At 32.1% G+C, this 144,179-nt stretch overlaps 6 protein-coding genes and 1 pseudogene across 13 annotated transcripts in view; 3 read left to right on the top strand and 4 right to left on the bottom strand.

The window, feature by feature from the left end:
- Nucleotides 1-24,396, bottom strand: part of LOC148609049 (uncharacterized) — a 30,412-nt gene extending 6,016 nt beyond the window's left edge. Inside the window, exons 1-31 of one of the 2 annotated variants that reach the window (XM_088542862.1) lie at nt 24,240-24,396; nt 22,355-22,494; nt 21,750-21,919; nt 21,348-21,490; nt 20,981-21,060; nt 16,120-16,202; nt 15,725-15,920; nt 15,000-15,082; nt 14,566-14,712; nt 14,068-14,170; nt 13,499-13,641; nt 13,084-13,197; nt 12,798-12,864; nt 12,463-12,569; nt 11,628-11,786; nt 11,090-11,212; nt 10,509-10,610; nt 9,695-9,752; nt 8,988-9,143; nt 8,564-8,643; nt 8,226-8,335; nt 7,845-7,949; nt 7,408-7,486; nt 6,724-6,838; nt 6,240-6,320; nt 5,596-5,705; nt 4,224-4,337; nt 2,694-2,855; nt 2,095-2,223; nt 814-944; nt 215-352 (exon numbers count right to left, since the gene is read on the bottom strand). In XM_088542862.1, the coding sequence (XP_088398988.1) occupies nt 215-352; nt 814-944; nt 2,095-2,223; nt 2,694-2,855; nt 4,224-4,337; nt 5,596-5,705; nt 6,240-6,320; nt 6,724-6,838; nt 7,408-7,486; nt 7,845-7,949; nt 8,226-8,335; nt 8,564-8,643; nt 8,988-9,143; nt 9,695-9,752; nt 10,509-10,610; nt 11,090-11,212; nt 11,628-11,786; nt 12,463-12,569; nt 12,798-12,864; nt 13,084-13,197; nt 13,499-13,641; nt 14,068-14,170; nt 14,566-14,712; nt 15,000-15,082; nt 15,725-15,920; nt 16,120-16,202; nt 20,981-21,060; nt 21,348-21,490; nt 21,750-21,919; nt 22,355-22,494; nt 24,240-24,295 (3,584 nt within the window). In that variant the 5' untranslated portion in view covers nt 24,296-24,396. Of the gene's footprint in view, nt 1-214; nt 353-813; nt 945-2,094; nt 2,224-2,693; nt 2,856-4,223; nt 4,338-5,595; nt 5,706-6,239; nt 6,321-6,723; nt 6,839-7,407; nt 7,487-7,844; nt 7,950-8,225; nt 8,336-8,563; nt 8,644-8,987; nt 9,144-9,694; nt 9,753-10,508; nt 10,611-11,089; nt 11,213-11,627; nt 11,787-12,462; nt 12,570-12,797; nt 12,865-13,083; nt 13,198-13,498; nt 13,642-14,067; nt 14,171-14,565; nt 14,713-14,999; nt 15,083-15,724; nt 15,921-16,119; nt 16,203-20,980; nt 21,061-21,347; nt 21,491-21,749; nt 21,920-22,354; nt 22,495-24,239 lie in introns of those variants that run through there. The other variant, XM_088542863.1, reaches the window with a different exon arrangement.
- Nucleotides 24,397-26,429: 2,033 nt separating this feature from the next.
- Nucleotides 26,430-51,448, bottom strand: LOC148609048 (uncharacterized). Of its 2 annotated transcripts, XM_088542864.1 has the most exons (35): nt 51,331-51,448; nt 50,074-50,213; nt 49,487-49,656; nt 49,071-49,213; nt 48,701-48,780; nt 48,065-48,147; nt 47,656-47,851; nt 46,580-46,662; nt 46,194-46,340; nt 45,663-45,765; nt 44,620-44,762; nt 44,196-44,309; nt 43,916-43,982; nt 43,591-43,697; nt 43,069-43,227; nt 42,529-42,651; nt 42,004-42,105; nt 41,449-41,506; nt 40,767-40,922; nt 40,389-40,468; nt 40,047-40,156; nt 39,666-39,770; nt 39,249-39,327; nt 37,505-37,619; nt 37,049-37,129; nt 36,030-36,139; nt 35,318-35,431; nt 34,541-34,702; nt 33,868-33,996; nt 33,245-33,375; nt 32,836-32,973; nt 31,836-31,959; nt 31,576-31,672; nt 30,655-30,762; nt 26,430-29,513 (listed from the first exon to the last, which is right to left on the bottom strand). In XM_088542864.1, exons 1-35 carry the CDS (start codon nt 51,384-51,386, stop codon nt 29,446-29,448), a joined length of 3,981 nt encoding a protein of 1,326 aa, XP_088398990.1. In that variant the 5' UTR covers nt 51,387-51,448; the 3' UTR covers nt 26,430-29,445. The 2 variants fall into 2 exon arrangements, with proteins under 2 accessions (XP_088398990.1, XP_088398991.1); XM_088542865.1 differs by lacking the exons at nt 26,430-29,513; nt 30,655-30,762; nt 31,576-31,672; ... (1 more) ...; nt 32,836-32,973; nt 33,245-33,375 and having other exon boundaries at nt 33,872-33,996; nt 34,473-34,702.
- An 8,651-nt stretch (nt 51,449-60,099) lies between these two features.
- Nucleotides 60,100-94,531, bottom strand: LOC148609047 (xanthine dehydrogenase-like). The gene is made up of 35 exons (XM_088541039.1): nt 94,333-94,531; nt 91,213-91,352; nt 90,540-90,709; nt 88,619-88,761; nt 88,042-88,121; nt 87,637-87,719; nt 86,514-86,709; nt 85,131-85,213; nt 84,425-84,571; nt 82,372-82,474; nt 81,007-81,149; nt 80,383-80,493; nt 79,711-79,777; nt 78,956-79,062; nt 77,742-77,900; nt 77,217-77,336; nt 76,734-76,832; nt 76,204-76,261; nt 75,728-75,877; nt 75,058-75,137; nt 74,509-74,618; nt 73,003-73,107; nt 72,504-72,582; nt 71,951-72,065; nt 70,839-70,919; nt 70,393-70,502; nt 69,438-69,551; nt 67,917-68,078; nt 66,775-66,903; nt 66,016-66,146; nt 65,310-65,441; nt 64,211-64,334; nt 63,310-63,406; nt 62,013-62,120; nt 60,100-61,496 (listed from the first exon to the last, which is right to left on the bottom strand). Exons 1-35 carry the CDS (start codon nt 94,392-94,394, stop codon nt 61,429-61,431), a joined length of 3,966 nt encoding a protein of 1,321 aa, XP_088397165.1. The 5' UTR covers nt 94,395-94,531; the 3' UTR covers nt 60,100-61,428.
- Nucleotides 94,532-94,547: 16 nt separating this feature from the next.
- On the top strand, nt 94,548-108,495 carry LOC148609046 (uncharacterized protein KIAA0930 homolog). Of its 2 annotated transcripts, none has more exons than XM_088541041.1 (10): nt 94,548-94,597; nt 95,495-95,649; nt 96,119-96,223; nt 97,382-97,459; nt 98,194-98,295; nt 98,914-99,054; nt 99,927-100,139; nt 100,621-100,792; nt 102,141-102,290; nt 105,793-108,495. In XM_088541041.1, exons 2-10 carry the CDS (start codon nt 95,596-95,598, stop codon nt 105,831-105,833), a joined length of 1,056 nt encoding a protein of 351 aa, XP_088397167.1. In that variant the 5' UTR covers nt 94,548-94,597; nt 95,495-95,595; the 3' UTR covers nt 105,834-108,495. The 2 variants fall into 2 exon arrangements, with proteins under 2 accessions (XP_088397167.1, XP_088397166.1); XM_088541040.1 differs by lacking the exon at nt 94,548-94,597 and adding an exon at nt 94,780-94,930.
- Nucleotides 108,496-110,020: 1,525 nt separating this feature from the next.
- Nucleotides 110,021-122,188, bottom strand: LOC148609045 (uncharacterized). Its single transcript, XM_088541032.1, has 9 exons — nt 122,072-122,188; nt 119,806-119,918; nt 118,760-118,961; nt 118,149-118,313; nt 115,553-115,734; nt 114,610-114,682; nt 112,645-112,809; nt 111,950-112,091; nt 110,021-111,014 (listed from the first exon to the last, which is right to left on the bottom strand). Exons 1-9 carry the CDS (start codon nt 122,115-122,117, stop codon nt 110,840-110,842), a joined length of 1,263 nt encoding a protein of 420 aa, XP_088397158.1. The 5' UTR covers nt 122,118-122,188; the 3' UTR covers nt 110,021-110,839.
- Nucleotides 122,189-122,250: 62 nt separating this feature from the next.
- Nucleotides 122,251-132,670, top strand: LOC148609044 (uncharacterized). Of its 4 annotated transcripts, XM_088541036.1 has the most exons (7): nt 124,884-127,390; nt 127,652-127,853; nt 128,680-128,837; nt 129,119-129,235; nt 130,908-131,376; nt 132,127-132,228; nt 132,593-132,670. In XM_088541036.1, exons 3-6 carry the CDS (start codon nt 128,830-128,832, stop codon nt 132,151-132,153), a joined length of 621 nt encoding a protein of 206 aa, XP_088397162.1. In that variant the 5' UTR covers nt 124,884-127,390; nt 127,652-127,853; nt 128,680-128,829; the 3' UTR covers nt 132,154-132,228; nt 132,593-132,670. The 4 variants fall into 4 exon arrangements, with proteins under 4 accessions (XP_088397160.1, XP_088397162.1, XP_088397159.1 ...); XM_088541034.1 differs by lacking the exons at nt 132,127-132,228; nt 132,593-132,670 and adding an exon at nt 122,251-122,368 and having other exon boundaries at nt 126,404-127,390; nt 130,908-131,719; XM_088541033.1 differs by lacking the exons at nt 132,127-132,228; nt 132,593-132,670 and having other exon boundaries at nt 125,707-127,390; nt 130,908-131,719.
- Nucleotides 132,671-133,466: 796 nt separating this feature from the next.
- LOC148609043 (sentrin-specific protease 1-like) lies at nt 133,467-141,791 on the top strand (annotated as a pseudogene). The gene is made up of 7 exons (XR_015914521.1): nt 133,467-133,504; nt 134,188-134,285; nt 134,951-135,105; nt 137,133-137,264; nt 137,688-137,836; nt 139,542-139,663; nt 140,192-141,791. The product of XR_015914521.1 is annotated as a sentrin-specific protease 1-like (transcript).
- Nucleotides 141,792-144,179: the final 2,388 nt, after the last annotated feature.

Raw genomic sequence — 144,179 nt, 5'->3', positions numbered from 1 at the left:
GTCTAGCAGACTTTGCCTTTCATATCCAAATTTCATATCCCAATCCTAAATATATTTGACTTCATACGAATCTTCCCCATAATCAATAAAATATATTCACTCGGTTTACCTGACTTTGACAACTGCAAACGACTTTTCTTTCCAGCCATACTATGTAAATTCACCTAATTATATATCCAAACAAAAATATACATGTATATATATTGCTACCCACCTTTCGCCACAATCATACAATATATCAACACGGTTGATCAGACTTTGTCCTGTCAGAACATCAAGTTCCATCTCTGTACATGTAACACCGTACGTGTTATATACGATTTCACCGGGGGTTTTCGACTGCTCGTATGCTCTTAAAATTCACAAGTAGTTCATCGTGATACAATTGAACATATACTGACAATATATTATTAACACATATGCATTCAAAGTAGTCAGATTTGAAGATATGGTCAAAATTACTGATTTATTTTACTAAATGCTTAAGTTTGTACTTCCGAACTTATGTAAAATAACATGATCAATCATTATACAAAATTAGGCATATTGATAATCGTCGAATTGTTGAAAAAACGTTGAAGTAAAACTTACTCTACCACTGCACCTGGTCCATGCTCCCAGTTTATAGTGGAGTCCGAGTTGCTCATTTGCTTTTGTTACTTTGTATGTATGATTATAGTTACTTTATGTTCTTTGTGTATGTATGTTTTCCATGGTCTTAGTCCCTGGATTACATTCTTTTGATTACCGCTATAACCGTGGTTATCTTATTACTCTTTTATATATCTTTAAAATAAGATTCTTATGACATACACGTGACGTTCCGATAAATCGACTCGTTCCAACTGACATTTCTCTATTAGTTTTTTCCACGTAGGATTAGTCATCTTCGCCTTCACTGGACCGATCCGTCCCATTAACTGCTGGCAACACTTCTGAACTGCCTACAAACATATATCATTATAACAAGTTAGTGTAGGATGACGATTTTTTTTTGTGTGTGTAAATATGATTTTGACACTCAGCAATTTCATGTGGTTTTTCAAATTGCCAAAAAGGGGGCTTTTCAAATTGCCAAAAGGGGAGAAAATACTTTTAGCGTTGTAAACTTAAATGGCAGGAACATCTATGGGCAATATTGATGACTTCTCGGGGACAAAAAAACTACTGGATTAAAGAAAGACACTAAAAATAATGCATATGGTCTTGCAACGAAACAGTATCCTCCCTGTCTAACATTTTAAACTGTAACATTATTTTTCAAATTCTCCGCGTGCATTTTTATTTAATTTTGAAATATTTGTCTGTATAATGTCTCATAAAATGCTTTAACAATTTGATGAAATAGGACGAAAGGAAAACAAATTATTTTGCAACGTGGCTCTGATTAAACCTTAACAAGAATAATGAATAAGTGAAAAATAGCCACTTTTAAATGGTAACAACAAACAAATAAAATACAAATAAAACAAAAAAGGGCATTCTGATATCGATAACTCCTCAAGAGGAGAATTCTATATGACATTCAAAAATGATTTTGAGATTGAAAATTATTTCTAAAAGAGAAAAATTATTACAAAACTAAGATGCTGTAATATCAATCTTCTTATTGAAATTGGCAGGAATATATATTCCTGTTTATTATACTAGATATCCGAATATTGATAAAATGAAAGGTTTATTATATTTTTGCAACGTAAATGCTATATTTATTTAAATATTGAATGCAGAAATTTCTTTAGATTTGTACCATATATCAACTGTATTCACCATTACTTTGTCCATATGCTATATAATATGTTTCTCTTCTTACCCGAATGTCTGGGTGAATAAAGAACTTGAACTTGAAAATAAAAAAAATATAAATATGAGCCCAAATTTTCTGCCTTACGTCAGGGGCAAAAGGTATAGAGGAGAAAACTAACAACAACTGTCGATCCCTACCACAGAGACAAGGTCAAAGAAGGTCAAAGTCGAAGAAAGAGACGTGTTTTTACTTTTTTGTATATGTGATTTCAACAAATATGAATTTCACAAGTCACCAAATATTCACAGAACAAAACATGATTATATTCAAATTTACTTCACTCGTACCAAGCAGCATAACTCTGAACTAATGCTTCCGCCTGTAACGTCATCGTTAGCATTAGCAGTCGTATCGTTCGCCTTTACAGTAATTATATCCGTCGGTACTCCTAACTCAAAAGCGCACACTTGGGCTACCTGTAGATAAACAGAAAACAAATCTTTAATAATTGATTCAATCACTGTTTATGTTTCAGGTTTTCCTCACAGTTAAAAGATATGTACATGTTGTCGGCGCCATGCGTTATCTTCGGGGTCATAACAACTTTATTCCACTACCACCGTGATGGAAACTATTGACTATTTTTCCTAAAATGAGCTATCCCACTCTTTAATCCAACCTACATACATCCTTTCTATCGAGGCATATAAGCTATAAATGTTCCAGCTCTAAAATGGAGTTTCACCTTAGTATTGATTCCCTTGTACTTTTCTTTCCATCAATTGCCTATTGTGCCTTACCAAATATTTACCCCCTTGTGTTAATCGATCCACTTTCTATCCAATTACGGGCTATACAGTTACACCAGACATATATTCTTAATTGTTAATCTCCTGTCTACTTTTCATTCTTCCATGGGTTATAGAGTGTCACCAGACATATATACCTTAGTGTTAATCCCCTGTCCACACTCTATCCCTCCATGGGCAACAGAGATACTGCCATCTCCGGCATATATGTTGACAATGGCATTGTAATGAGCTAGGTAATAGGAAATTGCAAACTTCATCGGAACTACGGAAAGGCCACGCTTTTTCCACCTATTTGCCTGTAAAAGATTTTCAAAAAATGCTGGCATTCCTTTAAGTTTCATTTAAGTGATAATATAAATTTACGCTTTGGATAGGTTGACAACTTCATAATAATAATACAGCCAGTTTTAGTTTGTATTCATGTCCGTATTTGCGCATTCATGATACAATGATTTTAAAAAATAGTCACTTTTTTAAATCCTGTCTTATGCAAATTTATATACTAAACATTGCAAAAATACACCCTTAGATATGTGTATACTTCCAAAGAGTAATCAATGTACCAAGGTTCAAGCGGAAATCAAAAGAAAGTAATCCAGGGACAAAGACCAAACATGGAAAACAGACATACCCAACAAAGAACATAAAGTAACTAAACTCATACATACAAAGTAACAAAAGCAAATTAGCAACTAGGACTCCAATAAAAACTGGGAGCGTGGACAAGGTGCACTGGTAAGATAATCCTCTGTTTTTCTAGAAACACACACCGAGTTGTTCATAAAAAGTCAAGTCCGTTGTAGACGAAAGAGGAAATGAAAACTATGAAAGGATGGACAAAACGATCCTCGAGTTCAGGATGACGACCATAAAACTTCTGTAGTGATGACTTGTAGCAACAATATTTTTAGAGTTTAGTTAATGTTTTATAATTGAGTGAAAATACTTACTCATAAGTACATTGTTTTGTGATTGCAAATTGAAATTTACTAAAATGAAAAATATTTGCAATGCCAAAATGACTAATGTTTTGGAAGCTATTTGTAGGCCCTTTTTTATCAAGAATTTCATAATTCTATTTATGATACTAAAGTGTTGGTGTTGATAAGGCAGAACATATTTATTTAATAAGACCATTAACAGTTTTCATGGCGGTAAAACAATTGAAAATGTCATAACATTTCTACATGTAGAGTGAAATTACTTTGATAGCTTTCAACACTAAAGTTGTTATTGTTTTCCAGGTTTTCATACCATAATAACTTTATGCAGTGAAAAAAAGCAAGTTGCGTTTTCAATCTTTTCATTATAATAGAAAATAATCCAAACGGCAGGAAATAGTATTTGAACAGGTATATTAGAAGTCATTTTAACAACACATTTTAAAATTTTAAAGCAATACTCCTTATTGAAGGCTTAAATAGTGTATTGAATGTTGATTATCAGCATACATTGTTGACAGCGACAATGGTCTGGTTTCTGATGAATCAGCATCTTCATTTCTAATAGAAAGCCTAATTGTATGTTGCCTGATGAGCATTTTTGTCCGACGGTTATCAAAATACCTCGTTGATAGCCTTAGTGCTCCTTTATATCCGCTAAATATCAACATACATTATAGGTAGCCTCAAAGGTCCTTTATATTTATTTGTTCATTTACATACCTTGTTGTAAGCATCAATAGTTTGTTGTCTCTGCCGTATTTGAGCCGATTGTGTGAAGTCTGACGTCAGTTGTCTAATATTACAGTAATCGAGTGGTCTATCACTTGTTGTTTTCTACAGAAAAAAAGCTCATTAAAGTTTTTGAGAAATTTGTTCTTCATGACGTGTACCTCAATGTGTTGTTCTTCATCACGTGTACCTCGATGTTTTGTTCTTCATGACGTGTACCTCGATTTTTTGTTCTTCATGACGTGTACCTCGATTTTTTGTAATGGGAAAACTGAATTCCTTCATTAAACTTTATTACAGAAGTTACCCAAACAAGGTTTCCCTGATTTTTTTTTATCAATTTACATAAAAAACTTAAATATAAAAAATTCCAGTTTTATATATTGTAAATTTCGACATGCTGTTTCAAGGAGTAACGCCTCATCAGCAGCATTAAAATCAGATGTGTAGGAAGATCATAATCAAATTATTAGTTGTATACAAGAAGTACTCATGACCAAAACTATCGAACGAGGAAGCCAAATCCATCAGCGAGAGGCTCTACCATATGCAATGAATCCTCGGTGATTTACGTATTTTTAAATTTCGAATACTGCAAGATTTCATAAATAGGGTAGATAAAATATGATATTATTCGGGGGCAGACAAGTCCGACTACTGGGTTGGTGAAAGTTCTCGGGGACGACAGGTAAAAATAGAAAATATTGGTTCACTGCACATCATACAGATTATAATTCCTAATCGTTATGGTGTAACCATCTGCACCATGAAAACTGATTTATTCAACGGGTCATAGTTTTCCTTTACTCGTTCGTCTACCCCGGACTTGACTTTTTTATGAGCAACTCGACGGGTGTTTCTAGAACAGCAGAGGACGCTTACCCTACCGGTGCACCTGGTCCATGCTCCCAGTTTTTAGTGGAGTCCGAGTTGCTAATTTACTTTTGTTTCTTTGTACGTATGATTTTAGTTACTTTATGTTCTTTGTTGTATATGTCTGTTTTTCATGTCTGGTCTTTGTCCCTGGATTACATTCTTTTGATTACAGCTATAACCTTGGTTCCCTTGATTAGTCTTTTGCATTTACATTAAAATTCTGGCTCATATATCTTTAGATTTTGTGTCTTTTTTAATTATTCTACATTGATCATTGTTCTTTCTTAAATATGAGTTGTGATTTTTTCCCCTGTTTGCTATAAAGTAATGATAACTTTTAACGGAGTGATTTTGAAAACTTGTTGGCACTTGAAGGAATTATTCGCTTTTCAATTTTGTATTTTAACGCAAAACATTTTTTTTAAATAAACTCAATTAAAATAACAAGATTTCCTTTACATACAGTATATACTACGTATATATTTACCTGTCCTTTCTGGTAAAGATTAAGTGTCCTGAGTTCCAGAGGATTTAAATTTAATTCTTTCGCAATGTGTTCCATAATTGACTCAATGACGAATATAGCAGGAGTGGAACCTTTTGAAACAGAAATGGATAGAAAATGTAATACATCCTGCAAGACATATGCCTATATACTTCAGAAATAAATCATAGAAACTCCGTTCTATTAGTGTTTTGCCATGGGCTGGCTAATTAGGTCTCATTGTTTTACCCTGAGCAATAGCGATTCTAACAGGATTAATTTCTTCATATGTTTTAATAGAAGCAGCCTGTGTGTTGCACGAAATACTGGTCATGTGTTATCACTATTTTATTAGAACTGTGGCCTAAAGAGTCTTGAAGCAAATAATAAAAGAAAATTTGATATACGGTAGATAATAAATATTTTAGAATTTTCTTCAAACTTTAAGATAAAGAAATAATAGCAATTGTTTTTTTCTTTCTAAATTAGAATATAAGATTTTTTTAAATACAATTTAAACAATGATACAAATGTGATACAAAATATTTCCATTCAAAACACAAATTGAATTTGAAACATTGTATTCAATTCCACGTGCTTTTTGGATAAAACTTGAGGAATCTAAGTCGACGAGATATAATACCAACCTGGCGCTCTACAGAATGTATTCATTGGTTTGTTTGTCATACATAACTTTGGTATTAACTCCCAATTTGCACAAAAGTAAGCTGGTGTAAAGAAAATGTACAAATAATACACATAATCATAATGTTCATATTTCTAAGTATTCAGGCAGAAAGTTTAAACTACAATGTATATGTTCAATATTCATCTTCAGAAAGAGCGTTACATGTTTGTATCATGTACAAGAAAGAGATCATTAGATGTTTGTATTTCATTTTTATTCACTCAGGCACCTTTTAGTGCATGTTCTAGTTCAACAATTTGCAATATTTTGGTAATTATTCAATTATAGTCGAAAACAAGTAATCAGTCATGAACTAAGTGTATCTAGTGCAAAATAGATTTCATATTGGAATTATCAAACTTTTATGCAATTTGAAACATAAAAAAAGAATCAAATTCTGACTGTGCGTCAGTTGCTTTGGTAATTCCATTTTCTTACATTACCGTTGTCAATATAGTCAAACATGGCACCGAGTGCTATTTCGTTGTCTATGTAGCCTGAGTCAGTAATGAGGTCAATTTTCACTCCATTTAGCAATCCTTGTTCACTAACTCCTACCTAAAATCAGACACTTTATACAGACATTTGAATTAAAACGAATCAAGAAAAAATGACTCGACTATACACAATGAAATGTTTAAACCTAACCCTGAATCATACGAGAACCTGTCGTAACTCGGCATTTTAAAGTCCCTTTATATCAGTTTAAATGTAATATGTACCTTGTTAACCTGTCTTAACAAAATAAAATAAAAAATTCCAAAATTAGTTTGGTTTAGACGTGTTTGATTGTAAAGGTTTGTGACGTTAATTTCACAATTAAAACTGAAGGAAAACCATTTGAATATTTATGTCAATTGTCAGTGGTTCATAGAATTTTATATTAGATGTTTTTCTTCCGTATTTATACCATCTGTCTCATAGTGCAAGTTCCAAAACGAATAATATTAGTCATCAGTGTACTGTTGTTCATTCCTAGTGAAACCATCATGTTCAGTAATTCGTTTGTCTTCTTATTCTACAATTAGAGTTATATGAACAAAAGGATTGAACATGATTCAAAACATTGCATAATATGCATTATACATGCACAATAGTTAAAGAACCGTCTACTATTTTCTTCCTACCGTATAGTCGGCTCTATAAGGGAAGCGCCTGCCTAACATCTCCATATTGGTATGAAAGTCCATATTAAGTTTAACTGGTCTGGAAAAAAAATACAATTCCAAATATCCAAAAGTACATTTCATTTCGTTTTGTCTAATGGTATTAGTATATAAAATTGAACCCAATTGACATTTCATATATGTTGACAAGTTATACAGTAAAAAATGGAATAGATAACCACGATAAATAAGTATTTGAATTCATAGTTTCTTGGTTTTTGTTTTGTCAAAACAATACCTCATCTTGATAGTAAGCGCCACAAACCGTAAAGTAATGTTATAATATTTCTAACGACAAAGATTTACTAAACTGAACTTAAATAATCTCATTGTAAATGTTAATGTTTAATACTGTATAAATATTTTTCTTCCTTTCTCTTCCAACAAACTATTTATACCTTTTCATTATATGAGCAGCAACAGCGCATCCTGCAGCTACCAAAGTATTTCTTGATATTTTGGATCCATAAGCTCCACCAAGTCTCTTAACACTGACATTTATCCTGTTTAACGATATTTCTAAATATAAGCTTGTTCTTACCATGAACAGACATTGTGATGTGATCTGAGTGGTGGTACAGTTGATCAATCGGTTCACCGTTTCTCACTTTTACGAGATGCGACTCGAGGTAGCTATACCTTTTATAAAAAAAAAAATCGTTTCGTAGGGGAAAATTTGCAAATCGCATTTCTGAAAAATTCCTTAAATTTAACATGATTCAATGTGTCATGAGTTGAAGGCATAATATGATATTTTATCACAAAAAGGTCATTAATACCTGCTCTGCTGAATGCCTAACACCTGAGCCACACCTTTGTGTGCATGGTCTATCCACTGTGTCGATGTCTTTACATCCATACCTGTGTCTGTTGGGGTACAGTATGCAATCTGAAGTTTAATTCTCATAGATTGGATATCAAAAAAGCAATCCAGTTTTGAGTTTCATTCTTGGTGCAAGAAACTTGATATTATAATTTGACTCAATAGCTGAAGATTTCAAGGTGCATATTTCTTTTCATTTTTATATTAAAATTTGGAATAAGTTATGAAATGTAAAATCATTAGAATCATTACACTTTTACTATAGTTGTCATATAGAGGTGCCATGTAAAATACCTGTGTTTCCATTTGGAAATGTTGCTGCTCGCCAACCTTAATTGTTCCTGTAATTTTCTTTGGGCTATTGTTTATTGCAGCTGTAAGGAAATAGTTGATCTTTAAATTACAATGTTGACACAGGGAATTGTTTTGAATATTTATACACTGACTTTGTTTGTTCAAAAGAACCAAACCAAACAAATCACTTTTTTTCTTTGTTTCCGTCAAACAATTTTTCTATTGCACGAAAAATAGAACGATAATAATTATGTATTATTATTTTTTTCTTATTCTGATATCTGAGTTTAAAAATTATATTAGTTTAACGATCATTTAATGTAAAAGGCGGCCCCTCCTCAAAATCATAAAACACTCCGAAATGTCTCCAACAATCTAAGACCTAATGAATACTGTTCTACATATTCTACAACACAAATCGTACTTTGAGCATCCCCCTTTGCAAATTTGTCGAGTGGTGGTGGTAATGGATAAACTTTCCTGGCTTTTATGGCGTCGTCTATTGAAAGTAGAGGAGGTTTCTGATCGGAGTATGTCACTACTACCTCACTTACTGCCCTGTTTGCAATGTCTTCATTTTCTACAATGCACAAATTCTTCTGTTCACGATTTATCAGTTATAACCGATCTGAGCAAATGAACTGTGAACAATAACTTATAGTGATACCCCCGCGTCAAAATTTTGGTGCATTCAAAATATAAACAAAATTGTCAAAGAAGAAACATTTGTTGCAGGAAAAAATATGTTACGAAAACAAACAAAAAAAGAGATGACGGAAAGATCAACTGAAAGACTGATGGACGATGATAAAAACATATTCCCTCTTTTGATCGTTTTCAATGTCTGGACTTCGTCCCTGGATTACATTCTGTTGAATTGTCCCTTGATTACTTTTTCACATCATGAAAAATCGTTTAACATCGAGTTCGATGTGATGCTGTTATTGTACGTTATTTATTAATATTGATTTCAAATAAGATTTAAGCAAATCGTGTATAGCAAAAGTCGAACTAACACTATACATGTAAATTTAGTTTAACCGAGAAGAGAATCAGAGTAATAACAAACATATACTTAAAACTGAAAACACGTATACTGACATAACTGGTAGTAGGTATTTTCATATTTACCCGCCACTATCATTGCGAGAGCCTGTCCTGCATATTTTATGTCTCCACTGCACAAAACCTAGAAAAACGGCGTCGATCATGAATCACTTTATAGCATAAAAATACGAGCAGTGTTCTATTTCTAGGAAAATTTAATTTAAAGTCGAAGGTTAGAGGAAATTAAAAAAAAACAGCTGTGTCTTTTTACTCGCAATTGTTACAAGTTTCATGAAAATTTACAAAAACTGTTAGAAGTTTTGCCCTGAAAACAAATATTTTCTACAAACATTTTCTTAGACTGTGTTTGACCTCGCGTTTTGAATCACTTACCGAAATAAATCTTGTCAATTTTGCACTAAATTCGGTACCTGGAATACGTTTCATGAAATAGCACAAATCGGTAAGAAGTTGTGCCTAGAAATCAATTTCTGTAGAAATAAATATCATTTCAGAAAGTGCATTTAAATTTGAACGTTGACATTCTGGGCCGAAGTTAAGAAAGTGTCTTTCTTTGTCCTAAGTGATGGAATAGCATAAGAGAAGATCATTCAAATGTTGTGCCCATGAATTCATATTTCGACGGACAGGAGAAGTCTTTAGCCATAGTAGTTTCAAATGGAAGAGGACAACACAATTCCTTAGTAATACACACATATATATATATATATATATATATATATATATATACTAAAAAGGATTTGTAGTAAGTGTACTTTACCGATTAATATTGTCAACGGAAACTAGCTTTCTTTTGTTTGCAATACTATAATGTCTTAAGTGTAAAACAAAACTTAAATCATACATTTATTATTACAATGGTGTTATTTATTCTTACTTCTTCTGGCTGAATTGGCATGTCTGTTGCGTCAGGTGAGGAGCAATTATTTTCACCAGGGATATCTTTGGCGGTGATAAATTTTAAAACTCCAGGCATAGCCTTAAAAGATTGTTAAAATCATCGCATCCATAAATAGCTTGATGTTGTAAATATACTCTTATCATCGGCAATACTATTTAGAATTTATGAGAAAAATAAGTAAGAAAAAAAATCATATATAAAAGTCAAATAAAATGAAGCGACAAGACCTTTGAACACAATGCATTTTTTCCGACGCAGTCGTTACAGTTTCGCTTTTTACCATTTGACCATAAAGACACCTTTCCATGGAAACACAAGTCACCTAATCGCAATTATTTTTCCTGATTGGCCGAATACTAATAACTTTGTGGCGTTGGAAAAAACTGTATCGAAAATTAAATTTGCGTGCCATATTTTATTTCCTGAATGAAATGTAGTAAATTATAAGTAAAGGAACAAATTTTACTGCGTCGGCCATCTTTAGTTTTAAAGATAGTACTTGTTTTACTTATCTTAAAAGACAAGTTCCAACAGTTTGTTTTAATCACTATATATACCAGAGCTTTTGACGAATCCATGTTTTGAAGTTTTGCATTGCCAATAGTACTTATAACAAAGGCAGCGTGTAGTGTTCCCTGTTGTTCGGCAATGTCATTTATGTATTCGATCTTCCCAGATGCCTACAATACTAACAAATGTTACATATACAATTTATGTTGAGATGTGATCTATTATTACCTTTACTTTCTAATTAGTAATCTATATAATTAAATTTTCTCATGAACTTACTTGATACCGTGACGTTATTAACGGTCCGTAGTACGCAATTTATATAATGCCTAATTAGCGGGCAATGAATCGCAAACTGCAGCAAAGTTAGTTATTCTGCATAACCAGGTCAAAAATTAAAAACAATCCTAAAAAACCTGGCAAAATATTTCTTTGATTTGCTTTATTTTTGAAATCTAATAAAAATGTCGTTTTAACTACTTCGTGGCAAATTACATGCAAATCTGATTTCAAGTTCCCTTATAAATAATGTCTCAAAGAGCAATGACATTGCTTAAACACAAACTTTTATCTATATGACGTCACCTGGTCTACAGCTTCAAGTTTCATAAATGGTTCAGTAAGTGGCCATTCTAAAGGTTTCGTATCATAGGATTGCTGTCCCGTTGATAATGGTCTCTCTAAAGATTTGGCACCACATCTGTAAACCATTCCTGCGGCGTCTCCCAGTATATCAAGTATATACTAAAGGGAAGGGAAAGAGGCGTATTTGTACAATAAGGTTAATCATTAGAAACTTTCGTGTGATTCTATAATGTCTAAACCCATGAGAATAGATTTGTCTTTATTAATCTCATCTAGTGTGCACTATAAGGGTCTGAGAGTTCTCCAATAAGCTTGTTTAATGTTTACCCTCAGACTGGCATAAGAAAATAATTCCCCTCTCTTGTAAAGGTTATGCTGATTATTGTAATTTCAAATTTAATCAAACAAGTCATGCCGGACAGAGGTCACATATTATTTTACTCATTGCAAAGTAAAGGTAGAATATCATTAGAGAAACAGAACATAACACATACCGTGTCTAAAAGGTTAACAGAACGGTAACTTCAAATTTTTACTCCATAAAGACAACATGAAAAAGATCGGTATCAAACAAATAGTGGTTACCATTTTGAGTGTTGAATGTCGTTTCACAATGAGAAAAGGTAATATTATGCATTTCTGGCAGAATTGAAGGCTGACATAAGTGACAAATGAATGCATACACCGTTTTTATTTGATAACATGATTTGTATTTATCTGATTAAACGGTTTTTGTGCATACAATATTATAATTTTAAATTTTATATTGACCGAAGTAGGGACTATTTAACGATCAGGATAATATAAATGATTTTAAGAAATATAATACTCATACTCTGTACAAATATCCCAGAGCAACATTTTTCCTGTAGGCAGTACTCGGTTCCACAGCATCTATGTTTGGATCTGGGTTTACCTCACTGGATAGTGTACCGATAGCACCTAAAAGGAAATTATTGTAAAGGCCAATTTTAGTAGTTATATTATTATAAACTTTCTAGTTACATTCATTTGGTCAAATTTGTTGTTTTAGGCATTGCACTGATCCAAATATAAAAGTACAACTGTAATTCTATATGCTAAACAACGGAAACAAATATCGGGTTTTAGGTCCGTTTGTCACTAACTAAGATTGTTGAATAAGTTTTGATAATAATTCATCATGATTACCTTGTACAACGGACACATCACCCAAGTTCTTTCCTTGCAGGAATGTTTCTGTTTGTGCAGCATGGACCTATGGCATAAAGGAAATAAATACATTTCAAAGAAAACATTATATATACTTCAACTTAATTAACATAGTTATTATCGTTGCCATTGTTTTTCCCCATATATCTACTTTTTGTTGATAAATTAATTGAATATACAGTTATAACGGTATTTTTTTAACTATATGAAAATGTGATCTTGACATTCACTAAAATGAAATCCTTTTTGAGAAATGTAGACTTACAAAGTCTTTAGAAACACCAGAGATGACTATACATGGTTTCTCTGCAACTGTAAACTTCCCTGCCGTCCTGTCTATCTTCATTCGTATTCCAGCGTTAATATAGGAATGTGAATTCTTAAAGGATGAAAATTCAAATGTATGTGATCAAAGCATGAAATCAATCATCGATTGTCGATATCTAATTCAAACATTTTATGTTGATGATGCTGCTTTTCTGTTCTTGTTGGTAATACTGTTGTTGTTGTCGATTTTCAATGGGATATCGCTAATAACTGACACGGATGATCGCGGAAGAAATTTTGGGTAGGAATATATTTCTTTCATTTAGTTGTTTCATTGTGTTAAGATATTGAAAAATATATGTTAAGCAGTTGAATAGTAAAAGTTAAAACAAAATAAATGCATATATACTTACCACTGCTCTTTGTGCAACTTTGTAAAACCTGCATATGTAATCATCAGTCATTGGCGGTAAGATCATAGAAACTATCACTTTATTTGTCATGTCTGACTTCAGAAACTGGCTGATTGGGACATTCTCTGATCCTTTGCTACTGGCTGTCAAGGAGTCACGGAAATAAGAAAAGAAAATAAAGTATACAATCAATTAATGTTTGTTTCGTTTTTACGATATATGGGCTTAATCAAACATACAAACGGCTAAAAAAGGAGATTTCCAAGTTTCGTTTTCATCATGAGCAATCTGTAGGGGCTTTCCTCTTTTGTCTCTTTAGAGATGTGGGCCAAAATAAAAGGCAGATGGAAGTGTCTGTATAGTAATAATGAACTCTCTGTTATAGATGATATGGAAATAGTCTATTATTTAATGGTAAAACGTAGGCTGTTATTAAAAGACTGTGTCAAATTGCTTTCCTTTTCTTGAATTACATTTTTGTTGAAATCTTACAGATAATGTACGAAATGAATTTCAAATGTAGACGCACAGAGAAAGCCGATCTGGATTAAACAATAAAAATATATTACCAATCATCAGTTGAGCATTAGCAACTTCCAAAGTGACATAAACATCTGACTGAAACTCTGGATGGAGGTGTTTCATCATCAAGTTACCTGCCCAACATCCTAACTGGAAGTATAAAATATAATAAAGATATTGTCAGCGCCTTTTCCAGTAAATACATCATATGACCAATCACGTAATAAATAAGAATTACAAGAAAGTTTTCAATATTTCAAATTCACGGTTATATTGAGCTTATGTACTTGGTTTACATTCTTATTCAATTGTTGTTTTAATGTAGCTGTATCACGAAGGAACCTTTTTACACATTATTTGTCAACACTCATTAAAAAAATATTTTTGGTCAAATAGAATCAGGCAGTATGCAAACAAAAAGAATACATGACTATCGCTTGAAACACATGAAATATAGCATAAAAAATAAAGATGTGTATGGATGTATATCCAACGTAATTTGCGGCCACCAAAAACTAAATTAGCAATGCTCTTTGTATACATACACTTCTTATGGAGTTTCCAGCAACTCTATGCAGCATTTCGGCCATATCACCAAGGTGTCCTAGATTTGGTTTTAATTTTGACCGTTTAAAGATATCAATCAGTTGATTGATTGACAACCCTGCTCCTAGTACGACTGTAGGATCAAACTGTAATGAATGAGAATTCTTATTAAGGTAAAAGACATAAAGCGAACTTCAAAGCACATTGTAAAAAGTAATATTGTGTGTAATTCTTGAAATGAAACGGAAAAAGAAAACTTATCGTTGAAAGACATGTTTAGTCTCATTTGGGAAAAGAAATTATATTCATATTTAGTCGTCTAAAATACTGTGCGTATGAAACTCCCGCTGATACTGTAAAATGTACAACATTGCTATATTAATTCTTAATTTAGTTAATTCATTTAATTCTTCTGACAATATATTTGACTTACATCGACACTAAACAATCCCTGTATTCCTCTTAGATCAACTAGTATATCAAAGTTTGATGGTTGGAGTTCTGCTTTGTAAACACCTGTAACATTTTGTACAAGACGTTTAAAGATAAATCGTACTTAATTTGTAGTCGTCTACTTTTCTTTAATTGCTGTTAGTTTGTTCGTTATGTCTATTGTTTGTTTGTACGTTTTGTGTATTTGCATCATTTTGCAATTTCCTATGCATTTTGTTTGGTATTTATAATGGTATTAATTATTCATTATTATTCATTTGGTTATTTTTATCAAACTTTGTCTGTGGTAGATCAGGCCTGTGTGCCAAAATATGTTAAATCAAAACGTTTGAGAAAAGCTTTATTTCATTCAAGTCTGAGGATTTTATGATGTTCCACACAATGAATAACATTCTTACACTTGAGTATTTGCTCCCAGTTCACGGTAGCAGGCCTGTATTACTGAATAAGTACATTTTTTAGACATGGTATAAAAAGTAGTGGTGTTGTCTACATCAAATGCATTTCAATGTTCCCTCGATTGCAGATCAACTTGTATTAAATATTGCTTAAAGTTCCTTTGGAATATATATTCAAAAACATTAAAAGTTGTCAAAATTAGTGCACATATCACTACAAAAATCAGAAAAGTAGACGATCATACCTAAAAAATTCACGAAGAAACCAGATTTTTCCTGAGGGATCACAGCAAATCAAAATATTTACCTGTTCCTGTATTCCCAAACACGAGTCTAATTTTCTTTCCTGGATTACTGGTGAAGATCTGGAAGACTTGATCCAACATAGTAGGTCTCTGCCATACAATATTACTGCCTACAACCCTTAACTCCTGGCCTGTCTTTGTGTGGCATTTACCATGGCATCTCTTACCTGTTTTTGGGCAAACTGCTTTTCCCAACTCCTATTTTGATTTTCACAGAAATAAACATTATCCTGTTTTTGTGAACAGTGGATAACATACGCTCCTAACTTGAAAATTGTCTTACAAAAATGCAGAAATATTACGCAATTAACAAAGCTTAATATAATTCGATATATTGATATATTGATCTGTGTTTAATTACAAGAAATAGATATTTAAATTTCATTAGTAAACAAACCTCTATATCAACAGGGTTTGCTTTCTTCATCGTTGGTGAGTCCTGTGCAAACGATTTCATAGCATCCAAAATAGGTCTATATCCTTAAACAGAGGGAAACGTTTTGTTTTGCAAATAAACAGACTTTATCTGCCTTTAAAGTTAAAAATGGTCCGTTTCTAAATCACATGAAACGAAACTTGATTTAGACGTTACAGATTATACAAATGCTTGCGTTAATTATCATAAATAAATTATAATATCAATTTTACAGATGCACTATTAATCAACAAAGTTCCTTTAAGATATGTCAAGAGATGACAGCTTTTATAAAAAAAAAAAAAGCTATGATGGGAAAATTTTGTGATCGACACTACATACGATACAAGGGTAATAACAAAATTACTGGACACTAATCCGACCTATAATCAAGTCAAATCCAACATATATCTGACAAACTAGATATGACATCACCTGAAATGGCTGATACCGCAATGGCACTGACTTGGTACAGGTATTTCAAACGAAATGTAGGGTTAAATCTAGATTTTACAGCGCTCCAAACCTCCCTCTTCCGATGCGACGTTAATATATCAGATAAAAAAGCATTTGCATGCTATAGTGTAATAGTCAGTAAATCAGTACAAAGAATAAATTACAAAAAAAGACAATCATCGCTCATTCTTTTAGAATAATTTAAGTATTGTTCAAGCGAGGACTGATATCTGAAAAAGAATTTGGTAAGAAAATTTTTGAGACACATTTGATACGAGACCTTTCGAGACGAATTTCATCATACCCCTGATTCAGGGGTTTGTTACGCAGATATATACGGCGTTCAAGTAAATCAGATTAGTTAGTACTTACTCTAGCGTAGCGAATCGATTGTGAAATATAAACATTACATGCAGGAGAAGATGAAGTTATATTGCTGCACACGTAAGGTAAATTTATAATTATAAAACGTCACTTTAAATCTTTAAATCATAAATCTTAGTACTGCGGTGACTACGGTTGTCGAATTCGAGGTTTGGATGCCTTCCCCCCTAAAAAATGTTTCCCTAATCTTCATTATCTCGAGCCCTGTTGGATATATTAAAGCTTACAATTTACCAACAGAAGTGTTGTTAATGAACAATACATCATCAATATAAAGGATTTAACATTTTATATATTCTTTTTACGAGATTATGATGAAATTCGGTCTCGTATACATACAAAAACAAGTCTGCTAGGAGATGGTTGAATTTAAAACCCATTGGAATGCCAACTTGTTGCTGAAAACAATGTCCTGACAAATATGTTATAAATGAGAAAATCAGGCATGATGTAAATCTGTTTTTCTGTGCAGTACATTTTACCCTTCTGAGGTGTAAAATATGTGGATTTTAACCTAGAAAAACATAAATTTATTTCCGAATGAGCAAAAGATATCTACGAACGTATCATTTTCAACAAGATTTCAATTTGTCATGTGTCAAGAAAGAGTAGTCGAGGGAACCAAGGTTATAGCAGTAATCAAAAGAATGTAATCCAGGGACAAAGACCAGACATGGAAATCAGACATACAGAACAAAGAACATAAAGTAACTAAAATCATACATACAAAGTAACAAAAGCAAATGCGCAACTCGGACTCCACTAAAAACTGGGAGCAAGGACTAGCTGTACCGGTAGGATAAGCGTCCTCTGCTTTTCTAGAAACACCCGCCGAGTTGCTCATAAAAAATCAAATCCGGGGTAGGCAAACGAGGAAAGGAAAACTATGAAACGTTGAATAAATCAGTTTTCATGGTGCTGATGGATACACCATAACGATCCACGACTTCATGATGACGACCATAAAACTTCTGTAGTGATAATTCAATCTTGTAGTAAAATAACCCTGTTCCAGAAGCCTATTGGTTGCAGTTCTAGCGCGATACAAAACATCTGCGTTGTTTCGGCAAACTCTGGTATAACGCATGAGTTGTGATATGAACACCCTATACAAAGGTGCTAAAGGGATGTTGCCACAGATGAAAGGAAAGTTGACAATTCTGAATGAAAAGTCATCACGTTTGCCGTAAAGTTTAGTCAATAGTTTTCCTTTACCATCGATTTTTAAGTGTAGGTCATGATATGAGGCTGACTTCACAGTTCCTTGGGGTAGAAGGGATGTATCAAATCCCCGAAATTAGGATTGTTTAAAGATAATACGTCATCTATATTGCGGAAACTGAGATTAAAGCCAAACGATATTCTTTCTCTCGGATCAGATCAGCTATAAAGTCAGCCTCGTAAGAGTGAAGGAATAGATCAGCAAGTAAAGGAGCACAATTTGTTCCCATTGGAATGCCGACTGTTTGTTGAAAAGCACGTCCACCACTGGACAAATATGTTGTCGATTAAAGATTCAAGCATTTTGTAAACATCTTCCTCTGTATATTTGAAAGATGATTTGGAATTATTTCTTACAAAGTATGAGGAATTTCTACCAAGAACTATATATTTGTATCTAGGTATACCATCCTTTTTGGAAAAAACAACGATGTATAATGTTTTTAAGTCGGAATTTTAACTGAATATGGGGAATAGAAGTATACAGTGTTACAAATCATAGGTTCTAATGCTATTATATTCAAATAATAGTCTTGAACTGATTGTTTCCAAAAGATCTTTTGAATTCAGGATCCACATTGAATTGATACCGCTACGGGAGTAACAAGTGTTGTGGTAGGACTGCAGACCTTCTTTGACAGTTGAGAATTACAATCATCGTCCTTGGTAGAGAGATCAAAAGATGATAGCACAGATTTATGATTTCCCGCAATCTCTTCCTTGGAGAGTATGGTAGCAGTATAGGTCTTATCACTGCTATTATTTTCTACGTCAATCTCTGATGATACACATTGGATGTTAAACGTTTTGCAGACAAAAACAATGGTATTTTTGGCTATGTCTGCTGGTACGACAACATACTTGTCATGTATAGTAGACAATGGTTTTGCTGCATTGGGGTCTTTGAAACTGATGTACTCTTGGCGCTCATTGACCTACTTAAAATTTTCATCCGTTTCAAAATTAAAGACCTCACGGCCTTTAACCACTCTGACAGAGAATCAATGTCTTCTCATTCTCGTTTTATCCATTTTCTTGCATAGTCCTCGACGGCATCCATAAAAGCTTTAAGAACTTTAAAGAAAGTTATAATTCCAATTTATGGAGCGTGGTTCTCGGTACTTGGGACCTTTAGAAATGATATTACACAGAGATTCGTTTTCGATGATGGTTAAATCTCCTGTAACGACGTGACCATATTTGAATGGTGAGTTTGTGCAAGAACAGTCAGGTGGTTTAGCCTTCGATTCCTCAATCTCGAGGTTCGGCAAGATCCTTTTATAATTAAAAATTTTGGATGCAATTGGTGAAGTATAGGAATATGAAATAATTGGTATGGATTGGTCTTTGAAATATGGGGGAATGAGTTGGTAACGTTTTTGTGATGGAGGATGTTAGCCAAATTAATTGCATCTATACCTTGGTTAAGAAACGGTAGTGGAAGAAATGATCGTTTTTCTTCATCTTGACTTTTCACACAAACCGGTTTAAAGAGTCTGTGGAAACCAATATCCAAAATGATGATAACAAGTATGTATAATGATGAGGTGGGGTCAGAAACAGGAGTGTGTGTAAGTCTTGTTTTGTAAAGGGAGTGTAGGAGAGTGAAATATATAGACTAAAGTTTGGTTCCAATGTGATGAAGTCCAAGAGGATTTTGTATGACAGGAAGGAGACCATCAATGGAGACATCATGTAACGTAAGTGACGTATAGTGGCGATGGCCATGACTACTTTCCCGTCTTGGATTTTTGTCAAATAAATTCATCACATTTATGCTATTGTCATATTGACTTGAAAGGTTAAATATACTTTAGATGTTGTCATTGTATCCGTAAGATATTGCAGTACCTAGTCTGCGTATCCAGTACTCCTCTCTTTCCCTACGATAGTTTTTACTTATAACGGGTTTGTTCGTAGGATGGTAATTTTTTCTAAAGTACCAGCTTTCATAGAGAGGATTGAATGATCTTGTTGATTAAAGTGTTGATAAACTGTCGGGTATTTGGTGGTTTTAATTCCCGAACTATGACCCTTTTGTTTAATCGTTGAGAGTGGAGAAGTCTGAAGAGAACTAATTTTCTAAAAACTGTAGGTTTTTAGTTTTTCAAGAAAAGGTTTGAAATCCAAAGTAAAAGCAAATCCTCATATGTTGTTTCTATGTTGAGAGAAGGCGTGACACACTACCTGAGATTGTCAATACGATTCCGTACCAACGATCGAATGGTACGTTTTCAATTTGACAATGAGTCGACTTTTGGTTCTTGGTCCTTTTCTCCCTTTATTCATGACCTTGCGTAATCTTCAACAATACCTATTATTACCTTGAAATTATGTTTCCAATTGAGGCGACGTATTCCTCAATTTTGAGATTCTGCAGTGTCTTGTAATAGGTGAAAATTTTACAACTTATTATCTTACTATAAGATTTATGAAATACGGTGGAATTTTGGAAACTACCTAATAATAATAAATGATATTGCTGATATAAATAGCATCTGTTTCTTTGTTGATCAATGGTATATGGATATACCAAATAATATGTTGTTTCTTTTACAGATGTCGGTTCAATACCAATTAAGGTAATGACAAACTTAACAATTCATGAACATGTAACGGCAACATTCAGTGTAAGAAAATAATTTCTATTGCATCTACACATATGACCAAAATACAAACCGGTATATTTACAAATCACTACAACACTAGCAAGACCACCAAACATCTCCTCATCTACAGCGACACTTATAAATACCCATCTACAAATAACGACAACACTTACCAGTACACCTACAGATGACGGCGTCATATGCATCTTCTACCTGTTTCATCGTCACCTTGCCATTATTGTTGTTTAATAGTCTACAATTTATACAGGGTTTACATACAAATGGGCTCTGTGTAAATACTCGACTTGGAACTATTTGAGTTATTAATTTGGAATATCTCTAACATTTGATTCCCATTTTAATGATGTTCGTTTTCAATTTCACGAAGGACTTAGATATTTATTATACTTAGAAATAACCGTGAATGAATATATTCAAAAATAGTATCTATCTTCTTTTTTCAAGTTTCGACTTCTCTTAACGTTACTTTCAATAAACATAAGAATAAAAATGCTAGATTATGAGCAATAAGTTTCGTACGCATGCATGTTCATGACTTGTCCGGGCGTGCAGTATCCGCATTGGGTGCCGTTATATTTAGCCAGACGTTTTGGTATGACGTCATTGATTCCTTCTACAGTCGTGATCTCCCAACCGTCACACATGAACAATGGACAGAGACACTAGGACATATAAAGGAGCAGTAAAAACAGAGAGAAAAGCACGAAACACTTGAGTTGAACCTTTATGAAATGGAAAAACAAAATTATAACCGTTTTTATGACATGCAAAACAGTCATATAGAGAGTGAGTAATAAGAATGTTTTGATACTTAAATTATCGTAACTTTAACAAAATTGTGGTTTTCTTTGGTTTCATGTTAATACATGATACTGGTTTAGGGTTATGCCAACCAGAACACTAAGTCATAACAGTATATACCGAGTTGATAGGGTAACTTTTCATTGAATCTGACAGGGGTTCATATAGCTTAGCTTCCACTACACAGATACCACACCCTCCCTCTCGACACATAGCCTTGGTTCCTGTAGATATCCGTTCTTTTCTCAGGTAGTCGACGAGAGGTGTCCATGGCGGGTACTCATTTCCAACTGTTAAAATGCGGAGTATCTTGTTAGTTACTAGGTTTTCGTTTCGATTCGATAAAAAAGATCTTGCGAAAAGAAATGTTCTATCATCGTTGTCAATAATCTTAGTTGTACACTTCTTTCTTTTCTTCATCTTAGCAATTTGTAATTTCTATGTTGTTATTCTTTTTTACAATGACTTTTATCTCAACAAATTATAAATGACATACAAGTTTAGCTACACTACGTTACCAAAGAATTTATAAATATCGCATCGTAAAATATTCATTCTATTTGTTAGAATTTAAAGACAAAACTATCAATCAGATTGGGTATATGAATAATCAAGATATTGCGGTATTCATTAAACCAGTGCAACATCTCAAACTACGAGTGTGTTTTTTTTTTATTTTATACCATGGACAACATTGGGCATTTCAAAAAGCGATACACACTAACCTTTGTATTGCTGACCGTTGACAGTCAGAGTGATCTGTGAATTGACATCTGACTTGACTCGGAACTTGATAAAATGTCCACAGCTTTCACAGTTAGCGGCAAACACTCCATTTTCGACGTTATCTTTCCGAAACAAATGTCTGGAAAAATGTATTTCTTTTTAATTTATAATCATCCTACGCTGTAAAAAGCAATGTGATATTTTGTCAAACCGTTTTCTCTGATTAACAGTAAAATTGCTTTCAAGGACAACTTTTGAAAAGGTTGAGCTTCACGAGTGTATAAACGTACAACAGTCGGATCGTTAGAAAAAAAGTAAATCAACAGATGTTGTAGATTAGTTAAATCTTTTATGGTGTATATCGTATACATCTCAGTGAATCGGAGATCTATCCGATATAAGAGGGTCCGTCCATTATGATTATGTCCCATCTGAGGTTTTACAATTAAGGCATACTAATATTTAAAGAGCATTAAACTATTTTAATATAGCTAAGCGATAATCAATTAGAATGAATTGTATCTGGAGCAGAAAGGGTAAATGTGGTTATATTACACTGACTGATAAAGTATAGTTATGATTACATTACGTAAACATACATACAAAATACAACAGATAACAAAATAGGAGATTCAAGGACTACAGCAATAGAGAGGCATGTCTACGTAAGACGATTTGGTGTAAATCCCTGGCAAGTAACACATTATTGTGAATTAAGAATATGGTTAATGAAATGGCAACGGATTGCTGCGTCGTCGCCAATTACATTATGATAGCAAAACATTAACAATAAAACATCACAAAATCAATTTCCATGTAAAATAAATATACAAAAGTGAATTTTCAAGTTGCTGGGTAAGTGTGTACCTTTTTTGATTATGATCAGTCTTAGGATACATTATTATGTAGAATTTACATAGTATTGTTTAAACATGTACAGTAAATCTTTATTGTCGTTTTTATATAATTTATTTCATCAAAATTCTCTTCCCGTTTTTTTTTACCAAGGATAAATAAAAATAGATTGAATTGTCAATCAAACATGATGTTATATTTTGACTAACTATTCCATTGCGTGACAGATAGACGGATGAATAGATAAATTGACACTTCCCCTTGTCCCGGTTTCTGCCTATGCCAGTGTGCTAGTGAAGACCAATGGATTTAAACATTGAAAATAAACAAAACAAAATCTAGTATTCTAAAAAAGTTTTTTTACACAGACAAATATTCTGCTTGTGAAATTTATGTTAATCAAGCTTCACATGAAATTCAGGCGAACGTCACATAAAATTAACGTCATTTTCATGTGAAATTCAGTTTACACGATTTTCATGTGAAAAATTCACTTGAATTTCATGTAAAGCCTCTATTCATCCGAATTTTACATTTCACAAAGCTTAATTGCCCAATTCAGGTGAGAACCATGTGAAATTCGTTTGAAATTCGTGTGAAATAATTTGGCCTGTGTAAAGGGTAAAAAAAACGAACAAACGATGCTTCTTTGGTCCACATATGCTATATTTTAAGTAACGATAATACCCTTTCTATATTCAGATCTGTGTTTTGAGAAAAACAATGCATTCATCTCACGCTAAAAGCAACCAAATCAAATGAAATTGAGAACATTGACTCCTGCAAAGTGTACATTTCATACACAATCTAAAATTGCAACAATCGAATGACAAACTTAAACATGTAAGTGGTCTATAACTGTATCAGAATTAGAAATAGAAGTGAATTCAATGGGTTTTGAATGAATCACATTCTGTCTAATCTTTATAAAGACTGTTTTTTTAAAGAATTATCAAGTTGTCAAGCAAGAATACTGTACTCTTTTATACTGATCGTTTACTGTTTGGTGCAAATTCCAATTAAACTTACTTTGAACCACAGACAGGACAGACAATACAGTTGCCCAACTTAGATGGATGGTCCATCCTGTTTTTTCTGATGCTTTTAGGTATGGGTTGAGATGTTTTATCTGATTACATAATCAAAGGATAATATAACTGGCCTTTGGACGTACTAAATAATGATATTTAAATGGCGAGTATTGCACCTGTATGAACTGACATAGTTTTTATTTTAATCTTTCTTCTATAGGTATGATTAGAACTGATTTGTATACACCTTCCAGTCAATAACTTGGTAAATGGCAGTCGAGTGCTTTTTCTATTGGTGTTGGTGTTTTGTATGTAAATCCAAGTTGGTTTGCTACAATTTTGTTAACTTCTGGTAACTCAGTTCCACGTAGTATACTTTTATATTTTGGATTCATCTTTTTGGATTGGAGTCTTCTATTCATTTTCACTTTTAATTTGTTATCTAAGATTGACAATCTTAGTATGATTCCTATAACAGTGACTTTCCTACAACCATGACACTCTTTTGTTACCAATCTACTGAACAATACAAAGGACTGACAAGGCTATCCAACATTTAAACTGACCAGTTGCTATTGTAAGAGTTACAGAATAGGTAATCACTCACCCATGAAATTAACTTGGACAGGTGTAAGGCAGCCAAATCTCTCTCTGTTTCACGTCATATGGAATTTTCCCAGCTTATGAATATTACTCACTATGTGTTTTGGGGAATTTTGTGCTTTTTGTTTTGTTTTGTTTTTGTTTTTTTTTACATAATTGATATTTTTTAGTTGTTTAATTATTGTATTTAGCAGTTGACAGAAACATATTCAAAGTACTTTTTGTTCCTACTAACATAGGAAAAGTAATAATGTGTAAAACTATTGTGAATATTGTTTATATTTTTCCAAGAAAAAAAGCTATAAACCCACAGGTGGATAGCAAATATGAAATGGCAAGTAAAAGAAAAAACAATAAACTACTTATAGTAACACTTTCATGAAATGAACAATAACTTGAAGTCACAAGGAAATGCTACTATTTATTTAAATCGTCCCATCTTAAATCTGAATCCTCTAAATAATGGCTTTTTGGGAGGGTTAAAATACATGCATTAAAATATACTCCTTCAAAGTATCTACCTTATTTATAGTCGAATCCTTATCAATTACTTGCACATGATACAATCCTAATTTCGGGGATTTGATACACCGCATCTACCCAAATGAACTTGAGATAAAGGATACTACAGACACTGTGAAGTCAGCCTCATATCTTGACCAACACTTAGAAATCGATGTTAAAAAAAAACTATTGACCAAACTTTACGACAAACGTAATGACTTTTCATTCAGAATTGTCAACTTTCCTTTCATTGGTGGCAACATACCTTCGACTTCTGCGTATGGAGTATTCATATCACAACTCATACGTTATGCTTGCCGAAACTACGCAGACTTTTTGTATCGCGCTAGAACTCTAATAAATAGGCTTCTGGAACAAGGTTATGTTCCTACAAGATTGAAGTCATCACTACAGAAGTTTTATGGTCGTCATCATGAACTCGTGGATCGTTATGGTGTATCCATCAGCACCATGAAAACTGATTTATTCAACGGGTCATAGTTTTCCTTTCTTCGTTTGTCTACCACGGACTTTTTATGAGCAACTCGGCGGGTGTTTCTAGAAAAGCAGAGGACGCTTACCCTACCGGTGCACCTGGTCCATGCTCCCAGTTTTTAGTGGAGTCCGAGTTGCTCATTACTTTTGTTGCTTTGTGTGTATGATTTTGGTTGCTCTGTGTTCTTTGTTGTATATGTCTGTTTTCCATGTCTGGTCTTTGTCCCCGGATTGCATTCTTTTGATTGCCGCTATAGCCTTGAAAATGCAATTATGATTAACATGATACTTAACCCAAACTACGACAACCAGTGCAATTAATCCGGACATTATTACTCCAATGGAAATTCGTCACATTTCATAAATCATTTAATACAATTGATAAACTCATAGCACTATTTCAAAAATTGTAATTCGTATGAACCTCAAACTGTTCTCATTTTGTATAACACATGTTCTTTACCTATAGTATAAAGCATACACTTTTCATAGTAGGCCTGTTCCAGTGTTATGAAGGATGGAATAGACATTATTTGAGGTCTTATTTTTGCGAGGGTTTATTACATTTTACAAAAACCCAAAAGAATACTTTTCTCATCATTTTATTTGTATAGATGAAACTATAAATATTAGTTTTAATATGTAAATAACAAATGTGACAAAAATGACTAATATTATATCAAAAGGTGACCTACAAAATAACTGATAAAATGTTTTAAAAAAATGACTTAAGATATCAGTATGACTAAACGTTAACCACTGATATAATGCCCAGACACACTACTGTGCAGTAAACTGATTTTCCATCCCTGAGATGTTCTGCTGATTAAATGATAGGTTTGTTGTAATTTAATGTCTTTGGTAAGAGCCCACCATTCGTATGATGAATACAACACATTTCAAATAATATATATTGTGACAAACACCATTTATATGATGAACACAACACATTCTAAATACATGTAATATAGATTTTAACAAATGCAAGTGAATAAGTCTTGAGGTAAACAGTATACATGTAAAATTAGTTTTCTCCAGTCCAAAAATTGGTAAAGTTTGTAATTTAAGTTGTCAGATATTCAAATTATAAATGTAGTAAAATAACATGGACTATGTTTATACTATAATACAATTATTTCAAAGTATTTACTTTTTACACTTGTATGTATTTTATACGGACATCGTTGTCAAAATGTACAAAGAAAATACTTTGATTTAATGCAAAGACCACCTACCCTCTACAGATTACATGAACAAATGGGTGCAAAATGTTTTTTTACAGTTTAACATACAGAAAGAGTTGACTTTAAAAAAGAATATCAAAACAGAAAATATCAACTGAATTACCAAGTGTAAAGGCAGACACATAGGCTACTTGTTTACCAAACTTAAACACACAGTTCATAGGAACACACTTTGACCATTTCTTCACAGACCTTAATGATATCAACAGGTATGCCAAGTTCATAAGAACACACCTGAGCTACCTGTTAACAAAACTTAATTATATTAACTGAAAAAAAACAAGCTCAAATGCACGCTCTTTGGATACCTGTTACCTCAGTTTGAAAATATCAACCGAATTACCAAGTTCAAAGGCACATATCTGGGCTACATATTAATAGAAATTAATTACATCAACAGGAAAGGAAGTTTATTGGCAAACACATTGGCTACCTGTCAACAGAACTTAATTATATCAACAGGCTAAGGAACACCAAGTTTATAAGAATACACCAGGTAAGACATGACCGATCTAACTTAAAATTTCTTGTCTCATCTACGAGAGACAAATTTAACATTGGTCAATCAAGGTTATTATGATGATCATAAAACTTTTGTAGTGATGATATTAACAAAGACTGAACTCTATGAAGTTAATTTGACAGTATTTTCACTCTACTAAGAAAGTCTTTGTAAAAATCACATGAACAGTAGTAATGGGAAATATATACTCCATAAGCTGGAGATGTTAGTATATTATCAGAACAATATAAATTGTTCTGTCAGAAATGATCTTATCCAGAAAAGACCTATGCAGTTAATAAGTGATTGTTTAAACTTTTAACGCAGACACACAACGTATGTTATAGGAAGTCTAACAAAATTCAAATTAGTCAAGGCATTAGCAATATAACATACTGGTAGGGTATCATCAAGGTTATTTTAGTACAAAAAGATCCATAACGTAGTCATGTTAATGTATGGGATAAGTTTATAAAATATATTAAATATCTTATAAAAAGATACCTCAAACATTTAGTAAGATATCTTGTTTACTGTGCACTGTATGAAATATTATAAGGTATCTGATTGGAAACAGGAAAAAAGGGAAACACAATTTATTTACTAACTATGACTATAGCAAGTCATACAGATGTATTTACCTTAGTAATAATTCCCCGTCCTTTGTAAATGATATAGAGTTACATGAGATAAAAAAATTACTCAGTGTTATTCCCCTTTCTACTCTCTATCACTCCATGGGTTATACAGTTACACAAGATATAAATTACTTAGTGTTAATCCCCTGTTCATTCTCTACCCCTCCATTATCTTTAGAGTTACACAAGATATAAATAACTTAGTATTATTTCCTTATCAACATTCTATCCCTCCACTTTTTATAGAGTTACACCAGATATAAATGCATTAGCGTCTGTCCACTTTCTATCCATCCATGGGATATAGAGTTCCACCAAATATAAATACCCCACTAAAAATACTTTCATATTAAATACAAAAGTGTTTTCTTGCTTTACCTTACAGTGTTTAGGTAAGCTACTGGTATCACTTCGCGCTTTTCCAAATACTTACCTTACTAAAACAAAATCTAAGCTAAAAAATGAAGATCATTCAGAATGTGTATTATTTAATATTTTTCTTGAAATCATAATTCACAGACATTTTATCAATGGTGTTACACCTTTTGCCATTGGAATAAAAACATATAGTTTTTAGCAGTATTAAGATTTTAAATTGAAAATGATAAAAGCATTTCTGTTCTTGTAATAAGACCTCCAACCTACAAGATTTGGATATTTTCAGATTATTTCATTTGAAATACCCGCCAAACCTTTTCCTTGTTTTTTTTTTTGTTTAGGAAAAACATCACACTTTTTTAGAATTATTGTTACAAGACACTACTGTTACTAGCTAATTTATTGTAGTCTGATAGTGAATAAAAGCACATTTAAAACTATAATATTTGTTTAAAGAAGTAGTTATATATTGATACAACCATAAAGTGACATAAAACATACACTTTAAATGTACAAAGGTTTTGACAAATATGCTGCATAATGCACACATAAACATGGACAATGAAGTGGAAAAACTTCTGTTAAACTCACAATCACAATTAGTATATTATACCACATAGAAACACAAATAAGTAAACCATTTGATATACATTGTTTGAACTAGAATTAAGAAGCAAAGACGATGTATTACTTCCATTGGCAATATAAATCTTTGGTGATGTCTAAATATATGATAGGTTTTCCATTTTGAAAATCATTATTCGTTTTATTTCCCTCGTTAAAAAGAATTATAGTAAAACAGTAATATTCAAATATTACAGTTAGGTGTTAATGACTTCATTACACAACAAACATTGATGGGTCTACAAGACAGAGTTCACATAGTTTATCCACAGTGGCAGGACCATCTGCAAAAAAAAATCTCATTCTTCAGTATTTTGGAAGGTGTTTAGCACCCAGGCGTATGTAGACAGCGCAACATTTTGCGTGTGGACAAACAATCAGCAAAATTCTTAATTCACGCTCTTATCTGTCTAAATATATCATTACAAATGTATAATATTTTTTTTATTGACATAACCTACGTCTAACATAATTAATATTAACGCGTTGTTGTTATTTAAACAATATATCAATAAAATGTAACATATAATTTTAACATTTACGAACTTTGACCGGGTCTACTTGGTGTGCGAAACAGTGCGCCTAAATTTAACTTAATTGTGCACCAACAAACCATAATTTTCTTATAACAGTTCGGTAAGACATAATAATAAAAATGTATTTTTGCGCAAAAGAATCTAACATCCGGAACCGCGACTTACGTTCGAAACTCATTCTAGACACTGTAGCCGGTCTTCTCAGAAAATGCAGGATTTTATAAAGTTGGGAAAATGTGAAAGAGTAATCAAGGGAACCAAGGTTATAGCGGTAATCAAAAGAATGTAATCCAGGGACAAAGACCAGACATGGAAAACAGACATATACAACAAAGAACATAAAGTAACTAAAATCATAAATACAAAGTAACATAAGTAAATGAGCAGCTCGGACTCCACTAAAAACTGGGAGCATAAACCAGGTGCACCGGTCGGGTAAGCGTCCTCTGCTTTTCTAGAAACACCCGCCGAGTTGCTCATAAAAAGTCCGGGGTAGACAAACGAGGAAAGGAAAACTATGACCGTTGAATAAATCAGTTCTAATGGTGCAGATGGATGCACCATAATGATCCACGAGTTCATGATGACGGCCATAAAACTTCTGTAGTGATGACTTCAATCTTGTAGCAACATAACCTTGTTCCAGAAGCCTATTTATTAGAGTTCTAGCTCGATACAAAAAGTCTCGGCAAGCTCTGGCATAACGTATGAGTTGTAATATGAACACTCTATATGCAGGAGCCGAAGTGATGTGAAGGATTGAACGCGACATTATCCTATTATCAAACGACGTTTGATTTGAATAATGTCAGAAAATTTCGAAAGGCTTGTCTGCAGCGGTTAGTGACAGGAAACTTACGACTGTCACTAGGTGGAGCTTAACATTTACCTAGTGCAAAAAACGAGTCCTTTTGAATATCTTTTCTAGCGGCTTCAATGCACCGCTTCAAAGCAAATAGTGCTGAACAGCTCATGCACAGAGGAGGTTCCCCACAAGCTGAAAAACAATAAACAAAAAAAATACATGACAGTTAAGTTGCACTTATGAAATACAACAGGCATACAGGAAATTTACTGTTAATATAAAACGTTTCACAATAACAAGTAATATATTTGGCAAGGATTTTACAGGTTACAAATTGAAAGGATAAATAACTTTTTTTGTAGTATGAGTCGATACTAACGCACATTCATTCGGTCGTTAGTTGAAGACACGTCTCGTCCATAAGAAAATACACTACCTGTGTCAACATGTGATAATTTTCTTTTTTCGTTTAACCCACATTTAACACTTTTTGAACAGCTCGATGGTTGTTTCATGAAAAGCAGAAAACGCTTTTCCAACCGGTGCACATGGTCCATGCTCCAAGGTTTTAGTGCAGTCCGAGTTGTTCATTTACTTTTGTTGCTTTTTACCTATTATTTTGGTCAGTTAATGTATTTTTGTTAGGTGTTTCTCAAGTCTTGGCTTTGTCCATGGATTACATTATTTTGAATTTATATAGAATCTTGGTTCCCTTGATTATAAAACAAATATGCCAGCCTTCATCAAACACTGCCAACTAGATTTAGATGAAAATATACTTGAAGATACTGAAAATAGTAAACGGACGACGCCAGACGCCAAGTGATAGCATCAGCTCACGTTGTCCTATCGGTCAAGTGGGCAGCTAAATGTCATAATAGAATAAATCGGGTTTAAAAACAGGTACATTACACATTTTAGAGAACTTGGAAATTCAGATATACCGAATAACACAGACAGTGTGAACATTTAAATTGCATTCTTGAATTCAAGTACATGTATTACCTTTAGATCGTAAAACGCCTACTGGATTTGGAGCATTTTTCAGGAGGGATATCCTAAAATCAATAGGTATATCTGGAGCCATAGGTGGTTTGTATTCCTAGGGAACAAAATAATAATCAAAATCATGATTTAGTCATCCATTTTAGCTAGATATCGATAAAAAATTAAAACAAAATATTAGAGACATGCAAACTGACAAATACACTGTTAATTCCTTATTGAAATAATTTTGTATTACTATTCACATTACTTATACTTACCCATGTACTGTTGGTCAATAACTGGCCAGACTGAGGATTAAATTTTATCATCTCTGTTAGATAATACCCTAAGCCCATGACATAAGAACCTTCTACCTGACCTATATCTACCATTGGATTCATGCTGGAAAAGACAATTATTTGTAATAAATCTTCTCATTTATTGGTTCCCTTTTGCAAAAGTAATCAAGGGAACCAAGGTTATAGCGGTAATCAAAAGAATGTAATCTATGGACAAAGACCAAACATGGAACAGACATACACAACAAAGAACATAAAGTAACTAAAATCATACATACAAAGTAACAAAAGCAAATGAGCAACTCGGACTAAAACCTGGGAGCATGGGCCAGGTGCAAGCTTGTTTATTCTGAATTATTATTGTTTACGGTGTTCAAAGAAAATATTTTTCTTATTATTACTTAAGGTGATATTTTTTTAACAAAATTAGTAATCTTTGAATAATACGTATTAGGAGAAAAATTGACGTATGTTCAGTTTTAAAGTTAAAATTAATGACATTTTCTCAGCTGTTATATTCCACCAAAACGTCACACCACGAATAAAAATCGTACAATCTTGGCATTCGTGCTCATATTTTTTTGTTATTCACTCGTTCCAATTAATTATTCTATCTCATGGTTAATAACATCTCTAAACATTGAATTTATTTGGTTTATTAGACTTTGCCTTTCAGTGTCTTAATTCTACATTTAACCGAAGTAATTCAATGCTCCCATCTCTTTTCTTCCCAACTTATTCCACCATCGGAAAGAAAGCATCGATCGGTTAACCAAAATGTCCTTGTCATCTTCAATTGCTACATGTTATTCTCCCCAATCGTAAATATATTTCGGTTCACCCGACTTCAAAATGGCACTGTCTTTTCATACCAATCTACCCCATAAGCATTACAATACAATCACTCGGTTTACCTGACTTTAAATTGCCAACGACTTTTCTCTCTAACTGTTCTATATACATATATAATATTACCCACCTTTCACCACAGTCATACAATATATCCACACGATTGATCAGACTTTGTCCTGTGAGAACATCAAGTTCCATCTCAGTGCATGTTACACCGTACGTGTTATATACGACTTCACCGGGGGTTTTCGACTGCTCGTATACTCTTAAAATGTACAAGTAGTTCATAGTGATAACATGAAACATATACTGACAATATTTTATAAATGTATCTATAATAGTTAGATGGAAAGATATGGTCAGTGAATGATTTATGTCACTCGACGACTACGTTTGTACTTGTTGACTTGAATGAACCTTTGTAAAATAAGATGATCCATCTTTATAGAGAAATGTTACAAAATCAGATAATCGTCCAATTGTTAAAAACACTGATAAAAACATTAAAGTAGATTTACAAGATGCTAATTACATACACGTGACGTTCCGATAAATCGACTCTTTCCAACTGACACTTCTCTACCAGTTTTTTCCATGTAGGATTAGTCATCTTTGCCTTTACTGGGCCGATCCGTGCCATCAACTGCTGGCAACACTTCTGAACTGCCTGCAAATATATATCATTATAAAAAATTTGTGTAGGGTGACGATTTTGTGTGTGTGTGTGTGTGTGTGTGTGTGTGTAAATATGATTGGATAACACACAGCAATTTCTATTTTTTACCAATTTTAAACTCAAATTGGAGGAATATCTGTTTTGTGACATTGATGACTTCTCGCGTACTTAAACACTACTGGATTAGCAAAAAGACGATAAAAATAACGTATATAGTCAGGCAACAAAAGTGTATCCTCCCAATCTAATATGTTAAACTACTTTTTTTCAAATTCTCTGCATGCATTTTGATTTGATTTTGAAATATCTGTCTGTATAATGTCTCATAAATTGTTTTAACAATTTGACGAAAAAGGTCGAAGTCAAGAAAAGAGACGAGTTTACTTTGTTTTTAATATGATTTAACAAATATGAAAAGATCACAAGTCACCACATTATTCAACGGACATAACATGAATATATTCTAGTTAACTTATTTCGTACCAAGCAGCATAACTCTGAACTAATGCTTCCTTCGGTAACAAAATCGTTAGCATTAGCAGTCGTATCGTTCGCCTTTACAGTTATTATGTCCATCGGTACTCCCAACTCAAAAGCGCACACTTGGGCTACCTGTAGAAAAACCATCAGTCAAACCTTGATCTGTTACTGTTTATGGATTTTTCTTATTTGATAATTGTGCTTAAATTGGTTAAAAGGTATGTACCTGTGGTCTGTGTTATGCGTTATCTTCGTGGTCATAACTATCCAACCACTAACATGATGTAAATTATTAACTTTTAACTTTTTCCTAAAATGAAGTATCCCCGTCATCAAACTAAAATACAGACAACCTTCTGTTGTAGCATCTAAGCTAAAAATATTCATCTCTGAAAAGGTAGTTTCACCTTGGTATTGATCTCCTCTACCCATTTAATCACTCCATTGACTAGAGTGCCACTCCAGATATGTATACCTTAGTGTTAACCCGTCCACTTTCTATCTTATTAGGGGCTATATAGTTACACCAGACATATAAATCTTTTTGTTAAACCCCTGTTTACTTTCTATCCCACCTCGGGCTATAGAGTTACACCAGACATATATACCTTAGTGTTAATCCCCTGTTCACTTTTTATTCCTCCATGGGCTATAGAGTTACACCAGACATGTATACCTTAGTGTTAATCCCCTGTCCACTTTCTATCCCTCCGTGGGCAACAGAGATACTGCCATCTCCAGCATATATGTTAACAATGGCGTTGTAATGAACCAGGTAATAGGAAATTGCAAACTTCATCGGAACTACGGAAAGTCCACGCTTTTTCCACCTATTTGCCTATAAAAGATTAATAAAAAATATCACTAGCATTTAAGTGTCAAAATAACACTTTAAAGACGTTATCTGTATGAATCAAAAACATGTGAAAAAATTTCAAATTTCTTTATCATTTGTCTATATGACTCATTTGATATTAACTGTGACAAACAAAAGGTAAATTTGGCTGTTTTCAATCGACACTTCACCATGTAAACCATGAATGAAAATAAACATATTTATTTGAACGATTCAATGGTTTGTTGCCAAATAAAATTATCAATCCTTGTTGAAAGCCTCAATAGTTTGTTATCGTCTGTAAAGCAGCATACCTTGTTGATATCCTAAATGTCTGATGAATATCAATATTCCTCGTTGAAGGCCTAAATGGTGTATTGTCGGTATACTTTCATTGTGTGTTGCCTGATGAACTTGAACATATTTTGTTGAAAGCCACAATGGTCTTTCTTCTGACGTTTATCAAAATACCTTGTCGATAGCATTAGTGTTACGTTATATCTGATGTTTATCAAAATACCTTGTCGATAGCATTAGTGTTACGTTATATCTGCTGGACATCAACATACCTTGTAGATAGCCTCAATGATACTTTATATCCATTGTTCATTTACATACCTTGTTGTAAGCATCAATGGTCTGATGTCTCTGTTGTATTTGAGCCGATTGTTTGAAGTCTGACGTCAGTTGTCTGATATTACAGTACTCTAATGGTTTATTACTTGTTGTTTTCTGAAGACAAAATAGTTCAATTAAGTTTTTGAGAAATTTGTTCTTCATAATGTGTATCTCGATTTTTTAATGGGCAAACTGAATTCCTTCATCTAATATTATTACAGAAGTAACTTAAAATAATCTTTCCTTGAGTTTAGGTAAACGTAGCATTTTAGCTTTGCGATAATGTTTAGAGAATAATCCAGTTATCTATTTCAACTTTAGAATTTCTAAATCAGAAAAACAACACTTCAAATAAGACATAATACAATGCATTCTACGTACTGTTCCTACTACACAAACGCTACACATCTTTTACATAGTTTAATTACAAACTACAAAGTTTTTTTTATAGGCTTAATGGTTTAATTTACACCAGGGCAACGAAACATATACATATTTAAAAACAAACATACAAACAAACTTAGAAAAAGATAAAGAAGAGACAAAACAAAATAACGGTTTTCTGCACTCCATACAGATTATTGATGCCTAATTTACATCAAAATTCTGGCTCAGATATATTTGATCTTGTGTTTTCCTTGATCATTATTCCATGTTAGATATGTAGTGTAGAGTTAAAATTTCTTCACACAATACTACGTATATACTTTACCTGTCCTTGTTGGTACAGGTTAAGTGTCCGGAGTTCAAGAGGATCTAAACTTAATTCTTTCGCAATGTGTTCCATAATCGACTCAATGACGAATATAGCAGGGGTAGATCCTTTTAAATAAAAGGGAAATGCAGTACACAGTGCAAAAATGTGCCTATAAACAATATGTTTTACGATAAATGATAACACTTAGAAATCGATGGTAAAGGAAAACTATTGACCAAACTTTACGATAAACGTGATGACTTTTCATTCAGAATTGTCAACTTTCCATTCATCTGTGGTAACATCCCTTCGGCTCCTGCGTATGGAGTTTTCATATCACAACTCATACGTTATTCCAGAGCTTGCCGAAACTATGCAGACTTTTTGTATCGCGCTAGAACTAACAAATAGGCTTCTGGAACAGGGTTATGTTGCTACAAGATTGAAGTCATTACTACAGATTTATGGGCGTTATCATGAACTCGTGGATCGTTATGGTGTATCCATCAGCACCATGCAAACTGATTTATTCAACGGGTCATGGTTTTCCTTCCCTCGTTTGTCTACCCCGGACTTGACTTTTTATGAGCAACTCGGCGGGTGTTTCTAGAAAAGCAGAGGACGCTTACCCTACCGGTGCACCTGGTCCATGCTCCCAGTTTTTAGTGGAGTCCGAGTTGCTCATTTACTTTTGTTACTTTGTATGTATGATTTTATTACTTTATGTTCTTTGTTGTGTATGTCTGTTTTCCATGTCTGGTCTTTGTCCCTGGATTACATTCTTTTGATTACCGCTATAACCTTGGTTCTCTTGATTACTCTGTAGAATGCTCTTCATGCTTTCAGATAAACAAATAATAGCAATTGTTTTTCCATGTTAGATTTTTTTAATATAAAAACAAAAATACCATTATGATATAAAATATTTTCATTCAATTAAAAAAAAAACATGTGAATTAGCAACATGGTATTTACTTCCACGCGCGTTTTGGATAAAACTTTAGGAACCTAATCCGACGAGATATAATACCAACCTGGCGCTCTACAGAATGTATTCATTGGTTTGTTTGTTATACATATTTTTGGTATGAACTCCCAGTTTGCACAAAAGTAAGCTGTTGTGGAGAAAATATACATAAAAAGGCAAATAATTATAATGTTCATTATTTCAAGGATTCAGACAGAAAGTTTAAACTACATTGTACATGTTTATTATTCCTCTTCAGAAAGAGCGTTACATGTTTGTATCACGTGCAAGAAATAAGTCTTTAGATATTGTTATTACATTTGTATTTACCCAGACGCCCTTGTTAATGCATGCTCTAGTTAAACAATTATGACAAGTAATCAGTCATGAATTAAGTGTCTCCAGTAAAAAATAGATTTCATATAGAAGTTATTATTAAACTGTCATGCAATTTGAAAGATAAGAAAAGAATCGAATTCTGACTGTGCATCAATTGCTGTGGTAATTTATTATCTTACATTACCGTTGTCAATATAGTCAAACATGCCGCCGAGTGCTATTTCGTTGCCTAGGTAACCAGCGTCAGTGATGAGGTCAATTTTCACTCCATTCAGCAATCCTTGTTCACTAACTCCCACCTAAAAGCAGAAACTTTATATCGAAATTTGAATTAAAACGAATCATCAAGAAACGAAGACATCAATATAAAAGGAAAAAGGAAAAAATATTACTTAACCATACATTGTGAAATGCCTAAACTGAACCCTGAGTAATCCAAAAACCTGTCGTTATCCGGTATTTTAAAGTCATTTACATCATCGTACAATGATATCAATTTACGAAAAGGTTTGTGATATTAATTCTTAAAACTAAAGGAAGACTATCAAAATATTTGTGTCAGTCATCAGTGGTTTATTTCATGTATAAAATTTGATATGAAAGTTTTCCTTTTGCATTTATATCTGACTATCTGCATCATTATACAAGTTCTAAAACGAATAATTTTAGTCATGTTGTTTATTTCAAGTTAAACCATCCTGGTTAGATATATATATATGTGTGTGTATACAGAAGTATATATTTGTCAATAATAATCCAACATGATCGAATAATCACAATATTTTAGTCACTAGTAATCTTCAGCCGTACAAATTTGTCGTTTTTGGATATTTTAGTTATCAACAATAATGGAACAATTACTACTGACATTTTCTATAAAAGTACGGACACCCACCAATACCTTGATTGTAGATCCTGTCATCCAACACATACCAAAAGAAATATCCCGTATTGTTTAACACGCAAGATCTGTGCAGTAGTTACAGATTCCGAAACACGGGATCAGTGGTTAGAAGAGTTAACAATATTTATAAGAAATCAAAAATATCCCGAATCATTAGTAAGAGTAATCAAGGGAACCAAGGTTATAGCGGTAATCAAAAGAATGTAATCCAGGGACAAAGACCAGACATGGAAAACAATCATACACAACAAAGAACATAAAGTAACTTAAATCATACATACAAAGTAACAAAAGTAAATGAGCAACTCGGACTCCACTAAAAACTTGGAGCATGGACCAGGTGCACCGGTAGGGTAAGCGTCCTCTGCTTTTCTAGAAACACCCGCCGAGTTGCTCATAAAAAGTCAAGTCCGGGGTAGACAAACGAGGAAAGGAAAACCATGACACGTTGAATAAATTAGTTTTCATGGTGCTGATGGATACACCATAACGATCCACGAGTTTATGATGACGACCATAAAACTTCTGTAGTGATGACTTCAATCTTATAGCAACATAACCCTGTTCCAGAAGCCTATTTGTTAGCGTTCTTGCGCGATACAAAAAGTCTGCGTATTTTCGGCAAGCTCTGGCATAACGTATGAGGTGTGATATGAACACTCCATACACAGGAGCCGAAGGGATGTTGCCACAGATGAAAGGAAAGTTGACAATTCTGAATGAAAAGTCTTCACGTACTTACGGTATTCAATGAGCGAAAGAAATACCAGTACAAATTCTTCGTACCACTAATAGCCGGGAGGAATCTGATCATTCTGTAATTTCATTGGTCATAACTCAAACCCGCGTAATACAAATATTTTCCATATAGCTAAATCGAATCTGCCGATAATAGCAGATTATATATATATATTTGTCTTTTTATTCTTAAATAAGAATAAGAATTACAAAATGATTGTTCATAATCAAAATATTGCTCAATACTCATTATACATGCAAGAACCGTCTACTATTTTCTTCCTACCGTATAGTCGGCTCTGTAAGGGAAGCGCCTGCCTAACATCTCCATATTGGTGTGAAAGTCCATATTAAGTTTAATTGGTCTGAAAAAAATACAATTCCAAATATCCAAAAGTACATTTCATTTCATTTCGTCTAATGGTACTTGTATATAGAATAAAAGCAAATTGACATTTTATGTATGCTTGAAAATATATACATTAAAATAAAACAAAAGATGACCATGGTAAATAACTATTCATGAAACATTGGAATTCATAGTTTCTTGATTTTTTTCTTGTCAAAACAGTAACTAATGCTGATAGTAAGTGCCATAAACCGTGAAGTACTTTTATATTATTTTCTATCGGCAATGGTTTACAAAACTGAACTTAAATAATCTTAATGTATGTTTAATATTGTATAAAAAAACTATTTCTACCTTTTCATTATATGAGCAGCAACAGCGCATCCTGCAGCTACCAAAGTATTTCTTGATATTTTGGATCCATAAGCTCCACCAAGTCTCTTAACACTGACATTTACCCTGTTCAATGATATTTCTAAATATAAACTCTTTCTTAAAGTGGACACATTGTGATAGTATCTGAGTAGCATTACAGTTGATTAATCGGTAAACAGTTTCTCACTTTCCACGAGAAGCGACTCGTGGTAGCTACATCTTTTATCAACACGTTTCAGTTTCGTAGGGGAAAATTTGCAAATCGCATTTCTGAAAAAGTCCTTAAATTTAACAAGATTCAAGATGTCATGACTTGAATGCATAACATAAAATGAGACTTTATTAAAAAGTCATTAATACCTGCTCTGTTGAATTCCTAACACCTGAGCCACACCTTTTTGTGCATGGTCTATCCATTGTGTCGATGTCTTTACATCCATACCTGTGTCTGTTGGGGTACAGTACGCAATCTGAAGTTTAAAATTTTCATAGATTGGACATCAACAACCAATCATTTTTATTTAGTTTCATTCTTGGTGCAAGATTCTTGATATTATTATTTAACTCAATAGCCCAAGTTGTCTTAAGTAAAAGTAGGCATCTTTTTTTTAATTAAAATAAGGAATAAGTTATGAAATGTAAAATCATTAGAATCATTACACTATGACTATAGTTGTCATATAGAGGTGCCATGTACAATACCTGTGTTTCCATTTGGAAATGTTGCTGCTCGCCAACCTTAATTGTTCCTGTAATTTTCCTTGGGCTATTGTTTATTGCAGCTGTAAGGAAATATTTAATCTTTTAATAACAATGTTGACGCGAGAAATTGCTCTGAATATTTAAACACTAAACCAAAATAAATCACTTCGTTCCTTTATTTCTGTCCAACAATTTATTAATTGCACAAAAAATATAACAACAATAATTGTGTTATTTCTCATTTTAAAAATGCTTTTAGCTGAACACTTATAGTAATGTTAAGGGCTGCCCCTCAAAATCATAAAACCCTTCGACATATCTTCAACAATATAAAAACTTATGAAGACTGTTCTGCATATTCTACAATAAAAATCTTACTTTGAGCATCCCCCTTTGCAAATTTGTCGAGGGGTGGTGGTAATGGATAAACTTTTCTGGCTTTTATGGCGTCATCTATTGAAAGTAGAGGAGGTTTCTGATCGGAGTATGTCACTACTACCTCACTTACTGCCCTGTTTGCAATGTCTTCATTTTCTACAATGTACAAATTATTGGCTACAACCAGTGGCAACGTGACGTAACACATAAAGCAACAGTAATGTCGTCGATAGGCAGGGCAAGTAATCTGTGAACAATACTTAGTGCATTCAAAATATAAACAAAGTTGTCAAAGAGGAAACATATGTTGACGAAAAAAGCTGTAATGAAAACAAAAGAAAGGTGACGAAAAGATCAACAGAAAGACGGATGATGATGCTTAAACTATATTTGCTCTTCTTCGGGATTTGATCGTTTTCAACGTCTGGTCTTTGTCCCTGGATTACATTCTTTTGATTTCGTTTTACATCTTATCAATCGAGTACAATGTGATGATGTATTTGTACGTTCTTTCTTGATATTAAATAAGATGTTATCCGTTTACGCATCGTGTATAGGAAAACTAAAACTGTACATTAAAATTAAATTTAACCAAAAAAAGAATCAGAGTAATAACAGACATATGCTTAAAACAATTAGTACATATATTGACATAAGTAGTAGTAGGTATTTTCATATTTACCCGCCACTATCATTGCGAGAGCCTGTCCTGCATATTTTATGTCTCCACTGCACAAAACCTAGAAAGACGGCGTCGATCATTGATCACTTTACAGCATGAAATACGAGCAGTGGCCCATGTTCAGATTTTATAGCACAAATTAAATTTAGAGGAAGTTACAAAACAGCTGAGTCTAGAAATCAATTTCCATAATTATAAATACATTTGAATTTCAACTTTGACCTTCTGACCCGAAATTAAAAAGTGTCTTATTTGTCGCAAGTGGTTGAATAGCATAAGAGAAGAACATTCAACAGTTGTGCCCTTGAATCTATTTTTCGAACAGAGGGACGGACAGGAGAATTCTTTAGTCCTCGTTGTTTGCAAATGAAAGAGAACAACGCATTTTCTTCGTCATATATATAATAAAGAGGATTTGTAATAAGTTACTTTTTCAAATTGATATTGTCAACGGAAACTTGATTTCTTTTGTCTGCAATACTATATCGATGTGTTCAATTTTAAACAAGACTTAAGTCATAAATTTATCATTTCAATGGTATTATTTGTTCTTACCTCTTCTGGTTGACTTGGCAAGTCTGGTGCGTAAGGTGAGGAGCAATTATTTTCACCAGGGATATCTTTGGCAGTGATAAATTTTAGAACACCCGGCATTGCCTTAAAGGATTGTTCATATCATCACATTTAATAATATCTTGATATTTAAAATATAATTTGTTTTATAAAAACATGCTAATTAGCAACAATATATTATTTTTAAAAGAGAGACGATAGAAAAACACGTTTTTACTCGTATCTTCAACAATACTATGTTAAAATGTATGTGGAGATAAATGAGAAAAATAAGTTGAAATAATGTATTGTTCTGATTATAGCTTGAAAGTTTTCTATTAAATTAATTAGCAGTAATTAGCCCTGCTAATATGAAAATTTTACAGCAATTTACCATATCATATATCAGTCAAATATAATGAAGCGACTGGACCTCACGTCTTGCTATTTCGAACTCAATGCAAAAAAACAACACTTTACTTATCATTAAAGAAATAGAATCAACATTTTTTTTTAACTTCTATGTACCAGAGCTTTTGACGGATCCATGTTTTGAAGTATTGCATTTCCAACAGTACTTATAACAAAGGCAGCGTGTAGTGTTCCCTGTTGTTCGGCAATGTCATTTATGTATTCGATCTTACCAGACGCCTGCAATATTAACAAATGTTTTTTTTTTTTGTAATTTATAATTTATGTTTAGATGTAATCTATTATTCCCTTTCTTTACTTTTTAATTTATCATCTAAATAATAAAATTTCCCAATGAGCTTGCTTGGTACTGTGACGTCATTAACGTCGATTGCAATTCACATTATTCCTAAAAAGCGGCTCACGAAGCGTAAATTGCACCAAAGTTGGTTCTTTGGCAAAACCAGGTCAAGAATTAAAACAATCCGTAAGTACTATACAAGTATGGCTTTGAGTTGCTTTATTTGGTACTTTAATAAGAAGTCGTTTACACTACTTTGTGACAAATTACATGCAAGTCTCATTTCAAGTTCTCCTATGAATGATTTTCAAAGAGCTATGACACTGCTTCAAAATTAACTTTTATCTATGACTCACCTGGTCTACAGCTTCGAGTTTCATAAGTGGTTCAGTAAGTGGCCATTCCAAAGGTTTGGTATCATAAGATTGCTGTCCTGTTGATAATGGTCTCCCTAAAGATTTGGCACCACATCTGTAGACCATTCCTGCGTTGTCTCCCAGTATATCAAGTATATACTAGAGGAATGGGAAATATGCAAATTTGTACAATACGGTTAATCAGATTGTTTCAGTTTTAGAAACGTTTGTAGGAGGGTTTCTCCAATAAGTTTGTTTAATGTTCATACCCACAGACTGGTATGAGAAAAGTATTTTTTCTGGTTAGGTGTTCAGCTGATTATTGTAATTCCAAATTTAATCAAACAAGTCATGCCGGACAGAGTTCAAATCTTATTCTACTCATTGCAGAGTAAAGGTTCATCAAATAGAATATCATTAGACAAACAAAACCTCACACATACCGTGTCCAAAAAGTTAACAAAACGGTAACATGAAATTCACACTATAATTCAAAATAACATAGGAATAGAAAATTCTTACTCTGTACAAATATCCCAGAGCAACATTTTTTCTGTAGGCGGTACTCGGTTCCACAGCATCTATGTTTGGATCAGGGTTTACCTCACTGGATAAGGTACTTATAGCACCTTAAAGGAAATTAATGCAAATACAATTTTTAACAGTTTTATTAGTTTGTACTTTCTAGTGAATATAGTTACATTCATGAATTCAAATGTGTTGTTTTAGGTATGGCACCGATTCAAATATACAACTGTAATTCTATAAGCTGAACAACATCTGATTTTATGTCCATTTGACACTATATAAGGTTTTTGAATGAGTCTTGATAATAATTCATGGTTACCTTGTACAACGGACACATCACCCAAATTCTTTCCCTGTAGGAAATTTTCTGTTTGTACAGCATGGACCTAAAGCATAAACAAAATACTAAAATACAGAAAACAGAAAACATGATATAAACTTTAACTTAATTGACCTAGTTAATATCGTTGTTCGTTTTATTCTCAACCTTTTGTGGAGAAATTAATTGAATACACAGCTATAACTCATTTTCATATTGATGTATCATGTGATCTTGACATTTACTAAGAAAATATCTTCATAGAGGAATGTAGACTTACAAAGTTTTTAGAAACACCAGAGATGACTATACATGGTTTCTCTGCAACTAAAAACTTCCCTGCCTTCCTGTCTATCTTCATTCGTATTCCAGCGTTGATATAGGAATGTGAATTCTAAAACAAGTGTGAAAATTCAAATGTATGTGATCCAGGCTTGAAATCAATTATCGATTGTCAATATCTACCTCAAACATTTGTTGTGGATTGGTAATGGTGTTTGTCTGCTCTTGATGTTGATATTGTTGTAATTGTCGATTTTCGCTGATGACCGTAACGGCGGTTACGATCATTGCAAAATTGCAGAGGAGAATTTGCATAGGATTGTTTTTCTTTCATTAAGTTGCTTTTTGTACTGATATTGAACAAAATAAATATATGTTAATAGTTGAATAATAATAGTAAACATAAAATATATTTTACTTACCACTGCTCTTTGTGCAACTTTGTATAACCTACAGAAATAATCATCAGTCATTGGTGGTAAGATCATAGAAACTATCACTTTATTTGTCATGTTTGTCTTCAGAAACTGGCTGATTGGGACATTCTCTGAACCACTGCTACTGGCTGTCGAGGAAACAATGAAACAAAATTAAGTATACAGTCAATTATTGTTTGGTATCGTTTTGACGATATATAGGCTTAATCAAATATACAAATGGTCCATTTTTGCCAAAAATTAAAAAAAAACTCAAGTTTTGCCGAGAGAAATTTGGATCAAGAATCTTTACGATGTAGCAAATATATAAACATGAAAACAACTTCTTTTGACAAACAGAAAGCATTTTTCAATTCATATCTTTACATAAGGATAAGATAAGATAGTATTTTTCCACGACAACAATTGGAGTTTGTGTATTGATCATTATTTTCAACAGGACATACACCAAAGAAGAAATGGAGAATTTTAATACCAAAGATGTAGAGTAAAGCTGTACAAAACATACTTTGTAAATGGTTTTGATATATTTTCTATAGGTCTATTAGGTCATGTTGAAACTTGAAGCACCAAACTATAAAAGACATTAAGACTTTCCAAACAATCGGTGTAATTATCACAATTTCTAGATCAACATTGAAATAAAAAGACAAAAACGTATACACAGGCAGCTGGGATATTCCAAAATGTACTATATAGGACAGGATAGCTGAATAGAGTCGTGTCGTTTTCCACAGAGCCTTCTGTTAGAGCTTTGCTCTTTTGTTTTTTTTAGGGATGTAGGCCAAAATAATAGGCAGACGCCAGTGTGTGTATAGTTAAAATGTGATATATGATATGAAGATAATCTCACAACCTATGATTATCTAATGGTAAAAATATAAGCTAGCTTTCAAAGGCTGTGCCAAATTGCGTTCCCTTTCTTGAATCACGTTTTGAATGATATCTTAAAGATAAAACACAAAATAATTAACAAATAGAGGCGTACAATTGAAGCCTATCGGGGTTGAACAACGACAATACTTTACCGATCATTAGTTGAGCATTTGCAGCTTCCAAAGTAACATATACATCCGACTGGAACTCTGGATGGAGGTGTTTCATCATTAAGTTACCTGCCCAACATCCTAACTGGAAGTACAAAATATATTTAACCTGTTTTCAGTCTATTTTCTTATAAATACTTTTGATGATAAATCATGTAATAAAATAAAACGTTTCCTACTTCAATTAAAAGAACTTTTTGTATTTCAATATTTCAAGTTCACGGTTATACTGTGCTCATGTATTTGGTTTACTTTCTTATTCAGTTATTGTTTAAACGTAGCTGTATCACTATGGAACCGTTTAAGACAGTATTTGTCAATACTCATTTACTTAAATATTTTTGGCCAAATAGAATCAATCAAGTAGTATGCAATAGAAAATAGAAGGATACAAGATTATCTCTTGGAATATATAGAAAATAGAATGAAAAACATAATAATGTGTATACATGCATATCCAACTAAACTTGTGGGCACAACAAACTAAATTAGCAGTACTCTTTGTATACCTACACTTCTTATGGAGTTTCCAGCAACTCTATGTAGCATTTCAGCCATATCACCAAGATGTCCTAGATTTGGTCTCAATTTTGAACGTTTGAAAATATCAATCAGTTGGTTGATTGACAACCCTGCTCCTAGTACGACCGTAGGGTCAAACTGTAATGGATATGAATATTCTTATTAAGGTTAAAGACATTATCTAAATTTCATAGCACATTCGAAAAAATAACAAAGTTAGTACTTCTTGAAAATAAAAATGCGATCAGAAAAGTACAGTTGTAGAAAGACATATTTGTTCGTCCGAAATACTGAGCGTGTATACCTACCACTGAAAGAGTAAAATGTACAATATTGCTATATAAAGTTATTTTTTTCTGACAATATATTTGACTTACATCGACACTAAACAAGCCCTGTATTCCTCTTAGATCAACTAGTATATCAAAGTTTGATGGTTGGAGTTCTGCTTTGTAAACACCTGTAACATTTTGTAAAAGACTGGAGGTAAAAGCATTATTACAGAAATATCTAATTTGTAGACTTCTTCTTTACTTTAGTTGTTGTTGTCTTGGTCATAATTTGCTATTTCTATGTTTGTTTTACTTTTAGGTTTTGTGTGTAGATTTCACCGTAGTTGTAAGCTTTTGGTAATTTCTTTCACCATTTGTTATTGTTGAGAAAATCTTTACTTCTGCGTTCAAAATCGTGGATTTTATGATGTTCACAAAACGTTCTTACACTAGAGTATTTGTTCCCAATTGTCAATGCGGCATTGCCTGTATTACTGACTAAGTAAAAACATAAAAATAGTAGTGCTGTCTGCAATTAAAAAGTATTTCAATGAAGGGATGTTGCCACAGATGACAGGAAATTTGACGTCATATAACCAGCAACTCTTAATACAAGTCGATCAGTAAACTACGCAGACTTTTTGTATCGCGCTAGACTTCTATCAAATAGGCTTCTGGAGCAGGGTTATGTTGCTACAAGACTGAAGTCATCAGTACAGAAGTTTTATGGTCGTCACCATGAACTCGTGGATCGTTGCGGTGTATCCATCTGCGCCATGAAAACTGATTTATTCAAAGTGTCATGGTTTTCCTTTCTTATTTCAACTACCCTGGACTTGACTTTTTATGAGCAATTCGGCGAGTGTTTCTAGAGAAGCACCTGATCCATGCTCCCATTTTTAGTGGAGTCCGAGTTGCTCATTTGATTATGTTACTTTGCATGTATTATTTTTGTTACTTTATGTTCTTTGTTGTGTATGTCTGTTTTTCGTGTCTGGTCTTTGTCCCTGGATTACATTATTTTGATTACTGCTAAAATCTTTGTTTTCTCTTTCAAAAACATTAAACAGTTGTTGTCAAAATTAAAGCATATATCCCTACATACAACAGAAAAATTGACGACCATACCTCCTATATTCACAAGGGAACCTGATTTATTCACAGCAAATAAAAGTACTTACCTGTTCCTGTATTCCCAAACACGAGTCTTATTTTCTTTCCTGGATTACTGGAGAATATCTGGAAGACTTGGTCCAACATAGTAGGTCTCTGCCAAACAGTATCACTGCCTACAATCCGTAACTCCTGGCCTGTCTTTGGATGACATTCACCGTGACATCTATTTCCTGTTTTTGGGCACACTGCTTTTCCCAACTCCTATTTTTATGGGGGAAAATATACATGTAATTGTGTTTGCAGAAATGAACAACATCCTGCCTTTGTGAAACAATGTATAGCAAAACTTGCAAATTGTCTACCAAAAATACAAGAAAAGTACACAACAAACTTATTACTAATGAAAAATAACGATATATGTTTACTTACTAGAAATTAAACAAACTATTATATTAGCTCCATTTGTAAACAAACCTCTATATCAACAGGGTTTGCTTTCTTCATCGTTGGTGAGTCCTGTGCAAACGACTTCATAGCATCCAAAATAGGTCTATATCCTGAAACAGCAGAAAATATTAAATCATGCAAATAAAAACTTTTATCTGCCTTTAAAGTGAAAAAAATATATATGCTCCCTATCTAAATGACATGATATGAACATATTAAAGCTTTAAAAACGCTTGATAATTATAAACACATCATAACATTAAGTTTACTGGTGCACTCGTAATAAATAATATTCCATTCGATATCTCAACAGATGACAATATTTATGATTGAAAATATTTGTGATATCATATCTTAAAGACAGAACATACGAAAATATTATTAAGTCGTCACAACATAATACGTTGCAACTTTTACATATGTCGTTTATATAACCAATAAGGTATTAACAAACTCATCAATATATGAACATGTGACGGCAACACTTACCAGTTCATTTTCAGAAGAAGAAAATAATTCCTATTGCATCTGTACAAATGATGGAAATACATACATTTACATTTAGTGTTTTAGATGACTACAACACTAACAAGACCTACCAAAACATCTACAGACGACAGCAACACTTGTAAGTACCCATCTACAGATAACGTCAACACTTACCAGTACACCTACAGATGACGGCGTCATAGGCATCTTCTACCTGTTTCATCGTCACCTTGCCGTTGTTGTTGTCTAATAGTCTACAATTCATACATGGGTAACAAACATACTCTGTGTAAATACTCGACTATCTGAGTTAGGATTTGGAAATATCTCTAATATATTTATTCTTATTTTAATGGTGTTTGTTTTCATTTTTGTGAAAAACATCGGTACTTTATCATACCTAGAAAAAATCGTAAAGGAATATGTACTTAAAAGGTTATTCAAAAATAGTATTTACCTTGGCATTTAAGTTTTGACTCCTCTTAACGTTACTTTAAATAAACATCAGAAGAAATGGCAAGATTATGTGCAATGAGTTTCTTACGCATGCATGTTCATGACTTGTCCGGGCGTGCAGTATCCGCATTGGGTGCCGTTATATTTAGCCAGACGTTTTGGTATGACGTCATTGATTCCCTCTACTGTTGTGATCTCCCAACCGTCGCACATGAACAATGGACAGAGACACTAAGATACATAAAGAAAGAAGTAAAATCATAGAGTAGTAACAAGAAATGCATAATATAAACATTTATGAAGAGGAAAAACGAAATTAAAACTATTTTATAACGTGCAAACTTAAGTCAAATAGATAGTGAATAATAAGAATGTTTTGATACTTAAAGTAACGACACGTTGAACTTTAACAAAATGTGCAGTTTTCTTTAGTTTCATGCCTATATATAATATTATTTTATTGTTATGACAAACAGAAAAATGATAAGTCTTAACAGTATATACCGAGTTGATAGGGTAACTTTTCATTGAGTCTGACAGGGGCTCATAGAGCTTAGCTTCCACTACACAGATGCCACACCCTCCCTCCCGACACATGGCTTTGGTTCCTGTAGATATCCGTTCTTTTCTCAGGTAGTCGACGAGAGATGTCCATGGCGGGTACTCATTTCCAACTGTCAAAATGCGGAGCATCATGTTAGTTACTCTGTTTTCGTTTCAATACAAAAAGATCTCGAAAAAATATTTTTTTAATTAACAATGTGAACTATCGTTGTTAATAATCTTATTAATTGTACACCTGTCTTTCTCTTTTCTTCATCGTAGTATGTTTTTTTTTATTTCTATTAATTTTCTTTATAACAATAAGCTTTTTTAAAATTTATCTCAACGAATTGGACGACAAACAATTTTAGCTATCCAACAGTACCTAGAAATTTGTGAAATCTTTAGTCAGAAATTGACGAAAACAATATAAGTCAAGTCGGGTATATGACTAATCAGAATATTGCAGAATACTTGAAATCAGCACACCACTTTTTTTCCTTACACCACGGATAACATGGGACTTTGAAGTAGTGATACACACTAACCTGTGTATTGTTGACCGTTGACAGTCAGAGTTATCTGTGAATTGACATCTGACTTGACTCGGAATTTTATAAAATGTCCACAGCTTTCACAATTAGCGGCAAACACTCCATTTTCGACGTTAGACTTCCGAAACAAATGTCTAGAAAAATGTATTTCTTTTTAAATGGTTATCATCCTTCGCAGCAAATAGCAATGGGATATTTTGTTCATTCTTTTTCTCTGTTTAACAGTAGAATTGCATTCAAGGACAACTTTACAAAGTTTGAGTATCACGAGAATGATTGGATTATGTAAATGGACAACAGTTGGGTCGTTTAGAAAAAAAGTTAAATCAACAGATATTCGATGTAGATTAATTCAATCTAAGGTTTTAAAAAGTCACTACGAAAATTAAGTCAAGGTAATATAGAAATAGCATTAAACTATTTTAATTTAGCACCCGATAATTAATTAGAATGAAAGGTACGGTATTTTGACCAAAGAGGGTAAATGCGGTCATGACATTGACTGATAAACCGAAGTATGATTATGATTACCAAATGTAAACAATACAATATATAACAACCCGAAGATTCAAGGACATGGGCATATCATTAATATATTGACATGTACATGTAATTGTTGGGTGTTTTTACGGTCTACCGAGAGAATGTGTTAAAGGATCTGTGTCAGGCAAATAGCGCATTACCGGTATAATGAATTTAGATATCAAAAGTTGGTTAATTGCAGCCTAAATACTGCAGTTCTTAATGAATTACACTATGAGAGCAAAGCTTTAAAAAATCACAAAACAACATCTGCGTTTAAAAATACAAGAGTGGATTTTAATGTTGCTTGATTTTGTAGAATGTGTCTTTTACTTTAAACAATGTTTTTTTCGATGACGACTTTCCAAACCATTTTATGTCATCAAAATTCACTTAACTCGTTAGGCTAGCAACAGAAAAGAGAATAGAATTGTAATCTCATCATATTATATCCCAATTAAATATCCAATAATGTAGCAGAAAGACGGATAACAGATGGATTGACAATTTAATCTGTCTTTTCTTCTGCCCATGCCAGTTAACAATAAATGAATTTTAATTTTGAAAATAACAAAATAATCTAGTATTTTGAAATGGTTGTGTATGTCAAAGAACTAGCAATTATTTAAGAAAGAATATGAATACTACACATTCAAATAGTTTGTATCAATTATTTTTGTTTGATGTAAGTAAGTCCTATAAGAACAAGGAAGACAGAATTAGACTTACTTTGAACCACAGACAGGACAGACAATACAGTTGCCCAATTTATGTAGAGGGTCCATCCTGTCGCTGTAGATGATGTTTGAAGAATGAGGTGAAGTGAGACTACATCCGTTAACATACAGATCACCTAATCAAATGATAATATTACTGGCCTTTGAACGTTCTATTTGTGCTCAGTTTTTCACATCTTTTGACGAACATTTATTGAGTATACAAAGTATAATACAAATTTACCGAAATGAATTTTGCAATAGTAAAAAGGATAAGTCAACAAGGAAAGTCCGTAGAACAAATGGCAATATCAAGGTAAAAACAGTGGAAACAACCGCCATTGTTCTGATTTGGTGCAAGCATCACCTATGGAAATGGGGGGATATCAGATTTTATTACGTTAGATCTCCCGCTTCAATTGCAGTGAATTATTTCTGGTATATTACAAAAAAGAAGCATTAAGTTCACCGGGAAAAGTTAATCAAAACAGTATATAAGTTAAATTGATTATATGAAAATTCATCGTCTATATTTTTTTCAGAAATATAATATTTGTCAATAAGATCTGAATATCGGTAATAAACATGTATTTGTTACAATGTTGGTCCAATTCCTGTGTTTCATGTAACAATGGCGAATTAAAATCTCATAATAAATTGCATCTATATCTGACGTACCTTAACTGTCAAATATAAACACCACATGCTAGTAGATTCCTGCATATGCGAACGAAATTTGTTATTTGCAAATTTAAAATCGTGTTGTTTGTCATATACAAGTATCTATGTATTCAGATGACTACTGTCATGAATTTCAATGTGAATGTCTAAAGATGACGCAGGGGAAGCTGTGGCAGAAATCTCATTTATTTCTAGTACTGGTGGATAAATAAACGGAAGCCATTCTCTGAATTCAGAATAAAACATCCCAGTACATTTAGGATATAGCTTCCCTAATCTTCTTGTCTTTCACAAGAATCTGAAGAAACTCAGATTCACGTGAATAAAGAAAAACATTGCCTTACAAATGACTTATAATAAATATGGAGAAATTCTAGTATACTGATTACCTTTTTCTTGATAGCAGCTTTTGTTATTTTTTATTTTTTATTTTATTTTATTATATTTTTTTTGGGGGGGGTGTTTGTTTGTTTGTTTTTTGTTTTTTTGTTTGTTTGTTTGTTTTTGTTTTGTTTTGTTTTGTTTGTTTGTTTGTTTGTTTGTTTGTTTTCTTTGTTTTTTTGTTTTTTAGCTTTATAGTGATCATTATATTCAAGTTTCACAATTTAACAGTTTTTGTTTATTTCATGTAGTATTTATTCATGGTTCTGCCATTATTAAGATAACAAATTCTAAATGTCTATTTTACCAGCAGGCAAAGCCCATTGCATTTGTCTCCAAAACGTTTTACATCCAATGTTTATTATCAGAACGTACCAGCAGACAAAGCCAAAAACAACATTGTATTTGCAAAACGTTTTACATCCAATGTTTATTTTCAGAACGTACCTGCAGACAAAGCCCAAAACAACATTGTTTTTGTCTGCAAAAGGTTTTACATCCAATGTTTATTATCAGCGGTAGACGTAGAAAATAAAAGCAGTAATAAGACCTATACTGCTACCACACTCTTCAAAGAAGACCTCTTTTGGTCTCTCTACCAAGGACGATGATTGTGATTTACCGTCTATGTACTGGATTCCTTAACTCCAGAAAAATCCATACAAACAAGTTTCATAGCTGGATCTGCAAAATGTACCACCAAACCTCTTTCAAAACTTTTAAAACTTCTATACTCACAACTGTCAAAGAGGGTCAGCAGTCTTACCACAACACCTGTTACTCCCGTAGTGGTTTTAATTCAATGTGGATCCTGAAAAATTCGAAAGATCTTTTGGAGACAATCATTTCAAGACTATTATCTGAATATAATAGCATTAAAACCTATGATTTTTCAACACTGTATACTTCTATTCCCCATACTCAGTTAAAATCCCGACTTCAAAAGATTATACATCGTTGTTTTTCAAAAAAAGATGATACACCTAGATACAATTATATAGTTCTTGGTAGAGATTTCTCATACTTTGTAAGAAATAATTCCAAATCATCTTTCACATATACAGAGGAAGATGTTTACAAAGTGCTAGAATTTTTAATCGACAATATATTTGTCCAATGTGGTGGACGTGTTTTTCAACAAACGGTCGGCATTCCAATGGGAACAAATTGTGCTCCTTTACCTGCTGACCTATTCCTTCACTCTTATGAAGCTGACTTTATAGCTGATCTGATCCGAAAGAAACAATATCGTTTGTCTAGATCCTTTAATCTCAGTTTCTGCTATATAGATGACGTATTATCTTTAAACAATTCTAATTTCGGGGATTTGATATATCGCATCTACCCAAAAGAACTTGAGATAAAGGATACTACAGACACAGTGAAAACAGCCTCATATCTTGACCTTCACTTAGAAATCGATGGTAAAGGAAAACTATTGACCAAACTTTACGACAAACGTGATGACTTTTCAATCAGAATTGTCAAATTTCTTTTCATCTGTGGCACCATCCCCTTAGCACCTGTGTATGGAGTGTTCATATCAAAACTCATACGTTATGCCAGAGCTTGCTGAAACCATGCAGACCGTTTGTTTCGCGCTAGCGCTATTAGTTGTACGAAGAATTTGTACTGGTATTTCTTTCGCTCATTGAATACCGTAAGTATGTGATGACTTTTCATTCAGAATTGTCAACTTTCCTTTCATCTGTGGCAACATCCCTTCGGCTCCTGCGTATGGAGTGTTCATATCACAACTCATACGTTATGCCAGAGCTTGCCGAAAATACGCAGACTTTTTGTATCGCGCTAGAACTCTAACAAATAGGCTTCTGGAACAGGATTATGTTTCTACAAGATAAAAGTCATCACTACAGAAGTTTTATGGTCGTCATCATGAACTCGTGAATCATTTTGGTGTATCCATCTGCACCATGAAAAATAATTTGTTCAACGTGTCATAGTTTTCCTTTACTCTTTCGACTACCCTGGACTTGACTTTTTATGAGCAACTCGGTGGACGTTTCTAGAAGAGCAGAGGACGCGTATCCTACCGGTACAACTGGTCTATACTCCTAGGTTTTAGTGGAGTCCGAGTTGCTTATTTACTTTTGTTACTTTCTATGTATTATTTTGGTTATTTTATGTTCTTTGTTGTGTGCGTCTGCTTTCTATGTTACGTCTTTCTCCCTAAATTACAACAATCGTTTGATACACTCTAGCTGGCCGAGTGTTCTAGGGCGCTGGATTTTGTGCAGGCGGTGTTGCCATAGATGTCATAGCGGTACGAGTTCGAGTCCCGCGGAAGGAACGAAAAAACAGTTGCTTTGCAAATTTGACAGTTCTAAAATTGTTGGGAATTTTTCAGACTCTTATATATATATATATATATATATATATATATATATATATATATATATATATATATATATAGATATATATAATCAAGTCTTCGCTACACCTCAACTCTAGAATCAATGCAAAATTGCAAAGCCTGCACGAAGTCCATCGCTCTAGACCACCCGCCCAACTAGGCTATATAAAAATATTGCTTTTGTTAATCGAGCCATACTTTCTCGTAAGTAAATCTAAAGCGCGGACATTAGCACATGATGAATAGGACAACCTCTGATAGTGCATAAGACAGTAGAAGATCTGCTACATTATACACATACACAATGACAATGGTCTGTAACACACCTTTCTAAAATAAAATTCATATAATGCATGATGCAAATGATAAAAACAAATGAAATATATATTGCATTTTATCAACCATACTTCCTATTTTTCGATTCCATCTTGATAGTAATTCACTCTATAATTTTCTAGTTTTGATTTTGACATTTCAGATTCCATTTTAAACATTAAATATGAATGTAACAAGCAATGATCATGATCAGGTAAAACCTTCCAAATGTGAATGATGAGGTAAAACCTTTCAAATGTGAATATTTTTATTACGAGAGGTCATTTTAATATTTCATTGATATAATTTAGTTCAATTAACAAATCGTTATTGAATTCTGCTCGGATACAGTCTCCGCTAGTGGTCTTTTGAAACATTTTTATCATCACTATCACAGAAATAAATATCTTTCTATGTACATGGATTTTGACGTACTTGAATTATCTCACTGTTAACGCGTCAGTATTTTTGCCGATAGTTTCACTCTTCCCAAATACTAATCATATGATACACGTGTTGGTTTTTACTTATTCATAACTTATTTAGTACGAGAAAATTACATTTCTTAAACAGGGCAGCTTCGGGCATCGTTATAAATTTTGTGAAAAAATGAAGTATTTATTTTTGGACATTTTTTTCATTTGTTTATTTAGTTTTGATATTGAGTTACTTTTGTGTTTATATTCTTAATTATTGTAATCTTAATATGAAGTTTAACATCAAATAAATTACAACAGAAGATGCTGTAGTTACATATAACTTAATTATACACAGATAAAAGTCGCCTAATTTAAAGCAACCTAACTTCCATTTGAAAACAAATTATGATATCGTATTTTATGCAGAAAAATTGTTTTGTTATGGGGTTCTTACGCCCCTGGTGTTATATTACCAGGATAAGTAGTTTTGGTATTTTTTTTCTTACTTCATTTTATACTTTACTTTTCCATGAATATATAAAATATAAAATATAAAAATGCAAATTAGAACTAAAATTAAACTCACTAAACATGTCGATGGTTTGTGCAATCCCTAACCTCTAACACTATCTGCCATCTCGGTAGTAAACTGCACTGACCACCACATCAACATGTAATTGCGTAATGTCACCACAAATGTCATATATTGTCTGTGTCGGTGACATAGGGATATTGTTCTAACACCAATAGTTGCTTTGTTTTAAGAGCATCTGTTCTCTTCTCCGAAAAGTCGGGTACTTAACATAAAAGATGTTTCACTTTGTCGCTTCGGTGTAAAAATATGCAGTTCGCTTTGATTATTGATATCACGTCTACCGTCAAACATGACTTCGATATTTCGCGAATCGAATCTGCTTGTAAGTGTTGGAAGACAAAAATCGGAGAGGTAACTTGGTGTGATACATATGAATGTAGAAGGGATTTCGTTGAGTGAAAGTGTTACATTATATTCAACAAACAAATTAGATGGTTCCTGTTTTTGTTGATACTGCTTTGTGTATGAGTAATTTGAATTTCTTTTCACGTCCATCAAAGAGTGATGTTGAACCCAAGATTTCAGATTAGGTGTGTCACCTATGCTCAATTTATCTGGATACAACTGGTACACGTATCCGTCTATTGTTGAACATCTTGGCTTTTCTTCAAAGGCAATTAATGAACTGAGTGGATCTATCGATGTTTTCGAAGAAACTTTATCCCTAATGTCAGAAAGTTTTCTATTTTGCGTATTAGATGATTCAGATGAGTCTCTCATGTCTCTGAGATAGTGAGTGAAAGTAAAGAAGTGTAACATTTTGTTATATTTAAAAAAAAAAACGCAAAACTATTACTCAAGTACTGAAATGGGAAGTCCCTATAACAAATGACAATATCGAGTAAAAACCAGAACGTTGGAAAACCACCACAATGGTTCTAACTTGGTACAGGCATTTGATTCAAATGAAAGGCGGTAAATTTTAAATTTCAAATCCATGCCGATTGTTTCTGTTTTTTTCTTTTTTTTTGCCTTTTTGGTTTTTTTTTAATTTTTTTGTCTTTTTTGGTTTTTTTGGTTTTTTTTATTTGGATGTTTTTGTTCTTTTTTTTTTTTTTTTTTTGGTAACAGGAAGAATATTGTCATTTCGTGTAACTTATAGAAGAGATCAATTTGAAACATATTTTTGTACTGCTCAACCGATATTAATATGTAAGTTGAAATAAATAACCATTGTTTGGTTTATATACACATTAAATTGACAAGATTCTATGGAACGCCGCAACTGTCTTTTGTTGATGGTTTTCTATATACGCAGTACAAACTATTGTCCGCAACCAGTTAAACATTAATTTACTATGTATGGATTTGACTACTCAACCAAAGTTAATCTGCAGAAACGACCCCTTCTGCTATTTAAAATACAAGTCACCTCCAAACATCGTCGATCCACTACTCGTCTTTCCTCATAATGTGAAATCTACTGCTCATATTAGAAAATGTACTGCGTATAACATGAAATGTACAGCGTATATTGCAAAATGCAATGCGTATAAGGCTAAAAACCACTAATTCCACTTCCCATAAGCTTCTATGCTAATTTCACAATATTCAATGGCTTCTCTGGACTTTACCTTAACTTTAACCTGCAGATGACTATATATCAGCATGATTCTACATATGTCAGCTCACAATCCTCAGAATGGCATGTGGGGTTAGCAGACTTGCAGTGCAGTACTGGTCACCGGAAGTGAAGGGTCTATAAATAGCATGGGAAATCCCAGTGTTTTCACAAGATAGGGGTATATTTAAAAATCATTATGGAGATTAGGCTTCACATCACAAGAAGCAAAATGCACCTATAAAATGTACAGAAATGTTTTTCCTTTCAGAAACTGTTTAATTTTTTTAAATAAGATGAGAACTTTTTTCACAGCACTATGAGGAACAGGGGTAATTTCTGCGTAGGACTATTTTTGCGTACGTTCCAAATGCTCATTGGTTGAATTGGTGGTCTGTAACCTATAACGATATATGTACCACGTATAATGTGAAAAGTACTGCGTATACCGAGTTTTATACTGCATATATTGAAAAACGCACCACGTATAATGACAGTTATACTGCAAATAAAGTTACATGCACCGCGTATAATGAGTCCACGACCACGTATAATGTGAAACACACTATGTATACCATAAAATGTACTGTGTATAACGAGAAATGTACTGCGTGTATAGAAAACCATCAACAAAAGACAGTTGCGGCTTTCCATAAGATTCGGTTAAATAAAATATATAGACTTGCAACCTGTCTATTCTTAAAAACAGGAAATAGGTATTTTTAATTATGTTTTAGAAACTGATATGATGAAAAAATGTGATATTTTGTAAGATTTAAAAATCAATAATAAAAGTACAAAGCACCGAATTAAAGGAGTACTTTGAAGTTACATGTTGAAATTCAGAAAAAAGAGAGAATTCTGAAATTTGACTGTTTTTAAACATTTTTGCAATGTTACTATTTTTTTTTTATATACCAAGAAATTTTACTTTTTAATATTCAAACTTATGATTTTGACTCAATCCAATTTACATTTAGATTTATTATTACGAATATACAATTTATATTTAAAGGAACAAAATATAAGATTCTGAATTAAATTACTGTTTTAATTTAATTCAACTACAACGAGACATTTAAAAATTATTATGTTTAGACTCGAGTATAAATGAAGGATAATGGTGGTTTATTTTCTGACAAAAGTAAGTTCACAAACGTTAAAAAGAAGAAATTTGAACAATTCCAAAATTGACGGCAGTGGTACACTTTTAATTAAAATTGTTCATACTTTTCAGTAATCACCTGTTGACAAACATGTCAATTAATATTATATAGACAAAAAAAGTTACAAATGTGGTCTCGAAAAAGGTGCGGGGGTCGTCAACGCTACACATTTTACCCAAACTGATATACAGATTGACGAACAGATGAAATGGCTCCTGAACCTGCGCGTTATTCATATGCCAGTCAACACTGTCAAAATTTATCAAACTTTAAAAAAAAAAAAAAAAAAAAAAAAAAAAAAATTCATTTCAAAATAGCTGTGTATTTCAAAGAATTATCAAGTATTAGAATAATGTACTTTTTTTATAGTGTGCATCAATTATTTATTGTTTGGTGCAAATAATTCCTATAAGAACAATTACACTTTGAACTACAGACAGGACAGACATCAGTTGCTGCAGCAGTTTTTAAAGAATGAGATAATGATACCATATCTGTTTACATACAGATCACCTAATCATATGATAGTACTGCTGACCTTTGAACGTTCTATATAGTGATATTGGTGATAAAATCTACATTATTTTTATTTCAATTTTCATCTATGTGTATGATGAAAACTGTATGTCTATATACCTTTCGAGATTGGCTGTCAAGTGCGTGTTTGATTTGTGTTGGTATTGTGTAAGTAAATGGTTATCCATGTTGGTTTTGTACAATTTCGTTTCCTTCTGGTAACTAAGTTCCTCCATGTTGAGTGATAGTGGTGCTCTCTTGTTGTAAGTACTTTTAGCTTGCGGACTTATCTTTAAGATTTGGTATCTTGAGTATATTTCCCCATATATATGTTACACAACAGTTTAGTATAATATGTTTTTTATTGAAGACAAGAAATGTTTTATAGTCGACATGTTAATTTTATACTAGAAGATAAAGACAACTATAAAAACTTGCATTTTGATTAAACACTGTATTTTGATTGAGTTACATATTAAATAAGGTTAGGTTTAATTCCTATATGGACATTGATTAAATATGCAGAAATATATATTAACTTTCCTCAATGTATATTAACTTTCCTCTCCTCAATGTATATTAACTTTCCTCGATATATATTAACTTTCCTCAATGTATATTAACTTTCCTCTCCTCAATGTATATTAACTTTCCTCAATGTATATTCAATAAAAAATAGATCCTTTTTTAAAGTTATTTTACATCAAATACATTTGATAGATTAAGTATAGGTCTCTTTATACTGATTTTATCATTTAACAAAAAGCCAAGCAATACTTTTCTCATCATTTTATTTATGTAATTGTAGATGAAAATTTATTGGTATTAAAATTATTCAATATATAAATAACAAATGTAACAAAAATAACAAATGTTATACCAAACTATGACATACAAAAAAAAAAACAGATAAAATCTTAAAAAAGACTAAGATATCAGAATGATTTACTGTTAACCACTGATATAATGCCCAGACTGGTACAGTAAACTGATTTTCCATGCCTGGGATGATCTTATAATATGAACAAAACACTTTCCAATAAATATAGATTATGATAAACATCACTTATATGATCAACACAACACATTTCGAATAATACAGATTGTGACAAACACAAGCGAATAAGTCTTGCAGTAAACTGTAAACATGAAAAATTAGTTTTCTCCAGTCCAAACATTAGTGATGTCTGTAATTAAAGTTGTCAGATATTCAAATTTTAAAAGTAGTAAAGTAACATGGACCATGATTATAAAATAAAACAGATTTTTTTACGTATTTGAATTTTATACTGGCATCATCATCAAAATGTACAAAAAAGACATTTTAAAAAATTATTTTGATTCCATTCTAAGTCTGAGAACAGATGATATGAACAACTGGGTGCAAAATGTTTTTACAGATAAACATACATGTATTTTCAAAATCTGTAGCATCTTCATCTTAATTATTCATTTGTAATTTATTTACTTGTACATATTTCAAGCTAAGAAAGTAAAATATGCATCCAACAAAAAAAAAGGGAAATAAGTTTTATGAAGTCTTGACTTTTTTGTATAGAGTTATCAATAAATAATTAACATTATTCCTTAGTAATTATGGCACTTCAACTGGTTATTACTACAAAACAAACATACCAGCATCATTACAATCAATATCTACAAATAATTTATGGTTAATTAATACTTATGATAATTACAGCAATGAAAAAAATGACACAAAATATTCTATTCCTGGTTTGGAATAAATTTTGATATAATGAAACATAAGCTAATTAATCACATTAAATGCAGTCAATTTCCAATAAAAAAAAAATGACATCTTACAAATTCTTAAGTCACTAAAAAACGGAAAAAATCCATTTCTTAAGTCTAGAAAGTCATAATATCTATCTTGATTTCAAAACTACTTCTATTTTACATTTTTTGTCATATAAACTGTCAATTAACGAAATCTTGAAATAATGATAAAATAAAACAAATTCTGTATTTTTCTATATAATTTGATTTCATTTCTTTCAGAAAACAAATTGCATAATACTTGAATAAATTTAGTTTCAGATAAAACAATTGTAATAATAATTCTCAGTCAATGTTTGAACTGTTTTACACTACAAACTGTGAAGGATCAATCATACATAGTTCCTGGAGTCTGTCTAGTATTGCTGGACCATCTACAACGAAAAAAAGAGTCATAACCAAATGAAATAAAGATATAAATTAAAACTAGAAAAAAATGTTTCTGCTTTTCTAAGATTTTTTTTCAACAGAAAGCACTCAACACACTGAAGCAAAGGGAGATAATTCAAGTACATTTAAACAGAAATTACTTACATTAAATTGGGTTGTAAAAGAAAACAAGTAGAACATTATGCTATTATTTAAATCCAATAATTTGGACATTTAAACAAGCCAATTAAATAACAATGTAGAAATCATCATGTACCATTCACCCATAAAATTTGTTTTATTTTTTTTAATTAACTGTACATATAATTGTAAGGAATATTCATAGAGAAGTGGTGACTGAATTTTTCCACTGAAGAGCATCAAAGCAAAATCATTTGTGTCAAGTATACCAATTAATTGAAGCTGTGATCATGATTTAATTGCCAGTATTCATTCCTTCCGACTCAATGACATACAAATATCTTGATTAAAATATTAAACTAGAAAGTAATGAACCATACCTAATGGGAAGAAACCATCCTTCTGAATATCTTGTCTGACAGACTCTACACATCTCTTCAGGGCAAATAAAGCTGAACAACTCATGCAAAGTGGTGGTTCTCCAACAGCTACAAACATTAAATCATCAATTGTATTTAATTTTTTTATACTACATTCAATTTATATGTCCAACCAAAATGCCCAGCCATATCATATTCTAATGTCAAGTCAGAACCATTGTTCTTGTCTATAAACTCAGTAACTAAATATGATCATGTAGAGAGGAAATGTTTTACCACCCAAGTACAGGAATAAATGATCAGATGAGTGTACAGCTGGTACATACTGACATGAGCATTAACAATTAAATACACTTGTATTAACTTTATTTAAAGTTTTGTTTTTTTTCAACCCTCTTTCGGTGAATTTACACATTACACATTCATTTTAAGTAGCAGTCTTTCTTAAAATCAGACAAAAGGTAATTCGTGCATGTCAAAAACCCACTAAATTCAGTTTTATTCTTTTTTTTATTCTTGTTCAAAAACAGTTACTGATCACTGATCTTTCCACACCATGAATCACTTTATCATTGGCAGTGTTTGAATTTTATGTGGACTCGTACTTAATTTAAGGAATGACTGTTATATTTTTTTGGTTTATGTAGAAATAACCTGAACCATGTGAAGTATATGATTTAATTTTATTATAAAAATTCAAGGAGTAAATCATTGAAAAATGTCCTCACAGTCACATTACAAAATTTGGTCTATAAGATGATGGACAAAATTTGTTATCAAATCAGAAAGCTTGTTACTTCTGAAATTAAATTATTTTTCTAACTTGACGTCTTCATATCATCAAACAGTATATGTCAGTACAACCCCACCTTTAGCAGATTTTCACCAAACTTGTGCATGTTATGAATCCTAGAAATTCAGTAGACGGCCCTCAAACCACATTTTGTTTTTTTTACTGTTCAGGAGTTCATTCATACTGCAAATGATTTCTTTTTTTGTACAGTAACTTGTTTTCTCTATCATCAGAATAATATATAATTGTATGTCATTCTGTTGCCTACATTGTGTATGTAAATCATTTTTCACATTTTTCACATACATTGTGTATGTAGATCATTTTTCACATACATTGTGTATGTAATATACGTAGATTTTGATGTTACAGAATTGTCCTTACATTTTGATGCTTTGGAATATTTTATGCTGAAATTTAGGTGTAAAACAAAGTGTCATTGATGCACTTGTTTGAGGAGACAGACCATGAAGAATACTAAATCATTTTTATATATAACCCTACCTTTTGATCTCAACACTCCCAATGGATTTGGGGCATTCTTAAGTAACTGTATCCTGAAATCTATTGGGATATCCTTGGCCATTGGTACTTTGTACTCCTACAAAAACATAGGGGTTGAATCAAAACTTAAATAATATTTTTCATCAAAATATTGCTAATTGATTTAAGTAATTGTTTATTTTAAATTAATTAGAGTTCTTTGAATTCCAGTATCATTATTCAAATGTTTTGTTTATAATATGTAATACACCCCTGTCACTTACAAATTGTGGCTACAAGAATCCATTAAACAATAAGCACAGAAGTTAAATTGACTTTAACTGGTGTTTATCTTATCTTTGAAATGAAAATATGGTCTCTTATAGAGGTTAGTGATTGTAAACTTGAGGCCATAGAATGCTGTAACTATTTTTTTTGTTTTATGAATATGTTATTGATTGATTGATTGACTGTTAATGGTTTAATGTCATATGGCAGATATTTCATGCATTTCAAAACGATTGACCAATCTAACAGACTCTGCTTTGAACTTGTCTTAACACGCTGAGCTGGATCTTTATTGTTCTAGCTCACAAAAGTAACAGCCCACTGGGACACATTATTCTGACTCTCAGCCAACCAATTGTCACTTCATCCCTTAAAGACTGCATGCTTAGTTGAGAAGTAGTGACTATCCATTTCATAGTCTGTGGTGTGACTCGGCATAGGATCAAACCCAAGATCTCCTGCAATCCATGCTAGCATACTACCTTTAGACTACCAAGGTGGTTTATGAATATTTGATATCAGGAATAAAAAAATATTCAGTAATTAATGTCTTTTCCTTATCTGCTATACAGTTCCTTAAATAAAGCTGCTAAAATGGTAGTTTTAAAGATTTAAGTAACACAGTAATACCTACCCATGTACTGCCAGTCAGTAACTGTCCTGATTTACTGTCAAACTTGACCTGTTCTGTCAGCCAATAACCCAATCCCATCACAAAGGCACCTTCTACCTGTCCAATATCTATCAAGGGGTTCATACTAGAAATAAATGATACAGGAATAAGTGAAGTACAATATCATATAGAAATAATCTTTATCTTAATTATTATGATTTTTTGGGGTATGGGCAAAAATTATTTATATAAAAAATTAGAAATATTGTAAGCAAGCTCAAAAAGACACCTTAATTTTATATTCAGGATTCTCAACACATAAATACTTATCAACCAGTTGAATGATCTCCCTTCACAAGCATCATTTTCTATATGCACATTTTAATATTTCATCCAACATTCAAAAATAGTTTCATCAAAGTCCATTGAATGGATATGAAGGATATGCAGTACCTACCCCTGTAAAACATCCAGCAAACACCATCTTAGCAAACATCATCTTAGTTCTTTTCATACCTGTTAACCTTTGTAACAGCTAATGTGAGAGATTATTCCTCATTGACACTGCCTTGTGTTGATAATTTAATTCAAAATTCACATAAAAACAATTTTTTTCATGTAAAAATTCAATTATTTAACTATTTAGTATTTTCACAGAAATTATGGTTATTTTAACCAAAAACCTCCCACAAATCTTGCATATTTTTGTGGGAGATTATAAATTTTCCATTGTTTTTGTGAACATCTCCCTATTCCTCTAATGTGGAAGGGTTAACAGATATGTCATGAACACCTATGTATGCTGCCCAACTTCCATAAAAAAAGAATGAGTTCATTGATCTATTCAGGAGAAGTTGCTATTTATAAACAGAGGGACAGACGAACAAACTGGCAGACACACAAACAGATTAAGTTATTCCTATATACCCTTGAAATTTGTTTCATAGGAGGAATGGGTAAAAGATGGTGGTAGACAATATACAAGACACAGTGGAATTACAATAGCTTCAGACTACCAAGATTTTCCTTTATATTTTGTACAGAATCAGTTTCAACTATAAATAGGGTAAATTATCAACCAGAAGATTCTTTACATATCAAACCAGTATTTCAAACCAACCTTTCACCACAATCATACAGTATATCGACCCTGTTGATAAGATGCTGTCCGGTCAGTACGTCCAGCTCTACCTCAGTACACGTTACCCCATATGAGAAATAGTATGGATCAGTTGTACCAATCTGGAACTGACTACAAAATTATAACATTTTATATTTTTATCTATACTAATTACAGCTCCAATGGACCAAAGACTATGATTAGCTGACACTGTTACTTGGTGTCTGTTATAGATTTTTGTCTATAAAATGTTCAGTTAATTGGAAACACTCTTTTATTCCAGTTTTAAACCCAACTTGACAATTATGTTTTAAGAGATTCTTTTAAAACTAAATATCAGTGCTAGACAAATATATTTTGAAAGTGCGTGAGTGATACATGCCATCAATTTAAGTATGAAGCAGAATCAACACAAAAATAAAAAGCCACTTCATAATTGTCTTGTTAAAGTTTCAAAAATGTTATGGCTCTGTTGTCAAGTCTCCTCCTACTGATATATAATATAATTAACATTTGTCAAAAATGAATTCCTGTATCATTATTATTCATATCCTTAATTCCAGTGGTCAGTGTTCTACTGCATGTTTACTATCACTGAAGTTCATTTTGAAGTTTACAAGTAGACACATATAAAATAGTGGTGATGATGTACAGTTTTCACCAGGTTAAAATCTTAGCAGGTATAACCCTGTAAACCATTACTAACCAATATCTGGAGGATAGGTCCACTTTATCTAACAGACATTGTTGTGCCAGTTCCTTCCACGTAGGGTTTTGCATCTTAGCCTTTACAGGTGCCATACGTGTCTTCAAATCCTGACAACAATGTATTACTGCCTAAAAAGATATGTCAGTGATAATATGTCATATTTAATAAATTACTTATAGATCCATTCATGGACTGATATTTTTCACTCGTTCATATCTTCTTACAACAAAACAGTGAAATCAGAAATAAGTTCACAAGACTATATCGATATATCAGTACAACACAAATTCTTCCACCTGTCAAAATGAAATTACATTCCAGTATATTGGTATTGACTTTCTAATTCCTAGAAGTTTACCTAAACAGTAAACAGTTTGTCATAAACTTAATCTCTTTAATCTGTTTAAGCTTAAACACAATCTAAAACACTAAAAAGATAATGCCAATATTTTTTTAATTTGTTTTCAAGCTATCAAAAACTATACTAGACTAAGTTTTGTTAACTCATATCACATTTAGTGTTGTTCAAGGAAATAAAAGAAATTCTATTGTTTGTGCAGTACAAACGGTTCTCAGGTCAACACAACCACCAATTCAAATTCCTAACAAAATGTCAAACTTTCATTAAAAAATTCATCTGTAATTAATGAAATCCATGAATTAAATATCCACGAATTTAGAAATCCATAGACCAATACAGTTTTGACAAACCATGACAAAATGAATTACAAGTATCTTAGCAGTATAATGACTTACTGCACAACACAGTTCTGATGTTATACTGCCTCCAGTGGTTACACAATTGGCATTGGCTAAGGAAGTATTGGCTTTCACTTTAATTATATCAACTGGAACACCAAGTTCATAAGCACAAACCTGAGCTACCTGTTAACAAAACTTAATCATATTAAGTTATTCATCATATCAACCAAATCATAGGCACACACTTTGGATACCGGTTAACAAAATTTAAAAATATCAACTGAAGTTCAAAGGTACACACCTGGGCTAACTTGATTACATCAACAGGAAAGCTTGTACACAGGCAAAAAACCTGGACTACCTGTCAACAGAACTTAATTATATCAACAGGAATGTCATGTTGATAGGAACACACTTATGCTACTTGTTAACAGAATTTAATTTTATCAATTGAAAAACCAAGTTCATGGGCATACACTTTGGATATCTATTCACGAGATTTGAAAATATCATTTCATTTCAAATATTTTATTGATCTAAATCAAATGGATTGGACAACTGGCTCCAATTAAAAGATGGAAAAAACAAACAAGAACATCATAATTAATGAAAGAATACAGATTCCTAAAAGTCCATGGGCTATGGAGATACACCAGATATAAATACCTTAGTGTTAATCTCCATTCCAATTTTATCCCTCTGTGGGTTATAGAGTTACACCAGAAATAAATACCTTAGTGTCAATTCCCTGTCCACTATCTATCCATCCATGGGCTATAGTGATACACCAGACATATATAAATTAGTGTCAATCCCCTGTCCACTTTTTATCCCTCCATGGGCTATAGAGTTACACCAGATATAAATACCTTGGTGTTAATTCCCTATCTGCTATCTATTCCCCCATGGGCAATAGATTTACACTTTCTTGTTGATCCCCTGTCCACTTTCTATCTTCCCACTGTTTATAGATTTACACCAGATGTAAATACCTTAGTGTTAATCCCCTGTCCACTCTCTTTCCCTCCATGGGCTATAGGGTTACACCAGACATATGTACCTTAGTGTTAATCTCCTGTCCACTCTCTTTCCCTCCATGGGCTATAGGGTTACACCAGACATATATACCTTAGTGTTAATCCCCTGTTCACTTTCTATCCCTCCATGCGCTATAGAGTTACACCAGACATATATACCTTAGTGTTAATCCCCTGTCCACTTTCTATCCCTCCATGGGCTATAGAGATACTACCATCACCAGCATATATGTTAACAATGGCATTGTAATGAATACCACCATAACTAAGGGCAAACTTGATTGGTACAACTGACAAGCCTTTCTTCTTCCACCTGTTTGTCTTTAAATAGATCAAGTTAACACTTTCTAGCAAACAATTAATGTAAGTAAAGTTTCAACGTGACATAATTTTCAAAATAAAATGCTTTTCAGGGAGCAGCTTGATACAACCAAATAGATTGATTCTTAAACATTTGGTACAAGAATGGACACAGATTTCAAATTTGATTTTGGAATGTGATTAAATATGTTTTACAAGGTTTTGTCCAGAATAAAAGTGGAAACTAAAAATTAACAGTTAGACATAAGAAATAAACCTTTTATACAAAGTAAAATAAAATGCTATTTTCTCACCTTATTAACAGGTGTTCATATGCAGCCTCATTTTACCACATATAACTGTATATGGGTAATATAAAGATCCTTCATCAGATATGAATATGGAAGTTATAAAAATGTAATGTATCTAAAGATGTGTTCTGTTATGTGTCTATTAATGTTCAAATCATATATGTCATATTCACATTTCCCCTTGTGGGTCCTTAGTTTTGATTTTATTTTATTATTTCTTTTTTAGTGAAGTTTGATCAAATATTTGCTTCTGGTCCCTCTTGACCCCTATTCCTCTTCAATAGGGATTAGAATCTCCATGAACGATCAAATCCTTCTTTTCATTGTATGAAAAACTGGTAGTACAATTTCAAAAGAGATCCATAAACATATATGCGATTGTAAGGAAAGTAGAGAAATGCTTGTTTATGGCCCATTTCAGCCTCTAGCTCCTAAATACTTCAGGTCGTAACCCTTGACATATATCCCTGTCTAAATTATTTTGGTAAAGAACGCCATGGAGAACCATTTGTTCATACTCCAGTTATAAAATTATACTCGATGAGTACTTATACTTGGTCCTTTTTTGACCATTAATTCAATTTGAACCTTGTTGTAAAATTTTAACAAGATCCACCAACTAATCTACTAGTTATCACATGAAAACAAACATAGATGATGACAATACCATGCTATTATATGACCACAATTTTCTTTGTATTTATTGAAAAGCAAAATATCCAGAAAACAGTTTATATTTCGGTTATCAAATAAGATAACGTATTAAAAAAAAAAGTTCGAAAATGTATGTCACATAGACTATGGCTTTAAAAATATCTTCTGTAGACATTGTCTCATGCATGGTGATAAAGTTTTTATTTTATAGCCATTTGAAATAAAGTGATACCAATTTCAGTTACGTGATTATTTAATAGTATTCTATGTAGAAATCTGTCCTTTTTTATTACAATGTGTCCTACATTTTTTCCACTTAATACCTTTCTCATCTTTTTTAATTTGAGTGGCTGTTAATTATAGTGACCTTACTATCCAAAACTATTCAAACCAATACATGTCATGAGATATAAACCTTGTTAAATGCCTCTACTGTCTCTTCCCTCTTCTTCAAATCAACAGAGGACACAAAATCTGTCACCAATTCCTTAATGTTACAGTACTTCAGTTTGGGACCAGTAGGTATTGACTGAAAAAAACAAATACTTCCATAAAATTGATAGTATCTATATATAGAATCAGTAAGGCTGAACAAAAATGAAGAAATTTTTGTTTAATGCTTGGCAAGTAATAGCTTTGTTCTTGAACAGTGAAATTCATTTCTATTTGACAAAATAAAGCATACACACTTATCTTCCACTAGAGGCCTATAATTAAAGAGATAAGAAACTTGTTAATTAACCAGTTTAATATTAAATTATAACGCAGCAGAAAAAGAGATTTCATTATCTTTCTAATTATTTATTCAACTACTTTTTCCCTTTTTGATGAAATGATCTGAAATAAATTGTAGCAGACACTCAGAAAATGCCCCCCCCAAAAAAAAAAGTAGAACAAAAAATATGGTATGAACATGAAGCTAAGATACTGTCAAATGGGAAACTGAAGGTTTTATTTCACAGCACTTTTCTAGTTATGATCATTGAAAGTCAAGTTGTCACTATTGATTAAGTAAGTACGTGATATCATTTCCTGTCGCGTGTTAATCTGAGATTTCACTTAGTTGCAAATCTCTTCAATTACAGGTCTATAGTTACACATAGCTTTCAATTTCAAATACAGCAAAAATAATTGTCACGTAAAAACATCTAGGATGCTTTTGTATACACAATTCATTAACCAAAAACAATTCTTTCCTTTGTAATGCCAAACTTTCTTTAAGTAAAATACAACTATATTGATACATTTATTTTCACTGAGGGCACAGTGGCCTTTAGAAATAAATAGTTGTTACAAGTAATCTAAATCTTAGAACACATCTACTAACAATTGTCTAATAGTTTCTTCCTGGACAATTCTATTATTTATACCTGTCCATTCTCATATAAATTCAGCCTTCTGACATCTAAAGGATCCAATTCTAAGACTTTAGCTACCTGTTCCATCATAGACTCAATAATAAATATAGCTGGTGTAGAACCTGAAACATTAGAAAGGAGACAGTAAGAGATATGAATGGGTGAAATCTTGACAGACAGGCTATATAATTAAAGAAATACTTTAATATCAGTATGTATTGTAAAAGTTACACCTGGCACTAAAGGATCTTGTTGTCTCTGTGACTTCGTATCTATATAGCTGCTTCACTAAACAATGATTGTACAAAAAAAAGTTAGACAAGATTTCGTACATTATTCATTCTAAACACCAACCAATTTATGTCTTTAAATATATAAGGATGACAAAAGTACAGAAACCTTAAACATAGGATTTCAATAAATGTACATAATATCATAATAATAAAGTAACGAGTTACCTGGAGCACGACAAGCAGTATTCTCTGGTTTATTAGTCTTCACAGCAACAGGTGACACATGCCAGTTCTCACAGTAATATGCTGTAATTAAAAAAATAAAGTTACAAACAATTGTAGAAACTGTAATTGTACTTATTTTTGCTGAAATTGTTGTGTTTGAGTAAAGAATAATGGTAGAAATTCTCTTTAGAGTGAATTATTTTCGCAGATAATGCATGACCATGAAAATTCATGAAAATAAGTGTCATGCAAAAATAAGTACAATTATAATGCTACATAGAGGTACATTATTAAAGAACTAAAGGTCGATTGTGAATAAGAGGAAATTACATACAAAATTTCATATACAGTTTTTGTTACAAAATCAGAGCAAAATCTAAAATGACTTTAATTTCACAGATTTGAGTGAGTCGTTCTAATATATGTGTATTGAAAAACGAATAAGAGATCAATTCTACAATGTACTACATTAAAATTTTCAAATTTTTCCTGCCAATTTGCTATAAAACTAAAATGAGTCAAAGTTTATCTATATCTATATATGAAACAAAAAACTAGTATAAACCATCTGATTTCTTTAGTAAAGTGATTCATTTCTTTTGTTAAATAACACTATAACAATACAGTTGAAAAAGATGGCACTTTTCTGTTACTCATTGACATCTTTGAATGTTTCAATACAACAACAAAAAAAATCATTAAAAATTTGTTTTCGTCAAAGTTCCTCAAGTCTTGGAGTAACATATTTTTAATATCACAAGAACAATGTATCAAAAATAATCATCCAGAAATACAAAAAAAAGTTTTCTATTATCCTCTTTGCAAAATTATCCTTTTACAATGTAGGAGTAACCAGGAAAATTAATAGCAAAAAAGACACAAAAATGAAAATCATGTGATTATGGTCTATTTCAAGCATGGCATAAGATAAATGGTCTCAGACTTAAGAAGTTAAAAATGTAATAACCGATTTGGATCGAATGCTGATGGAATGGATTCTTTAAGATATTTTTTTTCATTTTACTATAGAAATAAAATGGTGTACAGTTTATGGAAAAAACAAATAAATGCAAAGGTGTGATAACACTCATCCAACTACAATTATATCATACCATTATCTACAAACTGTTGGATCATACCCCACACACTTTCATTGGGGAGAAACCCACTATCAGAATATATTGTAATCTCTACACCATTTAACTTCCCATTGGCATCACATCCTATCTGTAAAATCACATGAAAGGCAATTTGTTTTGATTCACGTCACTATGCTTCTCAGACAAATATTATCAGTTGTATTCACAAGGCAAAAAGAGTTGAATACAAATCCACTTTACAATTTTCGCAGATAAGATGAGGAAGATCTGTTTTGTATGAAATGCCATAAAATAATAAAATAACTAATTTCTTGTTTGTAACATAAAAATACTATTGAAATCTTTGATAATTTCCTACCTATAGGTTCCCTTCACTTCTAAACCCACAACTGAGACTAAGACAACAATAAGCTCTGACTTTTCACCAACAAATGACGATAAATGCAAGCAGTTATTTAAAGAACATGTTTAGAAGACTTCAAATTGCTTAAATTATGAATCACTAAACAAGTTCTACATTTGAAAAAAAAATAGTGAAATTAATTTCTGCTAACTAAGAACATACTGTGTAATCAGCCCTATAACCAATTCTTCTTCCAATCATCTTCATATTTGTGTGGAATTCAAGGTTCAACTTGACTGGCCTAGAAAGAGTATCTATATATGTCATTTTAATTATTTCATTAAATTTCTATTTAAATGGTATGGGTAGATATACTATGTACTTTTATGATTTACCTTCCCTTGACGACAATCTGTGAAGCATATTATGAATACCCAAAATTTGCTTGAAAAAGGTCATGAGTCATTGGATTATTGAAAACCAAGTTTAGATCCTTAGTTTATTCTTTGTGATCACAGATTTTTATGGCTAATGAAAAAATTGACAGCTTGGAAACATAATGATGAATCTAAAAGATTTGCAAGACACTATGTATATTGCAATTTTAAAAGGCGTAAATATGTTTGTGTGACACCATGAGTCTACCTTAACCTGGTCCCCAAAATGACAAATTCACAGTTTCAGCAAAACTAACATCACACTTTATCCTTAAATGTTCTACCTGTTTGTAAGATGAGCAGCCACAGCACATCCAGCAGACACCATAAAGTTCCTGGTTATTTTACTGCCATAAGCTCCTCCCAGTCTCTTTACTCTCACATTTATACTGAAACAAACCAACATTATCTTAAGACAATCAAGTTTTTGTCCTGTTTTTTTTTAACACCTATTCAATGTGTTTTTTTTAAATTGCTTCATAAACTCAAATACTGCTAAAATACTTTTATTCATGGGTACAAATTTTTGTGGTTTTGGAATAAAAAGTAATTAGTTAGTTCATTAATCCGTGGATTTGACAATTTCTTTATAATATGGTGTAGGCATATATATTGCCTATAGAAGCGAGCACCAAGAGATTCAACATTTTTTAATTTTTTCAGCTCCTCCTATATCATTTTAAGATTAATATAAGCAGTTTTAATTCAGAATAAGTATGAAGTCAGGTTCTCCACAGATGATGGCAATATTTTACACATAACATGTGACATAAATGCAAACTGAGAGCATTACAGAATTTATGATTTCGAATATTATTCCCTTCCCTATCTTAGAAAAGCTATGCATTGATCTGAACAATATGGTCATGGCTATATTTTCTTCAAGGTGGGTCAGGTTCTTTAACAGCAATGAGAGACGCTTAAGTACACTACTCAGTGCATGCAACTTTTCTTAAACTTTTCCATGAATATTTCATGAAGCAGGAAAAAATTGAAGGACTGCATTAAAAACAACTGTATGTTTTTAATGATGAAAATTAATTCTAATCTATTTCTGTTTTTTGATCCAGATGAGTGTAAATTTCTGATTTTCGTGCTGCGGAACTTCCATTTTATAGCCTTTTCTGCTGACCACTGAACATATTTCAGTTAGGCTGATAGCTATCACTGGGGACCATCCCAAGAACACTTTTTTTCACATACACACATGCTGCTGTTGCAGAGTTCACTTTGTACTCACTATGAATGACAAAAATCCATTTTGTGGGGAACCAAATTTCATGGTTATCCACAAAAACCATGAAAACTGAGATTTTGATATGTTTTAGTACAAAGAAAACATTTAAAAAGAAAAACTAATAAAAACTTAACAATATCTGGGTAACAGCTATACAAGCAAGATTCAGTTGAGATAGTAAGACTAATCAAGGGAACCAAGATTCTAGTGGAAATCAAAAGGATGCAATTCTGGGACATAGACCAGACATGGAAAACAGACACACACAACATAGAACATAAAACAACAAAACAATACATACAAAGAAACAAAATTACATGAGCAACTCAGACTCCACTAAAAACTGGGAGCATGAACCAGGTGCACTATTTTTCTAAAAACACCTGCCAAGTTGCTCATAAAAAGTCCACAGTAGACTAAAGAGGAAAGAAAACCTACATTTAAGAATGTTGTTTGAACAAAATTAATTTTTGTAGTTATTGACAGCATTATCCAGACTTGTTTTAAAATTTGAGGTTGTATTCATTGAATTAAATCAGTGATCGTTATTAACCAGCTTTCAGGAACACCTAGAACCATGGCTGCTCCCTGCTGTGTGAATTCTGTCCACTGTGTAGAAGCCTCTATATCCATTCCATCCTCCTTAGGTGTACAGATAGCTATCTTTAATGAGAAATATATAAAAAAAAACTTGGAATAATAAGTATTAAGTATGAGAAAATATGGTTCATAAAAAGAGACTGTCCTAGTGACACTGTATACCTATACAATGTATTCCATGCTTTACACAAACCTACTAACAAATTTTTTATCAAAAGTTTTGTTAACTGGTAAGTACCACAACAAAATATGAAAAAACATGAGATCCAATCTCTAATTTGCTGTATGTTCAAATATTACAGAAGTAGGTAACACCCAGCAGCCCTCTTCACAAATATCTTAACTGTAAAATCACTTGTAAGTTTTGAGGTCAGAATATTATCCCGTCATCACATACAACTAATTTTTCTCTAACGATTTTTTGTGAAATTGACTACTGATGAAAAGTGCACTTTCCTGCTAATAGTTTTCTGTAAATTTAAATTATGATGTAAATTCAAACCTGTGTTTCCATTTGAAAATGTTGTTGCTCTCCAAAACTGATAGAACCTTTTATCTGCTTGGCACTCTTAGCTATGGCACCTAAAATGAATATTACAACTCCCTACAGTATGATTTAAAAATTTCAGTAATTTTTCTTGTGGATGTAAATATTCAGCATCAAATCACCAAAATTTCATTTGTTATACTGAAATTGTACCCATATTATATATATATAAATGCCAAAATAAATTAATTGTGTGTTTCTGACATTATCTCTATTTCCAACGCTGATGCCTCCCAAAACAATTTATAGCTGACTGAAAAAAAACCAGATTTTTTTGTCTTTCCAGTCATTATTTCTTTAATTCACATTTGGAATATCATTGATTTTCAAAGTGTTTGATAACACAGCATGACATTTTGGTGTCCATGCAGTGCAGTAGCTGTCAAATATATGCAATGCAATCACATGAATGCAAAAAATATTTTACCTACTTACCTTACCTAATTATTTGGTGGGTAAAACAAGAAACATACAACTTATTCATTTTGGCCTCAATCAAAAGAATAGCACCATTCTGGGTTTTAGCTTTTCACCATCGAAATCCTTGTGTAAACTTTGCTACTTGTCCCGAGTATAAACTTCTGAATTACAGCCAATATATTATCCATTTTACTCTCAGACTCACCTTGAGCATCTCCCGTCTTCAAATCTTTTCCAGGAGCTGGGAAAAATGACTTAGCCTCTATACCATCATCTATTGACATTATAGGTGGTTTCTCATCACTATAAGTTACTTGTACACGATTGGCTGCACTACTAGCTGTTTCCTCATCCTCTATTAATACACAAACAACATACTATATCAATGTTACAAAACATTATTACTGAATACTAAATTACATGTGATTTTAAGCGACATAATTTTGACATGCAGAACAAGGTCACATGAAAGTCATCATACATGTGGTAGAGGACAAACAACCTCATGGTAAACCATCTACATAATACAGTTCCAAAAAGAAGACATACTTATGAAATTTATTATAACGTTCGTTTAAAAAATAACAACAAAAGGACATCATAGAATAAAAACCTAAACCTTTTTTATTTCCAACTGAAAAGATCAGCTTAGGTAAGGCTTTATGTAAAACATAACATTACCTGCTACTATAAGGGCCAGAGCTTGACCAGCATACTCTACAGTGCCACTACATAATACCTACAAGTTACATAACAATTATTGTTTAATACTTACCACAGTTTCACTACAAAATATTTGGAAAAAATAACTGACATGCCATTGACCATTTCTATATATCTTCTATATCAGTTTTCCACTTAGCAAGGCTCTTAAAAGATTATAGAAGATGAAAAAAAAGATATCCATTGCCTCCCACAATACAAGATTAATGTACATACCATTGCTTAGATTTGTGTAATGTGTAATATAACTATATATAAGTCAGTCAAATGCAAATTCAAACTTCTTCCTTAAATTTAAATACTTAAAATCCAGGCACATCATAACATAGAATTACAATATTCACAATGTCAAAAAAAAATTTTGGGAGGGTTAGATATTGGTAAAAAAAAATGTAATATTTATACCAAAGTTCAAGTTACATCTGTCTGAACACTGATATAGTCAATCACAAGATGTTTACATTTATCTTTTTAAGTGTATACAATACCTCTTCTGGTACTAATGGAGGACCTGTAGCAGCAGGGAAACAGTTATTTACTCCAGGGATGTCTTTAGCTGTTATAAATCTAACTACTCCTGGCATGGCCTGGAAAAAACGAAAAATTACCATAAAGAAATCTACTGAAAAATATGTCATTCATGTAAACAGATTAATAGTAAATATTGAAAACATTTAGAAAAATTAGGCAATGAAGATAAATAACTAAATATCACTTTAATTATAGATACACAGTGACATATGACATCAATACCTCTTACAATGACTTGTCAAGAGTTGAATGTTGGATCCTTGTTTTGGCAACTACTACTCTGATATTTTTTAGCCTCTTTGTTAATTTCATATGGACTCAGATAAAGATTTACACAAACTCACCAAATCCTGAGTAAGATTGATATTTTACTCATATTTTTTGAGACTCACTATACCCTGAATATGATCCAAATTTTGTCCAGGTTTAAGCAGACTCACCAAAGCTTGAGACGGATCCATAGTCTTGATCTTAGCATTAGCCACAGTACTGGTAACATAGGCAGCATAGAGACACTTCAGGACAGGTAAGTCATTGATATACTCAGCTTTACCATGACACTATACACAAATTGACATTTGTATTGACGGTTACAGAGTATTATTATCAGTTACTGTAAATTAAGAAATTATTATGATTTGTTTATCATTGCAAAAATTGTGAGTTTAGCGTACCCCCTTCTCTTCCATATATGATAACACACTCCTTTTGATCCTCAAATTATTTTTTATCAAAATCTAAAATAAGAGGTGTGGTCATTCAGTGGTGTAGGAGGAGTAAAGGATGAGAGAGAGGTCCCCTTTCTGAAACAGAAGGAGGGAAGGAAGTTAGAAGAGAGAAAGGACTTTTACCAAGAATAATTGGGTTTTGACATTCCTGATTCAAGATATTTTTCAACATTGCAAAATTTTCCATATTATCTGATTTGATGCCCTCTATATTTGATCGTTTAAATCAATGTTTACCTGGTTAATGCCCTCTAGTTTGACCATAGGCTCAGTAAGGGGCCATTCCAAAGGTTTTGTGTCATATGACTGTTCTCCAGATGACAGAGGTCTTATCAAAGTGCTGCCACCACTTCTATATTTTGGGTCCACATCTTCACCTAATACCTCAAGGATGAACTATAAAACAAACACAAAATGATCACTCACCATTTCATAAGTTGTCACACTTTCCAAATGTTGATTAAGTTAAGCATTTAAAAGATTTCTTTAAGCATGAACATTGTACATTCAGTGGATTGTATACAGTAAAACCTTAACATATTAAACCCAGATTAATAAAAAAACTTTGATACCTGAATTGATTTTTGTGTTTTAACAAGAGATCTTTTAACCTAGTGCATTTTTCCCTTTTGACTACCTAAATTTGGATGAGTCTAAATCATAGTTTTCTCAGGGTATTTACTTGGTTCTGTTAGTGTGTATATAACTAAAAAAAAACAAATCTGACTCACCAGACATATAATACTACATTAAATGTCTGCATCACCGTAATATATATGTCAGTGTCTTCAATATGTATATAAACACTTAGCAAATTAAAAAAAACAAGTACAGTGTAGGTTACACACTTCTATATTTAATGTCTTAATGATAGCATATACTACTGAAAAAATAATTAAGTTCAACATGCTTAAAAATGTACAAAAATATTTAACAAATTTTTCCATAACAGGAGGTGCATATCTTCAATATGTATTAAACCACAGTGCAAAGTTTGAATGGTATTGCTTTACATGTACATGCTTAAAAAATATGTAAAAATTAATAAAATGTCTCCATAAAATGAGTAGCACATCTTCAATGATTGTGTAAAGTTTGAATAAGATTGGTTTCATACACCTTTTAAGTTACAGATTACACAAAGTAGGTAACTTAAGTATTACAGATGGCCAGACAGATTTGAGCAGCTTCTAGACCTGCTTTCACCATTGGTGGTGCAGATAATATGGTAATTATAATGAATTGTATCTGTTCCTGTTTTTATTGACAATGGTTTTATTTGTCAGATAAATATGTTCTGTAAGCTTTGGATACTGTATCCTTTATTTATATAAAATTATTTGTGTAATGGATGAAGGATTTTGTAACTGTGCTTTTTGCTTTTGTACAATATTGCTCATGGTCATCATGATCATGGGCCTAAGAAAGTTCCATCACAAACAACAGATTACCTTATAAAGGAACCCTATGGCCACATTTTTCCTATATCCCACACTGGGTTCTACAGAGTCCAGATTGGGGTCAGGGTTCAGCTCAGATACTAAAGTTGTTATGGCTCCTAAAATTAAAGACAAAAATATGTTTTTCAAACTTATTGCTGAAATGAAGTATTGAGCCTGTAAATGCTTACTTCATTTCTACTGTCTTTAATTGCACGACTGGGAAGACAAGATTATTAACCTTATTGTAAGCTGTAATTAAGTTAATTTTCCAGATTGTAACAAAATAATGCTTTATTGTCTATTTAAAGTAACATAAAAAAGACTTCAGGTAATATAAGGATGTTTTTTATATAAAAATAAAAACAAAACCATCAATGCCTATTTGATGAAGTAGAAAATGAAACATTGCATTTTGATCATTTACTGATAATTCACTTTTGGTAATATTACTCTGATGTTGTCAAATGCTACCTAAATGTTATTGAATCATTAACTTTTATATCAGAAATGCACTAATTTAAATAAATTATTGTGCTGTGCCAAAATTCAAATGTTCTAATTTGTCCTTCTTTGGTCACATGATTAGCAAGAGTATGAGAGAAATATTTCCCACAGCATTAGGTATAGCCAATTTGACATCTCCATTATGTTTTTCAAGTTTACTTATACTGCATTTATTAAAAACCTTTTAGGAAAATTAGAATGAGGATAAAAATGTTTTACAATGTCACACCAAGTTTTATTGTTTTACAAGTAATGTTTACCTTGAATGACCAGTTTGTCTTTAAGAGATTTCCCTTTCAAAAATTCCTCTGTCTTCTCTGCGTGAACCTATTACAAAAAAACAATGTTCTCCCTAAGATTTACAGAAAGCATCCTGGTAAACCCTGAATTTCAATATAGCATCTTCCATCTAAAAACTATAGCATCAGACCCTATATATTGGACCCTATAGAAAGTTCTTTTTGGATAGCATCCTGGTAAAAAATATAGCATTAGGGCAATGTGATGCTATATTGCCCTGGAGAGATCACTGGGTTAAGTAATTCAAACGTTGCTGTCTCCATTCTTGACAACTACATTTTAAATCACAATAGGTGCTGCTGGAAATGGATATCAGTATCCTTTATTTATATGTATTTTGATAATACTGTTTTTAACTAAATACCTAGCAACGTATGTAAAAAAGCAATATATATTAGGTTCCAAAAGTTAAGGACTCAAAACTGATACAAAACATATCATGCAAAACATTTACTTAAAAAAAAATTTGTCTTACTATTCAAGTTTCAAAATAATGATTAGTACCTAATATTGTATATAACGAAGATATCTTCTGCTACGTGATTTTATGTAGTGACATAGACCTATGGTCTGGATGACATAAATATACAGGTATCAATTTCATAAAATTATACTATAATTATCACACTTACAAAATCTTTAGCAATGCCAGAGAAAGCTATACATGGTGTATCTGTCACTGTCATATTGTTTGATTTGTCTATTGTCATTCGTATCCCAGCATTCACATAGGAGTGAGAATTCTACAATTAGTTCACATATATTTATATATATCTATACATTGATATTGATGGAGCATTTCATAATTAAGACAATGGTTTTACTACATAGATACCGGTAAATTATCGAATGTTTCCTTTGGAATAAATTTCAATTCATATTTGAAATAGAGTTGTGGTTCCTCTTTTCAAAACATTACAACACTTTTCTCTTGTGACTTAAACTCATCAGATGTCAATGACAATTAGGAATATCAATCAATAAAATATTAAGAAAATCTATATAATAATTAGGATAATCAATTGGGTATTGTGAATAACAAAAATATTATCACTTGTGCTGAGATCTTTTGATAATTCACTTATTAAATTTTGGTATTCCTTCGATCCTGGTGATAATATTTTAGTTACCCTTTGCAATTTATTATCCAAAGTGGACATACCAACACAGCTTAAGGTCAACTTCTTAAAATAAGTTTATTTTAATTGAAACCATAATTACATAACACATGTAATAGACTAGGAATTATCTCAGACCTGATTTCTCTGTCCAACTTTGTACAATCTGATAATACTATTCTCATCCATAGGTGGCAGCACCATGGCAACAATCACTTTCTTTGTCATGTCCGTTTTAAGGAATTCACTGATACGAATTGGATTTGGTCCTGATTTGTCAGCTACAATGTTATGAGTTATATGAGATAAATCAAGTTTCAGTAGATTTTGAGCTCATTCTATACTAGCTAACAAAGAGTCGTACTTTTTCACAGATTTACATAATGGTCATCAACCAACCTTATAATAGCTACTTACTGTAGATATCCCAGTTACCTTAATAGTACAAATTAGAAACAAAATTCTGCATATTGTCATTTTGGCAAATAAATCATAAACCCAGTAAATGTCCATTTTCACTATTTTGTTCCCTTTCATGTTGTAAATTTTCAGTTATTTACAATTAACAATATGTATACCGGTATGTAATATAGAGTAACCATTACTACTATCAGTGAGCACCATGAGCTTTAACATACTTGTACGGTATGTGCGAGACTTGTAAGAATAGTCAAAAACATTACAATCCCTTAAGCATTTTTTGGGAGGGAATCAATGAGAACTTTTTGAAAGCACATTATTTTTGTTCATATTTCAGCAGCAAGCGAAATCAATTAATTTTCATTTGAAAATCTGCTTGTTAAATAATGGAGTTCTTGTTTATATTTTTTTCAACAAAAGAATAGTTTTTTTCCAAAATTTTGAACATTTATTGTTCGTTTCTTCAAAAAAGAGCCCAGCACCCCCTTTCCCCTCGCTTTCAAACTGGTTGATGACTACAGCGGTTCTGGCAGGTCTGAATTATTTGTAAAGATACCAGAATTACAGTACTTCACGGATGGTGAGAATATTTTATACATATCTTGTGTCATAAACAAAATTCAGACACAACTAACAGCATATGCAAATTCGAAAAAAAGTAATTGCCTTTTCCATCTTAGAAAAGCTATGCTTCAATTTGGACAATACAATTGTATTTATATTTTTCCAAGGTGGGTTAGGTTTTAACAACAGCAACAGAGAAGCAGCAGAGATACACATACATACATCCACGTTTTTCCCGAACATTTTAAAAAAAAACTAGAAAAGACTCAAAAACTATCAGAAAAAAATCAAATCATTTTATCTGAAATGTAATCTTCACCTAAATATTTTTATCTATTTGATTTTAGGAAACTGTGACTTTTCTCTGTAAGGACAGTCACTTTTTGTTTCTTTCAGGAGCATGACATATTTTTTTGTTGGTACATTAGGGAGTCTTAAGAGAAATTAAGATAGTACATGAAATAACAGTAGAGCTCACATCGCTTCAACAATTTCAAGATATATAAAGTTTGTACCTACCAATCATTATCTGAGCATTAGCAGCTTCTAAAGCAATGTAAATATCAGACTGAAACTCTGGGTGGAGGTGCTTTAACATCAGGTTACCTGCCCAACAGCCAAGCTGGAATACAAGCAATTATAATAATTAGTTTATTACAGCAAGTAGCAAAGTAAACTTCAGGAAATAGAGCTGGTTTTCTCTTAATAGAATGACCATTACCAGATGAAATGTCTTAGGTATTTATCTAGACAGTTGAAAATAAGATTTAAACTTTCTGTCAATTTATAAGTATCAGAATCTATGTAGTTTAGAACTCCTCCTTAGTTGTCCTATTAACTACCAACTGCAGTTCATCAAGTAACAATCATTCAACCAAAGGAAGATTAACTCTATCCTCTGAAATCAGCTTTGTAACTGGCTGCAAGTCTATCATTAAGTTTTACACTAAAGATCAGAGGAGAAAAGGAGACAATATAAACATTATAACATTTATCATATATAACTTACTGTACATTTATATGTAAAAATATTTAAGTAATAATGGCTTCTTTGGTCAATGTGATTAGTGAACTCATTTGTAAAGATATATTACTCGGGACAGTTTAATCATCTCATTTTCAGGCTCTCAATCAATGTACTTGATTGTGAGGCAGTATAAAAGTGATTTACACAACTGAGAGACTTCTGACGAAAGTCATAAATGGCTAACATGTAACTGACTGACACTTCTGACAAAGTTTGTTGATGACTTACACTTCTAAGGGAACCTATCAATGATTTACACATAAGAGAATTAATACATTGATTACACTTCAGTCAGAGTTAACCATTGACTTACACTTCTGTCAGAGTTAACCACTGACTTACACTTCTGTCTGAGTTAATTACTGACCTATACTTCTGTCTCAGACTTAATCATTGACTTAGACTTCTGTCAGAGTTAATCACTGAATTACACTTCTGAGGGAATCTATCAATGATTACACGTAAGGGAATTCACAAATAGATTACACTTCTGACATAACATTTATCAATCACTTAAACATCTGAGGGAATCTATCACTGACTTACATGTAAGGGACTTTGTAAATAGATTACACTTCTATCAGAGTTAATCATTGACTTACACTTCTGTCAGAGTTAATCAACATGTAAGGGACTTTGTAAATAGATTACACTTCTATCAGAGTTAATCATTGACTTACACTTCTGTCAGAGTTAATCATTTGACTTACACTTCTGTCAGAGTTAACCAGTGACTTACACTTCTGTCTGAGTTAATTACTGACCTATACTTCTGTCTCAGACTTAATCATTGACTTAGACTTCTGTCAGAGTTAATCACTGAATTACACTTCTGAGGGAATCTATCAATGATTACACGTAAGGGAATTCACAAATAGATTACACTTCTGACATAACATTTATCAATCACTTAAACATCTGAGGGAATCTATCACTGACTTACATGTAAGGGACTTTGTAAATAGATTACACTTCTATCAGAGTTAATCATTGACTTACACTTCTGTCAGAGTTAATCATTTGACTTACACTTCTGTCAGAGTTAACCAGTGACTTACCCTTCTGTCAGAGTTAATCATTGACTTACACTTCTGTCAGAGTTATTCATTGACTTACACTTCTGTCTGAGTTAATCATTGACTTACACTTTTGACATAAAATTTATCAATCACTTACACATCTGAGGGAATCTATCACTGACTTACATGTAAGGGATTTTGTAAATAGATTACACTTCTGTCAGAGTTAATCATTGCCTTACACTTCTGTAAGAGTTAATTATTGACTTACACTTCTGTAAAAGTTAATCACTGACTTACACTTCTGTGAGAGTTAATCATTGACTTACACTTCTGTCAGAGTTATTCATTGACTTACACTTCTGTCAGTTTGTTTATTTGTTTGTTTGTTGGGGTTTAACGTCCGAGCAGCAATATTTCAGCTATATTCAGACGAAACTTCTGTCAGAGTTAATCACTGACTTACACTTCTGACATAACATTTATCAATCACTTACACATTTGAGGGAAACTATCACTGACTTACACTTCTAACAGAGTTGGTGGCTACAGACTGTATCAAATCTCTCAACTGTCTGAAGTATTGAAAAGTTGGCTCTAATGTAGTCCTGATGAATATATCCATCAACTGGGTTATAGACAAATTAGCTCCCAATACAACGTCAGAATCAAACTGTAATCAATCATCACATTATCATCAGAATAAACAGATAATACATCTTAAAACAAAACAATTCAACCAATCATAACACTATTATCAGAATAAATAGACATTTGAATAAGAAAACAAACCAACTATTGTTGACTGTCTTGTTTTCAGATATATACATGGCTTATTCAGTGATCAAATTACAGTATGTGAGACAAAGTTGTATGTGTTGTGGTGGCTGGATGGATGAATGGACAAAGTGATTCCAACATACCATCTTCTTGTTGAGTTTGGAAACCTAATAACTATACTGTAAATGTATTTATTTTTGTAGTTGCAAACTTTCATGATTTCTGCCATGAGAACATATTTCCATCCATTGCTAAAATAGCAAAAATTAGTACCACAAGATGAATACATTTAATGTATTTACAAGTTATCCAGTTGCCTTTTAGAGATAAAGTTAAATCCTACATAACATTTAAATGACCATTCATGATACCTTGTGTCAATACATTAAATGTGAAATTATGGATTGATTAATATAATATTGTATATCTCCTGACTGTCAATAAAGACTTACATCAACTCCATAAAGTTCTGAGATACCTCTCAGGTCAATCAGAACTTCAAAGTTAAACAGCCCTAGGTCCATATAATATACACCTACAAATAAGAGTTGAGAATTCATTATTAACATAATTACTTAAGGCAATTCTTTGTAATTAACAACAAAAACATCTATTTAAGCAGTGAGTAATGTTGTCATTGCTCAAGAGTCAAGACCACATTTAGTAATAAGGAAGGGTTTTCATCATACATAATACATTAAACTGCAATTAAGTTTGTGACATTTTAATGCTAAGCCAGAAAAACTTGTGAGCAGTCTAGGTTTCAGAATAAAACAGAAGTTATCAGCTCAAAACAGTCTTAGAAGTGGACCCATACAAAAGGAGAAAGAAATTAATAAATCATTAGGGACTACCATTTGATTCTTGGGTAGCTGAAGGCTGGCTAGCAGTATTCCATAAAAAACATCCTGGAAGCTAATACTTTGAAAATAATTATATCTTTTATCTTTTGTTTAACTAAAAATAAAAAAAGTACTATCATTTTGGTCATCCAAAGTCTTACACTTTTACAAAGAAAGCAAACTTTTGGTCAAATATCTATGCTACCAAACAATATCTTTACTCTGAAAATTTGAAAGCATGAGATGGTCACCCCCTTAACCATGACCTATTTTGTTTGTCAGTTAGGTCTTGGAAGTTTCACTCTGTATTAAATAAATGACCTTCACAGTTCCATGACAAAGAAGTAAGAGAAACAATCAATATTTTATTATTATGACTTGAAAATTTTATTAAATGATGTCACCATCACTTAGATAGACTGTAACAGATAATAGTATAATTTTATTAAGGGATAAAGTAAACCAAATTTTTTTATCAATTGATATCTTATTCAGTATAGTGACAATGACAAACTGACCTCATGAAGTACATGTACAATCAAGAAATAAATCTCAATGCTATACATGAGGATAAATTTGTTGATGTTGTGAGTAAATTTTGATATTGGTGTATAATAATTGTGGTATACAGTTGTGATGATTGGTGACATAACATGTCCAGTAATATGATTTTAGGCTTTGCCTAAGAGGGATGGAGCTATTTATACTCAAATTACATTTAACTTCATTAATGTTGCTATATTGTTGTTGTCTCGACCACAGGAATATATGAGAATTCCTATAACACATGACACGAATAAGCATTAAAAAGTTCAAACAATCACTTCCTAACTGCACACATAACTTGTCCAATATTATCAAGCACATAATAATTATGGTGATTGGTGATATAACTTGTCCAATATTATCAAGCACATAATAATTGTGGTGATTGGTGACATACCTTGTCTAATTATACCATAAACATAATAATTATGGTGATTGGTGACATACCTTGTCCAGTATTACCAAAGACCAGTCTGTACTTTTTTCCATCATTATCTGAGAGAATCTGGAACAACTGGTCCATTGTTGTTGGTCTGTACCATACTGTATTAGTACCGACAATCTGAAGAGGGTTTCCTGTCCCTGGGCGACACTTACCAATACAAAGCTCACCTGTCTTTGCACAATATGTCTTCTGTAAATCCTGTTATTATAAAACAAATTAAGATTGATTGATTGATATATTGATTGTTGTGTAATGCTCTATGGCAGATATTAAATGCATTTCAGGTGGAAAATGTTTCATCAATCATAAATTATAAAAATAACCTTGCAATATCCTAAAATTCAGAACTCCATAAAACACTTGTACCACACATGGTAGGACTATCCAGAGCTGGATCTGGCTTTCAATTTAAATATTTTGGGTTAAACTTATTTTTGGATTTTCATTACCTAATGCTGCTGAAATATGTGTACAGCATATCAATATTTGGAACATTTATAAGATCATCATGATAAATATTTTGTAGTCAAATATTCCCTGTTAAGTACTTGTCTAACATGATGAACCAAATTTTATAGCTTTAGCTAACAGAAGCAACAGCCCATATGACAAATAAATCTGACTACCAGCCAACCAGTCGTCACTTTATCTCCTATGCCTTGGCAGGGAGATACTATCTTTAGTATGATGCCAGGGATCAAACCTCTGATTATCAATGCAATCATGCTACCATGAAACCAATGTGGCAGTATTAATATGTAACATTAACAAGATATATCAGAAAAAAAATTCTAAAATGACTCATTTAGACATTTTCTTAAAGCCAAAAGCATACTGTACTCTCAATATTTTTTAGCCAATTTGATTAGCTAAATATTGAAAATTAATACTGCCACTAAGCAGTTAATGAACTGCATGTTTCATAGAGCAACTATTAGAAATTTGAAACTTACAAATAAAAGACAAATTATAACATGCCATATTCATGTGTTGTACCTCATATAATTCTAATGAGGGCCCCAGGCACTTTAAGTTGTGGTAATAACTTAATCTTACTGAATTCAAGATAGTAAAAAAAAATAATTATAGATTTTTTTCACTAAAAGCATATCATAATACCAATACCTCTATATCTGCTACAGTTGACTTATTTTTGACCTTTGTGTCAATTGCAAATGACTTCATGGCATCCATTATTGACCTATAACCTTTATACAAAGACAAAGTGTTGTTAAAATATCTTGATTTAATAAACTTATATATGTCCTTTTTCCTCACTTTTTTACTGATCATGTTTTCAGCCAAGCCTTTACTCAATAAGTATTTAATCTTCCAACTTCTTCCATACTTTAAATATGACGTAAATAATTTTCAAAGCTTTGAAAATTGCATTGTTTCATACAGAGCTTGCTGCTATTCGACAACTTTTCTTTTTGATGTATAATTGACATTGGTAGAACATTTAAATTTGTAATACAAGGTATCAGGACAATGAGCATCCAACTTGAACAGAATGAACTTTAACCTTACCTGTACATCTACAGATGACAGCATCAAAGGCATCTTCTACTTCCTGCATTGTGACAATACCTCCCTTCATATCCAGCAGTCTAGAAATTTATTAATATACTAAAAATGTCAAAATATAAGCTACATGTGTATAGGTTACAAAATATAAACATATACTAAAGTAGGATTGGTATACTTCTCTTCACAATAATAAAAATAAAATCTTCACTGTACCCTCTCCCCATTTTTTCCTTCTTAACCTTAGTGATGATTTAACTACCAGTTAAGTGTTTAACAACCAGTTAAGTGGACATTACATAAGAGTCAGGGATTAATTATAAATTGACCTATCACCACTTTTAACCAATTACTTCCAGCACAGATTCTTTTTTCTTTAACACTGTATTGAGTTTTTTCCCCTGATTTCAATTTCTATGTTAAGTCATACTGTAGACAGAATATTTATAGTATCAGGTATCTAAAGTTTGGAATGTACAATATTTACAAGCTCTGCATGCTGACTTTGTTGAATTTACATAGATATTTCATTCCATTTCTACATTACCATTACCAATTAATATAATACATGTGTACTTACGAATGCATGTTCATAACCTGGCCAGGACTACAAAATCCACACTGTGATCCATTATATCTAGCTAAAGTCTTAGGAATGGTATCACTAATCCCTTCAATGGTGGTTATCTCTAACCCATCACAAGCAAACAGAGGACATAGGCACTGAAAAACAATGGACATGGACTGACATGACCACAAGTATAAAATAATGTAAAAACCTTCTTTTGAGTATATCAAATACAATTTACTGAGTTGATGGAAAAACCCTTCCTGCTATTTGATATAGATTCATATGAATTGCAGAATTAATCATGGACAACCTTTCCTGGTAATGTGAAAGTACTATTGTTTGTGGGATATCAATTTTGGTTCCTAACCAAAAAGAGATTTCCATTGATAGGCATATACTTAAAACCACAAAACCACAAATTCAAGAATCCACAATATTGTGTTTCTTCCCAAATACACGAAAACTGAAGTACTTTCAAGGTATATACTACTTACAGAATGAAACCTACATGTTTATACACCATAACTTTGTTTACAGCAAGTATGATTAATAGGACAACTTTTACTGCTATCTAATTTGTGTCTATATTACTTTCAGAATGAAACCTTTATACCCTTTAAACTTTGATTACGGGAGGTATAATTAATAGGATAACCTTAACTGCTATCTGATTTGGGTCCATATTACTTACAGAATTGATGGGACAACCTTTCACACAAGTAATCAGATAACTCTTCCTGCTATCTAATATAAGTCCATCTTACTTAACAGAGTTAATGTGGGATTCCTTTCAGCTCTTTAATATAGGTCCATCTTACATAAAGAGTTAATGTGGGATTCCTTCCTGCTAACAACTATGGGTCCATCTTACTTAGAGAGTTAATGTAGGAACCCTTCCTGCTATCTAATATAGGTCCATCTTACTTAGAGAGTTAATGTGGGATTTTTTCCTGCTATCTAATATAAGTCCATCATACTTAGAGGGTTAATGTGGGATTCCTTCCTGCTATCTAATATAGGTCCATCTTACTTAAAGAGTTAATGTGGGATTCCTTCCTGCTATCTAATATAAGTCCATCTTATTAGAGAGTTAAAGTGGGATTCCTTCCTGTTATCTAATACAAGTCCATCTTACTTAGAGAGTTAATGTGGGATTCCTTCCTGCTCTCTAATATAGGTCCATCTTACTTAAAGAGTTAATGTGGGATTCCTTCCTGCTAACAACTATGGGTCCATCTTACTTAAAGAGTTAATGTAGGAACCCTTCCTGCTATCTAATACAAGTCCATCTTACTTAGAGAGTTAATGTGGGATTCCTTCCGGCTAATAACTATGTGTCCATCTTACTTAGAGAGTTAATGTAGGAACCCTTCCTGCTATCTAATATAAGTCCATCTTACTCAGAGAGTTAATGTGGGAACCCTTCCTGCTATCTAATATAAGTCCATCTTATTAGAGAGTTAAAGTGGGATTCCTTCCTGCTATCTAATATAAGTCCATGTTACTTACAGTGTTAATGTGGGATTCCTTCCTGCTAACAACTATGTGTCCATCTTACTTAGTGAGTTACTGTAGGAACCCTTCCTGCTGTCTAATATAGGTCCATCTTACTTAAAGAGTTAATGTGGGATTCCTTCCTGCTATCTAATACAAGTCCATCTTACTTAGAGAGTTAATGTGGGATTCCTTCCTGCTATCTAATACAAGTCCATCTTACTTAAAGAGTTAATGTGGGATTCCTTTCTGCTATCTAATACAAGTCCATCTTACTTAGAGAGTTAATGTGGGATTCCTTCCTGCTATCTAATACAAGTCCATCTTACTTAACAGAGTTAATATGTGAACCCTTCCTGATAATATGGGTCCATCTTACTTAAAGAGTTAATGGAATAACCCTTCCTGGTATCTACTACAGGTCCATCTTACTTACAGAGTTAATGGGATAACCTTTTCTGCTGTCTGATACAGGTTCATACAACTTAGCCTCCACCATACATGTTCCACATCCTCCTTCATGACACATATATTTAGTTCCCAGGGAAATCCTCTCATTCCTCAGGTATGTGTTCAGTGAGGTAGTTGGTGAGTACTCATTTCCAACTATAATATATTCAACAACATTAGTAAACTTTCCTGAGCTTAATTAAGTTAGATATTCAAACGTATTGACACACATGCTTCTCTACAAAATAGTGCCATTTTGAATAAAGAATACTGCTTTGAATTAACTAACAAAAATTTTTTTTTTAAAATATAGGAGGCTTCCTCTTTAATTTGGGCCCCTTTTATTACATTAAATTTTGATTAATTCAAACAAATTGTTTGCATTTACATGTACATTATAAGCATAATCTGCAATCAACACTTTGAGACCTAAAACGCAATTTAAATTTAAAATACATGTATGTTACTTGTAAATGAAAACATTCTTTTTTTGACTCTTCTTCCTAAATCAGGCTGGAGCAACAGACACCAAAACATTATTCCAATCTTTTCCATGTGTTACAAATTTATACAGATGTATTTATTAATAATTTAAGAAGATCAAATATCTATGACAAACATGAGAATTGACTCACCAAAAACCATCTGGTTATCATTACCTGTGTATTTCTTCCCATTTATAGTCAATGTAATAGATGAATCTATATCAGATTTGACTCTGAATTTGATGAAATGTCCACATGATTCACAGTGAGCAGCAAACACACCATTCTGTAGCTTGTTTTTGTTCAGCAAATGTCTAAAAATCACAATTATATATGTATAATAATGACTATAAACAGATACAGATCAAAGGCATTAAATAATGATTGTTGGACAGGGTGGTGAACCATCTGATTAGTAGTATAGTAATGATCATGATGAACTGATGATACATTTTGTGATTAATGTATGTAGATGGTACAGATGGTGATAAGTTTGGGCAGATGGTTGAGTTGGTGATTAGTTTGGTAAGATGGTACAGTTGGTCATTAATTTGGGTAGGATGTACAGTTGGTGATCAGTTTTGGGGATGGTACAGTTGGTGATAAGTTTGAGCAGATGGTTCAGTTAGTGATTAGTTTGGATAGATAGTACAATTGGTGATTAGTTTTGTGAATGGTACAATTGTTAATCAGTTGGGAAGATGGTACAGTTTGTGATAAGTTTGGGTATATGTTGCAGATTGCAGACAATGTTATGACTAACAGTTAATTGAAAAAAAGCCTAGGTACAAGAAGACGGGATTGTTGAAGAAAGTTAGCACCATACATGTGGATCTCAAAAATCATTCAGGTTACGCTGGGCTAAATAACCAGAAAAGCCACAACCAAAGAATGTGTATTGAATTTGTTTAGTCAGCTGAAAACTGTTAGTTTGATTGTTTTAAATTTAACACAGGGAAAACTAATATTAACTTGTGATTAATCATTGGTGGCTGAAACTGATAAAATTGTGTAGAATTATATAAGTAAGAGTTTGTTGTTTATATAGTTTATATGGCTTTGGTCAAGTGTTGAAGGATTGCTTAATAATTCCTCATAATTCTGCATATCTAAAAATTTCATAGTCAATTTGTTGTACACCCACTTTTAAATTGTTGACTTATCAGGGGTTACACATACTTAAGCATCATTATAATAGCCAAATAATTTGTCAAATATATCTACAACTATTGCAGTAACACTATTTTAATATGACCAAGGCCAAGGACTAAGCATATCAGACAGATCCTAAATGGATACAAATATTTCATGAACACCCATTTAATTTAAATAAGCCGAAGCAGTCAATTAAAATATTTGGACTGCTTTTGTCTTAGCTTGAAATTCTGGAAAACCATGTGACTTACAAGGATATATAAAACCCTTGGACTAATTGAACTTTCTAATGAACTGTTTCTCTAAAAGAGAGTTTGTGATTATTACATACTATCACTCAAACCAGTATTACACTTCAAAGTTGACCTACAAATGTAAAAAACAATCCTAACTATCCTCAATTTCAGTATGTGGAATACTTATTAATACATTTGTATAAATATCAATGTCATGTCACATTGCAATGAGAACAATCTTACATATACAATGTACTGATATGTAGAGCAGATATACTTGTATTCTATTGGTCAATATACTTGTCAAACCAGGTAATAAGATAAATCATCCATATTTTAATTTCATACTGATAATGATCAAGTAGACATTAAAGACCATATATATACAGGGATAATAATCAGTCTGGTTGCTTTTCTTTGTGAAATAATAAGGAGATCATTGTTTACATAGTGAGCTATGTGACGATGACGAAAACAATAATCAATCTGGTCAATGTCATGCCCTGTCTCTAAGCTATCAGTCAAAGAGTTCAGGAAATAAACCTGGAATTATTTCAGAAATAGGTGAAAAGATGGATTAAGTATTTCTATATGTGATGCTTTATTTTGAGAGGTTTTGATATAAATCACTGCTACAAAAACATCTTTACAATAATGTATTTAACATCATGCTAAGCAAAGATGAAATAACAATAATAAGATATATAACAAAGACCAAATGAAAAATAAATCATCTACAAACAGTGAACACATTAACAGTCACACTCTTTAAATATAACCACAAAAAAAGCCTTGACAGTTATTGTTTAGAAGACTTTGATGTTAAGAACAAAATTTGTGACATTTATATAGAATGTACTAATTTCTTGAAAAAAAGGTACTTCCTAGGCCCATATCATCATAAAACAAACTTGAAACTTACTAAATAATATAGGATATGAGATATTTTTCTTGTCTGTTGTAAAAATAACAATAATGATTTTACCTGTAATATACCCTGTATTTACAATTATTAACATTCCATAGTACCTTATAAGTGAAAGCTGTAACTGTAAGGTTTTTATAACAGCTTTGTTAAATAAAGTGTATTTTTAAGGAGGAAAATTATTTTTTTTAAAAAAAGACATTCTTCTATAGGAACATAGATTTAATTAAGCATTGTTCTATCAAAAATTGAGCAAGGGATTCATCACCTATATGTAGCCTAGACAATTGAACCTGAAAATAATACCTTAACTTTTTTTTTATTTTTTTTTTTAGAAACACTGTACATAAAGCACAGAAAGAGACATAATGTGACTGATCACTGACATGGTGGTGTACCACTTCTAGAAAGGAAGTAAATATCTTCTTAGTCTTTGACGATATTTTTTCTAATTTTTCTACATTTTAAGTGGTAGGGCTAGCCACTCATAAAACTAAAGAAAGTTAAAATAAAATCACTTATAGAAAATGTCAGTGTTTAGTCATGGTATGTTTCTTTCTGTACTGTAACTTGATAATTTTTAACTCCTAGTTTGTAGTTTAAAATGGTCTCCAAATTTTGGGGGAAATTTTCCCATACTTTTTCCCTTTGTAGACTTCAGTTAAAACATCTATTAAAACCAGCTATCACTGGCACTTACATTGTTGCAAACTTATTTCAAAGTAAGGCAAAAACTTTTCAATTATGATCTGAATCACTTCTGATGTGATCTTGGGTGAACCTGTACATGTATCCATCAGTGATTTCCATATTGTAAGTGGTAATGTTAATTCAGTGGCTGATCATAAAATAATTTGCAATTTAACTACAAGATATATAAAACAAAGTACTTTTGAAAGAAAAAAAGATCTATTCTAGATAAATGTATTTCCCTGTAATATAGGCTGTATCATACTGTTATATAAACTACATTTGTACCTTGAACTACAAACTGGACATACAACACTATTGTTGAATTTTGATGAATATGGAGTCTCCATTCTAACTGTTATGTCATGCTCTATCAAATAATCTTGGTGTATTTAGCTGTCAATACTCATCAAACTAATAGGCACTGACTGCATTCTTACAGCTCTATCGTTGCAAACAAGGGACATAATTCTAACTTATGGTTTATCACGTGAATATAACTTTGTCATGTGACAAATATGATAGACTCATCTATTGTGTGGGAATACAGAAGGTTAGCAAATCATTATTAGTTACTGTCTGTGTGGTTAGGAAATTTATTATCATAAAATGAAATTTCATCTATTATTTTACTTGTTCAATCACTTAAAGTCATATAACATGATATAAGTCTAAATCATGTTTTTGTACGTCCTACACCTATATTCAATCCCCCTAATTTTGGAACATTCCAATGGACGGAAGTAAACAGTATTCAAAATGGCAGACGACGACGAGGAACAAAATAATGATCTTGGTAGTGAATCAATGAAACAAAGCAGTTCACTACAACAGATGCTAGATTCTATATCTAAAGAAAGATCAAAACCAACTTTCTCAGTTGGTGGTAATACGCTTAATGTAGTCGTTTGTATTACTTGTCAGAAATCCAACGTTTTCCATGAATTCCACCCACACATATTTTTTTTCCTAATTTAGCGCTCAAGTCTATAGACAATGATCACTATAAACTGCACAAAAAATTCAAGAGAAAGGGCATAGAAAACATTTCCTCCACTTTTGCCTAGTGCATATATTTTTTTGTACACATTTGGACATTACATAAAAACAAAACGTGCAATTATTGTCCAATGAGTCAAATCAAATTAAATATCTGTGAGTTTTAAGAGATAAAAGTTAGCAGTCCCCCCATGGCTACTAGATTTTGAGTTTAGCTACCTCACTTTTGGGTAAAATTGATTTGAACATATAGGAAATATTACCAGTAAACTAAAAATATGGTCTGGGCTACCAGCTTGAATTTCCTTAATTTGACCCCTGGTTTAGTTTTCCATTGCCACAGGTTGTGTGGGAAAGATATTAGTGCAGCTATGTGTGCCAATTTTATGATTATAAGTCATGTACTTGTCAGTGAAGATGAATTAATATAAATATATTTATTCATTTCCAGAATTTGAATTTATCTCCAGTGATGTAGCTTCATTCTGGACAGATCTATTTTCTAAATATTTCTTGAAAAATAGTCTTGGTAATGATGACAGCAGAGATGACATGCTGTTTTATATTAGGAAGTCACCTGATTTGAAGAAAAAATCATACTTAAAGGTAAGACACAATCAAAGGGAGATTAATCATGTTTTTCTTGCTTCTCCTTGGTGTTTCTACAGTTGTATTCAACAAGACACTTTTTGTTTTATTTTAATTGAAAATATAATCTAAACATTTGTTTCCTGACATCCTGTTTAAGTAGATTAAAGTAAAAAAGGAGAAAGTCATCCATTAAAGTTATTACTACAGTAAAACTAGTGTTGATCTGGAGAAATTTAACAAATACTCATATAAAATTTATACAGATATGTAAGTACAAATCACCAATATTCTTGATTACATGTACATGTAGGTTCATTTACCTAATACAGAGCAGTACTGAGTCATACACATAAATAAGTCTTGATAGAAATTCTATTGAAATGACCAGCTGCTAATCCAAAGTGTCATCTCTCCCAACTCATCAAGTAAAGAGTACAAATGTTCATATACAATGTATTATCATTAATTTTACAATTTCTTGTAGCCTGAGATAGAAGTATACAGAAAAGATTCTAAGATGAAACCATCTATACAAGATGAATCAATAGATTGGGAAGAGACTGTTTATCTTAATATTATTTTACATCAAGTAAGGATATGGTATAAAGATGCCTGGACTCTTTGCTGAGTACCAATTTAATGTGTATTTTGTTATTCTGTTGAGCCACAAATTAAATTTTCTACACAATATATGAATTACTTGTTTAAAATATGGCAGTCTACATATATATCAGAGGAACACAGGAATTTCTTCATATTCAAATTGTAATAGAAATTACAGTCCCATGTCTACCCATGTCTGTCTGTCTGTCCATGTGTTTTATACGTACAACTGCTTGTTGACTGTTTAATGAAACTTGATTAAAGCATGAAGATGTTCACATGCATGTAGCAACAGGTATTTGTTCAACAAAGTTTGGAAACACAACAGTTGAAATGATTGAAGAGAAAATGTGTATGCTAATAAGTTATCAGATCAACATGAAGCAGATAATAATTGTGCTAACCAATGTAAATGGTGATTAGTCTCATAGTATTGGCTGAGGCTGAGTTGAGTGGTATATTTCCTATATTAGCTCATACATTTTTTTATTAATTAGATAGCAGTGTATTATCGAATGTTACCAGTGAGATAAATTTCGATAATTCACACATTGAAATAAATTCGGTATTTTCACTCTCTGACTTTCTTCTGCCAAAATGTCACAACTTTGATATCAATCTGTCAATCACAGAATTTAAAATTCATGCCAAAAATATCAATAAATTATGAAGAAAATCTGTATAATAAATAGGATAATCAATTGGTTATCGTGAATAACCAAAATATGATCACTCCTGCCAAGAACGCTTTTGAGGATTTAACTCATGTGCAGAACAAGTTTCGCACACTCGTTAAATCTAGGTGTTCTTCAGCACTAGTGATAATATTTTGGTTATTCACTCTTTCCAATTAATTATCCTATTAATCTGTGCAAAATTACAACTTGCCAGAAATAAATGGCTAGCAGTCATTCTGATTTCAATCTCTTGGTCTCAAGCTATTTTTTTGTTTTTTGCTCAATTGAGGCAACAAGCCCTTATACCTGTTCATAGCTAAAAAAAAAAAAATAAGAAGAAAAGCTTCTATCTTGTTTTTTTTTTTTTAAAGCCTACACAAGGCATGATGTTATGTAATGTAATAGGACATACTTTAGGCTTTTAGAATGAATCCAAATACATATAGAACTACATTGTCTTTTTACAGTTTGAATATACCATAACATGTGCTGTTTGTTCAAGAACTAGTGAGAAAGAGTTACAGATTCTGAAAAAATTTTCACAAGTAAGAACCTAAAAATGTTATTTGAATTTTAATTTTTTAAACCTCACCTTGGCCTTCCTTTAAAACTCTTCTCCTCTTAAACCACTGAGAGTATTGTAGCCTGTATTTAATCCTAAGTACCTTGGCATACCTATGATTATGCGTGTAAATAAAAAAATTATGGCTTCAATTGCTTTTTTAAACACTACTTTAAGAGAGTTATCAAGGGAACGAATATTCTTGCTGGAATCAAAAGAATGTAATCCTGGGACAAAGACCAGACATGGAAAATGGACAAACACAACAAAGAACATAAATTAGCCAAAATAATACATACATGTACAAAGTAAAAAAAGTCTTAAGTTATCAGTTTCAAAATTAAGCTTGAAAATATTGAGCTGATACAGAAAAATAAATGTGACCCTACATTTCTAGTTTAAATGGTTCCACTAAAGCTTTCTTTCAGTTTAATTTGTACATAAGATCTGTATTAGGATTATCAGCCTTTGTAAGAATCAAAATTATGATGTTTTTGTTTGTTTTTCACTTGTACATCTATCTTGAAAATGCTTCAGTTCATAGGTTAGATGAAACTTTCAGTCGATACACTACCGGTAATCCTAATGTAGCCTACAAAAGTTTCTTTTTGTCTAAGTTGTAATAGTATGATAACTCCTTTTAAACACTATAATCGGTAAAAAGCCAGACATGACTTTTCTATTCTTACAATTCCTTTTTAAAAATTTTTTTTACAGAGAGTATACCCATCACCCAGTAAACGTCAAATGGACAGTAAAGGCACACATGAAGAATTAGCATATCCTAATATTTATTTTACTGTTGATAATTTTGATGATGTGAGTATATGGTACAGTGTGTTTGTTGAATAAAGTTTTGTACATGAATTGATTTTTCCTAAAAACTTGTTTCCAGTCATTTTTAATTATGACAGCAGTTCATATTCGCTTAAATACAGTAAGTTCTTACTTCCTGCATGGTTATTTGCTAAAAATACATTAACAAGGGTCATGCTGAAGGTAAAAGCATATGGTTTTAATCCAGAAATAAAAAATGGTAGTAGAGTTACACCTGCACCTTGATATATGTAATGAAATAGTTACTGAGTATGATATCAGTTGTTAATGGTAAAGTAATGTTCTCCAGTATATTTTATGTGATGTTTCAGTAACACATTTCATGCATTTGTCAAAATCAGAACAGAAATGAGCACATGTAAATGAATACTTGCATTGTAGGTACAGTTTTGTACCTCTGATAAAATCCATGACACAAAATTCCAATGTGCTTTTTCAAATTGTATGAATTGACTAAAATTGAAAATTGGAATCACCAGTTCTGCCTTTGAATTGAATTTTCTTACTCTCCTTTAGTACAAACTTACATAACAACATTATGTGAAATACGTTAATACAAGAAAACGAAATCAGTACTGGATATCTGTGTTGTATTTTCAGGCTTTTACAGATATTATAGTGAGGGAGAGTGAGATGGTCTGTGTGGAGTTGAAAGCTGCAGATAGGACTGGAGTTTTCCAAGGTGTTATCTTCCTTGGTTCTATAAGATATGAAGCCTTGAAGAAAGTTTATGATGCCAGGGTTAGGATAATAAGATATTATTTTGGATCTTTCAAGTTAAATTTGTTTTAATCACCACATCTTTGTTAAATTCCTTTCTAGTAGTTTTGATGGTACTGTCATTCTTAAATATAATAATATGTTTTGAGCTAGCCCTCAGTAACTGCGAGCATTCTTTAAGTAGATATCTCATTTTTTTTATATATGTAATTTTTGAGATATTCTATGTAGAGATTTAGATGTTTAATTTGATGGTGTGTTTGTTCATTGTTTTGGTTCATTTTTTTACCAAACCTTGAAGGAGGATAGTTTAGGCCTTATAAAACCCAATGCAGATTTCATGGGCATGTATGCAGGCAGGAAATGTTGGTCATTAATGTGTCTTTGTGTTATATTACTTTTTAGTTTGATTTTGAAGAATTGTCATTGTTATGTTACCATGGATTTTATTACATTTGTTGCCTGGGCCTTTCGAAGATAACTTAAAGGTGTGTTTACACTTGTTGAAGAGCATTTGGTGATCTATGAAAGTATTTTATATGTTTAATTTAGGTTATATGCTGGTGCATTTGTTATGTTTCACCAAATCTACTCTTTCTTCTATTCTGGCTGTTATTTTTTATTGTGATCATAGTTGTAAGACGTGTTAGATGTTCTTACCTTTAAATTTACTTTCTTGAGTTCAGTGCACATTTAGTTGGAAGTAATATTTCAAAAAACAATTATTCTGCCATTAACTGAAATCTTGGTTTAAAAATGGGTGCTTCTACCCACACCATTACTTGAACTTGATAAATTTTTTTTGATAAAAAATACACAATTTTGGAATGCATAAAAAAATGTTTTTTTATCGCATTAGCTCCTTACATTCAAATTTCCATTTTGTATCACAGGCTAGCCTTACCTCTAAAATGGCCCAATCTATGTCACTGGGCTGGCTAACCAAGGCCCATAAAAGGGTAGAGTTTGTAAGAATGAGAGGTCCTCACAGTAAAGGTCATGCTGAGATGGCTGTCAGTAGAGTTAAAGGATCAGGACCAGAAACTCCAGATATTGAAAATTTCCCTGTCAATGATTTTGAGGATTTGGATGACAATCAACAAGAAGTAAAGACTGCTGATTTTTATACATCTTTCTGTCAAGATTTGATATAAATCTAATCAAAATAACATTTTTATCTACGGGCCTCTTGACAGAATTATAGACAATAACAGTGTATTGATGAGGCTTAAATCAGAGTAAAACTTACATCTTTGCCTCACAATTTTTGCCAAATTTATAAATCTGTTTAATTTCTAGTCGATGTAATGTTATAGTCTTTATACTGCAGTCCTAATCATTTTTTATCAAGCACTTTTTTCCATTTTTTAAGTTTGTAGGAATATCTTACCTGCATGGACTGAAACTCACTCATTTTCTGATTTTTCATTTCAAAACATACCAAAATTGTAGGATAGGTGGATAATGTGTAAAAGTGCAGTTGTTTATTAAACGATTCTTTTTGTGTGTAAATAATAATGAGAAATAAAATTAGAATTTTTTATTTCATGAAATACAAAATACATGTTATTTCATTATCTCTTGTAGGAGAATCAATATACCCAAAGGAGAATGAGTGATCCTAATTCTTCATTTAGCTCTTTTGTAAGAGGAGGTATAAAACGACTGAGTCTGAAGAAATCTCGATCTGAAGCTGAAAGAATTAATGGTGATATGACAGATGGGCTGCATGAAGTAGAGGCTAGTTCAGTACATGATGGTATGTCAACATTTCTGGCATAGGAAGCATTAGAAATTATTTAAAACTTAAACACAATAAAAGAAAGGAAATAATTTAATATCATGTCAGTGTGGCTGAAGAGCTATTTTAATAGACTTTTTTGGTTCTTACTACTAGAAAAAATGTAGGAGCATAATTATAACAAAGTTCTGGAGATCAAATATTTGGTTGTTTCATCAAGGGGTAATAGCGAGCACAAAGTGAGCTGAATAGCAACGTGTGTGTACATGAAAAAAGCATTTTTAGATAACTGGAATACTTTTGGTGGTCAGCAGAAACAGCCATAAAATAGAAGATCCCCAGCAAGATAATCAGAAATTTACACTCATCTGGATCAATAAACAAAAATAGATAAGAGTTAATTTTTATCATTGAAAACTGATTAAATATCACAAATACCTATTAATCTATAAATCTCTCAATTGGGAAGCACCAAGTTATATATCAGAAAAGTTAAGTATGTTTCAAGAAATAAACCTTATTCACTGAGAAATGCTGAACAAGAAAACTTGATAATCCCAAAAATTAAAACTGGACTTTTCAGACATTTATTCATATATTCTGGGTCTCTCTTGTGGAATAAGTTACCCAAACATTTACATAATCAAGTCACTGATTACTCATTCAAAATCAATATAAAGAAGTACCTTAAGACTTTTGAATAGAGTATCATAAAAGAGAAAATTGTTGTTGCTTACACTGTTTTTTAATGTTCTGTATTGTATTTTCTGAAAGTGATTTGGTATTGTCAAATCAGCTTTTGTTTTTTATGTTGTGCTGTTTGTTTTCAATCTTTTTTAGTAGTTATAGTTTTTGTGTGTGAGGACCTCAAGGAAGATTAGCTTGTAAACTAACTGTGTAACCCTCTTGAAATAAAAATATTATTATTATTATTATTATTATACAGTCATTTTCTATGCATTCCTTTTCAAACACTGACAAGTGTGCTTACATGTCTCTCTTCGCTGTTCCTCTTGCTGTTCAAGAACATTGCCCACCTTGGAAAAGATATAGCCTCGACCATATTGTTCCCATCGAAGCATAGCTTTTCTAAGATAGGGAAGGCAATCATACTTGGAATTTCTGTAGAGCGTTCAGTTAGGATTACAATACAGGCTATGTCTAAAATATTACCACCATGCATGGAGAACTGCTGTTACTCTGGACTCGATACATATTCTGAATATTGGACCTGCTTAATCTTAAAATGCTCATAAAGTTAAAAGTGAGGCTTCAAAAATGTTGAATCTCTTGCTCTATGTGCAATTTATATGTCTACACCATATAAGAGGCTATCATATATCATCATTTATATCATATATTGTAGAGATACAGAATGGAGAAGAGGGTATAGGTTTTATAGGACGAGCCTTTGGACAAGCTTGGCATTTATTTAAAGAGAGGAAAAGAGCTAACAGTGTAGCACTTAATGCATATCTTACTTACGTCACACTACCCTGGTATAGAATTATAGGTGGTAAGTTTATATTTGATGTCCTACTCGCGTCACACTACCCTGGTATAGAATTATAGGTGGTGAAGTTTATATTTAATGTCCTACTCATGTCACACTACCCTGGTATAGAATTATAGGTGGTAAATTTACAACAATCTAATTAAAATTTGATCCATCAATTGTTCCATTTAGTCAGTGCATGTAGGATATATGTGTGTCCCTTGTCTGTCTGTAAAGGCAACTCCTCTTAAATTACTCCATTGATCTCTTTGAAATTGTATTACAAGATACCGTACCCTTAAGAAATGCTTGGATTGATTTTTGGGTTATGACTTGAACTGATTAGGAATGAGGGGCCAGAATCAAGCATTTTCCTGATGTCTAGATATTAACTTGCACAATGAGTTGTGACTGGTACCATTCAGGAATAGAGGCCAAAAAGGGGTCATTTTCATTCTTGTCAAATTCTTATCCAATGTCAAAAATTTAATCACAATCAAAATTTTGTATCAAGCTTGAATGGTGTGTCTATATTTGCCCCAACTGATAAGTAACAGTCTTTATAAAAATCAAATGGGTTTATTCATGCATGTCAAAAACCCAGAGAATTCACTTTATTTCTTATTCAGAATCAGTTACAAACTGCAAAACTTTTCTTAGTTTGTCATTTGGCTGTTGCACTTACAAGCAAGGGTCCGGAAATTGTAAAAAATGCTGGTCATTGACCGACAAATTTTGCAAATGACCGAGGACCATTTTCCTATATAGGACATAAAAAATTGTCAACCCATATAAATTAAGTCTGCATGGTGGTATTATTGTGATTGTGATTTATCTGTAACTGATTAGTTGATTGCATAATTGAATTAACGGTATACGTTCAGCCCCATTGCATATATGAATTAATTGAAGTGACTCGTAGAATTTTCATGCATTTATTACTTGATTTATTATGAAGATTGACAAGTCCATTATTTTCCCGCCAATCTTTCAGAGGTAACAAAAGCACATGGTACTGAAACTACAAATCAGTCAGTCATGTAATTATTAATTTATTGATTGAAAATTTTTAACACTGAAGTCAACAGACAATTAAAATCAATATTCAAAATGTTTTCGCCATTTTCTTTTGTAAATGGTGAACATTTTTTTTATCACTTGGAAGTTTTCGGCCGTTTGCCAGTGAGATGGAAAAGTCAGAGAAATACAAAGTTTCGTTTACATGTCCATGTTTGGTCGAAACCGAACTTGTTCACTCGTTCTGATATTTTATAAAAGACAAAGTACATGTATGTGATGAAATAACACAAATTCCAATATTTATCTTAAAATAATTACATAAAAATTTTTTTTTTAAGTTTATTTTTGATCTGAGCATGTAAAAGACTGACACAAATGTCTGCTGAAGACTGATAAATTGATCGGCATGGGCTGTCAAAATTTACGGACCCTTGCTTACGAGCTAAAAATTACATAAGTTGTGAATGAAATTGGCACTTTGCAAGAGTTATCATTATTGATTAGATTTGATTTGCTTGATTTAAGTAGAAAAGAATGTATGGTTTTCTCAAAAATGCACATCTGAATTTTATATGGACTGGTATTTATCCCTTACCATGCGAGAACCTTGTATATATAGAAATAGGGACTTGACAGCTGAATAAAAGGTCATACGTTAAGGTGGCCACAAAAAGTTGTGATTTTTTTGTAGGTATATTGTTGGGTTCTGTTTTATACATTGTTGGTATACTGTAGGATTCTGTTTTATACCTTGTTGGTATACTGTAGGGTTCTATTTTATACCTTGTAGGTATACTGTAGGGTTCTGTTTTATACATTGTTGGTATAATGTAGGGTTCTATTTTATACCTTGTATGTATACTTTAGGATTCTAGTTTATACCTTGTAGGTATACTGTAGGGTTCTGTTTTCTACCTTATAGGTATACTGTAGGGTTCTGTTTTATACCTTGTAGGTATACTGTAGGGTTCTATTTTATACATTGTATGTATACTGTAGGATTTTATTTTATACATTGTAGGTGCACTGTAGGGTTTTCTTTTATACATTGCAGGTATACTGTAGGATTCTGTTTTATACCTTGTAGGTATACTGTAGGGGTCTGTTTTATACATTGTAGGAATACTGTAGGGTTCTATTTTATACCTTGTAGGTATACTGTAGGATTCTGTTTTATACCTTGTAGGTATACTGTAGGGTTCTATTTTATACATTGTAGGTATACAGTAATGTTCTTTTTCATACCTTGTAGGTATATTGTTGGGTTCTGTTTTATACATTGTATGTATACTGTAGGATTCTGTTTTATACCTTGTTGGTACACTGTAGGGTTCTATTTTATACCTTGTAGGTATACTGTAGGGTTCTGTTTTATACATTGTTGGTATAATGTAGGATTCTGTTTTATACCTTGTAGGTGTACTGTAGGATTCTGTTTTATACCTTGTTGGTACACTGTAGAGTTCCGTTTTATACCTTGTATGTATACTGTAGGGTTCTATTTTATACCTTGTAGGTATACTTTAGGATTCTAGTTTATACCTTGTAGGTATACTGTAGAGTTCCGTTTTATACCTTATAGGTATACTGTAGGGTTCTATTTTATACCTTGTATGTATACTTTAGGATTCTAGTTTATACCTTGTAGGTATACTGTAGGGTTCTGTTTTCTACCTTATAGGTATACTGTAGGGTTCTGTTTTATACCTTGTAGGTATACTGTAGGGTTCTATTTTATACATTGTATGTATACTGTAGGATTTTATTTTATACATTGTAGGTGCACTGTAGGGTTTTCTTTTATACATTGCAGGTATACTGTAGGATTCTGTTTTATACCTTGTAGGTATACTGTAGGGGTCTGTTTTATACATTGTAGGAATACTGTAGGGTTCTATTTTATACCTTGTAGGTATACTGTAGGATTCTGTTTTATACCTTGTAGGTATACTGTAGGGTTCTATTTTATACATTGTAGGTATACAGTAATGTTCTTTTTCATACCTTGTAGGTATATTGTTGGGTTCTGTTTTATACATTGTATGTATACTGTAGGATTCTGTTTTATACCTTGTTGGTACACTGTAGGGTTCTATTTTATACCTTGTAGGTATACTGTAGGGTTCTGTTTTATACATTGTTGGTATAATGTAGGATTCTGTTTTATACCTTGTAGGTGTACTGTAGGATTCTGTTTTATACCTTGTTGGTACACTGTAGAGTTCCGTTTTATACCTTGTATGTATACTGTAGGGTTCTATTTTATACCTTGTAGGTATACTTTAGGATTCTAGTTTATACCTTGTAGGTATACTGTAGAGTTCCGTTTTATACCTTATAGGTATACTGTAGGGTTCTGTTTTATAACTTGTAGGTATACTGTAGGGTTCTATTTTATACATTGTTGGTATAATGTAGGATTCTGTTTTATACCTTGTCGGTATACTTTAGGATTCTAGTTTATACCTTGTAGGTATACTGTAGGATTCTGTTTTAATTACAGATGTATTAGATGTACGACAACAGCCTGTATTAGTCTTTTGATGACAAATAGCCTTTACCAGATTGAAATAAGACAATATGATGGCCAGATTAGGATGGATGGAGTAATGTTTAGAAGACTTAGAGGCAGCTTGACACTGGTAGCTTGTCAGCCATCTGTGTATCAAATAATCATGAAGTGGGAAATTTTCCTGGGTGATTCATACCGTTATTTTTCACACTTTGAGTTATTCTTTTTCAGCAACTTTTCTTTTCACATTTCACAGATTTGAAGATGAAAAATTAACTCTGAGAATTTTGACCAAAATTTGCTTATTCTTGTTGATCCATATATCCTATGAAAATAGTGAAAAACTGAATTCCATGAAAGTTTCTTGTTAAAGACTATATTGTAACTATGAAGTACAAAAATATTTAAGTTGGAAGGAGGTTTTTTTTTTTTTAAATGTGTGATGAACAGATTTAAAAAGAAAGCTTCACCAACTTGTGGTGATGATTGCTGAATATTGAAGATAATACTAACAAAGTTGAAATATTGTTATAAAACAGATGGATTTTTTTTTGCATTTTGAGTAAGTATTAAAGGAGTTCATAAAACCCAAGTGACTTATTGATTGAAAAGTCTATTTACTATATCAGTATTTTGTTTTCATCTGTATCTAATCATTCACAAATCGCAACTTGTAAATTTTAGATACTTCATGTTATATTTTCCATTTGGTTCTTTCAAAGTTTAGTTCAGGTGTAAAATAAGTTATTTTTTGGCTGTTAAGTCCACAGAGAGAGTGTATTCTGATGTAAAGGTATCATAAAATTAAAGAGATCATTTTGTAATCCAGGGTAGCATTTCTTCATAAGAAAAGTGCTTCATTTCATAGAGTTCATTATGAATCAGGAAATGCAGTGAGTCATGTGCTAGATTAAGCCCACCAAATAAAAATGTCCAAATATGTCAGTAGAAATAAATTATGTTAGTGTTCATGCCTTATCAAATACAATGATATTGTTAAACATATAATTCTGCTGGTACTTACAATACTTGTTCTTTAAGTTAACTTGTACTTGAAATTTTATGATGAAATTTTAAGGCAGATGTTACCTCAGTGTTAGTATTCATATCACTAATTCTTCACTGGAACATTCAAATTAAAAAGACAAAAGTAAATGTAAAAATTTCCTCTTTCAATGAGTGGTGTAGTATACACAAATCCTTGAAGATCTTTAACCAAAGACAGTAGTCTCTGTTTTTTTTTTTACTTTTACTATTTCTAAAAAGATATCCCAGTATATATTCAAAAAATCTTTCTGAGGAATATTTTATCTGTTTCTGTAGTGCTCTTTATGACATTCATTTTTGACAAATGGACAAACTGTTTATAATGAAGAAATTTTATTTTACATCCTTTAGTCCTTGATGTATGAGAAATCCTGTTTTCCTGTTTATTGATAGATAATGGATAATTTGTGCTTTACATGCTGAAATATATATTAGGTGCTAATGATTTTTATTATTCAGTGCAATCATAATATTTTACTACAATTTATGGACTCTATTTGATGTTATGTTTATTTTTATGTTGGTAAAACAAAAGAATGGCTGTGAGAATAATAATCATTTGATTGTATTGCAAAGTATACCAAGGTAATAATATATTTAATTGTGTTGTTTCTATGATCAGAAGATATGTTGTTATTGTTTTTTTTTTTCATAATTTGGTATTTTAATGAACAAACTATGTTTCCCAGTTGGAAAGATGTGCTTAAACATGATAAACCTCTAATAAGGAAACCTTATACAAAGAAATGGTTAAGTTAAATGTACATTTATGTGTTCACTTTATTTACATAATTTCTCTAGAAATGTTACATCAGTAGTTCCATACTGTGTTCATTCAATTCAAGTGAAAATTTCCATAACAATCTTTTCAAATTTAAAATTACATGTAAAACTGGCCACAATTGTTTTGCAATTATATTTCCAGATTTATATTATTCATGTAATGCAGCCCCGGTTCAGTATCTGACTATGATCTATATAGAGTATAATTGGTGAGACTGTACATTCCAAACCACTGGAAGAGTATTTATTACCCCAGGATACTTTTTATGTATTTCTTTGTTTTTAAATCCTACCTACTGGTAGTGCAAGCCTTAGAATTCTTCCCTTTGTAAACGTCGGTTCTGCATTATATAGCTATTTAATGAGAATCTGTACTGGTATAGGTATTGGACAAACTACGATGAAATCAAAGTTGTTTGCATGTATGTATAAGATAGAATTTTTTTATAACTTAGGGTGGAATATATTTTTGCTTCACTATAATTCAAACTGTTATTATAAATTTTACAGTGGGGTAACTATAATATATTGTCTAATGATTTAACTGAAATCCCCAAAAATGTAATGCTAATATAAGGGACCAGAAAGCAATTTGTATTAAATAGTATCCATATAACTAGTCAATACACTTGACAACTCTAGGAGAGTTATGGTCTCAGCTTGGATCGATGTTCAAAAGTGTCTAGAAATGTATGCTTATACTTGTTAAGTTTTTCTAATGTCCACCATTTTATGGTTACAGTGTCTATATACATTTGTTTGTATGAACTTGTCTTTATTTATTTTGTGTGAATACTACTTATGTTGTTTTTTATTTTCATTTTTTGATTCAGTGACTAATAATAAAAAAAAATTTTTACATGATGCATGGGTTACTTCCCTTTATCATTTTACTTTGATCTTTTATTCCTTCCTTGTCATTGCATTGTTTTACCCATGACACGAAAGACAAATTGAGTTAAAACTTAATGTCGATTACAGATTAGATCAACTATATATATATAAAAGAGATGACACTCAGTAAAAGCAAGGACAAAGAGGCTGTAAATTTTGTTTACGCTGAAATGTAATATATTCATATAAATTTTTATGAATTAAACAGAAATTACTCAAGATAGTATTAAGATTGAAACCATCTTAAGACCTCACCAGAAATGAAATAAGTTAGTTATGAACCTTTTGGAGGATCAAAATTATACAGAAAACTTGAGCTGATCTTTCCTCATTCTAAATGTCAAATGCTTACACAAAAGAGAACAAGTTACAGCCTGGACAAGAATCTGTATTGCAAAATCATTTATTTGACCTAGAGGTCAAAGGTCATCAACCATAGTAAGTGACACATTTTTCTTAAGCTGATCTATCCTCATGCCAAATATCAAACAACAGTTACAGCCCTGACACAATTTGTTATAGACAGACATGTACACAGGGATTACCAGTGGTCTCCTAAGCCCAATTTAGAAGGGTGCCACGCCCTTCTGCACTTTTAACCCAAAACACCTTTGTGCCTTTTCATGTTTCAATATCATTTTGTTTATTAGTAGAGCCATAAATCTGACAAAATGTGTTAATTGCTGTTTAAACAGGTGAGTGAAAGTTTTTATGACTGGTAAGTAAACATCCAGAAGCAATCAGCTGAACAAGGTTATCTGATGGTGATTGACAAATAGAAAATGGATCCCCATTGGATTTATCAAAGTTTTATGGATAGCCAATTATTTGGTCAATATTGACACTGTACATGTCAATTTAACAAGTCTAAATTGTGTTGAACTATGGGTGTAAACAATTATATAATTACACATTTGATTATCAAATTGTCAGTTACCTCCCTTATAAATTTCATCAATTTTGTTTTGGTATTTTCAACAGCACAGTATTTTTGCCAAAAGTTGTGTTTGCAATAGTTCTTGGAAATACTATTCATTTAAATTAGTGATGATTTTGGAAATTTGATGGCAGCAATCTTGATCATTTGTTACATTACATAATGAAACGTGTCCAATTTCAACAAATGGCTAGAAATTTTACTTTGACCTTATTAAATCTTCAAACCTACAAGCAATGAAGAATGCATCGAATATAAAATGAGTAAAAAGAAATATGGTAAAATCCTCAAATGCAGAATGTGGTAAAACCCTCAAATACAGAATGTGGTAAAACCCTCAAATACAGAATATGGAAACAAAAGATAAACAACAAGAAAACTATGTTGCTGAAATGTGCCCCTCTCAAACTTGAGAATGTGCCTTTTCCTCCACGGTCACTCTGCTATTTTTAATTTCTAGCTGCAGCACTGATTACTATAGGGTGTCAGCCATATAGTGGTGGGGCCCTAAAAATGTCGAAGCTTGTCCTTAATATCTATAAGAATAAAAAAAAACCCAAATTTTCACATTTATTATTAATATAAAACATCCAACAATAACAATATCACCATTTGAGCTTATCAAATGAAAAATACATTATATCTATATAAAAAAAGAAGATTGTATAAAATCACAATAAAAATCAAACCAATGTAGCAACAAAAAATCTATCATTTTGAAATACAACAATGATGATACATGTTATCACAGAAAGTTCTCTCTTAATTGGAAAAAACAATTATCTTTATCATAGATTAACTACCTTTACATTTTGTAAGGATAAGAATCAAAATCTATTTTGTTTTAGGTTTCTATAAATCAATAACAGAAACCAAAAATCGTTACAGTGATGCCCTTGTCTGTTTGTTATGACAATATACATGTGTATGATGTGCATGTTCACAAGTTCATGGACAGATCAGGATGAATATATGTACCATTTTTGTAGGAGGAGATTCATTGCAATTCAGAGAGTATAAAAGACACTAGAATGACACTGACAAAAGCCTACATAACATCAACTTTTTATGGGCATTAAACTTTTTCAATAACAAATTGAAAAAAATCAGCTACTCAATTGCACTAAAAACCAAAATAAGGAACAGGGCAGAACAACTCCTTAATTAAGACTTCTTCAAATCCTTCCAAAACCATAATTTCTACCATTCAGGTTTACTAAAATTTAGGATTTGAATATTCTTAAAGAGTTTTGATTATCTCCCTTTTGCTACATGCATAACCTTGAATATAATTATGATTAAAAATATTGTCGTATTAAAGGGTTACAATAAGTAGAGATAATGAATGAGTATGACTTGTATAATGGCAAGGCTGACCTAAAATCTGATAGCTTCTTCAGAAGACTTATATGAGAATACATCAAGAGGATCCAAATATTCCCCAAAATACTGGGAAGATACATCACGGTCTGGACCTGTTTTCTTGGGCAATAACTTCTCTAATCTCTTCTCTCTTTTCATTAAGTTAATCTGTAACTGAGTTGGTTCTCTCCTGTAATTTAATGGTATATTTATATTTCTTGTTTATCTAAATGTTATACAAAGCTACATATTGTACTTTTATTAATTTAACTTAAAAACCAGAGGAAACAAATGATAAACTGTTATCACAGAGATGATCTCGCCTGTTCGATATTACCAACATAATGGTGTGTTTGTTAAATAATATTTTTTGTGTTGCTTTCATATTTTGTATAATAATATGAAATTACAAAATTATCATTTTTGTGTTACTACTACAAAATGCACTAGGCAACAGATGGATGAACACTCAACTAAACTTTTCCGTCACAAAAAACCTTGCCATCTCATGTGGCAGGGTATAAAAAGTAGTCATATAATTACAACATACTTGATGACTAAATTAGTAAATGTATATAATAGTATGAAATAGGAAAGGAGTGAGAAATTTGAATATCTGACAAATAAAAGATGTGATTATGAATGGCAAAAATGTGAGCAGCTGGAGATTAATTGTTTTTTTATTGCATCACATTAATATAGTAGGGATTTAAGTAAGGATAGAATTCAAATAAAAATGCCTACATGAACTATGAGAAACAATGTTAAACTTTTAACATTTAAATTTCAACAAACGAAGGCTACAGAGATATATGCATAAAAGGGGTTCATGTTTAAATGAACTTGCTAGAAACTTTAACGTTAAGTTCGTGGTCGCTGTTGCTGCTGTCACCGGAAAAGCAAAACCTCGCAGGAGAGTCAAAAATTAGAATCATTGTAATATTTAACCAATAATTATCTAAATTCACATTTCTTTCTTGTGAATGACTTGTAGTACGCTGCGTTCAAATATGATAAAAATATCAACAATGCAATGTTTTATACTAGGTAAAAAATTTACTTTTTTCCTTTAATTATCAGGGAACATCATAAACAGTATACATAGTTGCTAATTAAAATACTAACTGTTGATTTGGTACAGGGTTTTTGTATGCTACAGACTTGGCTGTTGTCAGTTGTCGTTCCACAGAAGCTGGAGGATGTAATCTGTCCCATTCTATTTTCTTATGTTGTTTATAGCACACATCACATGGTTTCTCTCTTGAAACTGATACAGAAAATATGATTATCTAATACAATAACAGTAAGTTATCAATTCTTAGCCGGATGTTCAAATTCTTTTATCAGACACCAAAAAATACAGCAAGCTATAATTTCTTGGTTTGTTTATGTCCTGAAATATATTAAGTTCATGCTTTAGTTAACAGGGAGGGTGCTATATCATTTTAGTACCCCAAAATTTACCCTATTCCATCAGATATTTTGAGTTTATTAGTAAGAAATGTAGTTTGTACTTTGAACTCTTTACAACTTCTTTCCTATACAGGTCAAATACCCCAAAACTTTACTACAGATAATATTTAAAACATATATTTCTAGTAAGAAAAATATTATACATTTTTATCTTCTTACAATATCATATTTTCAAGAGTTTCGAAGTATTTTACAGTTTTCAAGGAGATGTAACCCCCTCTAATCGTTAGCTATCAGAAACTTCCGTAATGCATTATACACTGTGACACAATTTTGCAAAAGAAATTTGGTCAAAATTTCACCAAACAAAATTATTTTGTAGGAATAAACAGCAATTTTTGTTATACCTGCTTTTTCCATCAGCAGCGGATGTCCAGCCTTTTTAGCAGCATCCAATGGAGTATCCCCTCTGATGTTCTGTATGTCTATCTCACCTCCATGAAATAGGTAACAACTAAAACACTCAGGTTTACCACTTTCACAGGCATAATGCCCTGGTGTGTTCCCAAAATCTGTAAACACATATAACAAGAACAATTCTCACATACATTTTATACTATGGTATGCAAGATTCAAATTTTCAGATGAATGTAGTAAAATGTTATTAACTATCTGCAGTTTACTTTTATAGCGCTACAATAAATCATTTATAAGTTTGTAAGTAAGTAAAATGTACATCAAGTACTATTATACGTAAAAAATCAATAGTAACAGAGTAATAGAAGAAAAATTTAATGGGGACAGCATAAAAAGCTTAAGAATTTACAGAACATAACAATCAAAAGAAACATGACATAATTTGAATAAAGAAAAGACTTGCAATCAAGAATTTATACACATACAACCATATATAGTATGGAACATAAATCAGGCTTTATATATAAAATTATTTGATCTAATATTGTAAATTCAATAACTTTTATGTACTTAAATATGTAGCTACTCCAGCAAAGATTTATGTAGAGAGAATTTGATAATGTGACAATTTTCATTGAACAATTTAAGAATGTTCGTCAAATGCAAGGAAGGGCTCAGTATTAGCCATTTTAAATTAAAAACCTACATTTCCTTTGTTCATTTTTTTTCAAAATAATTCATGAATACACATAGATGCACAACAATTTAAAATTTTGTGTGAAACAGCTAGTTTCTTTGTTTTTGCATGTAATCATAATAACTCAGCAGTCAAAGCGCAGTAACTCAGCAAGTTAATTTATTTGGATCCAGTTTTCCCCTTTACTCTCAATAGGTATTTTTGACAGAAATATCAGAAAAAAAAATGTCATTGAATGTTGTACTTTTTTTCTGTTGTAGTACTAAATATGTGTGAAATTTGTGTTGTAATGATAGCTATAAAAAGCTTTAATTATGCAAGAGTAATCAAGGGAACCAAGGCTATAGCGGTAATCAAAAGAATGTAATCCAGGGACAAAGACCAGACATGGAAAACCGACATACATAACAAAGAGCATAAACTAAAATCATACATACAAAAGTAACGAAAGCAAATGAACTACCCAGACTAAAAACTGGGAGCATGGACCAGGTGTACTGGTAGGGTAAGCGTCCTCTGTTTTTCTAGAAACACTTGCCAAGTTGCTCATAAAAAGTCAAGTCCAGGATAGACAAAAGAGGAAAGGAAAACTATGACACATTGAACAAATCAGTTTTCATGGTGCAGGTGGATACACCATAACGATCCACGAGTTCATGATGACGACCATAAAATTTTTGCAGTGATGACTTCAATCTTGTAGCAACATAACCCTGCTCCAGAAGCCTATTTGTTAAAATTCTAGCGCAATACAATGCAAGACATGCATCTGACTTGTTTTCCCAATAATTAAATTTTTATTATGAAGTTTTCTATATTACTGAATTTCAAATAAGAATTTCACAAAAAAGTTTAATAGTCTGACATGACAAAATTGCAGATAATAATTTCTGAGCATACGATATTGCTCAGTTTTACATTTTCCTTAATTGACAATATATTAGCTATCATAAATTTCATTTATTACTAGTATATAACAGCTAATAATAATCATGGAAACTGACAATACCTTGTTTTCTCTTTAACTGAGCCGCATTAGGAGTCAGAACATTACTGCAAGAAAGTACAATAGAACACTTCTAAAGGAAAATTTACAGGAAACTATTGATGCTATTGGGTTTATGCAGAACAAATTCCAATAACACACTGGTTTTATTAAGTTCAATAAATGGAAAGCACCTGAATTTAATGAAAAGTCAAAAAAAATTTTCTATCTTCTGAATAAATTCCTTAACACTTCTAATTGATTAGTACTTACGATCTTGCTGATTTGGATTAGCCCCTTTTTCAAATAACCAATGTTCTGCATCTAATGCACCAAACTGAGCTGCCTTTAAATAAAATTGTACATTAAGAATATTACTTGATACATGTAAATTTATAAAGAGTTTGCAACTTAATATAAAAAATAACAATATACAGCTACCATAAAGCATGCATTCTATGTGCGTTTTCTGATTTCAAGGCATGCATTCTATGCCCATTTCCTTAATTCAAATCTACAATGTAACTACAATTTTAAATATACTGTGAGCAAGCTCACAAAAAGAATCTTCTACTTCAAGTGGACATAATTGTGTTAATCCCTTAGTTGGATAATTTCTCCATGTAGTGCCTGACGTTAACTATCTTCAGTTGCATATGTACATGTATGCGCATGTACTTATGAACTACAACTTTCCTATTCTTCCTATAAAATTTTATTATGATCCATTGAGTGGGTTAGGAGGTGTTGTACATATGAGTTTCAGGGGCGGATCCAAGATTTGAGTTTAGGAGGGGGAGGGAGGCATTAGTTTAATTAAATGCCATGCAAAGCAAGGCAAAAAATATTATGGGGTGAAATTTTTTTTCTTACCGATTTAGGGGGGGGGGCATATGCCTGGCATGTCAGTCCTTGGATCCGTGCCTGAGTTTTTCACATATAGAACTCTTTCATTGTGAATGTTGGATTATCTCCCTTTGCAATGTCTTTCTTTAAATGCTTAATGCACATCTACATATGATGCCTAAACTTTCTATTAAATTACCCCAAAATCCACTCTACTTGATATATCAAATGCTTATCAATCTACTTAAATGATTTATAAACTACAATCAATAAATCACTCTTCAAAATGTGAATCTTGCTGAATCAATGAAAAAAACATTTTTTTAAGTAGTTACATAAGTTCCTTAGCTATAAATTTAGAAATACATACAACATGTGCTAAACTTTTTCCATCAGACTGTGTAGCTTCCAAAGGAGTCCCTTGCTTTATTAGGAACCTAAGACAGTCCACTTTATTGTGTTTGGATGCATGATGTGCAGGTAGGTAGCCATTATTGTCTGCTATTGTGATATCACAATCTCTCTGTACCAACAGTATCACAGAATCCAAGGCTAACAGTTAATACATGTATGACATGTTAAAAAAATAACAGAGAAATTCATATTGTAACATGTATATTTAAAGTAACCAAATCTTAATAAATAAATATCCCTGCTTTTAATGTCACATTTACGAAGTTTTAAAAAAAATGTGTATAAACCACAGTACAACACAGTGTATAAATTTTTAAATACAAAGTCTTAAAGCCATGCAGTTCTACACTTTCATATTAATATCTCTAAAATCATATAATGTACAACCAGCAAGCTATCTATCATAGTAAACTTACTAATATATGTATCATTAGCCATTCATTTGACTAAACTGATGTACCAGTGCAAAGATAATGGCCCAAGTTTACATGCATGTAAGTACGGTGAATACCAGCTAGGGTATAGATAACAATTTCATATCTGTATTAATCAAGCATCTATAAAAGTCAATAAGGACAGAGCATCAGTAACGTCCCATTCATATAAATACTCTGAAGCATGAATGGCTCAAAATCGTTCTTTCAAATATGTCGTATTTCAGAAATAACATGCAGTTGGGAATTGATTGTTTGAACTTTTAGTGCAGACATTAGATGTCTCATATATTCCTGTTGGTTGAGACATCAGCAGTATAACAACACTGAGGTGTATTATCAACAAAGTCAAATGTTATATAAACATCACACTATTAGTAATATATAATAGTGATATTATATTGGTCTATCACAGAAAATGATTAAAAAAAGTAGCTAAAAACAATGTCATTTACCTTGTCAAAAAGTTCAATTGTTCTTACATTTTTATTTTGTGATATCATTTCTATCCCAGATAATTATGTCATACATTGTACTTACAAAATAAAAAAAAAACATAATATGACAGCAGACTGTTGAACTCTGATAACTTGGAGCAATATTAGTTTTTCCACACTTAAGCATACAGAATTATAGTTAATTATGGACAAAACTGGTTTTGGAACAATAAAGCACAAAATTTGAAATTCAATTAAAGGTGAAAAAATTCTGCTTTCGGGCCATTCAGGGTGCTAATTAAAGAGCTTTATCAAGGCTCAATTATCTCAAAATAAAGTTTGGTGACCTTTGTTTTACATAAAAATACTATTAAAAAGTGAAGGCTGTGATTTTCATAAGGAACAAATTTTTTTTTTAAATTGTTAAAATCAAATAAAATAAAAAAAAGTTGATTCTTTGGGGACTGTCCATATGGGCCCCTTATAACTAAAACTAAAAAAACTTTATGAGATATCTTAAAACTGATTGAAAAACACAAGCAGGGATTTTCTTGAGGAATCTATTAAAAAATATTTCAAAATCGGACGAGAAGTAAACAAGAGGCTCACAAGAGCCTGAATCGCTCACCTGTTCAGATTTGAAAGTATTGCCTTATTCAACTCTTTATATCATTATGTATCAATAATCAAAATAATGGTGAACTACATACAGATTCAGCAACTTTGGTTTCCTGGATAACAGGAACAACTGGAAAAGTTGCCAAAAGTGTATTTTCAGGGGATACAACTCTATGAAAAACTAGAAATACTGAGAGCAAGTTCACAATGAGAAAACTCCCTGCTTCAAATGGACTTAAAATGTAAAACACTTATTGAATTATCTTCTTTTGGCATCATCAAACAACAATTTTATTTCTTCATGCACATCTACATATGATACCCAACCTTCCTATAAAATTATATCAAAATTCCTTGAGAGGTTTGGAAGGAGTAGTACTTACGAGGTTTAAAGATGTAAAACCAGTAATATGGATTATCTCACTCTCCTTTAACTAATGCAAACAAACCTTTTAGCAACAAATTGTGTTGAAAATGTAAAAATAAATGGAAAATTGAAAAAGGAGGTAATTCACCTTTGAAAAAACAAACATGCGTAATTTTGTTATTTGTTAACACACTTGGGTCTAACCAAATTTGGGCATGTTCAATTAACAGTATTTGTCAAATTAATTGAACAGTAAAAATTCAACACTGATTGGCTGTCCATAAAATGAAGATACATATACGTCCATTTTCTACTTGTCAATCATCATCAATTGCTCCTCTGTGATTAATTACCTGTCATAAAACTTTCCCTCACCTGTATAGACAGCAATAAATACCATTTGTTAGATTTATGGCTCTTCTAATCAAAGAAATGAGAAATTTTAATGCATGAATTCGGAAGATTTAGAGAGTCAGTGGAAATAAAAAACTGAAATACTTAATTTTATTTTTTCTTCCAAATCTGCAAAATTGGGTCGGAGGATCTGTAAACCAACACTTTAAAAACAAATGGCCTTGTATAAGAAAAGACGTAAGCCACAGTACAATTAACACAACATGTACTAAAACAGATAGCATCTCTGTAAATTTCCAAAACAGTTTTTCATTGAATACTGCAAAAGTGATAGATTATTACCTCCATGTTGTGCAGCATAATGTACTGGAGTTTTATCTAGGTGACATCTACAGTCTAAATCTACTCTCTGATCAAACAGATACTGTAGAATCTTCTTATGATTTCTCATGGCTGCATAATGAGCTGTCTGTCGTCCTCGTCTGTCTTCAGACACTAAACTAGCTCCTACATATTACATTGATATACGTTGTGTATGCCGTAAAAAAATCAAAAGACTTTCATTTTCCTGACACATAGTAAAGAAATGTCAATTTTCTATCTGTTAACCAATGGAATTAAAACAAGCTTATCTGAGTTCATACATAATTGAAAGTTATAAGACCATAAAATACCTTCATTTTTTCCTTTTTCAGAAGACAAATTAAACACACCATTCATATTTTTTTATCTTTTATTCCAGTTGTTTTATCTTGCATGTACTTTCATTATGTTTATTACAAACCAAGAAATTAACAATGAGATCTTTGTGTAATATAGGTAAATAAAGTTATCACAAAAGTATTGTACATACATATATGCAAAGCACAATACTTTTAAAACAGCACAAATAGAAAATACAATTGTGTACTAAAATTAGTTTTTGTCTGACACTATAAGACCATACGGCATACCTCTATCTTGTAAAATTTTAATACATCCTAGTTCTCCATTAAGAGCAGCTACATGAGCAGGGGTTAATCCATCTCTGTCCCGAATATTGACCTCTGCCGTGTAATCAAGGATCAGTTTAAGGCAATCTTTATATCCTCCTACAACAACATCATGGATTGCAGTTCTGCCATTTATACTCTTCTCTAGTGGATTTGCACCAGCCTGAGAGTAAAACACAATTCTGTTAATTTAGATATACATGTATAATTTAAGGATATTGCATTTCTAACAAGAATGCAACAGATATTGTTATGATTGGTATTAAAGCCCTGTCCACTTTTCACAATAATAAAAACATCCAAATAATTTCTGAATTTATAGGTTCTAATAATGTCCAAACTGAATAGCATATACATTGCACTAGTTTACTGTTGTACTATTTGGTACTTTGGTACCTATCCAACTGTATGTGTTAATTACATTTGATACACAAGTCAGTCTATGTTGTATCTTGAGGTATTCCATGAAGAGAATAGGGAATCTTATAGTGTGTTTGTTCGATGCTTCATGCACCTATCCACAATCAGGAATGTATCTTTGTTTCTTAAATCAACTTTTTTATTTTGAAGGAGTTCCATCATTCTGTTTCCATGGATTTTATTATTTTTGTTGTCTGAGCCTTAAAATCAGAGCTTACTTAAATGTGTGCATGGTTACTCTTGTTGAAGACCTTTTGGTGATCTCTGTATTTACTATTATACCATGTAAGGTTATACCATGGTACATTAGTTGCATTTCACCATATCTAATCCTTTTTCCATAGCTTTTAAGTATACAAGCTATATATAAATAATTGTATCTCATAGTATACTGTGGAAGTGGTATGTTGTACAATATATGGCAGCTAGTGAAACCAATGAAAAATTATACATAAATAGAATTAAAACGGGCAATATTTTGAACATTGATAGAATGTATTTTCAAAAATAATCAAAACTAAAATTTTCATCTAATCAAACTTCATACATTTACATTGTGGTAATGGTATCTATATAAACCTTATTACCTTTAAGTATTTTTCTACTTCAGCAAGTTGTCCGTAAGTACAAGCTAAACTTAGTTGTGATTTCCCCATTACATTTGGTCTATCATCATCATGGTTGAGTCCACCTTCCTTACCTGAAAAGTTTAAGTAAATACAATGCAACTTAATAAAAGCATACCAAGTACATTTGTACATGTATACATGTACATGAAATGAAAGAAGCTTATACCAGCTTCTGTAACTTTATATATATTAATCATATATGTTGTCTTTTAATGAGCATGTAGAGGGAAATGAAACATTGAGATACACTCCTGATTGGAGCTAAATTGTATAGAAAGAAGTGAAAATACACATACATGTACTAATGTTAGTCAACATATGCATGTACTTTCTATTAATTATTTGAATGATTGCTCCCTGAATTAAAAATGTGTGTGGTTCCAGTCACCTCATAGAAAAAAAAACTGAATGAAGACATAAGCAAAAAAATTGCTGTCTGACCCTAAAAGGCCTATGTTATATTTTGGTAACAGAGGCTATCAAAAATCCTCACAGTAATTTTGTGCAGGATCCTCTCAGTGGCCATGTCTTACATGGATCAAAAATCCATACAATAATTTTGTGCAGGATACCCTTAAGAATAATGTTATAGAATACAGAATTCTATTCAGTATTTAATGAGTAGACGATTGTGTTTTAATGTTAACAACATCAACAATGACAGATCTGCCAAGTGACGGTCTGTAGTCAGCTGAGCTAGACAGTAGTGGTCTCCACTCTTGTAAAAATACTTCACTGAAACAAACTACATTTGTTAGTTAATTATATACATATAGATGATACTTCCTGACGATTTATACAAAATTTGATGATTTGCTTAAACATTAAGTGTTCTATGTTGACCTGTAAAGTCATTGTGTCTTTACGGATGACAAAAACATTTTTTTTTATAAAAATGAAGGTTCATCAATCAAAAGTTTGTTTTTCTGAAATTCATAATATAAAACAAGCTATGAAAACTTGATTGGAAAAAAATCATATGTGACAATAGAATCCTTAGATGCATATCAAAGGTAGGCAGCATTGTAAATTAAAAAAATCTGCAAGATGGCAGAAAAGCAGTTTCCAGAAAGCGAAATTTCTCACATACTAGGATTACATCATATTGCTTGGAAATTCATTGCAGCAATCACAACCAAGCTCAATGTTTTCTAGACCCAGTGTATAAACAGAATAACATGTATCTCCTGGCCAAATATTAAAATGAAGTACTTTATGTGAGAACAAGTACCACCCTATTTTCTCAGGAGATAAAAAAAGGAGAAAATGGTCATGGATTGGATATATATATATATAGATACATTCCACCTCCATCAATGGGATAGCAAGATAATGGACTACAACTGGAAGTAAAAAGGAAGAGACATAAACCAAAGGAGACACAGAGAAGATCAGATGATTAAGGTATGAAAGAAAAGGATTGGAAATGGGACAGGTCCAACTCTGGTCTAACCAACACACTGTCACAGGGATCTCTGATGATGGTCTTCTAAGCAAATTATATCAGTGTGAAGAAGATAAGGTAAGTAAGATTCAACCAGACCAAGCATCTCAAGTGATTTTCCTACTCTAATTTTAGGACCAAATTTGGGCCCCATTTGCTGCACATTTCCGAATTCTTAACTGCAACTTGATATATAAATTAGATATTTGTAAGGTGTACAGAAGCTCTCTCCACTCTACTGCATCAAATGTGTGGTCTTTGCGGACTTCAATACAATGGAAAATGTAATGGTCATCATCACGGATTTTAATTAGAAATTATTATTTAAAATACTGCAAATAATTCTTGCTCTCATCTATATAGAAAATATTCCACATTCACAATTTCCATGCCCTTTTTCCAAATTGTAATGACCCCAAACACCTTCTCCTAAACACTGGGAAAACCACTGAGCTCTAAGAATATTGCCCTGTCATATGTTTTAGTATGTCATCGTTGTGTTATCGATTTATGGAACTAAGCACATGAAAGTAAAACTTCTCTTGGCGTTTTAAATATAAAGTCTTATAACTGTAACACTATTGTATTAAGCATGGAAGTCTTAACTGCGCGGGCACCCCGTCAAGCTTTGTTCGTGTTATGCTTTTCTCTACATTTTGTGAGTGTTAAATCAAATCTCGCCGATATCGGTTTGTAAATGAAAAATCGATTAAAAAGTTTTTTTTTCTTATTCAGACCGAAAAAAATGTCATCTCAATACAAACCATTTACCGTACTTACTATTTTTGTACGTGCTAAAAGTAAAAGCACTTGTTTTCGACGCCATATTGTTTACATCCCTAAGGAGACCGATTTATGGCAACAGTCATTTCAATAAAAACATTAATATTCCACCTATATTAATATTCAGAGGACCATAAAGTTGGAGTAGTAGTTTATTCTTTATAAATTGGGAGAAAGTTTAACATTGTTGCATATATTTGTAAATATTGAATTTGTAAACGGTCCCTGTTCCACCTCATCCTTACTATCAATGTACTGAAGTACTGAGTCAATGAAGTGACGAAAAGTTAAAAGGTAAAATAAATGACACAGTCTGTCTGCTGATTAATCACACGCATTACAGTATAAAGCAATTTCACAAAAGTCTGTTTCAAGCTACTACATAACAAGCAACTTGACATGCAGTATGGCACGCCAGAGTGGACAAAAATGGATATTTTCTAATATTAAAAATGATTTTTTGATATTACAAATTTTATTTGTAATATCACAAATGTAACATACTAGTGGAACGGCATATTTGATAGTGGGAGCAAGCTCTCTATCTTCATATTTCCACACTCCGTCATTTTACTGACTATTACGTGCCGTTTGCGTGCGTGGCTACCGCATATATTAGAAAAGAAATTTTACTATAAGTGATGAAAAATATTATATACAGTGAAAATATTTGTTTTCAATCAAAATTGATTTTGTTTGTTTTTTTTAAACTATGTATATGTCTTGCTTTTCAGAAAATCTGTGAAAGAGCAGATATGGTGGTCTGCTCTTTAAAACTCTCTACTGTAGTACAGAGAACTGCAGATGTTGGTAGCATGTTTCACTGTATGATGGATAATATGAAATTTTATAAGGGTCTTTCTTTATCTGGTTTGTTTATAATGGTAACTAAGGATGTTTATTTCTGGCTCTATTGCCAGAGGGTACAAGTAGATGTGTTGGGTATATTGCCAATGGAATGTGAATGATCTTATAAAACACTACTAGTCTTGTCTGAATACGCCTAAGCTGTAATGTTGGCCATTGTAGATGTTCAAGCATGTCTGAGACAGAACTGGTGTTATGATATAAGTGAACTGAGCTGCTCACGTTGGACCATCTCTATTTAGTTGATTTGTGTTTTATTGTGGGTCCCAAACGCAAGCGCTGTATTCCAGCTTGGGCCGTATTAGTGATATATATATATGCTCTTTGTTTTACTGTTTTCGATGGTACTTTGAGGTTGCGTCTTAAGAAGTTCAATTGTTTGCTTGCATTTGATGTTGTATTGTCTATATGTTTATTCCATTTTAGATCTGATTGTACAGTTATTCCTTGGTATTTGGTAGGTGTTTCTGTTTTCAGTGTATGCAAATGAAGAATGTAGTCATGGTCAACTGGTTTCTTTTTTATGAGATTCTGATAATAGAGCATTCGTCAGTGTGGAACGACATTAACTAGTCTTTTTCCTATTTTGCTGCAGCGTTTAGATCTTGGAGCTTACATGTATCTTCTGAATTATTGATGTTATGTAGATGATGCTATCGTCTGCAAAGAGTCTTAATGTACTGTGTTGTAAGTATTCTGGGAAGTCATTAATATATATGAGAAATAATATAGGACCGAGCATAGTGCTCTGCGGTTACTGCAATTTTTTTCTGATTGTTCACCATCAAGCGTAACTGTTTGTGTGCGATCATGTTGGAAGATATTGTAGGAATGATGTTAATTGGGTTTCACAAGGACGTTTGGATCGAAACCATGACATTGTTGTAAATTATATAGTAAACTATTCATTTCAAGATGTTCCATTACTTGGCTAGCTATGATAAGTTTCATTACTTTGCAGAGTATACATGTAAGGGATATTTGGCGGTAGTTAATAGAATCATATTTGTATCCTTTTTTGAATGCTGAGCAGACGTTTGTATGTTTCCAGTCGGAAGGTATGGTGTGAGTGTCTATTGATTTATGGAAAATAAGAGCGATTGGTTTTTGAATATATTCTTTTGTCTCTTTAGGTATTCTACCACATATTTGATCTGGTCCAGTGGCCTTGTTTGGATTGATGTTGCGTAGTAGTTTCTTTGAGCATTCAGTGAATGTCATGGTCTGCATTCCCAATAGGTGGCATTACTTCCAGTTTATTTTTTGTTTGGTGCATTTGTAAGTATATGAGGTCGAGTGTTATATCATCCCGTGTTGTTTTATTTACAATCTGTTCAAGTGAATGATCATTTATTAGGTTACAAGTGTTCAATGCTGTTTTATATCTAGCTTGTCTGGTATTTGCCAGTCAATGTGACCTAAATTAAAATCTCCCCCAACTATAATGGTGGATTCTTAATTTCCATCTATTCTGTTCAGTGCTTCATTTAGCTTTTCTAATGATGAGCCTGTGTCAGTGGGTGGTCGGTAGTAGCAACCAAGAATAAGTTTCCTGGAGTTTGCTATATTTACTTCGGCCAATCCCAGACAGCATGCCCCCATTGGGCCATTGTTGGCTGATGGTTGCATCGTTGGCTTTTAGTTGGTGTTGGCAAAACAACGTTGGCCCAACGTTGGTCCAGTGTAGTAGTCCGTAGTTATGGAAATGTTTCTTCTTGATTTATTTTTAACCAAAATGGTGTTTACTTGACAACCAAATGATTAAACACGACATTTCTAAATTTTAAATACTTTCATATCATAAAAAGGTTCTACGTTGGCCCAATTTCATTTTATGATTCTCTTTAAAAACTTGTTTTAGAAGCGAAATCTGCGTGAGAGTATAGTTAAATTTTGATTTTTAAATCAAAACCATGATTACATTTTTTTTGCATTGTTCTACATTTGTCCAACATAGAGCCAACAGTGTGCCAACACTGAAGCAACACTGAACCAACGTCGAAACGACTTTGGTAACAAACATGTTAAAAAAGATTTAATATTATTCTTGATGCAACAATGTATGTCAGTCTCAAGGAAGAAAAACTAGAAAGCAAATCAGGATGTATTAAAGCAAATAATGTGTTGCATTTAAACTGCTATACTAAGTTAGGCCAACGTTGGCCCAACGTTGAAAAACCAAAATATATATATTTATTAATATAATTTTACTTCTTTCAAAAAGTATTGTTGCCCTTTTCTTGAGTTCTGTTAACTGCATGTTTAATATACATGCAACAAGTATTCGCATTTAATATTTAAAACTTAATAACACAAAATAATTATTATGAATAACCATATCTGATTTATGATAACAACAGTGCACATGATTATCTCTCCTTTATGCAGCTTTGTAACTGAGACCACAATACACCTTTTCAAAAAAAAGTTGTCTCTCATTTTAAACAAATGTATACATATTTTCAATGTAAATTCATTCTAAACACAAAACATTGACAGGTATTATCATATGTCTATTCAATGCAAAGAAATTGCAAATTTTCAATAATTAGTATACCAATCCTTATAGTATCCTAATTTTATAATAAATTTTCTTGTTTTAATCTTGTAAACTACAATCAGCTTGTCATTGGTATATTCTTACGGTAAAGAATTCATATGATAAACGGAGGAGAAATGGGAGCCCTTACTCTGTAGGAGTACACAGCATCAGCACTCTGCGGCATCACCAAGAAATACATAATAATATTATGTTCTAATATCTTAAGGAATACAATCGTCTGGCCATATGGGTGGGTTAACGTTGGACTTATATTGGGCCAACATTGGGGATTAGTTGGGTCATTGTTGGCATTACGTTGGGCCAACGTTGGCTCTCTTTGCACGTACAACGTTGGGCCAACATTGGGTACGATACGTTGGCCCAACGTAAATAACTCCGTTCAACCAACGTTGACCCAACGTAGGAATGCTGTCTGGGATACACTTTCACAATATAATTGTCGGTCTCGCCTATATACAGTGTAGTCTTATATTGGAAAATAATCATATGAAGATGTTTCATTATCTAGCCAAGTTTCTGTTCCGAGTATTAAATCCAACGCTTTCAGTGGAATTGAAAGATCAGTTCGTACACTACCGGTGCACCTGGTCCATGCTCCCAGTTTCTAGCGGAGTCCGAGTTGCTCATTTACTTTTGTTACTTTGTATGTATGATTTTAGTTACTTTATGTTCTTTGTTGTGTATGTCTGCTTTCCATGTGTGGTCTTTGTCCCTGGATTACATTCTTTTGATTACCGCTATAACCTTGGTTCCCTTGGTTACTCTTTCATACAGCATTGGCGGTCGAGTGTGTCTAACTCAAGTCGTGGAGACTTCTGTTCAAAATGTAAGACCTTTGACCTAAAAAATTACCTATTACGTTTACAACAAGCTGACAGACTGTTTATTTCTAAATTCAGATGCTTAGATGCTAAATTTGAAGATCCTTCTTGAAACTGCAAGATGGCCAGAAATTCAACCGGGTTAACGAATATGCCAATTATGTAGGAATGGAACAGGCGATTAATTTCATTACCTGTTCACTTGTCTGAAAAGAGAAATTCGAGGACTTAGGCAAAAATATAAACCGTTATTATTTGCAGTATCCATCTGAACAAAAAATATTAATTTATCAAAACTATGTCATACTGAATCGTACAAGGACCTCGCTCATTTCATACATTTTGTAAATTTTTTTTTAAAGATTTCTGTGACGTAATTTTATGTACTTGTAAAAATTGTGAATGTATTGAATGTGGTTTATGAAAAAGTTGTTTGTGTTTGTTGTGATAATGTTTGTACGTGTATATGTCCTCTTGTACATCTGTGTGTCTGAGGTTTATGAAATAAAGTATTGTCTTGTCTTGTCTTATTAAAACGTAGACACTGTGTTAAAATGTATGACCGAAATACATTGTATACTGTGGTCGAGATATCTGTGGCCGTATAGACTATGACCAGGATGGTATTATGGCCGAGGTGGTAGAATGGCCGAAACAACTTACCTCGAACCACAATCAAACACACCCAACATACAAATCGTAAAAGCTGCATAAAAGTAATAATTAGGTTTATTCCAAGCCTATTCTTTGTCGTCTCAAAAATGACATGTTTCAGTATTAAAGATAAAAAGAAAAATATTATATAATGTGCAACGATTATAATTATGATTTTCTAAGGGTGTATTACTCGAACAATCCGCGGAGGTTTAAAATTAGCGCGTGCGCGTTGGACATTATTCTAGGGGAATGTCTTTTTTACAACGGGTCGATTGCGATGTGATGCGGAAATGGAACCGAGTTTGTAGGGAATATTATAATTATCATTGCGCATGTTCGAAAGCTATTTTCACTTTGACTGCATGAAGAACTTTAAGAAGCGGACAATTTAATTATAAAAAAAAACAAGTAAGTTTGACGGCTTTTATACCCAATTATTTTTTATATTTAATGAAAAGGATCAAAAGATAATAATGTGGGACCATCATTTTCATTAAATACATTTGGATTGTGAATTTCCAACTTGCAAAATCATTTTACTGAATTGTGAATATCACTTTCCCCTCCGACAGACATTTATGGGAGCAACATAATAGATGTTCATTCATGTACAGATTCAACTCTTCGTTTAACAACACTTGTATATATATTTAAAGATTTTTTTCAAAGGGTATGTCCAGCACTGCCACTGGTGATACCATTGATGAGGACATTCCATGACCATTGTGCGACTTGTTCATTCAACACACAAGCCCTTACTATGGATGGGTGAAAGATCTGGAGATAGCTAATTCGGGTTGTGGAGAAATTTTCTTTAGCTACCTTCACAACTTATACAGTACCAAGAACTACCAAAAGTTTTCCCTTGATGGTGAGGTATATTCTTTTGTAAAGAAATATCCTTTTCCATATTTTCTTCTCATGTATCGAAATTCAAGATGGCGGTAGGGCAGGGTGGACTTGTATGGAATCTGATATATTTTGGCAGCCAAATTATGGAACGAACTACCAAATTCGGCCAGAGAGATCACATCTTTTGACCAAAACTATATTAATAGCTGGTGCAGTGATCAAAAATGTTTTTGTAGTTGATGCAAGTTTCATGGTGATCTGCCTCCTGCCTGAGAAACTTAAACCTGTTTCATTTTGCTCTGCTGTCTGTCCCTTTATTTTAAACTCCACAGTTTTAGTTGCCCATGCTTATTTTATATTTTAGTTGTCCTCTTTGTTTTATTATGTTTTGTTTCTAATTTAGTATGCTTTATTTTCTGGTGTTACAATGATCACTGATCAGCGAGGCATAGCCACCTGCTCACTGGCATTATAAGATTAGAAAACTTTTGTTTCCCCTCCTTTAGTTTGTACATGCATGTTTTTTATTTATTTGTAGTAGGTTAAAGAACACTTCAGTGCTCCTGTTATTTTATTATTTGTACATATATGCCGACTTTAAATAAAATTTACTACTACTACTACTAATTTATTTTGGTCACAAGATCTATTGCTGTGATTTATTTTGTAAATGAACATTGGTGTTAATTGTTCTGACTAATCTCTTTTTTATGGTTGAAGGTGGAAGGGAGGGAAAATAGAAAGGTCGAAAAGATATAGCATTTTTGAAAACATAACTGAGATGATACTTAAATCCGAATACATATGTTTATTTGTAATTCTCTCATTCTTTAATTTTATTTCAGAACAATACTTAGTGCAGCAATTTGTGCGCTGGGAAGATGATGGTGCTGTCACCCATGGCTCACGCATTCCTGTCCAGGATACCCCTTTCTTCATCGTTGGTCACCATTTGATTGAATGTCATCAAGGGCCAAATTACAGACAAGAAAAGAATGAAAAGGTAATACCTAAGATCAATGATTCTAATAGAAATTATGATGTAACAATTGAAAATTGTGGTGTAACATTCAATTTTTGTTTTCATCCAAATTCTTGGGACAGTGAAATAATTGTACATTAAGAATAGCCATGCATATTGATTGAACAAACAAAGCTAAAAACAATTTTGTAAGGTTTTAATAATTTGTAAATATGTTGTGCAAAAGGATACTTATTTTCAGTAATATTCAAATATCAACCTTTTAATTGAGTTTTTTTTTTATTAAAAAAATATGTTTTTAGTTTAGTTAGGAGAATCAGGATGACCATCTATACCCTCAAGCTGCATATAATAAAAGAAACACAGGGACAAAAAAGCTGGGCTGCCGTGCAGCAGTATACTTTTTTCCAGAGTATAGGGTAAAGAAAATATTAGTGGTTAATTAAATCATTAAACTTTACATATCATTAGTTCACCTGGGCGACCTGTTGTAAAATGACTAAACACAATGCTTAGATTATGACTTTAAATATTCATCATCTTTAGATTGTTATATCACAATCTACATGTTGTAAAATGTCTATACACAACACTTAGATTGTGATTTTAAGTATTCATCATCTTTATATTGTTATATCGCAATCTACATGTTGTTAAATGTCAATACAAACCACTTTTTTTTCCAGAGTATAGGGTAAAGAAAATATTAGTGGTTATTTAAATCGTTAAACTTTACATATCATTACTTTTCCTGGCGGACCTGTTGTAAAATGACTAAACACAATGCTTAGATTGTGGTTATAAGAACACATCATCTTTAGATTGTTATATCACAATCTACATGTTGTAAAATGTCTATACACAAGACTTAGATTGTGGTTATAAGAATGCATCATCTTTGGTTCATTATATCTATTTGTAGTAAAATGCTAAATTTCAGATCATTTGTTAAATGTTTGTTTATTGTGATTCTGATTTTGAAAAAAGGTTGTTATTTCAGATTGTAAATGATACCCCATACTTCAGATGAACAGCATCAGAACAACTGAAAACTGATTTGAGTTCTGCATGCTACAATGAAGTTCAAGTAGATGCAAGAATTTATATAGATCTGCCTAAAAAATGTGACCAGAGATTCTTCATACTTAATGAAAAATGATTCCAAATCATCTTCTAAATTTACCGAAGATGATATTTTCAAAATGCTTGAATTTTTTATTTGTCCATTGTGGTGGACACGTTTTTCAACTTACGGTCAGCATTCCAATAGGAACATATTATGCTCCACTACTTGCTGACCAATTTCTTTACTTTTTTTAGGCTGACTATATAGCTGATCTGATCAAAAGGCAGGAATATTGTTTGGCTAAATCCTTTGGTGTCAGTTTCCGATATATAGATTACATACTATCGTTTAACAATCCAAGTTTTGGGGATTTTATACATCCCATCTACCCCAAAGAACTTCAGATAAAGGACACTACAGACACTGTAATGTCAGACTCATACTTTAACCTACACTTATAAATAGATGGCAAAGGAAAACTATTGACCAAACTGTACAAGAAACGCAATGACTTTCTGTTGAGTTTTCAAATAACTACTCTTACATTATGCCAGAACTTGTTGTAACTACACAGACTTTTTATATCGCTCTAGACTGCTTGTGGTTAGGCTTCTGAAACAAGGTTATGTTGCTTAAAAATTGAAGTGATCACTGTAGAAGTTTTATGGTCGCACCATAAACTTGTGGATCGTTATGGTGTATCAATTTGCACCATGTTAACTGATTTGCTTAACATGTTATAGTTATCTGTTATGTCATCTACTTGGGACTTGACCTTTTAGGAGCAACTTGGCAGGTGTTTCTAGAAAAGCTGAGAACAATTATCCTACCAGTGCATGTGGTCCAAGCTCCCCGTTGTGGAGTCTTAGTTGCTCATTTGCTTTTTTTGCTTTGTATATGTTATTTTGGTTATTTTGTGTTTTTTGTTGTGTTTGTCTGTTTTCCATGTGTGGTCGTTGTCCATGGATTGTATTATTTTGATTTAACGTTTGAATCTTGGTTCTCTTGATTACTTTTTTAAATAGATTCCTGGAATCCAATGTAACGATGTGTAGTGGATGGAGAACAGGAGGAGGAAACATTCCCATTGAATTGCATCATCGTCCAAAATTCTTAATCACACATATGAGAAATGCTACAATAAAGGCAGCTGAGATTGCAGCAAATTGTATTACACAAGTAGACAGGAAGAATTTTACTGTAAAATCTCAATCAAATGTATCTGAGCTGTATGATGTTTACCTAGGTGATGATGATAGCATGGCTTTGCCATCATGTTCATGTATTCAATTCCGACGCTCTCACTTACCATCCAAACATTTTGCTGCACTTTTTGAGAATTTTGATGGCATTGATTTTTTAAGTTTACATAAGTTTTATACATCAAATCCAATGCTTACTGTTGATCTTTCTGGTCTTCACATAAAAGAGGAAGATCTGGTTGCAGTACCAATTGCGACAACTTATTTGGATAATGTCAAATTTCAAGAAGAGGTAAATGAGACAGAAATCAACCCAGATAAGGAACTTGCACCAACAGCATTCGACTTAGAAAAATCATCAAAAAGGGTTTGAGAAATTTTAACAAAAATAAGGAATTTGACTTATATTGTAGACTCAAAAGAATTATTGGAACAGACTAGAATTGAATTGGAAGCTATAGCCAAAAAACTGTTTATAGGATGCCCAAATGACATGGGTTTGGCATTAGAACCCGAACCATCAAAATCAACAAAGAAAAGAAAGAGTTCATCTTGTTGCAACAAGTTACTACCCAGAAAGAAAAGGAAAGTCAAATCATCTACAATTAATAATTCAGACTTATCAAGAAACATGGAATGCATGTCAGAAAAAAAACAGGCATAAAACTGTCCAAAATAACAAATATTAAATTGAAACTTACTAAAACCATTGGAAAAGCTAAAGGAAAGAAGTTGTACATTCAATCTTCCACTGGTAAGGTAGAAAAGTTAAATTCAGTATAACACCTAATTCTTTAAGAATAACTATTACTGAAACTTAAACAAACACTTCATAAATATTTTGGTGGTTTTAATTAGTAAATTTAATTTCTACACGATGAAAAACCCCAAAAAAAGCCTTGCATATTTATTTTTTTTTGGTCACTTATATGTTATTAGCATATGAATAATAATAAAATAGATGCACAGTAAGTATATTGACTTGTTAACTCAGTTTTTCTTATGTTTACAAGTATAAAAATAAACATATTGTTACCTTCAGAATTCAGTAACAGCGCTGGTAATTTGAATACAGATAGAAAAGGACAGAATGTCACAGAAGAACGGAACGTACATGTAACTAAACAAGACAAAAATGACAATGGTAAATAATTCTATTGGGTATCCATGTTATAATCAAATTTAAGTAGAAAGATTGTGATAATTTCCTATCCCTAATATATTGGGAGCACTTTTCAAACTTTTCTCAACTTAGTTTATTTTAGCACTCTATACAGAATTTATTAAAAATGCTGAGTAAAGTCTGGAAAAGTTTTTTTTTAATATTCTGAAACAGAAATTAAATTTTATATTTATCTTGGTCCAGCCATGCTTTAATTTTCTCAGGTGCACAGGTTTGTCTGTACTCATGATACAATTTGTTGTGTTTATTAACTCATATTTGTCAAAAGGTTAAGATAAACTTTTATTAATTGATTGCCACTAAAATATTTGGTAATTTGTTACAGCTAATGATGTGAAAGAAGGGATTGCAAAGAAAGTAACATCAGATAAGCAGATGATGGAGATATTGCCTAAATTAATAGGTTAGTGTGTTATGTTTGAATCTATTGCCTTCATTCTGGCAGAATCTACCTATGTTTACCAGCAGCTTGCCATATTAAGTGATATTGAAATTATGCTAACAGTTGATAATGGTGTATTATTGTAATCATGATTTTTATGGCCCTGCCACGAAGTGGTCAAGGCCATATAATTTTATCCTTGTCCATCATTCCATCATTCCTCAACAAATCATTACATAGACTTTTTCTAAACACCTTCAGATACAGGCCTGAATTTTTGGGTGTATATGTGAGTTCACCATGATGAGTTACAGATCAGATTTACCTTTCGCTCCGCTCACCTGATTTTTTTCAAAATGGCAGGCTTTGGACTTTTTTAAACGAGGCCATTTGTTGTTTTGACACATCTAGTTTTCACCATCTTCAAATTTTTCAGCACTTGTGCTGACCCACTATTTAGAGTTGTTTGCAATCTGCAACAGGTTCCATAATGAATACTTGATCACTAACTGTTTTGCATGTTTGTGTTTAATATTCATTACCAGAATATTTTCAATAACCAATTTTTTCAGATTACATGAAAAGCATACAGAAAGGAGAATGGGAAGACTTCTTTGTAAAAGCAAAGTACCTACAAGGGGTACCTGCTAAAAGAGCAGGTGCTGTTTTGGATTCTGCTGTGGATGATCCAACCAAGTTGTTACATGTAGTAAAAAGAATTAGTCCTGTGCCATTTACACCACAGTGTCAAGTAGATGTTCTTTTTTTATATTCTTTCCAAGATGGGCAAGACAATATTTATCCTTTATGCATAAACTGATACAAAGATTTTGTAATCAAACAGTAGTGCATATAGTAAGTACGCAATTCTTACATACAGTGTGTATTTTTTCTTGTTTTAGGTATTTTATCACTTTATAAATATTTTTTTCATTACCAGTACATGTATATCATCAGTATAAGATTTTTAATTTTAAATGACTATAAAGTTGTTTTATCATAATTATAAACAAGCAATGTATTGACTAAAAATATTTGTTGAAATAGAAGAGAATTACTTTTTAATTTCAATCAACTTGATATCATATGAGGATGCACTCTGTTTATTGGTAGTAGCCTACCCTGCTCAAGTGTGGAAAATCATTGGTGAAGTGATAGCCAATGCCTTAAATGTGGAGATTGTGGATTTGATATCAGACCTCATCACACCAAAGACTTTAAAAATGGTAGGTTCTGCATCCCCACTAAGCATGCAGCTTTGTGAGGTGAAGTGATTACTGATTGGATTGAAGTAAAAAATTGTTTCTGAGTGTGGTAACTTGTCTTTCTTTGGGTTATTGCTTCTTTGAGCTAGTCCAGCATAGTTTGTCTGTCTAGTAAAAAGCTGAGTCTCGATTTGTACGAATGTTTTCATACTAAAAATAACTAAAAATCTGACTACTATTTACATGTGAACCTGAAGAAGTAGAAGGTATGTAATCTGTAATACTGTGACAAAAATATATTATCTATCTAAAGATGTGTGATTTATATTTCAGTGGATGAGGATTTTTTCAACTTGAAGTAGACCCAAAAAGAACAGATGAACTTGCTAAAAATGCTTTTGAGGATCTTATGAAGTGTCTTACAAATGAAGGTAAGAACTATAAAACTTATGATTTTTTTTTAATTACCGAATTTATCTTTAAAAGGTATTTCAGCAATTGTTTGGAGTGAATTTGGTATCACATTTTTGTCATATGACATTAATATAATATTGCATAAAATGTTGCGGTAGACATGTTGTTGAAAAGCATAAGTGAAGAAAGATATGGGTTAAGAATATCAATATTTGATAGGATATCTTGGATTCTTGACTCCTTAAATTTGTGAAATTGGTTATGTTTTCATCTGTTCAGTGGCTGTTTATGTTTTAACTCAACAGTGAAAAGTAATTTTGATCATTTGTTGCAATTTTTTTATTAGAATGTCACTGTCCTGTTCATATACTACAAAATGATATATGTATGATGAATAAGTAACCGGTTACATAATATTGATAATGATTTATTTCCTTTCTAAACATCAATGATACACACCGGGAATGTAATATTGAAGATGTAGAATGTAAGATATGTGTGACAACTGTTTATTATCTAGATCTAAAAGAGGTTATTTATGTCATTTATAAACTCTTATACTTTGTTGTTTTATTTGCATTAAGATTTGTTTCAGAAAAATTAACAAATAGTTTTCAATGTAGATTTGAACCATTAATTTCACTTATATCCTTCATTTATAGTTATTCTGATTTGTTTTTAGGGAATTTCATAAAAGACTTGAAATGTGATGGCCTTCTAAAAACCTCCCCATACATGTTGTACAAAAACAAATCAGTCAGATATGATTTTGGTGGTGAAACTTTAGAAGGGAAAGATCTTAGCACATTACAAGGCTCCAGTTGGCTTAATGATAAGGTAAATGTATATTCCCTTGCAGAGTAGTGTTACATTCATAATATATATTCAGTAAAGGAAATCTTTCTGAAAGGAGTGCAGTGATATTTAGAAGTAGGACTTAGTCTCTGCAGCTTTGATATAAATCTTCATACTTCTGACTGAAAAAGATTATGTGTTTATGTGGAATCATTTCTTTCTGACGCAGTCGTTATATTTTCAATTTTTACCCTACCTTAAAGACGCTCTTCCATGGAAACGCAAGTTACCTGATCGCAAGTCTGTTTCCTCATTGGCCAAATACTGATAACTTAGTGGCTTTCGAGAAAACTGTAGCGAAATTGTATTGTAAAATATATGATATTTTTGTGCATGCTTTTTGTAAGTTCATCCATTTTCATCTATATTTTCTTCTGAATAATAATATTTAATTTTAAGTAAGAATATGACTGTCCAGCTCCGTGATAAATACATTTTAGTAAATCCGTATTTTTATGGTGTCGGAACGTGTTGTACATAATTTATGTTGTTGATGATTTGAGTGCATAAAAGATGGCGCAATAAAAAATAAAATTGAGAAGTTGAAAATAGTATTTCGTTGAATGCTAACTCGCTCTACAAGTTCCCTGAGTTGAAGCCAACTCTGTAACATGGTGGAGAACCTGAAAAAATAAGTATTTCATGATGAATTTCTAAACAAGGGTACATATATTTACAATTTTGAATATTCTTAACTTGTCTTGCAAATGTTTCAGAGCATAGTTTAACCTTTTCAAAATCTTACTAAATGAAAAGTTCTTTTGTTTTTTTTTCTATTTTAAGATTAATTGGTTAAATTTGTGCCATTGGATTTATATTCTATTTGTCGAGATCATATTTGTAGTGAATTTTTTTTTAAGAAATATTTTCTAAGTGACATCTAAAGAGCTATAGGAATGATAAGCTTTTTTGTAGCATACAGAATATGTTTTAATCTATGTCCGTGGTCAGAAATTGATAATCACAAATAACCTTAAGTAGTAATGCTCCTAGTGTTGAATATCTTTGAATGTTTTATATAATTCTAACGCTTTTTGGGCTGGTCACAATTTGTATAATCCCAGGAATTTTAAAGTGTGTGTGAATATCTGTATAAATGTAACATTGAGTAAACACTTTGAACGTTTATCTACAAAATCAGAGTAGGACTCTAGTGATTTCTTTTTATGTAGACTGCCACATCATATGACTGCAAAGATTAAATACATTGTTTTAAAATTCTATAGTTTTCTACATGATAAGTTTCCGCAATATAGTCTCTTGAATACTAATATACATGTAAGATGGTTGGAGTAGAAACCTTGCAGAAGAAGACAGATTTTGTTGTTTCGAAAGTTAAAAAAAAATGATATATTTTTTTTGTTTCGGCAGGGGATGTAAAATATATGATATTTTTGCACATGCTTTTTGTAAGTTCATCCATTTTCATCTATATTTTCTTCTGAATAATAATATTTAATTTTAAGTAAGAAAATGACTGTCCAGCTCCATGTTAAATACATTTTAGTAAATCCATATTTTTATGGTGTCGGAACGTGTTGTACATAATTTACGTTGTTGATGATTTGAGTGCGTAAAAGATGGCGCAATAAAAAATAAAATCGAGAAGTTGAAAATAGTATTTCCTTGAATGCTAACTTGCTCTACAAGTTCCCCAAGTTGAAGCCAACTCTGTAACAGTGTGTCATGTGTTATTTTCTGAATGAAATGTAGAAAATTAATAATAAGGAGATTTAAAGATACTACTTGTTTAATAGTTTTCAATTCTTTTTGGCTGCAGGAAAAATAAACATTTCAAATGTGTGCTTGAATGCATGGTTCCAGGGTGCAAAGTAGATAACACAAATACTGAATTAAAAATTGAGAAATTGGGTTATGTCCACAAGTAATTTATATAGAAGCTTTACGACATATTGGTATGTATTTCTTGGCCAAGTCAAAGCTATATTATTACAAATTTCCTCCAGTAAATGTAGTTTCAGAATTTAAGTTACAATAATTCATTTCAGGTGATAAACACATATATGGGAATCTTAAAGAGTGAAAACAATTTAGAACAAGAGGGTCATATTTTCGCTCTGCCATCATATATGGCAGTCCTTTGGGAGCAAAAACGGTTTGATACTTGGTTTTACAGTAAGGTAAATATTTCATTTGTACATGTATTATTTTAAAATTTTAAGATAATGACTACGAGTTATGCAGATTTATTAACTGCCAGTTACCAAATGAAACAAAGAAAAATATTTTGTATGTAACAGTTACTGGTTAAGTGCAACGGAAGTCACGGAAGGCAAGACTTAGGTTTTGCTATTCCAGCGATGGCAGCGATGACAGCACCTACAAACTTCACTTACGTTTTCTGATAAGTTAATTTCAACTTGAACCCCTTATGCTAGGTCAATGATATTTGGTGTGCAGATGCATTACCATCATGTCATCACAAATTCATGCCAATTTTAGGAATAAACCCCGCAGCCATGGTCTGTTGAAAATTCAATGTTAAAGTTTCATGTTGTTTTGCATTTATAACACACATGTTGAAATATATTTGGTTCTTGTAGGTTAAATTCTCAAGACACACTTGGATTTTCATGCCAGTCAACAAGTGTCAAAACAACTGGATACTATTGGCAGCAAATATTCCATGTAAATCAGTTTCAGTACTGGATTCCATGAATGGGAACAATGACAAATATGTACAACATCAGAGGTAATTCAATTAATTATCAGTGAAAATGAATGATAACCAAATAAATCTTTATTATGCATTTCCTTTAACACAACACCCTCATATAAGTGCATTTTACCAATGTTTTCCATGAATTATGAACCGAAAAAACTAAGGGAAATAATGAATTATCCATTGAAAAAAATGAAAAACATGTGAAAATTTAAATAATCTTTAATGCCACTGATACATTAAAACATAATTAATTTTCATTATGTAAAGTGTTTTATTTAGATATAGAAGGTATCTCTTAATGGATTTTGAATAAGGATCTCATAAATTTTGTCTTTAAAATATATAATATACTATTATATTTGTTTATTTTATGTTCTACCGACTGTTTGAGGGATACTTACTTTTTAAACAGGCATACATCTGATACAGGACTGATTATGCTATACTGTTGCCCATTAGGCCCTTGGAAAAAAATGACACCAATTTTCTTGAAACTTTGGTGAATTGAATACCACATTAAAGACATGCAAATTTTCATGAATTTTGGTCTCTATAAGTTTTGTAAAAATATGTCCATATGATCAGGCATATAACATCTACTGTAACACGGATATGTACCATATGAATGACAGTCTTAGTTGGTTCTCACTTAACACTTTTGGGTCCACAGCCACATCCCTCCTCCCCCTTCAATGTAGTATCAAGAACACATGAGACTAGTTCTATGCATTGTATAATGTAAGTGCATATGATGTTTGTATGTTGATCACATTAATCATAATAAAGCTGAAAATGTGTGTTTGTAATTTAGTACAAAAGGGTATGAATATTTGTGATTTATTTGTCTCCATGCTTCAGATAGCAGGCAATGTAAAAATGTGGATTTTCAGTATTATTTATTCAAGCTAAATATCTGAGAAAAAAATTTAATGATCATCCTACCTTTAGTATACTGATTTTGAAAGCCCTTTTCCCAAGCTTTGCAGTGGTATGCAACTTAACCCTTGTCATGCTACGCCTGGATCTGTTCGGGATTGGACCTGGTTCCGCTTTATCGGTTCTGGCAATGTAAATCTTAGTTTAGGAAAGTGCAATTTGTGTCCATCTGCAAGCAGTGTGACTGTGCTTTAAAATGAGGCTATCTGATATATAGTTAGTTAATAAATAATGACTTGGAAGCTAAAAGAGGAGGTCACGAGTTTTCACTGTCAAACAAAATGAGATTTTGTTGGTGGTAGGGTTCATTTCTTGGACCATTGCCAGAGCAGAATTGATCTGTAGTACTCTATTTTGCCTAGAAACTAAGAGTGATTTTTGTCGCCACCATTTAGATGTCAACCCCTTGTATTGACTACTACCGGTTTTAGGACAGAGGCAAAAAAATTGGAAAAATTCTCATTTTTTCACACAAGTGACCCTTCAGGGGGTTCCTGACCCCCAACTCATGACCATAAGACACTTTATTTGGCTTCAGTAGCCTTCACGATCTACAGGCTGTAGGATGAATGTGCTTTGGTTCCTGATTTGTTCCAGTTGAACCACACAAGTTCCAGTTGAACCACACAGGTAGCAAATAATGACCAGAAATGGACAAAAATGACCATTTTTGAGTGACAGACCAATTTTCAGCACGACAAGCATTAAAGGTGTCATTTGTACCGAGACATTTATTTCATTTTTTTCATTTTCATGTACTTGCATTTGAATTAGAACTAACAAGAACATTTTGCAGGAACTACATGAAAATAAGAAGTGAGAAAAGAAAAGATGATATTGATGCTAATTGGAAGAGTGGAAATTTAAAATCTAGTCAACAAAAAAGATGGCCATAGCTGTGGACTGTTTATACTTATGGTAAAGATAACTATGATATGATTTACACATGCACATAAATTCTTGTTGGGTGCCAGTTTATTAGTGTTTTGTGTAGAGTATGGAACAATGAAACAAAGAATGCCCCAACGAAAATCTGTGTACAATAGCTTTGATATATTGACTTAGAGGTTTAGTTCTGTTAAATTTTAGGTTAAGGACAGAGGACATAATAATGTACATAAATATTAACATTCTTCACCATATTGATTTTTTAATTGTGCCCTTCCCATTAAGAACTGGCTCAGTGTGTTGGTTGGTATTCATTTATTATGTTTATGATCTTGTCCTTAATATGCATCTGACCCGTCACTGAACATTAAGCAACCAATCATCCACCTAACTATCAATCAATTCTGAAGAAGACTGAGTCAGTAGGGAAGTAGGGAATATAACAAATTAAGCATAAAAACAATTAACAATGAACACAGTACTAAAAGCAACCACTTCACACCTGAATTAATCCGAAGAGAATGTCTTGCTATATTAATTGTACAATTTATGTTTCAGAATGCACTAGCTTTAACCAAGGGTATTCAACCAATGCAATTGACCCAAAAGGCTGCTCTGGTAATGAGAGAATATGTCACAAAGAAAATCATAAAAACATCTAGAAAACCAAAGGCACAGAGGAAAATTTGTGACATGCTTGATTGTCAAAAGCCAATTAAAAATGCGTAGGTGCAGTGCGAAGTGTGTGGCTGCACTTCAAATGCATTGGACTGAACAAAGTGCCAAGAAAGGATTATGTGTGTATTGTTTGTGAATCACAATATAAATAGTTATACCCCATGCATAGAAGTTGTAGGGGTATTTAGTTTTGAGCCTGTCCATCCTTAAGTGTGTAATAGTGTGTTGTTGCCTGAAGAGTGCCTTATTTGTTGAATGTTTTTTCTTCAAACTTTGTTGAATGATTAGTTAACTGTAACAGCTGGATATAATTTACTTTCCATTTATCTTGTCACATTTTGAGAGGGTCAGGCTTGCGTTTTCAAAAAAGTGCAAATGTTGTGATGTGGGGTATTGAGAGGGAGGTATCTAAGGTTCTGATTGGGTTGTTGCCTTTTAGACGCATTCCCCATTCCCCATTGTTTATGAATTGAACTTATTTAAAGCTGTTATCAAAAACATGCATTTACAGATTTTTAATATGAGTCCATGAGATTATGAGTTTCTACATGAATAGTAATTATTAACAAACAGGTCAACACACTGTTTGTGTTAAAAGTACTTCAACATGGATTTGAACTGAAAGTTAATAGCTCCTAAACTATAGAGTTTTGTTTGTCTCTATGCATTAGTAGCAACAATTTTTTAATGTCCGTTTCTTTCACATATAGAATGTATAAAATGTATTTTTTATTTGTCAATTTATAAAAAATTCTATGCTTAATACTTTATTTTGACATGATTTTACTTCCAAATACATTTCAGTATATATGCATCTTGAAATATGTTTTAGTCATTTTCATAATTGTGATTGCTTGGTGAGTTAAATTGATGTTTTGTTGAAAACCATTTTAAATTTTTTTATTGGTGTTATCTTTTTTATTCAACCTTTGTCCTGTATTTGAAAGCACTGAAAATTTATCACACGTTTTGTTATTTTTAATGTTGCTTATCAGCATACTAGCATAATCTAAACCAATACATTTTGTTATTTTGATAAAAAAAAATGGCATTGATGAGATTTTCGCACTAATTTATTTTGAACATTATTTACAATTAGCTATAGTCAAGCTTTATAATTAATAAAAAAAGGGTTTCAGTATTAAAGTTATAACAGTTTTTTGGTTGCCCCATGGTTTTGAATTTTATGAAATACTAATTTCACAAATTTAATCCCTGTGTTCATTGATCAAACTTTACCCTTTTAAAGAGATGTTATCATATTTAGTATCTTTCTTCTCTAAGAATCACATTTATGTTTATTGAATTGTATTATATGGTTCCTTAAGGTCATCAGTTATCATACCATTTGTTAGAATTAGTCTTTTCTACAATTTAACAATGTTAGGAAATTTTAGAAATTGATTGTACAATATTCAAAGATATGCAGGAAAATGCATTCAAAAGATAATAACACATATTCATAAAATTAGTATTAGTACACAGTATTTCTGTTCTTCTTATATTCGCATAGCATGAAAATTTGGGATAGACACGAGTACAACATTATGCTCCTTTGTCTAGAACCATGGACATAAAAACAAAGGTCAATCAAAAGTTCTTCATAGAAAATTAATACTAGAAGGCAATACCAATCAAAACCAAGCGAAACAAAGACTCATAAAATCAAGACATTTACAGCAGTTGAAACTAACACAAAAAGATACAGCACAAATGCCACTAAATAAAAGGAGTGAAATCAGAAAGGTAATGGAAATGTCTTTGCTCAGTCCAGTAAGGGTTGAAAGTTACTAAAGGCTGAGCTAGGAAGAATATCAGATACAATTTCTGAAATGCTTTAGTCATGATAGCAACATGACATTTCTCGAATGCTGACTTTAATTTGACTGATTCATAGACCTGTCTAAGCAACTTTTAAGAAAGCATCATTTCTCTTTCAACAAAATCAATGTTCTTAGAACTTAAACTCTTAAGTAATGCATCAGTTGAGACACATATACTCCATAGGCTGGTTTTACTGGTATGTTGCTACTCAAAAGTCAAAAGTTAACAATAAAAAATTAAAGACAACATGTGTTTGCCAATATTCTCGGGTGTCTGTTAAATGTTGATATTAGTTTCATAAACAAAATTAAATTATTAATAAATATAAATTCTAAAAGATAATTATGTTTGGCAAAAAGTAGTTTTTGTACATTTTGTACATTTAAAAAAATATATATATGCCAGTGTGAATTATGACATGACCTTTTTCTCCATATTATATCACATTTTTGTACGTTATTTTCCTATCGAACAAATATTTATTCGAATTTTCTTACGTTGTTTTCCTCTGAAATTATTTTGTGGTATTCAGTTTCTTTCTAATTATTTTGTGGTAATTAGTTCCTTTTAAATCAAAATTGAAAGTAAGTTTAGCGCATGCAGGCAATAATGACTGCCGCATCACAATCGACCCGTTGTAAAAAAGACGTTCCTGTTAGCATCAGGCACGAGACCACAATTAATTTTCAAGTGCATTTCAACATACACATTTGAGCAGATTAAAAAAATTCCACTGGCGCAAACTGAATAAAACTTCTCTGGTCTAAAGATATTTACAAACATGATTTTATATATAAATTGTAGAAAATTTTACCATCATTTTCTGAAATTAATACATATGATCCAGAGATGGAGTAAACATGACAAATGAACCGAGTTAAAAGTCCTAAATTTTAACCTCCTTCCACTGAACCAAATCACAACTTTTAGTCAGAATTGATTAATGAAAAAAAAAATCCCATGTAATTTTAACCTATTTTCTACCAATTAGAGGCAAAACTTCAGCAAATAAGTTTCCAGTAAAAATATGAAAAAATGTGCAAGGTAGCTACTACCAAAGTTGGAACTATATTCGAATTTGTATACAACAAAAACCAAGGGTAATTAATTGTGTTCTCATACCATCTGATAGCTGATTTTCAAAATACCTTATTTCGCACGAACTTTTGGAACTCAAATTGTGAGAGAATGAATCGAAAAGGGTCTTATTATTTTTACCCTTTTCCCACCTACTCCATGCATGTTTTCATCCTGTGGTGGTGTCTAAGTGCCTGATATTTTACAAAAACATAGTATTTGGCTGTTAGTTTTGGAAAGGCACCCATGATTTGTACTAAAACTCAGTAATATTTTTGTCAGTATGTTACCATGGCTACTTGATTATATAACAGTAATCACTTAATCACTTATAAATGAGTTGAACATCCACACACCAGGGATTTAAAAAATGAGCACTTTTTATGACAACACTAGAAATTTATGTGAGGACTGCCTCAAAACAGCCTTATTTCAATAAAATGAGACCAAATTTTTAGAAATGACCTAACTGTATTGTACTACCTGAGAGGGCTCGCTTCAGCTTCTAGAGTGAATTTCGGATGTCAGACGCTGTGCGGAGATTGGCAAATCGAGTTAATGAAAATAAATTGTTACTTTAAATAATAAAAAAAAAAACTAGCGTTAGATGGAACCTTACTTTTTCAGTGCATAAGGGAAATAACTCGCTAAACGGGTCATGAATATCTGATTACTATCTCAAGAATAAATTACCATCATTTGGTTCTATGTGTTAAGTAATGAGGGGGTATTGAATCATAATATTTTTTTCTGTCCATGGCTGAGTATATTTTGTTTGAATCACAATACTGTTACAATACTAGTATACAATACTGGTACACATTTTTTACCAGTATTGTACACAGCACTGGTATACCAGTATTGCGATCAGTAAGTAAACAGGATTTCCCAAAGAAGAATTGAGCATCACAAATCAGTGCTAAAGATGTATGGCTACACAAATCTACATACAATATGGTGAAATCTA

Source organism: Perna viridis, chromosome 8 (assembly GCF_037379345.1).
Source record: "Perna viridis isolate PV_CMFRI_1.1 ecotype Kerala chromosome 8, ASM3737934v1, whole genome shotgun sequence".
In the NCBI taxonomy this organism is placed as follows: domain Eukaryota; kingdom Metazoa; phylum Mollusca; class Bivalvia; order Mytilida; family Mytilidae; genus Perna; species Perna viridis.
The sequence above is the reverse complement of the archived record's forward strand: the minus strand, read 5'-3'. Positions and strand labels throughout refer to the sequence as shown.

Bases quoted from the DNA above. Each gene is read 5' to 3' on its own strand.
- LOC148609044 (XM_088541034.1), top strand. The intron at 129,236-130,907 runs GTAAAGAAAATA...TTTTTTAAATAG, and splicing joins ACTTTTTTCCAGAGTATAGG to ATTCCTGGAATCCAATGTAA.
- LOC148609046 (XM_088541040.1), top strand. From the start codon at position 94,804: ATGGCAGACGACGACGAGGAACAAAATAATGATCTTGGTAGTGAATCA. The intron at 96,224-97,381 runs GTAAGGATATGG...GTCTTTTTACAG, and splicing joins TTAATATTATTTTACATCAA to TTTGAATATACCATAACATG. The intron at 100,793-102,140 runs GTATGTCAACAT...CATATATTGTAG, and splicing joins GGCTAGTTCAGTACATGATG to AGATACAGAATGGAGAAGAG.
- LOC148609047 (XM_088541039.1), bottom strand. From the start codon at position 94,394: ATGGAGACTCCATATTCATCAAAATTCAACAATAGTGTTGTATGTCCA. The intron at 91,353-94,332 runs GTACAAATGTAG...TGTGATTTTTAG, and splicing joins TGTCCAGTTTGTAGTTCAAG to ACATTTGCTGAACAAAAACA. The intron at 86,710-87,636 runs GTATTGGTATTA...TTATAATAACAG, and splicing joins CAACTGTAGCAGATATAGAG to GATTTACAGAAGACATATTG.
- LOC148609045 (XM_088541032.1), bottom strand. From the start codon at position 122,117: ATGGCGTCGAAAACAAGTGCTTTTACTTTTAGCACGTACAAAAATA. The intron at 115,735-118,148 runs GTAATAATCTAT...ATTAACTGTTAG, and splicing joins TTATGCTGCACAACATGGAG to CCTTGGATTCTGTGATACTG. The intron at 114,683-115,552 runs GTATGTATTTCT...TTTTATTTAAAG, and splicing joins GAAAAAGTTTAGCACATGTT to GCAGCTCAGTTTGGTGCATT.
- LOC148609048 (XM_088542864.1), bottom strand. From the start codon at position 51,386: ATGGACCCTCTACATAAATTGGGCAACTGTATTGTCTGTCCTGTCTGT. The intron at 49,214-49,486 runs GTATATACTGTT...TATGTATCTTAG, and splicing joins AAAGTTACCCTATCAACTCG to TGTCTCTGTCCATTGTTCAT. The intron at 31,960-32,835 runs GTGGGTAATATT...TGTCTTTTCCAG, and splicing joins TTGTATGACTGTGGTGAAAG to CATGAATCCAATGGTAGATA.